The 144179-nt window shown below is 28.8% G+C and overlaps 8 protein-coding genes and 3 long non-coding RNA genes across 18 annotated transcripts; 7 read left to right on the top strand and 4 right to left on the bottom strand.

The window, feature by feature from the left end:
• Positions 1–10994: 10994 nt before the first annotated feature.
• LOC136078736 (uncharacterized) lies at positions 10995–11609 on the bottom strand. Its single transcript, XM_065794529.1, has one exon. It carries the CDS (start codon positions 11607–11609, stop codon positions 10995–10997), a length of 615 nt encoding a protein of 204 aa, XP_065650601.1.
• A 29200-nt stretch (positions 11610–40809) lies between these two features.
• LOC136078228 (uncharacterized) lies at positions 40810–43440 on the top strand. The gene is made up of 3 exons (XM_065793486.1): positions 40810–40967; positions 41324–42777; positions 42847–43440. The coding sequence occupies exons 2-3, from the start codon at positions 41478–41480 to the stop codon at positions 43374–43376; spliced, it is 1830 nt and encodes a 609-aa protein (XP_065649558.1). The 5' UTR covers positions 40810–40967; positions 41324–41477; the 3' UTR covers positions 43377–43440.
• A 3165-nt stretch (positions 43441–46605) lies between these two features.
• LOC136078226 (uncharacterized) lies at positions 46606–48460 on the top strand. Its single transcript, XR_010637620.1, has 3 exons — positions 46606–47083; positions 48038–48151; positions 48241–48460. It is a non-coding gene; the product is annotated as an uncharacterized LOC136078226 (long non-coding RNA).
• A 17159-nt stretch (positions 48461–65619) lies between these two features.
• LOC136078225 (uncharacterized) lies at positions 65620–69919 on the bottom strand. Of its 3 annotated transcripts, XM_065793485.1 has the most exons (6): positions 69747–69919; positions 69578–69656; positions 68427–68479; positions 67553–68166; positions 67275–67435; positions 65620–67059 (listed from the first exon to the last, which is right to left on the bottom strand). In XM_065793485.1, exon 6 carries the CDS (start codon positions 66972–66974, stop codon positions 66303–66305), a length of 672 nt encoding a protein of 223 aa, XP_065649557.1. In that variant the 5' UTR covers positions 66975–67059; positions 67275–67435; positions 67553–68166; positions 68427–68479; positions 69578–69656; positions 69747–69919; the 3' UTR covers positions 65620–66302. The 3 variants fall into 3 exon arrangements, 1 of the variants encoding a protein (XP_065649557.1); XR_010637618.1 differs by lacking the exons at positions 65620–67059; positions 67275–67435 and having other exon boundaries at positions 68043–68166; positions 69572–69656; positions 69747–69887; XR_010637619.1 differs by lacking the exons at positions 65620–67059; positions 67275–67435; positions 69578–69656 and having other exon boundaries at positions 68043–68166; positions 69747–69884.
• A 62-nt stretch (positions 69920–69981) lies between these two features.
• Positions 69982–80255, top strand: LOC136077759 (uncharacterized). The gene is made up of 2 exons (XR_010637256.1): positions 69982–70071; positions 80043–80255. It is a non-coding gene; the product is annotated as an uncharacterized LOC136077759 (long non-coding RNA).
• On the top strand, positions 70561–73787 carry LOC136078224 (uncharacterized). 2 transcript variants are annotated; one of them, XM_065793483.1, is made up of 2 exons: positions 70561–70678; positions 71001–73787. In XM_065793483.1, the coding sequence occupies exon 2, from the start codon at positions 71845–71847 to the stop codon at positions 72481–72483; it is 639 nt and encodes a 212-aa protein (XP_065649555.1). In that variant the 5' UTR covers positions 70561–70678; positions 71001–71844; the 3' UTR covers positions 72484–73787. Both variants share the same exon structure in this region, with proteins under 2 accessions (XP_065649555.1, XP_065649556.1).
• Positions 74155–78931, top strand: LOC136077758 (uncharacterized). 2 transcript variants are annotated; one of them, XM_065791943.1, is made up of 8 exons: positions 74155–74508; positions 74818–74954; positions 75183–75270; positions 75385–75574; positions 75884–76071; positions 76203–76366; positions 76515–76630; positions 78446–78931. In XM_065791943.1, exons 6-8 carry the CDS (start codon positions 76288–76290, stop codon positions 78758–78760), a joined length of 510 nt encoding a protein of 169 aa, XP_065648015.1. In that variant the 5' UTR covers positions 74155–74508; positions 74818–74954; positions 75183–75270; positions 75385–75574; positions 75884–76071; positions 76203–76287; the 3' UTR covers positions 78761–78931. The 2 variants fall into 2 exon arrangements, with proteins under 2 accessions (XP_065648015.1, XP_065648016.1); XM_065791944.1 differs by having other exon boundaries at positions 74172–74508.
• Positions 80256–81362: 1107 nt separating the features above from the next.
• LOC136078735 (uncharacterized) lies at positions 81363–83061 on the bottom strand. The gene is made up of 5 exons (XM_065794528.1): positions 82488–83061; positions 82206–82275; positions 82006–82052; positions 81650–81805; positions 81363–81479 (listed from the first exon to the last, which is right to left on the bottom strand). Exons 1-5 carry the CDS (start codon positions 82512–82514, stop codon positions 81363–81365), a joined length of 417 nt encoding a protein of 138 aa, XP_065650600.1. The 5' UTR covers positions 82515–83061.
• An 8861-nt stretch (positions 83062–91922) lies between these two features.
• On the top strand, positions 91923–137887 carry LOC136078223 (uncharacterized). The gene is made up of 4 exons (XM_065793482.1): positions 91923–91932; positions 123788–123808; positions 123886–124028; positions 126013–137887. Exons 3-4 carry the CDS (start codon positions 123890–123892, stop codon positions 137676–137678), a joined length of 11805 nt encoding a protein of 3934 aa, XP_065649554.1. The 5' UTR covers positions 91923–91932; positions 123788–123808; positions 123886–123889; the 3' UTR covers positions 137679–137887.
• Positions 95816–97199, bottom strand: LOC136078734 (ARL14 effector protein-like). The gene is made up of 2 exons (XM_065794527.1): positions 96974–97199; positions 95816–96051 (listed from the first exon to the last, which is right to left on the bottom strand). The coding sequence occupies exons 1-2, from the start codon at positions 97197–97199 to the stop codon at positions 95816–95818; spliced, it is 462 nt and encodes a 153-aa protein (XP_065650599.1).
• LOC136078222 (uncharacterized) lies at positions 99225–101403 on the top strand. Of its 4 annotated transcripts, XR_010637617.1 has the most exons (5): positions 99229–99514; positions 100170–100264; positions 100389–100554; positions 100675–100847; positions 100925–101403. It is a non-coding gene; the product is annotated as an uncharacterized LOC136078222 (long non-coding RNA). The 4 variants fall into 4 exon arrangements; XR_010637616.1 differs by having other exon boundaries at positions 99225–99514; positions 100170–100554; positions 100925–101344; XR_010637615.1 differs by having other exon boundaries at positions 99233–100264.
• Positions 137888–144179: the final 6292 nt, after the last annotated feature.

The raw sequence follows: 144179 nt of genomic DNA, 5'->3' as shown, positions 1-144179 counted from the left end.
TCCAGTTTGTCAAGGGAAATGGTGCAATGGTACCCAAATTGACTGGATAGCTTGTTGTGTATGTACTGTTTGGGTACACGAAGACTGCACATTAAGCAATGTTTGCTTTTTATGTGAATAGATTTTATTCAAATTTTTTGACTAACATGAAACTTTGCTTATGCATTTTTTTTATTGATAATTTTTTTAAAATCCTATCATGTTTTTTAATTTAAAAGGAAAAACTACATTATAAAATGATACCTTTGTGTTTTTATTTGCAATCTTATATTTAATCAGATCGAATTTAAGTCTGCTTTAATTTTATTGAAAATTATATTTTTTACTTAGTTTTTTCTTCAAATGAAATCTGTCTTACCTTGCCCCAGGCTTTGGGGAAAGTGAGACAGGGTAGTTGTTGTTATTTTAAATTTAATTATGTACCAATGCAACAACATATCACCATAAATATTTAAGAGATCATTAGACACATAATGTGCTAGTGGCCTGCAAAATTTGGGTTTTTTTTCGGGGTATTTTGACGCTTGAGCACAAAATAAATGTGTCAATATTTTTGAAAATTTTTTTTTGTAACCGTATTTTTTTATATTTGCCCCAAATTTGGCTTCTTGTATATTTGTGTTTAAAAAATTTTGTTTTTTTGAACATCATTTGAAACTAGTAAATTCATTGTTAATTCTACGTTCAAAAAAAAACTGTTGGAGACAAATCACCTTTACTTGGCTTTAAAAAAATTCAGAGAAAATTAGTACAAGTTTATTTGCAACAAATTTACATACATTCGGTGTGCAGCAATTTAGTCGGAAGAAAAACTCTGTATTCACGTCCTTGAAAAAGTTCCAAAAAAATAAATTTGTGTCCAGCCTGAGGCAGTGAAGCGTCGTAAAACAAACAACGGGGGAAAAAGGGCTTTACAAAAAAGAAATTGTTTATTTCTTATGCCCTTAAGGGGTACCTCCCTCTGATTTTAAATCTAAGCATTTTTATGAAAAATGATTATTGGTAACATGCTTATATTAAATTAAGAATAATGGACTAACTTTTTTTTACAAATCCATATTGTTGCCATGGTAACCACAAAATACCCCTAAAATGACTTTATGCCGGCCAAAATACAAAGAAATTGACTCATTTCCACCTTTCCATATTGAACCATAGTGTTGTTATAAGGCAGGTCTATGATATGAGTAGAACAGATTTTTTATAACTTTTTCTCACCACCACCATAGGTAAAAATAATAATCCAAATTTGTCATTTTTTTCAACCTCTTGGCACGTAAAAATTCCCGTCTTGACTTATTATCAGGGTTTATTCGATATTCAGCATTTCTTTTTCTTTCATTATTTAATACTTTGCATCCTACAATCATATGAAAGCCTGGTTCCATGTTCAGTTCTTTAAAAATATCAAATGATGCTTTTGCTCCAATATTAAAGTAAGCAACAGCATCATATACACCAATTTCTAATTGGGTAAGCGAAACAAATGTTTGTTTCGGTATATGGTCCCAAATCATTCTATTAAACAACTCATTAGCATTTTGTGTTTTGCCGTGCAAACATTTTTGTAACTCACTGTCTTTACTTAACTCTTCAAATATATATCTCACTTTCATAATAACGTCCATTGGTAAACCCGGTCCTGGCTTATATGTTGTTGTTTTATTTATTTTATCAGCATAGTATTTGCACCAGCTGTCTGCACCAGTAGGGCAGTGTGGAAAATGTAAACTATTATTTTTCGATAAAGCCACATGAAATAGCGATGTTAACACTCCTGCCTTCATTTCCTTTAGGTTACCTGCATTTAGTACGATTGCAACTACAACAAAATTTTGTAAGCGATTAGTTTTGTAGTCGCATCTGTAAGAAGCCCTTTATCAGCAAGCCCTTTTTCTCTTTTCTTTAAATTCCGCAGCCATGTTCCAACTCTCTTTTGATAATGTCCAACGCATTCCAGCTTTTCAACTTCTATATCAGGGTATGTATTTTTAACATTCATGTAACTTTTACTGTCTCTATCACCTAAATATTGAATATATCTTAACTAGCGATTATCAATAGAACGCTGAAAAACACGTTTTGCTCCTTCTGGCTCCATACCACGAGCAGAACCTTGGTAATTATACTTACAAACATGGGAGTTTCTCCATTGTGCATAAGTGTTTTGATTAGACTTTTGAAGGTCTTGATTAATATGACAACCTTTAGAATATCTAGACATGACTTTAACATCTAACACTTTGCCACTAACAGTAAAGATAACAGAAAAGACTCCATTGAGCGATGAATATCCTCGTTTGTGCCATGTACCATCGCAAGATACACAAATATCAGTTGGTGCCAAAGATATTTTTTGCAATTTATTTTCAGCATTTATCAGTGTTTGTACTGCTACAGTTTTAACAGCTGTTGCAATTATTTTCAGTAGTTTTTCAAAGTTGTTTTTGGTCATAGGCTTAGGTATATTCATAAAAGTGCAAAACTTTTTTATGCCTGCATATCCATGGCCCAATAGTCGCATACAATAAATTATTCGCTTATTAATATCAAATCCTTTTTTATTATTATCATTGATAGAGGTGTAGAACTGATGAAGATAGTTTCAATCTTTTTTTTGACACTTAAGATATAACAAGGAAGATAAACCATGTCGTTTATTATATCTCTCATCTAATGAGAGTGTGGGACTACCACATTCTGGACACAGAAAAGAACTAAAAACAGAAAACAAAACAGCAACATCAATGATACGATAACCAGATATACAAAGTTTCAAAAGTATCTTCTAAGTCTTTAACTTTTCGAGACGAAGCTGACAAATTAAGTGAGTTTTCATTATTTTGTTCCAAAACACAAGTGCTGTTAGCAGCATTTGAATTAATTGTTGGCAACTCAATACTAACATTATCAGAAACACTATCAATGTTCACAGATTTAATAAGATTTTCCATAAATCCTTTTCTTTTACGGTGAGTTTGTGTACGTTGCTTCACTCGACAATCTTTTCCCATTTTTACTATAAAAACTAAGCTGATAAAATAACATTATAACTGATTTAAATTGTCGTACTTGATGTAGCAACCTTTACAAAAATTCGAGAAAAATTTATAAAGAAGCTGTTCAAGCTTGTACGTGACAATTATAACACACATTAGGGTTGAATAAAGGTAAAATGTAGGATGTATACAGTTAAACAAGTGCGTTGCTATGGCGTTGCTAGGGATATCACGTTAAGATAGTTTATTTAAATAGACAAATTAAGATAGTTATAGGTTAATTTGCTACTTTTAAAACAATTTTTCTAATCATACACAGGTAAAAGTAGTTAAAAACAATTTCTTTTTTTTTTGTGAAAATATTGAAATTTAAAGGGGGATTAGCCCCTTAAAGACCCCATCAAAAAAAAAGAAACCATAAGTTCTCTAAGAACTTATATTAGGTCCAACTGCATATTGCGTTAGTTGGTGCAACTGCATTGCATTTGCAATAGAACCAACTTCATTTTGCGATAGTTGGCGCGACTGCATTGGATTTGCAGTTGTACCAATCACATTTTGCAATAGTTTCGCAATTGTATTGAAAATTTAAGTTAGGCAAATTTTATTTTGTGTTAGTTGGCCCAACTGCTTTAGATTTGCAGTTGGTCTAACAGCATTTTGCGTTAGTTGGCGCGACTATACGGATTTCTATTTCGCTTACAGCTTTTGGTATTATTTGACGGATTTCCATTTCGCTTACAATTGACGGATTTCCATTTCGCTTACAGCTTTTGGTATTATTTTGTTTAACTGTGTTGATTTGGCATATATATATATATATATATATATATATATATATATATATATATATATATATATATATATATATATATATATATATATATATATATATATATATATATATATATATATATATATATATATATATATAGGGAAATGTATGTCAACTAATTTTAAAAACGCTTTTCCAATATTTGTTGAAACATTTTTGCTCTACGGAGGGTTGAATATTTCTATTTCTATTTCGCTTTTTTGCAATTTTTGTTTCAAATTTTAGCTCGAAATTTTTAAATCCGCTTTTTTTAAGAGCATTTTCATACACGCGTTTGGAAGAGTTGAAAATATTTTCATTAGAAGAGTTTTGATTTAATCTATTGTTAATTAAAATAGGAATTTGTTTTAAGATTTTAGGGGGATGATTTAAATTTATAATAAAATACAATAATTCATCATTAGGTTTTTTATAAGGTCTTTAAGAATTTTCCGAGAGGTTAAATGTGACATCAAAAAAATTCACAATTTTTAAGCTAATGTTAATTTTAATTTGGAAGCCAATATTTTTGAAACTTTGAACAATATTTTTTCTGATTTTGTCAAGTTGAGGCCCTGATTTTTTTTTTGCATTATAACTAAACCATCATCTCGAAACAAGCCTAATTGATTAAAATGAACGCATTTTTAACAAAGTGTTCTAGCTTTAAAACACTTGGTTTGGCTAACGTTGCGCCTACAGCATAACAATAAAAAAGGGCCAAGGTATTGTCAAAAACGTTGAGTAAAACAATGCCAACATAATCTCAACGAACAACCGATCATATGCCAACACAACACCAACCTAAACATTTTGTTAGGCTAACTTTGGCCCTAAAAACTTACACCAACGCTGCACCAATGTAAGGTTAACGTAGTTAAATGCATTATGCGTATGTATTGCCAACTGTAGCAATTTGTTTGGGCCAACGTTGCGCCAACAATTCAAAACCAAGAGTAGGCCAACGTTTTGCCAACAACGTTGAGAATATACGATGCCAATATAGAACGATGGGCAGCCGATCATATGCCGACACGACGCCAACCTCCAGCCAACCAAAGTACTTCGAAGGGTCAACAATCACAAATACGTTGGGCTCACGTTGGGGCTACTAAGTTGTGGTACTCGGGAGATTACCTTTGTGATTAGATCCGTTAGGGATATAAGATGCAGCACTTGATATATTCAAACATTAAAATATGGAACAATTATGTTAGTGCAAATAAAATATAAAAATGAGTTTATAAATCCTGTAATTTATTTAAATCGAGTATGAAAGGGAAGAAAAACAACAAGCAAATATAATTCAAAAGTTTATTAAAAAGTTTTTTAAATTGTTAAAATAAAAAATTTCAAATTTGATTTACAAATTTTAAAACAAATTATTTTCTATACAAAATAAGAAAAAAAAGAAAAAGACTTTACATATCTGTTCAGACAATATAAAAACAGAAAAAAGACCTATACAGTATTTCATTGATCGCTTTTTGAATGTAACTTTAGAAGTTGGTGTATGTGTATAAAAAAACTTTTAAACATATTACTACATTTATATTTACATACACGCACAATATTCTATACAAGGACGAGTAAAAGATATAGAGGTAGAGTCTGTGACCAGGAGTAAGAAAGTAGTGAGCAAGATAAAGTGGGGTAGCTTTACCAGAGTCTTACTTTGCAATCAATTGTATTACACTGCAAAAAAACATGTATTGTGTAAAAAAAATATATAATTTTTATTACCTTACTATGGCTAACTTGTTAATTCGCACCATAGATGCCGGCCGATAGACACAGGGCCTGATTTATCATTAGGCAGAGAAGGCTACAGCCTAGGACCCCGCAATTTAAGGGGGCAATATTTTAAAATTGATGACTTTTTTTGTTTAGTCCGCAAAATAAGACAGACAAAATGGATAGACAAAAGGAAAAGGCTGATGGACAAAGAAAATCCTTATAGAAAAAGAGAAAAGCTAATAGACAAGGAAAAAAGGCCGATGGACAATTAAAAAAGCTAGTGGCCTAAGAGAAAGACTGATGAATAAAGAGTCAATTTGATCATAAATAACATCGAATATAGTGTAGTCTTCGCAAGAAGAGGAACGTGAAAAAACACAGAGAAGGATGATTGTGTAAAAAAGTGCTTGTAACAAAAATACATAAAAGTAAGAGTATTCCCACCTAATTTTAAATAAAGTAGATGAATTGATATGTAAGTATTTATAGAGTAATTATTGGCGTTTTTGCAAACCAAGAGATTTGCGACTACTCGAATCTACAAAGGAGAATCTGAATGTACTTTACAAAATAGCCTTTACTATGGAACTGGTTGCTGAAAATGCTCTTAATTTAGCGATGACAACTAGGACTGCTACTACCATACTACCGAGTTTTGCAGCTACAAAAAAACAAACAATTACCAAAACATCTTGCTTTTGGAGTTGTGGTAAGTTACACCTAAAAGCAAAATGCCTAGCACATAACTCTAATTTGTTCAGGTAGAGTTATGTGCTAGCATTATGTACTAGCGTCTGTCTGTTGAAAACAGGAATTAAAACTTACATTAAGACAGCCGTGGTCAAAGGAAAATGCACAGATGACAAGGACAAGAGTACATTAGCCTTTTCTGTTATTGCCTCAATTAATTCATCAGATATATTGATTTCACCATAAATAAACATAAAACTCAGGCGTTATTGGACACCGGCTCAGACAAAACATTTGCTACCTCTGAACTTCTTACACAATGGAACCTTCCCTACAACACCTAATACACCTCACAGATGTCACTGGCGGATCACTGCAAACTAAAAGTTAAAGGAATTTTCCGAGGTTCATTACTAATGGCTTGGGACGTATTGACAAACATTCTTTCATAACTATCAGCTTTAAAGGAAATAAAGAACCGCTTAAACTTTGCCTCGCTACTAATAGCATAAAATGCAACATTTAAGCCTTAATACTTTTAGTAGATTTCGATAAATTTAAGCCTATCGCAACAAAATCACAGCAGACCAAAAACATTTCATTTCTAAGAGAAAAAATTTACCACATGCTCAAACAAAATATAATTCAAGTAAGTCGTAGCCCTCGAAGTGCTCAATCTTTTGAGCACGCTAGTTGATTATTCAAACACAATCAACTTACATGTGCAACTAGTGTCACTGACCATATGTTATTTAAAACAGCAGCAAATAATATTTTTAGGTACCATTGACCTCAAACCCACCGACCATTAGGTTAAAATATGAGCTGAAGACTAAAAACTGCATTTGAAGACAATGATAGAAATTTTGAGTTTAAACAACTATCTTTTGGTTGTACTAACGCGGTTCCAATATTTCAACAAGCAATGTAATAATTCAGACCAATGCGCTGGAAAACATCTATGCCTATCTTGATGATTTGATCATCAGCGGAAAAGACAAAAAAGAGCATGATATAAATTTAAAACGGTTTCTAAATGCAGCTAAAGAAGCCAATATAGAGATAAAAATAGAAAAGAGTAAGAGCTATAGTGGAATGCTGCAGAAGATGGAGGCACCTAATAATTCGGTCCCAAACGTCAATATCACAACAGACAAAAGATCAATTTCTCTTATCTTTAATAAACAGAGCTATACAAAAATTAAAAACGAAAAACTTACTCACTGGCACTTGGAATTGGCAGATATTAACTATACAATCTTATATAGACCGTGAACAAAAATTTGCTGCTGACGCCTTCTCCCGATGTTGTTCCATACAAAGTACTTTGAAAACACTTTATAATATCCACGCCTAGTTATGTTATCTCGGAACAAAAAGAATGCTACATTACTGTAAAACTCAAAATCTGCCCAACTCGACAAATAAAACTATGCAATTAACTAAACAGCATGCTTACAACATGCTACACATTCAAACCAAACTCAAAACCGTTTCTACTAACACGTTTTTTTGTAACTTTCTTAACTATCCATGGATTTTGTGAGTCCTCTGCAATCCACTACAGCAAATAAATATCTTTTCGTGATAGTCGAAGATTACTCGAGAAGACTATTTTCCTTTCCTTGTTTCAATATCACTGCAGATCAGTGCCGTGCCAGACAGCTGGTAGCCCCTCCCCACTCCCACACTATGCATTGAAAAGTTGTGATAAAAGACAGAATATGTTGGTAGTACTCATTCCACATGCATAATCAGACGATATAAAAAGTTGATTTTTTTTAACTGACTGCTACAAAACTATATATAGATGAATCAAAAAGAAGCAGTTATTATATAAAGAAGCAGTAACTATGTAAAGATGAATCAAAAAGAAGCAGTTTGGTATTACACCAATGTAAATATGTTAAACTGTTATTCAATGAGATTCAACCAAATGTTTTCGACGAGCTTTTGTGTCTGCAAAGACTTCAATAAAGTGGTCAAAGTTTATCGTCCGGGCCGCATATTTTGAAACCCTATACAGGCTCAGAATAGGCAGAAATATGAGCAATCTGATTCGCTGATTTTGAAAGAGAGGCAAGTGCGCTTATGTTGAAAAATATAATTAAAATCAAAACAAGCAGGTTTTTGAAATAAATTTCAAAGTAATGATAAACTAAGTTTATCAATACAAGTTTTGTGTTACTATCAACACAGAAAATTAATTTTATTTTAGTTCTCTTCAGAGCATTTAAAAGGTATCAAAATACAAAAGAATTTTCACTCGTGAAAATCTCAAAATGTCAATAAAGTTTATCTTGATGATGGAGATTTTATCTGTTGTTAATATAAAAAAATGGAAAAAAAAATGTGTTAAAGCATACTCAAACACAAAGTTTATATGCAGTTGATATGCAGTTGCACGAGACTACTGGTGGAGAACTTTATTTATAAATTAAGGCACCTAAGTAACATAAATAACATAAATATAAAATATATAAACTCTGATGAGATTTTATTTTCATCTTTTGTTTCAACTTTAGTTTTGAAGAAACTGATATTTCTTTTTATTACATAACTCTAATAAAACTTCGTCCTGAAACCATTAAACACTTTTCTGGTTTGGTTTAGAAAAAGTTCGGCGGACTACATTTTTTTTTTTTTTTTTTTTTTTTTTGTTATTTCACCTCCCCAAGGCCCAAAGGCCACTACAGATGAGGAGGCTACTTATTTGTGGTTATAACCCTCTCTCAACTCTATAACTCCGAAACACGAACCTTGACGAACAAGGCCGCTGCGCGGAGAAACAAGTTGAGCGCGGTACTACCAGGGACGTGGTGGGGATCGAACTCGGAACCTCTCGCTTATGAAGCGAGCGCACTACCACTACACCACTACCGCATGTTACACATTAATTATATATAAAAGTATATATATATATATAAAATGTAATATAATTATATATATATTACACATTAACTTATATATAAAAGATGACGATTTGATATTACTACTCTATTTGAAATTATTAACAAAAAAAGAAAAACTTTTTTGAAAAAAAAAATGTTTTAAAAAAAAATGTTGTCTAGTGAACAGTAATTTTGTACTGTTACATATAGACACATTACAAGCAAGAAAAAGTATTGAAGTTAAATAATTTGACCTAGTAAAAGTGGATTGTGGCATCAAAAAAATGCAAATGGTTGTGGCATTTGTTTTTATTGTAACAATTGAAAAATAAAATAAAATAAAAAACAAACAAAATTAAATATTTTAATGGAAAATAGTAATCAAGAAAAGAAAAGAAAAGAAAATTTTTAGAAAAAAGAAGTCAGTTGTCATGCTATGTGTTTTTGTTATTACAAAATGTTTTTGTATAAACTCTTGAAATATTCAATGTGAATTTGCATGTTTTTATTTCTACCTCTTTACCCTTGGTTCTCCCTTAAGATGTTGTACAACGTTTTGTAATCTATTAATTACTAGATAATCCCGCGTTTAAAGCTGAATTGTAAATGTGAAAAGATTTCTAAATGTGTTTCTCATCAAATGGAACGTCCCTATTCTATGATATTACAAGCCAGCAATGAGTATAAATTTTTTTATATCATTATACAAGAGGTATTCACAGAAATTCAAAAAAAGCGCACTTGATTTTAATGGTTTTACCAAAAATAACATAAAAAAACTATTTATAATATTTGGAAGTACGGAATACATTTTATAAAAATTTTTTTTTTCATTTTTCATGTATTTAATGTAAAATAAATTGATAGCATAATAAACATGAAATTTATCAAAGTTTGTTGCTTTATTTAATATTATTTACCATCAGTTGCTATTAGAGGGTAACATTACCAATTTTTTTCAGTTTAACAGCTAAATATCAACAAATATGTTTTATATGTATTGCCTTTGAAATTGAAATTAATAACAACTTTTACACTTAGTTCTTCATAAAGGTGTGGTAAGTTAAGAGTTATTCCTTTTTAGTAATCAATTAACTATATTAAAACACAATTGTAGACATCAAGTTATAGACTTTTTCTTATGGTTTATTATGTTATAAAGTTTTGTAACCTTTTATTACTAACATACCTAAGGTAATCCAAATCAGCTCTTGCTTACAATTGCTTTTAATTTGAGAGTGTTCCAAATTACCTGGGTTAGCTATAACAACCAGTAAGCAATATTCTCAAACTTAAAATGTTTTAGTAAGGTATATAATTTATATATCTGAGTAATTAGTGTAATGTTCTGAAAAGGAATTAGGGAATTTTTAAAAATATTTTTCTAGCTAAATGATAGGATTAATTGAGAACTTAATGTGAAAGAAATCATACCAAGTTATCAATATTTTATTGATATAACTAGATAAATTAAAAAAACTGTTATAAAAATCTATCGTATGAAAATCACACCATAGTCAACTATCTGGTTAATAGTTTGCTACTATGGTTGTCTTTTTTAAGTCTTAGAGTTATAAAAACCAATAGGTAAACAAACTACTTCTTTTAAATCTTTATTTTTGAAAAAATTTTTTTTTTGAGTTTTGTAAAAGTATAAGTACTATATTGAACAGAAGTTGGTAGAAAAGTCATACTTTTTATGTTATTATTATTTGATTTTTTTATGCAATTATTCAATTTCACTTTTATTATCTAGTAAGCTTTTTGACATGTGTTTTGATTTTAATATACGCGCAAAAGCCTCTCTTTCAAAATCAGTCAATCAGATTGCGCATATCTATGCCTATTCTAAGCCTGTATATTTCAAAATATGCGTCCGGGCATTTCTACTGAGAGCATTTCTAGAGAAGACAGCCGGTCTTGAATCATTGTTGAGCGATGAAAAATTTTGATAGCAGTTGCTGCTGCCACAGGGCAAGTCAACAAAACACGGAGTGCGATAGCGACATTGAAATATACCTCCTGGAGACATTTGCTGTTGATATAATTCAGAAAATGTATTGAGTTTTGACTGTAAAGCTTGATGCACAAGACTGTAACGATTGATCCACAAGCACAAAAAAAAAAGTTGTTTTTGAACTGTGATTGGGGCGTTTGACTACTGCTTTCGTCGTCTCCTTTATAATCAAACATTTTTTTCTTCCTGCTGGTGCAAATTGTTGGAAAAATTCTTGGAATGTTTAGTTCTTCTGCAATTTTACGGGCTGTGGCCTCAGCACTTGAGAATCCATTTTCTCGATATTTCTCTGAAAATGCCTCAGTTGCTCTGATTTCATTTTCCATGAAATCTAAGGAGGTACCAAAGGATTGGATAATCTTGCTTGTTTTATTTACTTGGAATAAAATGTCATACCAGATGACAATAGACAAAATAAATGCCCAGTCTGAAATATATGTTATCAACGACCAAGCCTCCATCTTTTTTTTTCTATTGCATACTCCTCCCGTCTTTCCAGTGCAATCAAAACATTGCCAAAATAATACCGCAGAGGTTTAATACAGTTGATCCGACTTTCCCAGCGATTGCCCGATTGATTTTTAACAGCAGTCTCCACGTGTTCTTTCAAAATGCTCCAGCGCTCTGTGGATGATGAAAATGTGGTGTACAATCTGGACAGAACACCAAAGAATGATAAAGCCCTAGTTGACGACTTGGCACTGTCAACCACAACTAAAATGATTAGCACAAGACACATACAGAGCTTTCGGATTTGTTTGTAGAATTCGTGACTGGGCACCAGAATTCTTCCCTTTCATATAAGAACCATTCTGATACGACTGGCCCCGACAGCCTGACATATTCAGTTTCAACTCCTTTGCTCGCTCTAAAAATGCGTCAAAAAGTCCTTTTTCTGAACTGTCCCTAGCTTGAAGGTATATATAAAAAAAGCTTCGTTTATTTTGGGAATTTTTCCACAAGCTCTAAAATTAGCAAAAGTCATACCAATGTTAAAAGGTGGTGAGATTGAGAAAATAAGTAAGTATCATCCAATTTCACTACTTTCTGTATTATCTAAAGTTTTAGAAAGAATTTTGTTCAATAAAATTTATAATCATCTTACTATAAACAGTTTATCATACAGCAATCAATATGGATTCCAAAAAATAAATACCACTGAACATGCCATTCTACAATTTACAAGAAATGTATCTGACTCATTTGAAAATTCTCAATTTACTTTAGGTGTTTTCATTGACTTGGCAAAAGCTTTTGATACTATTGATCACAAAATTCTTTTTAAAAAGTTGGAGTGGTACAGAATTACTGGAAATATATTAATTTGGCTTAAAAGTTACCTAAATAATCGAAAACAATTTGTTTATGCGGATGATATTATCCATATTAGAACCCCTCCTATTTCTAATATATATTAATGATCTACCAGAACCTTCTAACCTAATGACAATTATGTTTGCCGATGATTGTAACTTATTTCTTTCTCATAACAACATTTTTACACTTTTTAGCAACATGAACATTGAACCAGTCAAAATTTCCGAATGGTTTAGATTAAATAAACTATCATTAAATAATTGATAAAACTAAATGGATTCTTTTTCACCCTTATTGTAAAAAGCACCAGCTGCTTAGCAACTTCTCTTGATGACATAGTTATTAAAAGAGTTCTAGTGACAAGATTTTTAGGCGTATATATCGATGAAAATCTTACATGGAAAAGCCACTTTGCTAACTTGTGTATTAAAATTTCAAAGAGTATAGGCATTTTATACAAAATAAGAAACGTTCTTGATTAACATATCTTAATTCAATTATATTATTCGCTAATTCATTGCCAAATTAACTATGCAAACATTGCTTGGGGTAGCACTTATAAAAGTAAACTTAAACATCTCTATCGGCAACAGAAGCATGTAGTACGCCATATAAATTTCAAGGACCGTTTTGCTCACGCCAAGCTTCTTTAATATGATATGAAAGCACTCAATAAATGTTAAATGTTTTTAATATTCTTTGCTTTATGTATAAATGCAAAACCCACCTATCAATCGTTTCTTTTCGTAACTTGTATTTACAAAGAGATAGAAATAAATATATTTTGAGGAACGATAATTTAATTCGACAACTATTTTCTCAAACTAATTTTGGAAAACTTTTTATTTCATTTCGCGGATCATTTTTATGGAGTTCTAAATACTTCTAAAGATTTTTCTCAAGAATTTAATTTTGATTCTTTTAAACAAAATCTTAAAAAACTCATTTTTTCAACTCAAAATATACTAATCTACTTTTAAATTTTTGAAAATCCTTTATGTATATTAGTGTATATTTTTAATAAATGAGTTTCGTATATGTATATATTTAATGTTTGTTCTTTTTTATTTATTTTTTTGTTTGTTTTTGTATCAACAAGCAATTATTTAACATGTTTTGTTTTAGTGAATTATTTAACATGTTTTAGTTTTTAAGTTTTAGAACTCATCTATTGTAATATTGTATGTTTATTTTTATTTTTATTTATAATATACTTTATATACTTTTATTATTAAATTTAATTTTGAAATAAAAAGAAATTAAACAAAAATAAATAAATAACAAGAATAAAAATATTGAAAAAAAATAATAATATTAAAAAAAAAAAAAAAAAAAAATATTAAAAATATATATAAGAAAAAAAGAAGAAAAAGAATGGATGGGTTGCGTATCTGACAATATATATATATATATATATATATATATATATATATATATATATATATATATATATATATATATATATATATATATATATATATATATATATATATATATATATATATATATATATATATATATATATATATATATATGTAGGCTACGTTTGGAGGTGAACCATCCTTTGGTGGTGGCTTGGCGTTTTTGTCTTCAAAAGCGTAAACGTAAATTTATATATTTGGCAGTGGCTTGGCGTTTTTTGTTGTCAGAAGCGTAAACGGAAATTTGGTATTTTGGTATATTTTATTTCACAGCGATAACTATCGTATGGCTATCTAGATCCTTTTGCACAACCTTTTTAACATTCTGGAAATCTATTATATTCAGTCTGGAAATGAGATTATGTTGATTATATTCAGTGATATATAGTGAATAATATATAGCGATAAATAAGATTCAGTGATTATTTTCGACAAACTAGATTCAGTGTGCGCAAGTGATTTATCTAGAATATTATGAAAGTATTGTTCGCATGAGTCAGTTGTTCGCAAGACACAGTAATTTGATTGATGCAAACCGTAAACTCCATAACAAAATGTAAACTCCATAACAAAATGTGTACACTTTACCATTGCCACCATTTACTTCTATCACTTGTAACCCAGATAGCTGGCCTGAACAAATTTCTGATGCTCAACTATGTGAACTAGTCAAACGTGGCCCTCAACAGTTTGACATTGACTTTCCACACAACATTACTGTAAGGCGTGTTCTATTAAAGTTGGTGAATTAAAATTATTACGTATACGTGTAAAAGTCACGTGGATAAACGTGATGAAAGTCACGCATTCATTTATGGTTTTTAATGACTATTGTTGTTTTATAATTGTCATGGGAGTTATAACTTTGTATTTATATACGATTTTATGTAATAAAACAGAAGGTTGAAAAACGCTCAGATAGTTGTTTTTAATATATAAATTTAAACGTATACAAGAATGCAACAAGATATTTCGGCTATTATGCCACCAGTATTTGATGGCAACCATCAACGGTTTATCCGTCAACTGCGAACATATATTACAGCAAAGGAAATTGACGAAGCGAAGAGAAAAACGATAACATTAACATGTTTTGCCACCACAGATTTATTCTGGATTAGAAGATCTATGCTTGCCGGCATACCCAGAAGACGATTCAGTGACTTACGAAGAGATCGAGGAAAATTTTTTGAAGCTTCTTAAACCAAAGTCATCGTTAATACTACGCTTTGAATTTGCAACAGTTAAAAAAGCAAGTAACGAGAGTGTGACGGAATTTTCACGACGGATTGCAAGAGCTGCTGAAGAATGCAAATTTACGGATAGAGATGACAGGATGCGCGACCAATTTATCATTGGCTTTAACGACGGAGCTACGATCAAACGGCTATTACTGGAATCTGAAGAACTTACATTTGCAAAGGCTGTTGAGGTTGCTTTTACTTTGGAACGAGTGACTCAAGAAACCCGATAGTTGGATGGTTCCGATAATGTGATGGTTGCAGCAACATTGCTACTTCCCAAAACAACTGGTTTTGCCGGAACAAATAAAATAATATGTTTTAATTGTGGGAAATTAGGACATTAAGCACGGGACTGCGAGGCAAAATGCAATAACTGTTCACACAATCATCGAGCCAAAGACTGCATCAAACGATTGCAAGGTTTAAAAGGAAAAGGGAGAATTTGGAAATAATGGCATCCAGTATTCTTCCTGAAACAGCGTTGCCATCATTAAAAGTTTCATTAAAAGTTAAAATAAACGGAATGTTCCGAACAGCATTAATTGATTCTGGATGCTCAATTACAGTGGTTCATGCTGAATCTACACGTGGACTTGTTTAAAAAAGTGAAAAATCCATCACAACTTTGGGAGGAACTGTACAAGTACTAGGTGAAATGGAAATCAAATTGGAAATTGATGGAATATATCGGACGGTTAATTCGTTAATTGTAAAGGACAAACCATTCAGGTTTGATTTGATTTGATTTTTGGAATGGATGCTATTGAAAAATTCGGAGGAGCCGTAATCTATGGTGATAAAAACCGTATCGTCCGAATGTTAGCATGTGTGCCGGCAAAATGTGGCGCAAATTATGGAAGTAAAGAGAACGAAATAAACGAAAAGAACGAAATAACGAAGAGAACGAAGTAAACGAAGAGAACGAAACAAACGAAGAGAAAGAAATAAACACGGCAAAATGTGGGGCAAGTTATATAAGAAGTAAAGAGAACGAAATTAACGAAAAGAACGAAATAAACAAAGAGAACGAAGAAAACGAAATAAACGAAGATAACGAAATAAACGAAGAGAAATAAATAAACAAAAAAAACAAAATAAAACATCAGGATTTTACGGCAAAGTTCGACGGAAAAAAGTGGACTAAATAAATAGTATAAATGCTATATAACTATAACATTGATTTGAAAATATTTTCTAAACCAAAATTTTTTTTTGCATTAAATAACTAATAAAAAAAAGTTCAACGCACCAGGGTTACAATAAAATAATCCGATGAATCAACTTTTTTAGGAAAACAAAGATATTTTTTGAAAATTAATGAAACAGATAAAAGGTACAATTCAGAACTCTTTTTAACCAGTCAATATCCATAAGGAAGGTTATTATGGATAACTTCTTTAAAAAGAAAGTTAAAAAAATGGTTAATTACTAAACTGTATTTAAAAAAAATTAGCTAGGGCTCAATAAAAAATTATGTTTTTCAAATGAAATTTTAAATGATGCCAGAATATTTAACTATATAAATATATAATCTAATGTTATTCAACTAATGAAAAAAATAATTAAAATAATTGACTATACAGTTAAAATATATAATTTAACAATTTTATAAGTAAACAAATTTAAAATTTAAAAGTCCTTTATAAATCATAGAACTTTATATATATATATATATATATATATATATATATATATATATATATATATATATATATATATATATATATATATATATATATATATATATATACATATATATATATATATACATATGTATGTATATATATATATATATATACTTTAAAAATAAATTGAAAATTTTCAACTAAAGTTAAGAATTTTTTTTTCCAGAAATCATTTTACATTTTATCTTATTAAGACAAATTATGAAAAAATAACTATAATTAAGTATTAAAAATAAAAAGTATAAATGCAACTATAATATTTTTTAAAAATGCAGTTAAAAAAAAAATATTAATTAATAAAAAAAAGTTTAATGCAACAGGGGTACAATAAAATAATCTGATAAATCAACTTTAGTAGGGAGACAGATATTTTTTGAAAACCATTGAAACAGATAAAAGTTGCAATTTAAATAAACTGTTTCTAGACACTTTACAAATTCCTAATTTTGTTGATATTGGAAACATGAAACTTTCATAAATAGTTAGGAATTTTTCACAAACAAATGTAATATTATTATTCATAAGTAGTATATTATGAATGAGACACGGTACACCATCATTTGTAATAAAACAGTTATCTCTATTTGATGTTGAAAAAACCATTCTTCTAACTGTTTTGCATGTTCAAAACCATTAGGTAAAGGGCCATTAAAATGTTCACCTTTAAGTGAATTAAGCTCATCCAAAATATTATCATTTTTTAAATTACTGCAGTTTCCTCTCTCCTAATCTAAATTGGAAATTGTGGTTTCCTAATCATTTTTTTTAACTGTTCTAACAGATTTTCAAAAGGAAAACTGCTAAAGTTGTCTGATGGACCAAGAATCTGTACATCTTTTGACAAATTAATAAAGAAGTAAACATTGTAAACAAGAAATCCTTTACCATAGAGACTTTTACCTTCATTTACAGATAAAACAAGTAATTTGTGAGCATATTCAGAGTAATCCTTAGAAAACACCGGATCTATCAATATAGTTATAGCTATATTTAGTAACATAAAGTGATTGTATAAAGGCAATGATAAAACATTTGAGAACACTAATGGGCCCAGATAAAGTAAAAAAAGGCAAAATTCAATAACTTTCCAGCGTAAAACTTTATGAGCAGAACCACACTTTCTTGCAAATTCAGAAGGATATTTTGTGATAAGGAGTTTAGACTATTAGACAACTGATCCATTGCACGTGTTCCAATTCGAACGTGCAAAGAATCTTTTGGGCCTTTTCAATAAAGAATCAATCGTTTCATGACTCCTAAACAAACTAGATGCATATAGCCTCGACCAAACTGACTTACAAAACCAACATTCAACAGTTTTAGAGGACACTCCTTGAGATGATGTTTTTTGTCAATCATATGAAAAAGAGATAAACCTGTTCGTAGTGTTTAGTTTCTTTAACAAACTCTTCAAGAAATTCTGCTGCACTTGGTGGTTTTTCTTTTCTGCAATATATTCCTTCAACAAATGGTTCTTTCATACTGAAGTTCTTTACAATACAAATTGTTGGCCATACTGAGACACAAGAGCTTTTGAAAAGAGGCAACCCATCTATATTAAATTGCAAGAAGATGTTTGTATTCTTGGGTATAAACAAATCATTAATGCAGTTTTTCAAACCATTCTCAAGTCCAATGTGAGAATAATCTCCTCCACTTTTTAGTTTTTAACTTCAAACATTGTAGGTGTCTTTAATAATGTCCTTGGATGTTGTGGTAAAGTTGGTGAATATGGTTTACAAATGCATAGAAGTGATGCAAGCGCCACATGGGTTATTTTACATTGCAGAGACCAATCACGAAGTATGTTGTTTATTTCACTATCAAAATTTTCATTTCGATCATCAGAGCTAGATGAAATATAGTAATTTTTCTCTGAATCAACATCGTTGACATTATCATTAGCAAAATTTAAATCTCTGATTAAATCAGAACTAAAATTACTCTTTAAATTAAAATCTGTTGTCTGGGCATTAGTTGTTGTAATGTTACTAAACAACACTTGTTCATCTTTTAATAAAGTTATATCTTCCAGCTGAACTAGCTGCATAACATCACAAAAAATTGTATGGTCCAGAAAATTGTTATATACTCTATTTAAATCAAATTCAGCTTGATTTTTAGCTTTTCGATGAATGGTGGAGTATGAATAATCTTTTGTATAGCTATCCATTTTCTAGATAATAATTAACTACAAAAAAAAATTAGCATATACTTTTCATTTACTTTACTTTTATTTATTTATTTTCTTTTTATAAAGAGAATATTTTTTTTAAATTTTTCAGTGCATGAAAAATAATTTTTTTTATACTGCACTTCGTGAAAAAATATTTACATAATTTTTTAATAAATGTTAATAAAATAAAATACAAGTCTAATGAATATTTATATTTAAAGATTAGAATCTCGTTAAAAACTTTGATACTACTATCTTGCGATAGAAACCTTAATACAAAATTGTGCGAGCAGTAACAGATTACACTTTGAAAATTTTTTCTTCACAATTTGACCATGGCTGTTTTGATGTTATGGCAATAAAAAAATTTCTTAAGTTATGTATAACTTTTAACCACTGATCTTTTCTTAAACTTTTATTTTATGCAAAGGCTTTGAATGAAATAAAAATAAAGTTTTTGTTTAAAATTAACAATAAATGTTTTTAAATTTTTTTATGTACACATGTATTTTTTATTATAAGTTTAATCATAACAATTTTTCCATGTCTTTCTAAAAACCTTTTAAAAGATTTTTTTTAACTTACTTTAAATTATGAATAAGTTAAACTAAATCTTCCCATTGCAATAGAATGATTTAATTGTTTTATTTATTATTATTATTTTTTTTTGGTTTTATTCTTACAAAGAATTCCTTAAAACCGTTTTTTTAACTTTACTTACGAATCAGAGCATGAAATGATTATAAATTATTATTTTAAAAAGTCTACTTTTTTTTTAGACAATTTTAGTTTTTATGTATGTATATATATATATATATATATATATATATATATATATATATATATATATATATATATATATATATATATATATATATATATATATATATATATATATATATATATATGTATATGTATATATATAACTGTTAACTATTATTAACGCTATGTGTACATATATACACATAGCGTTAATAATAGTTAACAGTTTTATCCTGATTAAGAATCGTATATAATATAAGAATCGTAAAAACATCGAGATAAGAATCGTATAAAAACATAGGTAATAGAATGCTAGTAAGTAATTATATTCTGTAAGCCTAATCTTTTATTTAAAAATCTAATGCTTCGATTATCACTTATCTTAATTCCGTTAATTTTTTAAACTTACTTCAAAAAGAAACAGTTTAACAGTAAGGTAGTTCTGTGTCAAAACAACAACAAAAACTCAAAAAAATAACCCACTATTTCTAAATGACTTAATTTTTGCAACAAAGATACTTAACTACACTAAAAAGAATTCGCCAAAGTTGTTTTAAACAAATCAGAATATTTTAGAAGTTATGCTAGTTTGAAATTCAAAACTTAGTAACATTTTTACTTATCAAGCTCCCCTAGCAACGTCCTTAGTAACAAGTAAATGTCAATACATACATTGGTACCTTAACTATATTATTTCATAATTTGAAATTTTCCACATATAATATTATTAGATGCTAAGCCATAAAATTATACTAAGAAATAATAATTTTTTATATTTATTAATAAATCAAGTAAAAAATAAAGAATAAATCTGCATTTTTAATAAAATTTAACAGTAAACATGCTTACTTTAAGAAGAATTACAGAAAAGGTTATGATCTATATATTTCCAAACTTCATATTCTTAAAGTATATATAAATATCTAAAAAATAACTAAAAAAAAAACTGAGCTGTTTTTTTGACTTACTAGTCTAAATAATTTAATTTTTATTTTTGATTGAAAATATATTGAGATTGAGACAGAAGATTGATTGGTATTTATGTTTAGGCACAACCAGAAAGTAAGAGTTCTCACTTATGTGAAAAACTACAATATGCATATTTAATGAACTCAATTAAAAATATTTAAATATTAAAAACAGGTATATTCACTCAAAGCTAGTCTAAAAAATAAAAGGTATTTTCACTTAGGTGTAAAACTGCAATATCCATGACATGCATGTACAAATAAATAAACTTAATTTTAAATATCAAAACGCATTAACTCTTTGAATTCCGTGTTTTTATGAATTGACAAATCTTTATACAAATTGGTGAACTATAAATATTTTTTTTTTTTCTTTGAACTGTAAAACAAAGCAAAATTAGGTAATTTTTTTTTAACAAACGAAATATATTGTCATATACATATCATAGACATACACAAACTGTCGATTCTGAGTAATAATTGATAAAAAGAAGCAAGCAAATGTTCAAGGGCCATGGGTTTCAAAAAAATTCAAGATTCAAGGGCCATGTTGGTACATAAATTTAAATTCCACATCAGCTTTGCACATCACCTTGCATCTCACAATTTTTAAACATGTAAGTCAAACTAGGCATAGTGTCACCACGGCAGTATCTCATCTTAACTTTATTTTGACATACAGGAATAAATTCATGAAAGTTTTTAAATCGTTCAGATTGTAAAAATCTTGTTTCAACCAAACTTTCACTTGAAATAAAAATAAAGTTTATAACTTTGATGTTGTTAGTGCAATATGTAAACATATTTCGTGAGTTCAATATTTGATTTGTAGAAATTCTCTGCATACTAGCTGCATATTAGCTACAAGCATATTAGCTACAAGCTGTTTAACTGTTTCTCCTATACCATCACAAAATTGCTTTCCATGGCTGGTTGCAAAGAAAACCCATTTTGCATCTATTCCAAAGTCTGATTTATGCTGACATAGGATATATTTATGCTGACATATTGATAATTAATTTTAGTACCTCGCAAACCATTGGTACATCATGATTGTTATCATCTGATATAATGCAATACGAAGTAGAATGCAACACTTGATTTTCTTTATAGTACACAACTTCTGGATTAAGTGTGCACTGAAGATTATTTTAATGGAAACCTTGTACTTCATCCTGCACAACAAAACTATAGTTTTCTGCAAAATCTCCTAGAATTATTGCACTATTTGATGGCAGTTCTTCTTTAAGATTTTTTAAATATTTAGATTGGCATTTAGAAATACATAAATGGGCTGTTAGCTTGACTAGTTTTTCCATCACCATATTTACATAATCTGGTATGCTTACAAGCTGTATAACTAAATCTGATCTATCAGTAGTAACCCATCGGTTAAATTCGATAGTACCTTCTTCCTCAAACTGTCCTATTAGTTCTAATAGCTTTTCTTCTAATTTAGATGTATTTTTTGGACATTGTGTACATCGATTTAACATGCATTCTTTGTTTTGCATATCACAATCAATAAATTTATCTGTTCATGTTAATCAATTTTAATGTGTAGAAGAATAAACTTCATGTTTTGATGGTAGATACAAACGCATACAGAATGGGTTCCTGATAAGTTTGGCAAAACACACCAACTAACACTTACAAAATCCTTTTGACTAGGCATCTGGCAAGAGTTTTCAACATCTTCATAAAAAATTTTCACTGAAGTATTTATTTGATCAGGCAGCATTTTACCTCTCTTAGTTTGTGGAACTGCAAGAACTCCTCCCTTCTTTGCTAAAGATCTAGATTTTGTTATTAGATACTTTGAAACACCAAAATACTCACTAGCTGCTTCAATTGACCATTCTTGTGGGCACAAAGTCAATACTTGAATTTTGTCCCTAAATGAACAGCATTTTTCAAGTTTATCTTTTATCAAAACTAACAATTTTTTGAACTGAACAACTTTTTTTTTCTAAATCAAGAATATATTCATTTTTTTTTTCATTATTTTTTTTCCCTAATACTCATACAATTCGCAAATGGCTTTCCGTGAAGCTTGACTGGTGACACGCCAATTATACTGAGACAATCAGAAAATTCTTGTCTGTTTTTATTTATATCAGCTTCTTGTTGAACGTGAAATATGTTTTCTTTATTTATACTTTCATTTGTGTAATCATCAGCAATATAAATGTTATCAGTATTAATTTCAGTGGAAGCTTTTAATTTGACTAAGCAATTTGTACAAATTTTTCGACCAGGTACAATATTGAACCTGTTGTTTAAAGCTATGGTTTTTAACGTGACTTCTCTGAGAGATGCTAAATTAAAAAATGTAACTTAATAAAATAAAATGTGCCTAGTATTAATAAACATAAAGAACATAAAATTATGACAAAGTAACATTTATAAAAAAATTTATGACAAGCTTTAATAACCTTTGAACGGTCTTTTGTGAACTAACAGCGGATCACAGCATTTATTCTGAAACACAGGGAACTTCTCAAGATAGAACTTTTGATGATGAAAACATAAGTCAATAATCAAAACAGGAGAAACACTAGACCTCAGCGCAACTAAATTTTGCTTATCTGGAGCAAAATTTAGTTGCGCTGAATAATATTATTATTAGTGCGCATAGTTACGCCTATTGTTCTATATTAGTTACGGTTCTGTAAATCTTGAAAAAAGTTTATTCCAATGTGGTTTGTAAACGTGAACTTGTGACAATTTGATTTCAAAATCAATCCAACTGAGCATTGTGATGTTCCAGCCATTATAAAGATATTTAATTTCAACATTTTATTTTTCTAACGCCAACATTAAATAAATAATAATTTGTCACATGAGTATTATAATCAAAACTCAAATGTTAGAACCAATTGCTCCATTTAATTAATCAAAGAGGAAACCAGAAAATCATTTTTATTTTAAACTAAATAAGTGTAATCATAGTTATGATTACACTTATTTAGTTTAATATAAAAATTAATTTCTGGTTTCTTGTTTAATTAATTAAATGGAGCAATTGGTATTAAATTTTGAGTATTAATAATAATACTTATGTGAGAAAATATTACTTTTTGTGAGAAATTTTTTTAGATATAATCTCAATATGGAGATTATAACCAAAACGGTAAATAAAAATGCAAAAATAAAATTGCAAAAATAAAACAATAATAAAATAGATATGTGCATAAAAAAACAGTGAAATAATCTTTGCCTCTTACAGGTATTTATATATAAACTATTATTGTAAAGATTTAAAATGAATAGATCAATACCTTTTCTGCAATTAATCTTAAACTAGACATGTTTACTGAAAAATTATTGTTAAAAACCCGGTTTGCATTTCAAAGATTTTCATTAAATATAAGATCTAATAACTTTAAGTAATGATTTTTGATTTCTTTTTTCAAGAGTTTCTATACCTATTAAATGTTGTAAACGTATGGTTAATGTACCTGTGTATACTTTAGCATTTTAGTGTTGCTATAGACGTTGCTAAGAGCGCAGAGAATAAAAAAATGTAAAAAATCTCAAACTTCAAAGACCCATAACTCTTAAAATAATGAAATTGGCTCTAAATTACTTTTGATTATTCCTAACGACACTATTAACTGCATCTGTGCCAAAAATCAAGTATTTCTGAGATGGTGGGTTATTTCGACTCGTTGTTTTGACATTACCCAGCGAGGGTAAGAAAAGAAGCGAATTTTTTCGTTATTCCTTTTATTTTTCAATACTGCCTGGTTTTTATCTTTGTTTTAAAAACGTTCCAATAAATTTATTTTTTATCGATATGGTTCAATAATCAAAAATTAATAACTTAATATTAATTTTATATTATTAATTCTGTTACGTACCCTAACCCCTAACGTACTAACCCTAACCCTAACCCCGTAACGTACGTAACGACCTAAACTTTAGTCATTTAGTTTTTTGCTTCACTTATTTGAATTAATTTTATTTTACCGATGGTAAAAATCCTTTTTTCTTAAATAATTGAAGTTCTTATTTTATTACTATTTTAATACAAAAATTTTGCATATTATTTTATTAATCATATAATAATATATGATAAATTATGTATTTAACTATGAACAGTTTTTCTTTTATCTGAACTTAGTCAACTTGTTTTATTTTTTCTCATAAATCTATATATTTATTTTCTCGTAAATTTTGCAAATAAATTGCAAATAAATGAATGAATGGTTTAAAGATAAATAAAAAATTTATTGAGCGCTTGCACGTTTTTTTATAACAAGACTATTATTATTATCTAAATATTAATAGCGCATTGAATATTATTAGTGCGCATAGTTACGCATATTGTTCGTATTATTAATTACGGTTCTGTATTCTGTAAAATACACTATTTCTTAGTTTGTAAGTAGTTTCTAGACTTTTTAATGCGCGGTTACATGTTCCAAGCAGTCTTTCAAGTAAGGTCAGCAAGAAAATTAGAGCCGATATATTTTTATTTTCAAGAAGAATTGATGTTGTTCATAGTTTAAAATAAAAACTTGAATAATCCTTTGTTTGTTGTTGGTTGTTTTTATTTCTCTAATTTTTATAGCGTGTTTTCATTTTTTAGAAGAAGTTAGAACTAAAATGACTGGTAAATAGTTTTTTAAGTACAATGTTTCTTTTTTAGTAAACTGTTTCAGTTTTGTTGTTAGTTTTTTTAAGAACATTTTAAGCAAGTATTATTTTATTTTCTAGAACAGTTAATAGGGAGCTGATGGCTTTTTTAGTAAGTTCAATTTTTTTTTTTTTTTTTTTTTTTTTTTTGTTCTTTTATCTTTACAATATTGTGATTCTATCTATATAACTGATACAAATTTACAATTTTTATAAAATATATGATGGTAGGAGAAAAAATAAAATCTCACAACTTTATAGAATACAAAGAATATAACTGCAGGGTATCATTATTATTAAATTCATTTTCTTATTTATAGATTAAGACTATTTTTTGTAGAAAGAATAATGAGAATAAAATTTTATTTATGTATTTAATATGAAAAGTTAAATAAAGTAAGACTGTTGTTTGTGGTCATGTAAATTTATATACATAAGTTTGCGTTTATTTCAATCTATTTTATATTTCTCTATATCTATATGTATATTTTATATTCTTAGGAAAAATAAAAAGGAATAGAAAAATTAAAAAAAATTATTCTGGAATTTGCCAAAAAAATGTTGTGTTATGCTTCATTTTAAGGTATCTGAATATGTATTTATTAGAAATTTTTAATTTTGTTCTTGAATGGTTTCATCTTTTTCATTACAATTATGTGAATTGTAGTCTGCATTCTTTGTTATATTAAAAATAATTGATGCTAATAAATGTTATTTAGTTGTTAAAGGTTTGCATATATGTTTATATTATGCTCAAAGTTAAAAAGTTTTTGATAAATACTTGTATGAGGTGATATATGTTATATAGTTGTTTTATAAATGTGTTTATATAAATGTGTTTTTATAATAGTATGAAATGTATTTTATCTAATGTGTACATGATTGTTAAATAAGATGTTTTTATATGTTATATAACATTAAAAATTTAATTGTGTTTTATGGTTAGTTTAACTATAAAACACAATATATTTGAGATATAGATCTAGAGCAAGATTCGTCAACCTTACCAGTCAAGAGATGTTACTGCTTTAGGTCAAAGTGTTGTCTAGTCTTCAAATATAACTATTCTGAAAATACATAACATTATCTTTGATAATTTTTTGCGTAATGTTGTTATCTTTGGCTTATCTTTATGTTAGTGTCTGTTAAAAATGATAAATAGGTAGTTTCGTTACTAGAACTCGCTGCTTTTGTTTCTTAATATAAATAGCACAGTGAATAATATTATTATTAGTGCGCATAGTTACGCCTATTGTTCTATATTAGTTACGGTTCTGTATTCTGTAAAATACACTATTTCTTAGTTTTTAAGTAGTTTCCAGACTTTTCTTAACCAAGTGTTTTCTTAAAGAAGTCACGACCTTTCATGGTACGAGTTCAAAATGTTTAAGTAGACATTAGGTAGATAATGTTTAGTAGCTTGAAATGATAGGTAATATAAAATCTTTTTAAAATTTTATTAAGTAAATAATTTATTGTAATCTTTTTTTAAATTGTACTTTTAAATTTAAAGCTTTATGTTATAGACGTTAATATTGAAAATATAGATAACTATAATTCTTAGATGGGGTCTAGCGTTAAAAGATATTTATGGGTAGTTTCATGCTTTCACATGCTTTTAATAATTGGGATAAAAGCCATGACAACATTTTGTTATAAATAAAATTTATCTATAGTATTGTTAAAACCTTTGCTCTTTGAAAAAAATAGATCTGGCTTTTCAATAAATGTATAGTGATTTCTCTTGCATGAATGAATTGTGGTTCAGGATATAATTGTGTTATTATATGTTTGTTTTTCTATATTTAATATAGCAATCATTTTCATACATTTTTATTTAAGTTTAATTGTTTATAATTTATTAAGACTTAGATTATTAAAAAATTCATGTTTACAGAGTTGTTATTAATCATAATTAAGTTGTTGTACCAAGGAAATTGTAGAGGTTTATTTATAAAGTATACTATATATTATAAAGATAATTTTGGTTTTCATATGTTTTCACTAATAAAGACTGTTATTTGTGGCCATGTAGGTGTATTTACATAAATTTGGATATATTTCGATATATTTTATATTTCTCTATATCTATATGCATACTTTCTCTTCGATAAAATAAGTAAGGTATAGAAAAAAGTAAAAAAACTCTGTTGGAAGGTGTCAAAAGAATGTTGTGTTATGCTTCTTTTTAAGGTATCTGAATATATACTTATATTTTTAAATTTGTTCTTAACCTCTTTCTGCATACTGTATCATATATGATACATTTTATAAATCGTATATCTCTGGTTGAACGCACAGCGATTTTAAATGGGAATTAAGTTTATTTAAAGCATGCAATATTTAAGTGAGTGTGGCCACCGTACTTGAAATGTTTTCGGGAATCTGGTATCCACAGGATACAGGCACCTGTCTTGATCAAGTTTGTTGATGACGACACAGATCTCTGCTCCTCAGGCGGAGATTCCAACGATGAAGAAGATACAACTGATCGCGAACTATTTTTGCCACTATTTTCTTCGTCCAGTGAGGAAGTTAATAGCAGTGATGAGAATGCTGAAAGCAATGACAATCAGTCACTTTCAATATTAGGAAGAGCAAAAAACACGGTGCAGCAGTGGTGCAAGCTACCAACAAACCAAATGCAAATGGAAAAAAGCCTGCAAAAAAATCTCAGCTATTGTGAAAAGTTAAAAATCTTCCCAATAAACAAGAAGACCACAAATTTAAATGTAACTACCAACAAAAAATGGACGAGTTATTGGATTGTCTTGGTTCAGAACTGTCGTACTTTTATCAGATTTTTCCTAAAGAGCTTTTTCAATAAATTGCCTATCAGACAACATTGTACTCCATGCAAACCAATCCTGAAAACCCATTTGCTGTAAAAGAGGAAGATATAGTTAGTTTTGTTGCATGTGTTTTGTATATGTCCATTGTCAAACTCCCAAGCACAAGAGATTATTGGTCGTCTTCCATTGGAATTGCTCGTGTAGCTAATATTATGCCCGTCAACCGCTTTGATAAATTAAAAAATACTATTCATTTTGCTGACAACAACTCTGCTGACAAAGGCGATAAGCTTTTCAAGATACGCCCTCTCATAAACAAAATAAATGAACAGCTGAACAGTATTCTATTTGAAAAAATTTGGCGGTTGATGAGCAGATTATTCCGTTCAAAGGGAGACATTTAATCAAACAATACAACCCTAAAAAACCGTACAAATAGGGGTTTAAAGTTTTTGTTCTGAGTGGTGTCTCTGGCTTCAGCTATAATTTTGAAGTTTACTGCGGAGGAAGTGACAACATTTGCCTTGAGAATGAACCAGACCTTGGGGCAAGTAGTAACGTTGACATGCGTCTAGCCCGAATCCTGCCTGATGACGTTAATCATAAATTGTATGTTGACAATTGGTTCAATAGCATTGGTTTAAATGTTTATATGTTCAAGAGGGGAATTCAAATGGTTGGAACTGCACGTAGGAACCGTGTTGGAAATTGCCCAGTCTTGTCAGATAAGGAAATGAAGCAAAGGGGTCGCGGAGCATTTACCGAACATGTTGCCTAGGTTGACGGAGTTGATGTATCGGTAGTTTCCTGGTTCGACAGCAAAGTAACTTTGCTGTCCAATTTTATTGTAAGTGAACCTTCAATTGAGGTTAGAAGATTTTCAAGAAAAGATACGTGCCATATCAACATTTTTTGTCCGGGAGTAGTCACTATCTACAACAAGCACATGGGGGAGTCGACTTGCTTTATTCTCTGCTTGGCTATTACTGGAACAAGATTCGGTAAAAAAAAGTGGTACCGGATCTTTTTCCACTTGATTGATATGTCCATAATCAATGCCTGGAATCGTAAAAAAGTAATCCGTCAAAAAATCGTAAAAAGCGTAAAAAGCGTAATCCGTCAACTCCATTTGTCAAATTCAAATTGGCGGTAGCAGATTTGTTGTCTAATTACCAGGTGTAGCATAAACGAAAAGCAGGTCGCCCATCTCTTGCTGACATCACACAACGTGTTGGTCCAAAAATTGCCATTCCCCATGAAGCAATTCGGTCTGATCAAGTTGGACATTGGCCTATTTTCAATGAAAAACGGGCTCGTTGCAAATATGACAATTGCTCCGCCTTAACATATTCATTTTGTGAAAAGTGTTACACTGCGCTGTTTCTTAATAAGGACCGCAACTGTTTTAAAGCTTTCCATCAATAGATTTTTTATTTATAATGATATCTTTATTGAGTGTATTTAACTTGGTAGTTAAATACCAAGTTCCAAGATAAACTCTCTGAATAACAAACAAACATTAGTTTATAATTTTTTCATAAAGTTCCACTACTGCATGATGTATCATATATGATACAATTAATTATTTTGCAATTAATTGACCTCAACATTTTTTTTTTTTTCGGATGCTAGGTCATAGAATGCTTCTTGAATCATTAGTTTAGTTCGATAAAAAAAAGTTATGCAAAAAGGGGGTTAAATGGTTTCATCTTTTTTATTACTTTAGATAAAGATATACTGAATGACATTGCCAAAAAAATTTGGATAAATCCTAAATTAAATTGTTATAAGTTTTTATTTTAAAAATTGTTATTTTAACTAATAATAATAAATTATTTTAATTTTTGTTTATCAATTTTTGACCTCAATGGTAAACCAGTGGTTAAACTAATGAGTTTAATTGTATACTTTTATATATCATATATTCTAAAGTAATTGCATTAGATTTTTTTTTTTTAGTATATTGCTTTACATAAGGCGTTTTGATTTTTTTCTTTTTTTTTTTTTTAAATTGTTAAATAAATTTATTTTATAGATTCTACATTATTATCTCTTGATAGGTATGTTTACTACTTTGTAGATATGTTTACAACTTTAGACTATTAATATTTTGATATTTTAATTTTTTTTTTTACTTTTTCTTTTTAAAATAATGGCGGTTTATCAAAGTTGTTTATTTTATTCTTATGTTCCCTTAAAATAGTAGTAAATAATTTTATAGAAAAGGTCATTACTCTTGAAATTCTTTTGTGCTTATTTGTTACTACAGTAGTAATACCACTGCTAATATGTTTGATGATAATAGCGAAATTGAAATGGATGATATTAGGCTAAAATAAGTTATTAGAAAAAATACTATCAACTTAAAAATAATTAATAGTTTTGTGAAATGATTAGGCAAGCTGAAATTATTTGCCATCAAAATGTAAGAAACGCTGTAAGGAGAAATAATTTATACCTAAATTAGAACATCATGGTTAGACGAGTTGAAAGTAATTACCACATAAATGAAAGAGATAGGCCTAGACAAGATAAATCATTCTCAAAGTGTACAAAATGCTGCTAGACAGTTGCAGTTGTATTCGTTGAAGAAGATGGTGTTCCACTTACATCCAGAGAAGTTATTTACCCAAAAGGTCATTTAGAAGTTATATTGAGTATGTCAGCTAACTTAGATCCTACAGGTTATTCCAGATCTTACAGCTTATTCACTTTTTCCCAAGAAATGGCATAGTTAGTTCGCAACCCTGAACATGCAACATTGGTTAGAAATCATGGCAATAAACTATTTCATCAATATGCTGCTGATGCATATGTTAAAATTGAAGAGCAGTGTCTTTCATAGAAATAACTAAAGCAAACTGAGAAGCATGCAATATGATGCCTTACATGAAGATGTAAGTAACCTTGGTAACAATCATAATGTTAGACCAGGGTGCGTTATAGTTTTCTTTTCACTTTAGGAAGTCTTATAAAATATAAATACTAGAATTTGTTAAGCTACATATCTTTTATTTTTTAAAGTTACCAAATATAATTTCTTGGACCCATCAGATAAGTGCTAATATTTATATTTTAATTGAAATTCAACCTTACGTATATCTACTTTTTATTATACTTTCAGATATTCTTCGATATCACGACTGATAGGTTAATGATTATTATAATAACTTAGTTGTTAGGACTGTAATTAATTAGATTATTATCAGATTTGTTATATACATTTTAGTTCTAATATACGTCACCGCATTTTTTTACAAATTAAATTTTATTAAACTTTCATATAACTGATTATAATTATCCTAAAATTAAATGTTTTTTTTTTTTTTTTGAAGTTCAAACATAATTGTATTCTTTTTTTTTTTTTTTTTAGTTGCCATTGCTTAATTAGTTTGCTTACTGTTGAATCATGATTATAATTTAGTAAAATTATATGATACTAGCAGTAAGCAACCCGTAATACGGGTTATTAGTAATTAAATCATTGCTTATAGTTAACGACAAAAAAATACTACATTAACATCGTTAAGTTCTTTTTAAAATCTGTTACACACAGCAGGTACCATAAAAAGAAAGCCAAGTAAAGCCTGCCAACACCTAAAAAAAGAAATAAAAAATAATTACAATTTGTTATTACAAAAGTTCATTTGCATTAACTTGTTAGTTAATGCAAATGAACTTTTGCATTAACTAACAAGTTAATGCAAATATAAAGAATTAAAAAAATAGCTATAACAGCCCAGCTCTATCAACACAAAACACAGAAACAATAGCGCATAGCATAAGATATTTGTAAGCACACATTACAGACATTACTATGTTTCTCCAAAATAATTAAAAAAGAAAAGATTATGAAAAGGCTAGACAACTTAACGTAAAAACACGGCTAAATAACACCACAAATTAATAAGATATTTTATCAACTAAAATACTTGAACTAATAAGATTTTATTTGTTTAAATATTAAACAATTATGGTTAAACAATTTGAATAATTATATCATAAAATAGCAAGCAACTCGTAAAATATTTTATATACATGGTCATTATCAATTATGGTATTAAGAATTACGTAAGAGCTCAGTAATTACATGTTTTATTGATGCTCCCTGTACTAATTCTCATTTAACTCTCATCTAAGAGAGAGAGGGAGAGAAAGAAAGTGTTTCCAAAGCAGCATATTAAAAAAAGTAAAAGACACGCAATAAATATTAACTGGTTTTATTAAGTTACCAGTAAACAAAACTATTTTTACCTTTATTATTTGAAGTTCCAGCTTCTCTCTTACTGTTGACTAATGACTAATAGAGTAATTTTCATATCATTAAATTTACAAAATTAAAACCATGTTTCAACAGTAAGCAAACTAATCAAGTGATGACAAAGGCAACTAAAAAAAAAGAACATAATTATGTTTGAATTTATAAAAAAATTTAAAATCATTTTAATTTAAAACTGTTATCAAATGTTATTATAACTAGTAAAATTCATTTTTAGTATTGTTCTAAAGTGTTTAATATCAAATAAACAAACATTAACACTGCTTGACACTGAATTCTGGCAAGTAAGTTTTCTGCTTGCCGAGTAGCATATTTTACATTTCAGCAATAACTAATTTCACCTTGCCTAGCTTTATCTCTTTCATTTGGACAACAATTATTTTTGTCTATTAGAATTTACACAAATAAATTCTTTGCCTATTAATAGCCATTTCAACTTCACTCTATTCTTTAAACATACTACCAGTAGTATTACTATTGTTACAATTGGATAATAAATAAATGTAAAAGAATCTTACAAATTGTGATCTTTTCTAATTAAGACTATATTTTAACTTAAGATTAATTGAAATCCATGTCTTTTTTTGAGTATATAAACAGAAAAGCAATAATATAAACAGAAAAGCAAAAAACCTGTAACAAACATTTTCTTAACTAAAACTACTATATTTAGAAAAATTAAATTAAATAAAGCTATAGGACTTGTTACATTGTTGATGGCAAAACTACAAAACAGCCTGGTCTAATATTATGATTATTTCCAAGGTCGTTTACATGTTTGTGTAAGGCATCATACTGCTTGCTTCTCTGCTTAAAATTTTGCAATCGAAACATTTAACCATTTAAGCAAAGATCATAACCAAATTGTCGCATTCTAAAATTTACTGCTGAAAGTGCTTCATAGATGTATAGTTGACAATATGTCGGCGGAACATCTTGATTTGGCCTAAGATTACATATACAATACAATATTCTTATGACTTTAAAAAAATATGTATATCAGCTAGGAGATGTTTGAAAAAAATTAACTTAGCTTTAGATTAATCAGATTATGTATTATGTACAACATAAATACATAACCTGATAAATCTAAAATAAATATCTTGTGAATAAGTAAATAAATAAGAAAAACATTACATACAAAAAATGAAAGTCAATGTACCTTATAGAGAAAAACTGTTGTGATTTACCAGAGTAGAAGTTGTTAAATATTATTATTTCATGTTAGCTTTTAGAAAATAATTTATGCTGGTACATCATGATTCCAAATTATTTATTGCAAAATCATATAATAAACAGTGCTAAAGACAAAAAATCAAATTGAGATAAAATAAATTGCATATATGACAAAATAATTTGTCTAGGCTTTTAGTGAATGATTTAAGGCTGTGATTTTTAATAATAAAATTACTTTTTTATCATTTTTAACAATAGACACCAAATGAAGGTAAGCCAAGTGTCTATCAACTCAAAAGATAACAAAAAAACAACATCACAGCAACAACACACAATAACACACATCATAAGTTAATATAATATGCATATAACATAACTTTCATATATAACAGAACATAAGAAACAACATTACGCAAAGTGTTATTAAAATACAGTATTATGCATTTTTAGAATAATTAATAATAAAGGCTTGAAAACACCCAGACCACAGGTTTAGTGTCACAGGTTGACACTAAACACTGCTGTGCAACTCTCTGTGATAAGTACATCACTTAGCTGGCAAAGTCAACTAATCTTGCTCTACACGTTTACCAAGTCGAAGCACTTTGAAAACATGGAAACAACATAATATAAACATATGTACCAACTATAAACACAATAAATGCGTTTAAATATGTTAAAGGTTAAATATATACATTGTATACATATTTAAACACATTTATGTATTTATACCACACCACATACATGTATTTATCAAAAACTTTTTAACTTAACTGAGCATAATATAAACATATACGCAAACCTTTAACAACTATAAAACAACATTTATTAGCATCAATTATTTTTAATGTAACAAAGAATGCACACTACAATTCACATCATTGTAATGAAAAAATTGAAACCATTTAAGAACAAAATTAAAAATTTCTAATAAATACATATTCAGATACCTTAAAATAAAGCGTAACACAACATTCTTTTGACAAATTCCAGAAGAATTTTTTTAACTTTTCTATTCCTTATTATTTTTCCTAAGAATATAAAATATTACATATAGATATAGAGAAAAATAAAATAGATTGAAATAAACGCAAACTTATGTATATAAACTTACATGACCACAAACAACAGTCTTACTTTATTTAACTTTTCATATTAAATACATAAATAAAAGTTTATTCTCATTATTCTTTCTACAAAAAATAATCTTAATATATAAATAAGAAAATGAATTAAACTTACTAAAAAAGCCATCAGCTCCTCTTAAATGCTCTAGAAAATAAAACGATACTTGCTTAAAATGTTCTAAAAAGACTAACGACAAAACTGAAACAGTTTACTAAAAAAGAAACATTGTACTTAAAAAACTATTTTACCAGTCATTTTAGTTCTAACTTCTTCTAAAAAATGAAAACAGGCTATAAAAATAAGAAAAATAAAAACAACCAACAGCAAAGAATTATTTAAATTTTTATTTTAAACAATGAACAACATCAATTCTTCTTGAAAATAAGAACATATTAGCTCTAATTTGCTTGTTGACCTTACTCGAAAGACCGCATAGAACATATATCCGCGCGTAAAAAAGTCAAGAAACTACTTAAAAACTAAGAATTAATGTATTTTACAGAATACAGAACCGTAATTAACAATACGAACAATAGGCGTAACTATGCGCACTAATAATATTTATTGCGCTATTAATATTTAGATGAAATTTACTGTGTTAATCATTATTCACAGTTATGAAAAAATCAGGATTTTCATTATTGAGGTAACATTGAAAAGTCTTTTTTTTAATGTTTAATTGTGCTATAGCTATTTTGTGCTAATTTTTTTTTTTTGCCATTGTCATTAAAAACAATAATTTAAGTTATGAATATAATAATTTATTGTAACTTTTTTTTAACTCAGTGTCTTTGAAACACAGTCTGTCTCATCTCAGTTTAACGAAAGTTTGTTTATTATTAAAGGAGAGTATTATTGGAACACTCTGTTATTACTAAGCTCTTATGTATTTTTTGGTACCATAATTTATTACGGCTATGTTTAAGAAATGTTTCAAGAGTCACTAATTCATGAATAAATATAATAATAATATGTAAATATAAATAACAACAATAAATATGTAAAATAATGCTTTTGTTGTTTAAGATGATCTTTTTTTTTTTAGGTATTGGTAAGTTGTATTTTGCTTTCCTTCTCTGGTCCTTGCTTTTATTAAAAAGTACATAATATCTTAGGTTACGTAGTCTTTACTAAATGCCAAGATCAATAAAAGCGAGCAAAACCAAAAAGATCATATTATATAGATAAGGCTACCATTATCCTTATTTTTACGGAGGAGAGCACAACGTTAAACTAATTAAAACTTTCATACCGTTCTTCAGCAAAAAAACCGGGACAAAGGCAGCCCTATATATAGATAAATTTGTATTTTATATTTTCCAGATAATATAAGTTAAGTTGCTATTTAATTATTACAAATCCGTATTACGGGTTGCTTACTGCTAGATATTATTGTTATTATTATTATTATTATTATTATTATATATATATATATATATTAAAAATCTTGTTTTATGTAAATTTAATAATTTTTATAGTGTGTCATTAAACAAATTGTTTAATTTTTAAAAATCGTTTCATTAAAAAAATTATTTAATACTAAGAAGATGAATGTTTAAAACAATTTAAAGTATTAAATATTCAGTTTAAATAGTATCTGTAAACAAGAGTTTAAAATGTTATTATTAACTAACTAACATTAGCGGTTTTTGAAATGATTTTAATAAGCAAGAGATATAAAGTGTTCGAAAGTTTTTCTTCTTTAACTTCAGAGATTTTTTTCATTATTATTTGAAAATATTATATGTAATTAAGAACATAATCTCAACTTTTTTTTCATTTAATTTTTTCTATTACTTTTGCGCAGCTTTTCCCACAATTTGCGAAGTCATTACAATAAAATGAATTATTTTCAAATAAATTTAAAATTATCCATTGCCTGTTTGCGCTTTTAAAAAAAGCATTGATTTTATTTAAAATTGTTATCATTAAAATAATTTTATTTTTTTACCCTTCAAGCATTACAGTAGCGGATCCAGGGGTGGGGTGGGGGGCGGGGTGCTGGCCACCCCTCCCCCTTTCCATAATTTTTACAAAGAAATAGGGGAGAGTGTATGAAAGAGCCGATACCATTATTTATAACTTACTGGCATCCGATCATGATTGTATTTTACTTTTTATGTGGAAAAACTGAATACCTGTCACCCACAATTAATTTACGGTTCTACTAAAAAAAATAGTGTCGTAAGAATGCACTAAAATTTTTGAAAATAAAAAGTAATTTTTTGTGAGTTTATTTAATATTTATTTAATTTTAAGATAAATTGTATTGTTTGATAAATGATATATGCTGCACAGCTATATATATATTTGGCTTTCTTTTTCAAATATAATCTTTGATTAAAGTATTGGTAAAAAATGTTAAACTCAAGGTTATGTATTTAAACATAAAATTTTTTGAAAGAGCTAACTGTTTATGCTCTGAATAAGACGGCTTTTTTTACTTAAACTTAATAATTGTTTTGTGCTTTAATGACTTCATTTTTTTTTCGTAACGCTTTATTGAGCATATTCTATCGAAATTGAAGTTGTAAAACGTTGAAAGAAATATTTGGACCTGGAGAAGGCTACAAATATGATTTATTAAATATATGTTACTATTTAATGGTTTTCAGCTATTTTTCTATGCAATTTTAAGCATTAAATTGTAGAATAATTTTCAATTAGTTTTCATTTTGTAGCATGTTTTTAAGCTGAGATTTTTTTAGATAATAAAATGTAAAAACGATTATCTGTGTATATTTGATTTTACTTTTTATTTAATATTTACATTTTTATAATGTAATTACATAATTTTATCGAAGGAATAATAGTTCTTAATTAAAAATCTTTTATTTTTTTAGTATGTCCAGTGGTCCACCAAGCAAACAGCAGTGTCTTTTTTGTATTTAAATGAAAAGTTAAGTTTTGCACGCATTTCTTCTTCAAATGATCCTGCCAACTTTGTGAGTGTCAGTATACCCCAATAATCAAATGGAATTGTTGAAGAAAGTTCATCATCTGCATTGGATAATGTTATAATTGTCCGTGTCTCTTCAATTAACCCACTTTGTGTGCAACAACCATTAAATTTAGTTAGTTGCACTGACATTGCTTTAATTCTTGATGAAAATATTCTTAGAAAAATGAGTGATTCAGAAAAAGTAAACTTATTGGACAATTGTTGAAAACCATCTGCTAATTTCGTATTTGAAAAGGAGAGTTTCACAATTGCTCAAGGTAAGGCAAAAAGTATTTCTTTTCAATCAAAATGGTTTGATAATTTCAAATGGCTGAAATACAGTAATCAAAATAGTTACAAAGGTGGATGGCGCATTGCCTATCTATTATTCTTGAGAATAATACACAGAATCTGAAAAAGATAAGTTGGTTGTTTTGTTAAAACGCCATTTTTAAACTACAACAAGTCTAAGGAGCTTCTAAATAACCACGAATCAAAGGCATATCGCCAAATAAGTATAAAACGGTTATCAACTACCAATCCAGCATTGCGTATCGTCTCAGCAGTTAATTCAATGACTGCTGAAAATATGAAAAATAATCAAAGGGTGCTTCCAATAATTATTGAAGCCACAATAGGTATTGTGCACGCCAACAAATTGCACTGCGAGGCCATCGGGATGATGCCATTCAATTTTCTGAAAATCCGACAACAAATGAAGGGAATTTTATTGCCCTGATCCGTCTTCTTGCAGAGCAAAATCCAGTTTTAAAGGAACACCTACTTAATGGACCGAAAAACGCACTATATACTAGCAAAACTATACATGAGATAATCAACATTGCCGCTAACTTGATTCGTGACTATTTTCGTAAGTGTTCAAAATGCTTGTCCACATTTTTCGATAAATGCCGATGAGACAAACTCACATGGTCGAGAAATTATTTCGGTCTGTATTCGTCTTCTTGACACATTTAAACAAAAGCCTAAAAAGAAGGAAGTTGTAATTCAATTGGTGGAGACTGAGAGAATCACAGGAGAGTCTATTGCACTTTCTATCAAAAATGCACTAGAAGAAGAAAGTATTAACATCAAAGATTGCAAAGGACAAGCATATGATACAACGGCGTCTATGAGTTCAGACAGAAAAGGGGTACAGACTTTTGTTAAAAAATGGCACCATATGCAGACTATCAAGGATGTGTCCTTTATTCCCTATATCTATCAATTTGCCATAGATGTGAGATTTCATCTATTAGAAATATGATGGATTCCTGCTAACAACTGTTTCCATTTTTTGATAACTCACCAAAGTGACACATCAAGCGCCTGAATTAAAAAAGACAAAGTTGAAGAACCTTTGAAAAACACGATGGCTTGAGCGTCAGCACATTCAATACTATTGATGAACTTTACATTTACATTATTAACACTCTTGATGAAATTGTAACACCATCAGATGGCATTGATCTCTATGATGACTTAGAACTAAAAAGTTGGAATCGGGATTCTGAGACTCGGTCAAAAGCCAATGGATTACACACATTTACTAATTACGACCACATTATTAATTTTGTTGTGGCAAAGGAAGGTTTACAGCCAATGCAACCAATTGTATCATGTCATCAGGGTGAGTTAATGGAGGTTTATCTGGCCTTCCAAAAAGTTTTGCAATTTTCTTCTTTCTATTCTACACTCCGCACCAATGCTGATGACTGGTTTTCTACCATTTATCTCAAAGCCAAGAAAATTGCGCAGTCTGTAAATTGTACTGAAGAAACTCCAAGGCTTTGTAGTCGTCAAATCCATCGCTCAAATATACCTGCTACCTCACCTTTTGAGTACTACGAGCGTAATGTAACCATTCCATTCCTCGACAAGGTTTCATCTGAGTTGGCAGCACGCTTTACAGAAAATAAGAGAGCACATTATGAATTATGTTCTTTGATTCCAGAAGTTATTATCACCAAAGACAATGAAGAGTTGGAAACATTGTCAAAGCAACAAGCGGATAATTGGTATGGAATTCTTCCAAACCCATATGGTCAATTTTTGTGGAATGACAATCACGCAACTACTTCAGCAACATGTTGACTCCACATTCTGTCCCAATATTCGTGAATTAATCCTCATTCCGGCAACTTTGCCAATTGGCAGTTGTAAGGCGGAGCGTTCATTCTCTTGTGTACGCCGCATTCATTCATATTTACGAACAACGATGACAACTGATAGATTGTCAGATTTGTGTGTGATTGGGATGCATTTTAACAATTTTCACGACTGTGTTTCAACAGAAAAAATTGTAAATAACTTCATTGCACTACATCCGCGTAGGATGCAAGCACAATCTCTTTTTTATGACTGTGTTTAGTAGTTTATGTTTGTATATTATGTTTCAATGAATAGATAATGTGCTTTGGATTACAAATAATTATTTCTAAAACATGGAAAAAATCATAAAATTTTGTAAGTTAAAACGAGTACTTTTTTATAATGTAGCCACCCCCTCCTTCAAATTCTTGGATCCGCCTGTATTTATAAAGTTTAATCAAGCAGAACCATTACTAAGATTTAAAAAAAGAAAAAAATAAACTTTTAACCGTCCAAAAAAAAACATTTGACCGTCAATTCCTTGAGTTGGCTGGTCGAATTGACCGCTCGCATTCAATTTCTTATTTTCCACGCTGATTTAATTTTTATATTAAACTTACTGCAACTTGTTATGCACGTCAAAGTGTAAAAATCAAATAGAAAACTTACGATGCTTGGATAGGCTTTATTGAAACTAGCAGAAAGCAACCCGTAATACGGGTTATGGTCGGTCTGTTACGTAATTAATTTATAGTGGCTGTTTTCCACAATTCAAAGTTCCGAAACATTAACTGATACCCTTTTAGAAAAACGTCTTCGAATTGAAAAAATTAAACCATCTCACAGTGGGCCAGGTGGTAGACAAAACCTCAAAAAAAAAAATTCGAAATACTTCCAACTACTTAGTACATTATATTTATAAGAGCATAATGTATGGTTTAAAACATTATTTGTAGTTTAATTGTACATCATAAATGTACAATTATTATTTACAATTGAATATAATGATGAATTAATTTTTTTTTTTTTTTAATTACCATAACAACATAACTATAACAACAAATAACTTTTAAATTATTTAACATATGCGAAATTAATTGACATATTATTAAAATTTAATTTGATAGCTTTTCAAAAAATACCATAACAAATTCCAAGGTCTTGTATTAAAGTCACAGTTTTATTTTGAAATATAAAGGTAAGATTCTTGTTTATAGTATAAAAATATTATGTTAAAAGTGGCTCATATAGTTTAGAACCTGCTGGAACAGCATATTAATGTTAGAATAAGTTAATACAATATATGTACAGCCTGTTGGTGCTGTTTTATTCTGCTCATAGCTGCCCCTTTAGGTTTGGTAAACATTTAAAAAATATATATTGTTGTAAAATGCTATTCGCGACAAACCTATTTTTTGGTTTGTTGTCATTATTAGGTGTTGTGCTTATTGTACTGGCCTAATTAAATATATCTGAAATAAAAATAATGGCCATATTCATGTTATATTAGTTTATAGTGGTTGCACTAATAATTTTAAATTAATTTTTTTGTAGTTGATATGAAGATAAGTGATGTCCATAACCGTATACGGCATGACCAACTAAATCCGAGTGATAAATCATTTTCTTTGTCTGTAGAAGCTATTTTAGTCTCTATGAATTTGGGTTCTACTGGGTGTGCTGCATTTTTAAAAGTTTATCAAAAGAAATGAAGGATGCAAACCGAGGAAACATAAAGTTTGAGAGTAAAAATAAAAATTGGTTGACTCAGGACTTTAAATCTACATACAGTAATAATATATCTAAGCCTGATAATTCTAGTCAATTACATAAGATTGGTGGAAGGCCAAGTTGTTCCTTTAAAGTTGCTTCTGACAAAACCAAAAGGAGAAGACTTAATGATATTATAAATAATTTTTCTAGTGATGAGTTGCTCCACTCAGCAAGGCTTAAATTAAGAAATGAGTATAACTATGAGGCTGCCAAGCAAGTTGCTGAGATATCAGAACCTTCTAGTCAATTTAAAAAGTATACACCTGATGAAGGTCTGGCATTAATTATAGATGGTGGCATGTCAAAATCAACCTACCAACTTATGAGAAATGGAGCTGAAGAACGTGACTGCCATATATATCCTTCATACAACAACATAAGATTGTCCAAAGCTAAGTGCTATCCAGAGAACATCTTTGTTGATGATTATTCAGCACATGTACCACTACAAGAATTATTAAAACATACAGTAAAAAGACTTTGTGAGGTGCAAGCTCCTGTGATCAGCACAATGCTAGATGGTTTGACCCGGTTGACTTTGCGTTGCAAGGCTGGGTTTGATGGGGCTACTGGGCAAAGCATGTACAAGCAAATTACTAGTGAGGAAGCTGGAGATCGTAACTTAAAAAAAGAAGAATCTCTGTTCATTACCTGCTTAGCACCACTAGAACTCAGTGGGTTCTGTAATAACAAAAAAGTACTATTATGGCGAAATGAAAAGCCATCATCTACTGCATATTGTCGTCCAATAAGATTTTCTTTTCAAAATGAAAGCAAAGCAGTTGTTATAGAAGAAGCAAAATATTTAGAATCTAAAATCAAAAAATGTGGTGTTTTTAATTTTACTTTTAATGGAAAGGAACTGGTTGTCAAAAGTATTATTGAACTGACCATGATTGATGGCAAAATTCAAACTATTCTGTCTCATGTGACTAACTCAACTCAATGTTGCTCTGTGTGTGGTGTGTCTCCAAAAAACATGAATAACTTAGAAATGGTGCTGAAATTGGACAATTCTAATAATTTAGAATTGAAATATGGTCTTTCTAGCCTGCATGCCTGGATTAGGTTTTTTGAGATGGTATTGCATATTGGATATAAACTAGAAACTCAAAAGTGGCAGTCTAGAGCTATAGAAGATAAAGAAAATGTTATGCAAGTGAAGAAACGTATACAGACAGAATTTATGAACCAAATGGGACTAGTTGTGGATTTCCCAAAAAGTGGAGGATCTGGTAAGTGAAATTACATAAATACTTTTATATAAATCATCAGGTTAATTATCACATATATACAATTTGTAGGTACCAGTAATGATGGTAACACTGCCCGACGAGCCTTTGCAAACTATCAATCAACTGCCAAAATTTTGAAAGTAGATGAAACTCTTTTATTTTATTTTTACATCATACTAGTCACTTTATCATCTGGATTTGAAATTGACACTGTCAAATTTAAAGAGTTCTGTATTACTGCTCTTAAACTTTACATATCTAAGTATTCTTGGTATTACATGGCACAATCAGTACACAAAATTTTAGTTCATGGCCATGCCATCATTGCTAGACAGTACTTGCCAATTGGACTGATGTCAGAGGAGGCCCAAGAGGCCTGTAACAAGGATTTTAAAAAGTTTAGGGAAGATTTCAGTAGAAAGACTTCCAGAATTGACACAAATCGTGACCTAGTTAACAGGCTACTTGTATCTAGTGATCCTGTCATAACATCATTAAGAAAGTGTCATAAAAAAAATGGTAAGAGTTTAAAAAAATACCCCAGTGAAGTTTTGGCTTTGCTGAGGGAATCAGCTCCACCTTCTTCTTTTTCTTTGTAGCTAAACACAATTTGTTGTTTGATTTTTAAAAAAGGTTGATATTGAAAAAAATATTTTTTTACTACCTAAGCCAATTATATGTCTTTTATTTTATTAAAAATTAAAATATTCTTGTTAAAAATAAATATTATTTCATATATAATGATTATTTATATATCTAAATAGGTTTGTGGACCAATTGGGTAATAATTAGGTAATAATAATAAGTGTCCACCACTTCCATATACCTGGCCCACTGTGCATCTGTCAAATTAACATAAAAAGTATGAGGAGGTAAAATATTTACCAATTGTTTAACATTATTTGAGTAATTTACAACTGACATAGGTCATATCAGTGTGTAAGGCAAAGCCATTTTCCTCGACATTACTAAGTTCAACAATACGTTTTTAGTTACTGACACAAAATAATAACACTTCTTATTGCTTTAAAGTGACGAAAAACTAAAGCTTAATTCTTGTTATATTTTTTATAATTTGAACTTTAGTTAATTAATAAGATTGAATAATAATTAAATAATAAGAAGTGAACGTAAATTATACAGGAGTTATTAATTTTTTAGTATCCCCGTAATACATTTTTCTTTAAAAAAGAAAATTGTCTTTAAAACATTAAATGCATACAACTAAATAAATTTATTAAAAATAACTAAACAATTGAGTACAAATATGTTTAAAACAAAAAAAAAATTAGATTTACAATCAAACATGTGTTCAACAAATTGAAAAAAATTTGTAAACTTTGATCTTTTATATTGCATTAATGCGTCATATGATAAACCTAAAATAAAATTTGTAACAGATAAGTAGACATAAAAGAAAAAAAAAACTGGAAAACAATTTACCTGCTTTTCGGTAGACTAAATATTAGTAAACATTGTACTTGCATTTTTTTGATGCATTATTATAAATTTAGTTTTTTGACGTTAAATTAACAACTTTTTTATAAGTATAAATTGTTTATTAAAATGAATAAAAACATTTTTAATCAAACTTTTATATATATAATATATAAGAAATAATAAGTAATGAGAAAAACACACCAATAAAAAACCAAATTATTTTTTTACTTAACATGAAAAAAAAATTTTACATAAGCTTGATTTCTTTTAGTTTGGTTTCTTTATTACTTTTGGGAGTGTGAAGTAATGCAAAGTTCATTAAAAAAATGTTTGCTAATGTTTGGCATTGTTTCTTTGCAATAGAAAAACTGTACAACTCTGCAATAAATGCAAACTGTCGTATAAGAAATGTTCGGCATACTTTTTTATCTAATAAAGAAAAAAATATGTAGCAAAATAAGGACCACTGAGATAGAGTCTCTGATGAAATAGTTAATCCTCCTCTATTTAAAGTATTCAAATAAGTTCCATATTTTTCATAATATGTAGTTGTATCTTCATCATTTTCTTCTGTAGAACACTTTTGAACATAACCAGCAATATAGGCAATAGCATATAAAATGTCTATATTTATAGTATCTTCTAGATCTGCTAAATTGTAAACTATATCAATTCCCTTATCATTTAAATCTTCAAGACATAAAAGACAGTCATGGCCATCATTTATTTCTACATCAATAGGTGTATCATCAGCTTAGCATGTTGAATATGTACTTTTTCGATAACTGATTTAGCTGTTATAAAGTAAGTACCACCAGAGCCTTGCCTTAGTTTTCCAAAGCATTTTTTAATTGGATCACTAGAAAACCAACCTAAAATAACATATTCATTTCCACTTGATAAAAGATGAGAAGACAAATCAACTAGGCCACGACAAGTATGTGAAAGAGCATTGCTGTTATCTCTCGTAAGCTGGCAAACACGTTTACCAGATGTTGGTTTCATATTTTCAGCCATTGTTGCAATAGCGAGGAACTTTTTTAAATTAATGTCATCTGAAGATCTGATTACATTACGCGATTCATCCTAAAATCTAGCATTGGCACCTGGACATTTAACATTCACTATTTTTCGAAATTCTATAATTAACTCTAAAAAAATAACAGTACCCTTGACACTCTCTTGTTCTATTTTAGGATGAGTTTTTAGAGCTGCAACTGTCTCTTCACTAAATATTTGTAAACAAGTGCTTACTTTTTGTCGTTCTTTTGGTTTAGGATTTATTGATGTTTCAGGCAATCTGGATAACTTTATAAACTGGTTTTTTTCAAGTGTATATAAGTTAATTAAATCCATCCAATTTGCAATGTGAGGTATTTCATTATGAATAAACTGCAACTGACCTAGTTTTTCTGTTAGCCAATTGTTTCTTATGCACTTCAAAAGATGAACATAGTCATATAAAATATAAGAACCATTTTGACATAACCAAGGTTTTCCCTCTACTGTTTTGAATTTAGAAAAGAAGCTTTGGTTAAATTTATTTCAATCTGTCATAATTGCAATTACTTTACCATTACACGTAGAAGTTTCTATGGTGTCTACAATTAATTTGGATTGTTCTAGTTGGAAATCTGAAGTCAGATTACTAACTGGTAAAACTCTTGCTAAAAATTCAGGTCCACCATAGAGACTTTTGACCATAAATGAAAGTACAGTAGTAGCTAATTTCTCTGGATAATTAACAGCATTTCCAAAAATATTTCCACTTTGATATAATAATGCTGCTTTTACATAAACTTCATCTATCAATAAAACACAATTTCTTTTTTTTTCATCTAAGTTCGATAACACAGAACTTAAAAAAGTTAAATCATCCTAAGAGTTTTTTTTTGAAGTTATGCGCGTCAAAGTTCGAATACTTGGCAACTGATAATCATAACATAATTGATGGTTGGTGGAACGGCTTGTTGCAAAATATTTAAAAGCTCTCGTTATTATATCAGCAGAATAGACAGCACAACCAACAAAATGATCTCCCATTACATTTAGATGCTCAAGAATTATTTGAATTTTATGATCCTTATCCTTAATTTTCAGATATCTAAGGGCTTTGTTTAAAGATGACTTTTTACAAAGAGAAGTGATTTTGTTATTTGACAGAGGTTTAATAGTACATTTTGAAAATTTACCAAAATGAAATGCTTTGAACAACAAACTTTGATTAATTATCATTATTTAATAGTACATTTTGAAAATTTACCAAAATGAAATGCTTCGAACAACAAACTTTGATTAATTATCAGCAAAAATAGTGGAACTCCACAATTGAATACTTTAGATTAGATGAATATTAAATTGTTTTGCTTGCATTATCATTAGATAAGTATTTTTCGATTTCTCCAAAGTTTAAATTATCAATTATTTTATATTCTTCTAATTCATCTTTTTTGATACCTCTTTTTGAAGAAGAAGATAAAGTCTTTCTCATTTTTGGTGGTGGAGAGGAGAGACAACTTTTAGAGATATTTGGAAACACTGATGGAGCATGAATCATTCTCAATTTACCACGACATAATGTAAACTCCGCTTCATCTGGCCAATGCAATTTACAAACAGCAGTAAATTTTGTAACGGTCCAATTTAAACGAGGGATACTGTAATAAAATATCACATTCGCCTAAAATATCACATCCCCCATAGAAAAACCGAAATCGAGAATGCGTTTTCAAGTTATTGCACTTAGAAGTGTATCTAGTACGTCCGAAATATTCAAGTACAAAAACAATAAAATTAAAAACGCAACGACCAAGATTCATAAAGCGGTTTGTAAATAATATACTATAAATGAAGTTAGCATTAAATGGTAATATATTTTAAATTCATACTTATGAAACTTTGATCTTAATATATTGCGTGACAATAATTATACAGATTACACATGGGGGATGTGATATTTTAGATACCAAATACTAATACATTGCAGTATTTTAATAGTTACATAGGGGGATGTAATATTTTAGAAGCCTGAATAAGGGGGATGTGATATTTTACGTAGGAATTTCAGCTTCTTATTGTGATATATTTACAGATTACACATGAGGGATGTGATATTTTAGATACCAAATACTAATACTTTGCAGTATTTTATATGTTACATAGGGGGATGTAATATTTTAGAAGCCTGAATAAGGGGGATGTGATATTTTACGTAGGAATTTCAGCTTCTTATTGTGATATATATACAGATTACACATGGGGGATGTGTTATTTTAGATACCAAATACTAATACTTTGCAGTATTTTAAATGTTACATAGGGGGATCTCTTTCGCACACTATTTTATAAGCAAATTCTTTTTTTTAACTGATATCTAACTTTTTGAACTCTAATGTAATTTGTTATACAATTTTATTGAATGGAAATTTGTTTTTTAATTACTACAATGTCTAAAGTCAATTACTATATTTTACTTATTTTGACTTTTGGTAATTTGTGAAATTAAACTTAAACCAAAGTTTGTTTATACGTTTAATAATATATTTCAAAATTTTCATGTGCTACAAATTTTTGCATGTTAATTTATATATTTTTATATATTTTATTATATATATATATATAGAGAGAGAGATTTCTTCTTTTCTTTTTAAACTTCTAGCAGTGTTTCGTGGAAAACCTAAATAAATTGTATAAATTTATTTTTTATGTTTTAAAATGTATTTATTAAAGTTATAAATATCAACCATTGTATTGGTTAATTTTTTATAAGATTTATTATGTAATAAATGTTATATTATTTATTATTAATTTTACTTTTTAGTAATAAATTTGTTCACAACAAAATGAAGTTTTATTTTTAAAAACAATGCATCCTATATGGTACTATCGATTCGGGATGCAAAAGTCACATTTTATCTAGAAATAAATATTTAAGGTTAAATCATTTTTCTATTTGAAAATAATGTTTAAAAGTAATTGAAATATTTCTTAATACCCATTTATCTTTTTTTTGATTTTTTCTAGTTTTTGGACCAGTTTCACTTCCGCAAATACGACACAATCCATCCAACTATCCTGCCAACATTTTTGACCTATTGGTTTAGCTTTATCATTTTTTTTTCGTTTCTTTTTAAATGTAATTTTATATAAAAGTAATATAAATATTTTTAACACTATAAACAACCTTACTAACCTCCTTCATCTAATAGTAGTTGCACCACTTTCTTCCTATATGCATTCACTTCATCAATTGGATAGTTGTTAACTAATTCTTCTCCATTTATATAATTTTCAGGACACTAACAATATGTCTGCATATATATATATATATATATATATATATATATATATATATATATATATATATATATATATATATATATATATATATATCACAAGTGAGAAAATTCACACACATTTTGAAACTCAACTGATGATGTTGTAAATGCCAAGGTTTCTTGTACATATAATGATAATAATAATATAAGAATAAAAACAATATTATATAAAATTTTTTTGTTTAGTTAAATAATGTTACCTTAAGGCAAAATACTCCACATGATATACTGTCAGCTTGTTTAGCATGTGGCGATGTTAATATTCTAAACTTTTCAATAATACCATATCTCTGTTGTAAGTAACGACTGAAGTATAATAGTAGAAAAATTATAAAAGATGTAAAAACAAAATTTTGAGATACCAATCACTAGATTAAAAAGTCATCATACTTCCATTTGGATTCTTCTTTTTTTATTGAATTAATCGGCTCTCCCATAGGATTTATATAATGAATGGTTTTATCATCTGGTTTAATTATCTAAAACAGAAGTAAGTTTTAATGTTAAGTTTTAACTTTGGTTCCCTGTAAAAAAGCTCACTGAAAATTAGGTTTCTTGAACTCAAAGAAGTTAACTATTTCAAAAAACTATTTTACATACAGCCAGCGTCCAATGGAATTTTGCCACCATGCAGCATATTAACATTTCTAATTTAAAGAGCTCTTTCTGTAAATAAATTTGTATTAATTAAATTATATATATAAATATATATATATATATATATATATATATATATATATATATATATATATATATATATATATATTCATCAAATAAAATAATCTATATATATATATATATATATATGTATATATATATATATATGTATATATATATATATATATATATATATATATATATATATATATATATATATATATATATATATATATATATATATATAGATTCATCAAATAAAATAACGACAGTATTACATTTACAGAAGATAGCATAATGTTATAAATTTTTAGACCTTCTATTTTTTCACCGGGTAGGGATAATGTTTAAAATTGATTTTATTTAGGTAAGTTTACATAGAAATCTTCAGTTTACTAGTGCGCCACTGAATAATATATACCTTTCACTATCTTCAACTATGCAGCTTTTTTTTGTATAAAACATCTCTAGAAAATTGCACATAAATTAAAATAAAAATCCAACATGAAGGTATTTGAAGAAAATTTTTTAATACATACCTTCACTATCTTCAACTACAGAGCTTTTTATTGTCTCCTCTGCCTTATTTGTCTCGTCTATAAAATTGAACATAAATATAAAATTACAGGATAACAAATATAAATGAAACTGCAATTATTTAATACATACCTTCACTGTCTGTAACTACGAAGCTTTTTATTGAATCTGCCTCCTCTACAAAATCTACATACCTCTACAAATCTACCATACATTAAATAAAATGTCAACACTTATAAATAAAAAGGTATTTTTTTTATTACATACCTTCACTATCTTCAACTAAAAAGCTTTTTATTGTCTCCTCTGCCTTATTTGCCTCTAAAAAATTGGATAGAAATTAAAATAAAAAGATAACAAATATAAATGTAAAGGTAATTTTTTAAGACATACCTTCACTATCTTTAACTACAAAGCTTTTAATTATCTGCTCTGCCTTATTTGCTTCTAGAAAATTGAACAAAAAATAAAATATGGAAAAAAAATGCTTAAGCAGACCAAAAGTTGAAACATAAAAAGAAAATCTGTTGTTACTATTTACCCTTTATGCTTTCCACCAATGAATGTTTTTTTTCGATTTCTATTTCATTTTTTGTTGTAATTGTTTCTAAAGTAGAGGGTACAAAAGTCTTTCAAATTAGAAAAAAATTGGTTGTTTAGCAATAATGTTCATGAAACTCTTTAGCTTTCTTTTTAAAAGTTAAAAAAAGTAGTTATTGGAAAACTTGTATATAAGTTGTGCGCATACCTTTATCACAAATGCCTTCGAGAAATTTCTTAACATGGGCTCTTTGTGGGTTCCTTTTATAATAACTTTATTACTACTCAGTTTGTAATTTCCACATTTTGTAATATCGCTTACTTCATAAGGTCCTTTAAACCGTGGCTTGAAAGCTGCGCCTTTGCTTCTTCTCCCTCTAATATCAAGTAACAAAACTTTGTCCCCAATTTCAATGCATTCTTCATTAGATTTGATATTTTTTGAAACTCTTTTATCGTAATATTTTTTTTGTTTCTTTTGAGCTTCTGTAATGTTCTAAAATTTATAACTATTGTAATTAGAAAAAAAAAAAAAAAAAAGATGGTATCTTAAAAATTAAATTAAAGTTAAGTGGTAAAAGTGATTACTTTAGTGACCAAATTGGTTAAGTTTTCAATATAAATTTTATTTTTTTCGATTTCAGCTTTAACTTCATCTTCATTTGCGGGGAAAAGACCGACCTCCTAAATAACAATGCATACTGGTGTTGGTATACTAAATTATGAGTGGAAAGTAAATATAATTGCTTAAAATGATATCCAAATATACTTACTTCTTTGAACTCACTTCTGCAAACAGGTGAACGACCACCAAACATCAACTCAAAAGGTGACACTTTTGTAGACGTTTGTCTTTCAATTCGTAATGGATATAAAACTATATCTAGAAACTCATCCCAGTTTGACTGGTTTTCGTCGACAAGTTTTCTGATTTTCCTAATTAACGCAATTTCAAAATAATGATGTTATTATCATTATTTTATTTTGAACTTAAACAATGATAAAATAATGCACACCTTTTTATATTTTTATTTGTATTTTCATCTTGTCCATTTGTTTGAGGGTGATAAACAGCAGTTCTTCGTCGTTCGATACCCAAGATCTTGTATACCTCATCGTTTAACTAATTAAATAACGGAAAAAAATGAATTATTTTTATTACTTGCTATCGTAAATGCTGTATTATACAAAATCAAAAGGTTTTATTCTAATTCATCCTTAAAGGATTCGACCTAATGTTGTTCCTACGGGTCTGCATTATATAAAAAAAATTAAAAAATACCTCATTGCAAAACTCAGTTCCATTGTCAGTAAGTATGACGGATGGAAAACCAAAGGTTGTAACTAAATTTATAATCGCTCTTGCTACCGTTATTGCTTCCTTATTTGGTAATGCGTAAGCAATAGGCCATTTAGAAAATAAATTGGTGCAACTCATGAAGTATCTGTTACCCATTGATGTTTTAGTAAATGGTCCGGCGAAGTCTAAACCAATAATTTCCCATACTCTGGTCTAAACACAAGATTTCAACATAATGCAACATAACAAAGTAAACATAATACATTATACATTCGTATAATATACTAAATTAAGGATTCTGAATTCTAGAAAGATATTAAAAAACACTTTATTAAGTTACTATTATGGAATGTAAAGGTTCGGATGCGGAAAGCAGTTGACCCGATGTTTGACATCGAATGCATTGTTTTATCTATTAAAAGAGTTATTTTTTTGTTCCTTTTTTAACTTTTTATCTTATTTTCCCAAGGCCGATGGTAGTGGTTTTACAACTTACTATGATAATAAAATAAAAATAATGCAATTAAATAAATTTAAAAGCAAAATACTTTACCCATTTTTTAATATCTCCGGTAATATTAGGCCAATAATGTTTTTCCATTATTTTCATTATTGTTTTGTTGGTGCCACCATGACCCCCTAAAGGACTGTCATGTTCCGCAGCAAAAAATTTTTTTTGCTCTTTCGTATCCACAACAATATCCGCATAATATAAATTTCCACATATCTTTACTCTACGCTTCAACTTGTTATCTAAGGGTAGTAAATATTGAACAAGTATAATTTCGATTTTATTTATTTCAATGAAATCATTGAATTTGAGTTTTGTTTTTTATTACCAGTACCTAGCACACAATAACTTTTTGACACATTTCTCAAACTTCGTTTTTCATCTTTTCGAAAACCAGCTGGATAAGTGCTCTCTGTTAAATATGCTAAAATGTTTTTAAAGTAATGTTCGTTTTATTTCACCTTTTCCATTTTTAACTTTTAAGTTTTTCAAAATTGTAATGAGTATATCAAACCTGTTTACATATTTTGAGTTAGGGACTATTTATATACATACATAATCGTTAGAAAATCAATAAGTATGTCTTAATGGCTCATACGGAAAGCAGTTAGGCTACACTTGCTGACGGCTTCGCCGAAAGATTGTGACTTATGTTGTGGTCTGGAGAGGCATTTTGTTGACTAACCTGTACGACTAGCCTTGGTAGGTAAAGTGTGACTCGGTAAGGCAAGTAGTAGAAGGGGGATAAATTTCAATGCCTACTTAGTATTAAGATTACACGTAGAAAATTAAACTACTTAGATTAAATTAAGTTGAAGAAAAGTAAAAATATTTAATAATTAGAATAGAAACTTTTGAATAAAAAAGTAACAAGAATATTATTTAAATATTTTCAATGTTTTTTAAAGATGTTTGAGACCAGTATTATGCGTAATAAAATTTGAATAGCTCTGGGTTTCTGACACGTCAGACGTAGGTGTATTTAAAACAAAAATTTGTGCGCTCAACTTTTAACCTCAAATAATAAATATTTACTAATATAATTTCACTTCACTTTGCTTAAACTCAGTCCTTTTCTAAACTGCTCAAGTCGAACTGTTTGACAAATTTATAATTACCGGCAATTTATGTTCGGAATTTTGTTACCACGGCTACGCGTTTGTACTCGACTCGTTGAATTAAAATTAAAAAGTCTTTCATATGCCAATCGAATCGATAGTCAATTTTATTATCTAACTTAATCATTTTATTTAAACCAACATGCTTTCATCCTTATTTTAAACTTGTCAAATTCCTCGCTATCTAACTGTCATTATAAACACCACTTTTAATTGTTGTTGAAATCCTCGTCGTACAATGTGGGACACGGTTTAAAGCATTTGTATCATTAAGTAAATAAAATAAACCAAATATTATAAGTGTGTACAAATAGAAATTTATTATTATTGCTCAATTGTTTCGTTGTCGAAATGATTAAAATATTCGCGAAAGCATTTCGATGTCGCAGTGGGCTTAAAACAACAATAATCAACATGCTGTTTTGATTTCAAATTAGTTAACAGTAAATAATCGCAATTCCCAAATTTTTTATGTTCGTCTTTTCCATAATATTATACAGTACTATAAATATACTACAATGCACATACAGTATTAGTACAGTATTCTTTATCATTACACATTGGTATGTGATGTTTCTTAATAAAAAAATTGACAACGATTTTACATTTATCATTATAAATATATATATATATATAAATCGATTTCTAAACTGGACTTGAGAAGATTCAAAAATGATTCAAGAATCAGAGGCACCTTCTCTCATACCACCCAAAAAAAAATGTTAATTTAATCATACTCTAAAATTGTTACTTTATTGGAATAATAAAGAAGCTTCTTTTATTTAATAAAAGATTCCAAATATTTTCTAGCCCTCTCTCCTTAAATTTAAAAATATACAAAAAAAGAAACAACAATGACAAACAGTAATTATTTCTTTTCCTTAAATGTTTATGCACTAACACATAAAAATACAAGCATAAAAATGTGTTAGTTGTGTTCTTTTTGAATCTTTAGAACTCATTAACTTGATCAAAGCCTTAGGCATTTTAAAAAGCCTTTTCTAAGTCTTGGTTGAACAATTTTGCATTTTTTAATTGTTAGCTCAATCGCATCTAAATTTAATAGAAGATTAAATTAAAAATTAATAAGCTAAAGTAAAATAATGAAAATAAAGAATACAAAAAATTGTAAATTTATTATAAGCTTTGTAAATAAACATAAATTGTATACATATATATCTCATATATCTTTTTACATATTCCAACAAAGCTGAAAGAAATAAAAAAGTTCTACCACTATTTCAGTAAATGTGGTGACTAATTATCAAAACATGAAGCTAATATTCCTACGTAAAACATCACATCCCCCTTATCTAGGCTTCTAAAATATTACATCCCCCTACGTAACATTTAAATACTGCAAAGTATTAGTATTTGGTATCTAAAATATCACATCTTCCATGTGTAATCTGTATATATATCACAATAAGAAGCTGAAATTCCTACGTAAAATATCACATCCCCCTTATTCAGGCTTCTAAAATATTACATCCCCCTATGTAACTATTTAAATACTGCAATGTATTAGTATTTGGTATCTAAAATATCACATCGCCCATGTGTAATCTGTATATATATCACAATAAGAAGCTGAAATTCCTACGTAAAATATCTTATCCCCCTTATTCAGGCTTCTAAAATATTACATCCCCCTATGTAACATTCAAAATACTGCAAAGTATTAGTATTTGGTATCTAAAATATCACATCCCCCATGTGTAATCTGTATATATATCACAATAAGAAGCTGAAATTTCTACGTAAAATATCTCATCCCCCTTATTCAGGCTTCTTAAATATTACATCCCCCTATGTAACTATTAAAATACTGCAATGTATTAGTATTTGGTATCTAAAATATCACATCCTCCATGTGTAATCTGTATATATATCACAATAAGAAGCTGAAATTTCTACTTAAAATATCTCATCCCCCTTATTCAGGCTTCTAAAATATTACATCCCCCTATGTAACATTTAAAATACTGCAAAGTATTAGTATTTTGTATCTAAAATATCACATCCCCCATGTGTAATCTATATAATTATTGTCACGCAAAATATTAAGATCAAAGTTTTATAAGTATGAATTTAAAATATATTACCATTTAATGCTAACTTCATTTATAGTATATTATTTACAAACCGCTTTATGAATCTTGATCGTTGCGTTTTTAATTTTATTGTTTTTGTAATTAAATATTTCGGACGTGCTAGATACACTTCTAAGTGCAGTAACTTGAAAACGCATTCTCGATTTCGGTTTTTCTATGGGGGATGTGATATTTTAGGCGGATGTGATATTTTATTACATAGCACACATGCGCCCGCGCACGATTTTTCGTACTTTTTTATAAAGAAACATATTTTTAAATTTTTGAAGAAGTACTTACTGTACCTATATATTGTTTTCTTTCTGACTATATTACTAAAACAAAAAAAAAATTCGAAACTCATAATTAGAATATTTATTTTTCATTGAAAGCAATAAATCTTAATGAAATTGAAATTGAAATAAAAATAATGAAATTTGGCTTTAAATATATCGCAAGATAGAGCAAACGCCAAAAGTCATGGAGAAGGGCATTAATTACATTCAACTTTTCTTTTAAAATAAACCCTCACGATCTTTGTATAGTTGTGTACTTTAATTAAAAAAATGTTATTCTAATATACTTACGTGTTCTTTGATTACTATACATTTATAAAGCGACACTTCAAATGTAAACACAAAGGTAAATAAAGTATAGTATATAGTACGTAATTTAAAAATATGTTTCTTTATAAAAAAGTACGAAAAATCGTGCGCGGGCGCATGTGTGCTATCGCCTTGTGGAGTATGTAAATATGCAAACGGTAACCACTAAGGATCTGCTTCTCGGAATCGTTTTCTCGAAATGAACCGGGAAAAGCGTAATGAGACGAGAAATTTCCCGGAAAAAATAACGAGACAAAGGAAACGATTACCCCGGAATAAAGTTATAAATCGGGACATAAATTTTTTCTCGGAATTTAAAAACTGTGTCCCGGATAATTACGAAACGTTACGAGACAAATCAATTATATATATACCGTGAATGGGGGTGACTATGAACGCTTTTTGAACATTTTTGCATCATGGAAGAAAACTGTTTGCCAAATCACTACCATTTTTTTTGCAACAGAACATTATACTTTTCAGCTTTCTGTAAAAGTTGTAAGCCTGGTCAACACTATGAAGTAAATGCCTTAGTTTTCTGGTTTTACACGAGTATATACGTATTTCCGAAACGGGGTGAAAATGAACAGCCGATTTGGAGTGACTTTGAACACTACACATCGTTTTCATATCCTAAATTAAGGCTATATTACAATAATACAAAGGGGGAAAGTACTGTTAAAGATCAAACAGTTAACAGAAAATTTATTGTAAATAGAACAATTTTTTTTTTAAATTCAGTTCATGTTAAAAAATTAACATACTACTTTTAAAACCTAGTTTTTTTAATATATTTACATGTATCACAATATTTACAAAGCTATCCTACATAAAATAGCACATCAACTGTCACTATCCTTCAATTTCTCAAATGATTCACACATGCTGCATACAAAGTTGATATTTTCAATATTGAGCTCATAAAAATAATCTTTATCATAAATGAGGCCACAACACTGGAGGTGATATAGTTTACTACAATTATCGCATTGAATCCATACATCATTGCTTAACTCTACCCACTTTTTGTTACATAAAGCACAGTACCAATTACTATCTGTGTTGTTGTTAAACTCTGTTGAACTTGATGACATTGACTTTTCTAAACAATGAATTCTTTTACCTAGTTCCACCTTTAGACCACGTGGTTTACGTTTTGCAGGTGGATTAGCGCCTAATCCTAAATTATTTTTTAAAATATCTAAAACAGATTCGTTAAAAATCATTACGGTGTCTTTACCACCAGGATCTTTATATTTTCCTGGAAGGCGTTTTATAACCTCTGTTTTGTCCATAGGGTAGATCCCCGTTGCTCGAAATCCGCTAATCAAAGCTTCTGGCCGCAAAGTGTTATTCAATTTATTTAAAAGCGTAGGTAGGTGTTCCTTTGGGATTGCTCCTTTGATACGACTTTCTACTCTCCACTTCAAAAGAATACTCCTCCACGACTGCTTTAATCCTCTAAATACAGCAACATCTAGTGGTTGACAGAGATGAGTTACATTTGGGGGCATTGTTATAAATTTGATGTTATGTTGAATCGTGGCTTTAATAACTTCAGGAAAAAAATGTGAACCAGGATTATACCCAATTAACAATGTTATTCCGGCTTTTGAAATAGTAACAGGTAAGTATATTTCCATAAACCATCTAGTAAATGTTCTACTATCAAACCACTTATTAGGAGTGATGTCATAAACAGTTTCAGGTGGTCCACCTTGAGTCCAACCCTCGTAAAGATTCTTTGCTTTATAAACAACCATGGGCGGCAAAAACTCTCCGACAGCATTGCCAGAAAACATTAAACTGGTCGACTGCTTTGAATAATCTCGTTTTTTTTTAACACGGTTTCCATGGCCACGACGAACAATAACGGATTTGGACCCTGGATTATCTGTTATATTGGTCTCATCATAGTTGTAAATATTTTCTGGAGGTATATCCTTTAACTCTAGGTACAAATTATCAAAATATTTGTTAAGGGTTTCTTCGTTACCACTAATGGAATATTGTACATTTTTGAAACCTTCCTTATGGTAAATCCATGGTTTTTTACTTTAATTATAGCAGTTTCTATGTCTTTTTTTGTGTAGTTTGTTTTATAACCACGACTGTTTTCCTTTCTTTGGTAATTTCGAGGCATAGTTCCTAAAATTTACAAAGAAAAGCCTAATTTCGTATTAAAAAAAATATCATTTTAAAATGAGCTTTTAACCGGATACAGGCAAGCTATACCTTAAATTATTATTTTATTAAAACATTATGTACCTCAACGTGATGCGAGCCAACTTTAATGACGTTTAGATGTGGGGTTCTTAAGATATTCCTTAATAAGTGAGTTAATTGCCCTAACCACGTAACTTGCAATGTTTATATGCGATGGAGAAAAGGCGGGAAAAGATAATTTTGAGGGCAGCCGAAAATTATCTTCAACAGATTATTTTTAAGGCAAGTGAGTAAAAAAATTTCAATTTTTGGCTATATTTTATGTGCTACTTCATCATTTAGTAAAACTAATACTGGTGTTCATTTTCACCCCGCTGTTCATAGTCACCCCCGATCACGGTATTTTTTTATATATATTTTGTTATTTAGGTGCCCCAAGAAGACCTAACGGTCTTGTCACAGAGCAGCGCGGAAGTGCATTTAACAGGAAGTTCACGCCTCCTTCCTTACCTTGACGCGAATATATGTCCCGAGTTTGTTTCGAACCTCGATCTTCTGTTTCTAAAGCAAGCACTCTAACCAATGCGCCACGGCCGCACAAATTTATATTAACTAGATATCTAACTAGGGCTTTCGCAGTGAAGAAAATATTTTGCTAACCAAGTTTGTTTTGCCAGCCAGAAATGACCTTATCATAAAAACAAACCTAAACAAAGACTTATTAATTGTCCAGTTTAAATAAAGCGGGTTTAATAACTTTAAAAACTTGCTTCACTTTTTCTTACGGAATTTTTTTGAAGTTAGACATCTAGTTAATATATATCATTGAGACATAGATATTTATTTCTATCTGTCTCAATGATATATATTAATGCCATAACCATGCCATAACGATTCGAGACGTGGCATAACGATACGAGACATTCTATTAAGATACGTGACAAAACAAGACATGCCACAACGATTCGAGACAAACGAGACATTCCGAACGCGTGGATTAAAGATTAACAAGTTAATTCCTTGATTATTAATGGGCAGTTGGGCAGATTTGGTTACATTTGGCTGCCAAGACAACTTGGCAGTAACATTAAGGGCCAGACTTTGCGATGTATGGCTGGCAGAATAAATTCGCTGTTTAAAAAAATGCAAATCATTCACAACAAAAACAATAGCAATTACAAAAGTTTTTCAATAACCAAAAAGTTTAAACTTATTATTACAACTCTTCTTATATATTAGTAAAATTTACTGCTAAAACCATTAAAGTGTCTTTCTTGGACCATCTGTGCACTAAAGAAGATAAAATTTTTTTGATATTTTTGAATAATACAAGAAAAACAGAGACATCAAATAGTATGACATACCAATTTTGAATGTTATGCATATTTTAATTTAAAAAAAAAATAATTTTGTTAAATTAGTGGATTACTAAATTAGTATAGTAAAGTTGAACTGTCGTTGGTTAAATTGTCCTAACTTTTTAAGACCCGCGTAACATAGTTTCATTTTTCGAAAAATGACAAGGCTATACCAGTACTCTCTGGAGAGTAGGCACGTCAACATATAGCTCCTGGATTTTAATTTATTTTTTAAATTTTTAGTGAGACTTTTACATCCGGTGCTGTCTAAGTATAGTCAAAATTAAATTGTCAATCAGTCTGCAAAATGCCACAAAGCAAAGGTCATATCTGGAAATTTTATGAGGAGCAAAAAACAGACGAAATCCATGATGAACGTGGTATAAGCCAGGCCAATGATCAGTGCAAACTTTGTGGGAATGTTTACAAGGTCAATGATGGTAACACATCTGGCATGCGTAAGCACTTACTTTGTGCCCATCTCGTGAGTTAAAAGAGCTGGAGAAACATAAAGCCGTCAGCAAGAGAGACTCTGATTTGGACTTGGACGAACTTGAAACTATCTATAATGAAGATGAGACTAATGAGCCACAAAGAGGTGAGTTAAAAGTGTAAAATGAAATTGCTTGTAGCAACTTTATTTTAAAAAGATATTGTAATAATTTTTTTAAACTCTTTATTGAAATAAAGGTTTTTGGGTAGTGTCTTTTTAATCCCTAAAGAAAAAACCTCTTTTTATGACTTATTTTATTAAGGTAATATTTAATTTATATCCCAAGTTATTAAATTAGCAATTAGTACCGCACCAATTTTTTTTTACCTCAGCATAACGAGACTTAGCAATACTAAACTACTTTAGTATTTCTCCTCAAGTTCTCAACCGCTTCATTATGGAAAGAAGGCTTTCCATGCCAGAATATCTTATTGAGCGCAAGTCAAGCCAGGCAAGACAGTGTCAGAAGTACAAATCCAGAGATCCAAAGCTACTTTGAGGTGACTTGGAAATTATGAAACTTCTGGCAAGGATGAATTTTCTATTCAGCTTTGTTGAGGCAAGACCTTTCAAGGAGTTTATGCACTACTTAGATCCAAAGCTGAAAATCAAGGCTGCCACAACTTATTCTAGGTACAAGCTTCCTTTGTTGTATGACAATGTAAAGACGGCTGTGGATAAAGTTTTGGAAACTGATATACTGGAAAGTCCGCTAATGGCTCTGAGCACGGACATTTGGACTTCAAGGAACTTTGATCCATACCAATCATTGTCTGTTCATTACATTGACAAGGTGTGGACCCTGAACAAGTTTGTCGTTTTTGTCAGTCCGTTCAGTGAGAGACACACAGCAGACAACATTGCCAAAAAGATCGACAAGTAAGTTAAATTTTAAAATGTACTTTTTTACATGAGTTAAGTTAATTGTGTTCAACAATTAAAGTGATATGTCTGATCTCGCCGTTATGCACGTTTATAACCAGTGCAAAGGAAAGGTAGTTATTTTAGTGTTTGTATTAGACATAAATTACTATACTGTGACAATACTAGACATTTAAGTGTGCTGTAATTTTTTGTTTATTTTTTAGGGTTGTTGCCGATCTACCTGCATCAGGAACTTTTTCAGTTGTCGTAACTCATGACAATGCTGCCAATTTCAAAGCTGCAATTCCAAAGTGCACCTTTGGTGATGAGTCTTTGCTTTGTGTAGACTATACCTTGAATTTGGCCATCAAGGACATTGTCGATGCCACCACAAGAGTAGACCATGCAATCACTCGTGCTCAAAGGCTAGCAGAAAAGACGCACAAGAGTCATTTGGCGAATGAAAGAATCAAGGCCAAAATTGCAGCTATGAACAGGGATATTCGTTTGGCCGTGGAAACCGATTCAAAGGAAAATGTTACAGAGTTGGTCTGTAAAAAGTTCATCACTGCCAAAAATACTCGCTGGAATTCTACATACATGTGTGTGCAGAGTGTCTTTGACATGAAAGAACCTCTTTTGGCAATTAAAGCAAGGCCAGGCATTGACCCATGTTGCATCTCTTGTGCCCTCTGAATTAGAGTTTAAAATCTTTGAGGAACTGTTGCCTACTCTCAAACTGTTGGCAAAGACATCTGAGAGACTTAGTGCAGATAAAAAGCCGACTCTACATATCGTTGTTGGTGGCCTCCACAATTTGCAGGACCACATCAATAGGGTTGAATTGGTCAAAAATGATTTGTCAGACACAAGCAAATCTTTTTTAAGAACTTTTTCAGCCAAGCTTGATAAAAGGTTTCCCAATGCTGGCGCTCATGCTATGTTTCTTGGTGTTGGTCATCTCCTTAATCCTTACTACAAGGGTGTGGAATCCAAAAAATTTGAAACCTATAATAAAACCTACAAGTGCTTGGTTGAAAACCACACCAATCATTATGAATGGCTCAACAAAATCATGGATCAACCAACGGCCACTGCAAACTTAAAGGAGGAAACAGATTCGTTGGCTCAAGACATAATTGAATTTCATTATCAACACACAGCAATTTCGGACAAGTCCGACATTGCCAAGAAATGGGATGTCTACAAGAATATGCATCCCTGGCCAAGAAAAAAGGTCAAGGAAAATGTTCTTAGGTTTTGAAAAAAACATGAAATGACTTTAACTCTTTTGGCTGAAGCAGCACGGCGTTACCTGGCAATTCCAGCATCTTCGGCCACTTCCGAGAGGGCCTTTTCTGCAGGAGGAAACATAGTCACACACAAAAGAACCAAGCTTTAGCCGGAAAATGTTGAAAAGTTGCTCTATATCCAACAGAACTATGACTTTGTTCAAATCAAGTCCTGGAAACTGACCTCAGAAGATGATAAAGATTCTGGTAGGGCATTCACAAAAATTCTAAAGAGAGATCTTAACTTTATCTTTGCCTTTCGTAAAATCTTAAATTTTGCCACTTCCATTTATTGTTTCTATGATTTTTGTTTTAACTTTAAATTTTTAAATTTTTTTCAAACTGAAATTTTGCTCAGTTTAAAAAATTTTTGTAAATTTCCTTCCAGATTTGTTGTCTCAATAGAATGATCAAGCCAATGTTGTTAAATCTGATGATGTGGTTGAGATTCAGGTTAATCCAAGACTGCCAAGTCAGCCGATATCACGAGCAAGTACGGCCTCTTCTAGAATCTCTACTGCTACAACATCTCATGTACCAGGTATTACACCACTGATCACCAGTTCAAGGGTTCTGCTTAAGCTCCTTTTGCTGGACCATCCAAAGCTCCAACTGATGTACCTTTAACTATTGACACAAGTAAATGAACTGTTTGACAAAGTTTGTAACTAAAAACTTTTATTTATTGCCAATAAAAGTTAGTTAATGTGCATTACAGTACAGCATTACAAATAAAATAAATGAAACACATGCAAATTTTCATTTCAATTTTTATTTGTCTTGTTAAGTCTCGGTAAATAGTTTAATTACGATAAAGTAGCCAAAACAATTGTAATGGCCGAGTTCCCCAGCAGAATACTAAATTTCACATAAAGGATTAACTAGTATGTCTCGTTATGTCTCGCTATGTCCCGTTAAAAAGATGTAAATTCCGGGATATTGTGAAGCTCCTACTTTGTTCGGGACATCTCGTCTCGTCTTGGTATAGTCCCGGATTTCGACTGAAAATTGAAAATTGTCTCGATTTTTATTGCTAATTGGGACAAAGCTTTTAGGGTTGTCTTGTCTTGTGTCGATTAAAAAAAAATAACGAGACGCAGACCCTTACTAACCACTTTCAAAAAAATTACTAACACATTAAAGATATAAAAAAAATAAAAGAATTACCATTTTAAATTAAGTAATGAAGCTGTCTAAAACCAATAAAAAATAGAAATTGAAATTATAATTTTTTTAAATGTTATTAAAACATGTTAAAAATTGGATAACATTCTTGCATGATCAAGAAGAAAATCCATTACTACAAACTAGCCAAAACAAAAAGATTACAAAAACATATAGGAAGACTTATTATTGAACGAGCTAAAGGATCGGGAAGAAATATTTTTTAACAACATATCAATATAAATAAGATTCGTTGTTGCTTGTTTAATAGAGAAAGAGCTAAAAAGTAAAAAATTTCTGATTTTTTGGTAATGAAAGTGAAAAAATATTACAACTACAAGTCTTTCCGAGCAAATAAGTATACAATCTTTATTGATCTATCGAAACCATTCGATACAGTAGATTATAAAGCTCCACCTAAAAACTAAAATTCTACGGAATTAGTGGTGCATTGATAAAACGGATAAAAGTTACTTGTCAAGTAGGTCGCAGCTTGTCTCCGATGAAGATTGCTTCTATAATTAAAATAAGCTGAAATAAAATAGGGTGCCTCACGCGTGAATCTATTACAGGAAAGCTTTTTTCTTGGTTTATATAAATTATTTAAAAAATTTTTCAATTTTATGAGTATCGTGTTTGTAGACAATACTAATTTTGTTTATGCTTAACAGAGACATTTATAACTTTTTTTTCAAATATGAACTTAAACACTTAAGCAATAAGTTAGAATTAGAGCAGCGTGGCGCAGTGGTAGCGCACTTGCCTCAGAAACAAAGGATCTGTGGTTCATACCCCACCTCTGAGCAAGTTTTGCGAAATCGGTTAGGAAGGAGGCGTGAACTTCCAATTAAATGCTTATCCGCGGTGCTCTGTGATAAGACCGTAAGGACTTCTTGACGCACCTAAATAAAAATTAGAAAAAAAAATCAACCAAATAAAATGGATCTTGTTCTGCTCCATAGCAAAGAAGCGCTTTTTATCGAAAAATTAAACGAAACTTCTTATAGATAAAACATAAATAAAAAAGAGTCGGACAAAAGTACTTAGACGTTTACTGTGATGAAAATATTACTAAATATTTAATATTCAGCTCATTCAGTTCATATTGAAAAGATTAAAAAAACTTAAATTAATTACGACATATTTATAATGATAATAGTTATGATTTATTTGATAATTACATTTACATTATTAGGTATATATTTATTATACATAATATTATATAATACATTGTAATATAATTTTATAATCCATTATTATATAATTATTGTATACAATATTATATAATACATTATTATACAATTACAAAATTGACAATTGCATTATAGTTACATAATTAACTGCATTCAAATGTTTTAATCAAAATTTATATTGGAATAAATGTCTTTTTTTTTCTTTATTCCTATCATTAAAAGTCAAAAATGGAGAGTATTTTATTGAATGAACAAGTGATCAATATGAAACTAATAGACTAAAAACCAGGTCAAACTGATCACTAAACGATAAAAACCGATCACCAAACGATAAAAATTAAATTACTTTATTATTTTTTGAAATTATTTAATCACTTGTTTTTAATATGATGGAAAAATGCAAAATTTCACATCATTAAAAAAAAAAAATTTTCAATTGCATTTGAAAATATAAAATCGAAAATAAAAAAAACGGTCGCTTTTGGCAGAAATACTGTTAAAACCGATCAATATAAAATACATTTAATAATTTTAAAATTGATATCAAAGAGTATTTTTACACAGCATATAGAAATAATAAGTTTTACATTTTTTACTTCAAATTAGTTCTGATACCGTTACAAATTTCTATGGCAAACATTTTTGTTGCATAGCCAAGTGTTGCAACATGGGCTCCTCACATGACATCATGCCTGAATTTTATCTAATGATTTATTTTTCAATGTATCCGATAAATGTAATAAAATCCAATGTATCCGATAAATCCAATGTATCCAAAAAATGTTTTCAATGAAAAGAGGATCGAGAAACCCCTGTACTTGTCACAGTGAGCCATAAAGACCGCCAGGTTCAACTTTTCCCCACCTCTAATTTTTTTTTCATATTAAGACAAGTGCTGGTTAGACATGTTATTTTTTGGTATTGGCCAAATCTAAAGTTGATCAGAAGTAACATAAAAACTTATTTTTTTACCCTATTTACCCCCTTTTAAAGTGATAGAGTTATCTCCTTTATGATGATATTATCTCCTTTCAAAAAAAAAAAAATTTTTCATTAATCTTTCATTATCCTCCTTAAAACAATCCTTACTTTTTTTTACTAATCTTAAATTGAAGTGATTTAAACTCCTTTTACACTATTATAGCAATAGTTAAAAGAAAAAAAATACAATAAATGCAACAAAAATAACACAACTACTTTTATATTACAATATTTACATTTTATCTAAGCAAAAAGTTGCAACAGCAGATTTCAATCTTTTAGCATAATCTTTATGTTCAATCCTTCGCTTGTATTGAGACCAACTTGGTTTGAAGGCACTATGAAAAGCTTCTCCAGTCTGTTCAGCATATGATCCCAAAGAACAACAATTAAACTTCACAAATGGAAGAATATGACAGACAACTATATGGACTTTCCAGGTAACCTTCAGCTCTGTATTTAAATGCATCTTTGCATACTGCTGTAGGTCACAAAATGATACTTTAAACTCTTCAATAACTGAAGAAGCATTGGTGCCTAATTCGTATCCAAAGTTGCACTCTTTAACCTTTTCAAACTTTCTGAGGCAATGAATTATATGCAATAAATTAGTTTGAGATGCTAACACATCTCTCTCTATAAATTTTCCAAAAGTTTATAGAAATTGTTCCCATCAAAGCCTATCCCATGATAACCTCGAAGTAAGATATAATGTTCTTTGAGCCAGTTTTTAAAAAGAGGCTAATTATCTAAAAGTAGTCTACCAAGTAATGTCACAATCCCCATAAGAAGATGTAACTCTGGTGGAGGGACTAGGTGATTAATTTCATCTTCAGCATTTTTGTCTAAATAAACGAGTCAAGGACTAATAACATTTTAAAAATCTTTTATCTCTAACCGCTTTGCCCCATTTTCAACAAATAAGTTGTGCCAATGATCAAAAGAACTTAACGTTCTTAGAGTACCACTTTCTAGGGAACATTCGCCTTCACACCACAAGCAGGCATATTTACCTGAATGAGAAGACAAACCAAAAATGCTGTTAGCACATTTTAAGTCAAACGCAAGGTGATATGTAACATTATCCAGATTTAATCTACTCAAGATTTTCTGCAAATTTCCATTGTCTTCACAAACATCTTCAACAATAGCAAGAATAAAACACCTTTTAACTCCACTGTCAATGTAAATCTCAGTTTTATTAGTTTTATCAAAGACATTTACGATTACTTTAAGAAATTGTTGACCTCCATCAATTGATATACGTACCAAACTGGAGAGAGGATCCATTCCTCTTTCGATTAAAATACTAAGAATAAATTCAGAAGTGTCATAGATAAATACTATATGTCTCGTTACAATTTCATCATTCCAAATAAAGCTCTCTTGTTCTATTTTATATTTAGATTCAATTTCTTCTTGTAATGATGTCATCGTACTAATTATATTATTCTCCACAACAGTAGATGATCCCAGATTCTTACGAAGACTTGATATCAGTTTTTTTGTTTTATTTTTTGTCAATTCCAAAACAGAAGTTAATTCCATCACTGTTTGAAATGATATCTGATTAAAAAACTTTCTAGAAGATTATTGTCTTTAATTGCAACAGTTAAAGTTAACGGATTTCCACCTTAAAGATAAAGTATAATTAATTATATGTATCTTTAACCTACCCCTACTTAAAATTTACAATGCAAACATTTTGAAAAAGTTGTTAGCAACCTATACAACTGCTTAGTTACAAAAGCCTTATATCTACTGAGTGTTTTATATGTGCATTTAAGTTTTATCTGAACATATAAACCCTTTTTAATTATTTAAAAATGAAAATAAAAACTTACACACCTGTAGATATTTTAAAGGACTGGCCTCTCTCAATGCCTTTTCGCTCCATTTTTTTTTTATTATGCCTGAAGCAACTTGCTCACATAATGTGGGATCCAGAGTTTCTGCCAAATTAATTAAACTCAAAACAGCCTGACTAAAACAACAGTTGTTATGACATCCTGAAGAATAAAATTTACTCTTAAATTAATATACGCCTAAAGGCTTTTTATTGAAGTTTATAAATGAATATTTGATAACTTTTAATTTATTTATCAAGTAACGTATTAATTTTTAACCTTATGCAAGGAGAGTAAAGCAGCAGCTGCACATATTTTTTTTCAGAGATTCAACATCTTTTGTATTAACATGAGATGATTGTATAATATCACTAAGTCTACGTACTACGTCTAACTCTTGGTCTGTCAACCTAATTCAAAATAAAACTTAATAAAAAATTTATATTATAAATATAGGCGTTAAAATGCCTCCTCATCAAGCAAACGATGCAATTGTGCATTTGAACTAGTTTGTAAAAAAATTATTGTGTCGGCATGTCTTAGCAAAAACGCTATAAAGGTCAATGTTAAAACAACGTTGGCGTAAGACATCCGACGGTTTTTAACGTTGGCGTAATATAGTGTGTAGGCTATGATGATTTAATACTGATCAAACCAACGTTGTTATCATTATAGGTTTTACGCTACGTTTAAAGTTAATAAAGTTCGAATAAAATTTTGGGTTTCTATTAAAATGTTATTTATTATTGGAATTATAATATATAGACATTTTACAACGCTACTTCTCTTCTCTCCTTCCATGACGATCTTTTGCAAAGCAAACCCATTCTTTAATTGCACTCGAACATTAGCATCTGTACCACGGCAGGTTGACAGATTACGTCGAACGGCATCTAAATTAAATCAAATATTGGTAAAGTGAAAATAAACTAATATTTGATCAAAGCTTGATCTCTTCTGATAATATCAATTGAAGACGATCATTCACTAAATTTAAAGAAAAATAAAACATGTATAATTTTTAACAAAATACATAAAATAATACTTTAATAAAAATAATAGTCTATAGAATTAAAAGATTTCAATTATATCTTAAGTCGTATTAAGTTACAACAAACATCATTCTTTTAATGCATAAATAAATTAAACGCACCTCCAACACGGTGATTAACCAAATAAGGAGATAATTGGTCCACTTTCAATGCTCTATAACATAATTTGATTCAGTAAATATTTATAATCACACATTTACACAAACACACACATTATAAAACTTTTAGATGATTATTTAAACTACAGATGATAATGAAAGAAAGCAGATAGTAAATTTAATAGATTTAGACCCATTTTTAATTTCTATGCATAAATTATAGAATTTTAAAATCTAGTAAATATTTATATATATAATGCATTATAAATATATTTGTAATATTAAATGTCATTCAAAACGAAATATAATTTAATTACACAGGTGGAAAAAAAAAATTGTTTGCTCTGGTGCCGTGCGAACAATTTCTTTTTGTATAGCATTTCTCTTTTTAATTTCAAATATGCAACTCATTTTTTATCATCACATCAGGTTGTAAAGATATTTGTGTTCAAATCTTTAGCATTTGGGGTAAAATCCCTAATATTGTCAACAACAAAAAAAATGATTCAAAAGAATGTCAACTTGGGTCTCAAAAGAAGTGTATTTTCATAGAGGTTTTAAATTTCGTTTGTAATAAGTACTTTTTGTATTATTGCTGAGAAAAATTGTGTTAATACTTTTTAAGAGTTTTTATTATTTGTGTAAATAAATTTTAGAGAAAAATATTTATGTTTTCTGAAATCTCTATAAAAATACGCTTCTTTCGAGACCCAAGTTGACATACTTTCGAATCATTTTTTTTTGTTGACAATATTAGGGATTGTACCCCAAAGGCTAAAGATTTGAACCCAAATATCTTTACAACTTGACGTGATGGTGAAAAATGAGTTGCATATTTGAAATCAAAATGAGATGAAAATTGTTGCATATTTGAAATCAAAATGAGATGAAAATTGTTGCATATTTGAAATCAATGAAATGCTATACAAAAAACAAATTGTTTGCTTGGCACCATAAAAAAATGTTTTTTTGTTGACCTGTGTTATTAATAAAAAAATTTCAAAAGTTCAAAAATCTAACCGGACTGCAACTGAAAATGAGTAGGAGTAGGAAACTGCAGGTTTGAGTTTAAAATGGAAAAAGACAACTCTTTTTTTTTACTTTCAGGTTTGGCATAAAATTAACTAAAATTGGAATAAAAAATTTACCCTTACACTTTCTTATTTTTGTAGATTCAACTTCAACTTCAGATTGAAAAAGAGTGTCCAACTTGGAACTTGCAATATCATACGTCTTTGAGATATTGATAAAAAGTAAAAATATTTACTTTTTTTTTAACAAATAAGGAAAGTTTAAAACTATTAAATGTAAAAAAAAGCTTACTGTAAGAATGCAGTACTCTAACAAAAAACCGCTTCCAAATAGGTGTTCAGCAGATTTTACATTTATTTTAAGGTCACTGTTATACAATGGCCTACAACAGATTTCTTTTCAGACTTCTCTGTGTAATAAAATATCACACCCCCTTAAAATATCACATCTCCCATAGAAAAAGTGAAAACGAGAATGCGCTTTCGAATTATTGCACTTAGAAGTGTATCAAGTACGTCCGAAACATTCAACTATATAAACAATATATTAAAAACGCAATAAGGTTTATAAAAACGTTTTATTAACAATATACTAAAAATAAAGTTTGCATGAAATGGTAATATATTTTAAATTCATACTTATAAAATTGATCTTAACATATTGCGTCACAATAGTAAAAAAAAGATTACACATGAGGAATGTGATATTTTAGGTACTAAATACACTCTAAGGTGAATTCAGGGAAATTATTACATGAATTATTCAGTTAATTTTTCCACCCTTAAAATCAGGCGAAATTCCTGATTTTCAGTTGAACAATTCAGGTTATTTCGTGTTCTGATTTATTCAGGCACGCAAATTAAGAAAAACGCGTTTACTCCATATTGAAATATTCAGTAGCGAAATTTCTAGCATGGTATGTACACTCAACTTTTGTTCTAAGTGTTGTAAAATGAAAGGTTTTAAAATATTATACTTATTACAGATTGAAATTACTATAATATTATTATTGTCTTAAAATACTTCATATATTGTATATGACTTCATAAATTTATAAGTTATTATTTATGATAAATAAAATTTAATTAACTGATTTCTTAAAATGAATTAGTTTTTAATTACTTAACAATTGAGAATGGCTCAAATACCCACTGAATTATTTCATGCGTTTGTCAATGAATTGTCTCTAAAGAAGTTAGAGAATAGTATGCAGGTTCTAGAAGGTATGTTAATTTTCTGTACATTAGACTTGATTAGTACTAGTTATTTTTCTCAATAATAATTCAAAGTTTTTTTTTCAATAATAATTTAGAAAAATGTTAAATTTCCTTGTAGTACTGTTATACTTTTAGTATTAAATGCAAATTTAACAGTACTAATTAAATTAAATTTACATTACTCTGAATTATATTCACCTTTATAAAAGAATTGAGTTTTGTTTCTATATATTTAAAATATAAACTTTGAATTAAATGCTATAATATCTACCTTGTCTATAAAATAAAATAAAAAAAGTTATTTTGTTTTAAATTGATATTTTTTCAGAAAATGGTATTGATGCTGATGCGATGATGCTGGTTACCATCGAGGATTTAAAGTTGATGTTTCCGAAGCTTGGAGATTTTTTAAAGATTAAAAGTGTATTTTCAACTATATATTCTAAGGTATTTTTTAACTAAAGCAATTTTTGCTGTTTACAGGTTGACTAATATAAAAAAGTAAATCAATAAAAATGCAGTTAACATGCTTTAAATGTGCACGCAATTTCCCAACAATAAAGTTTTTACTGTGCCATATGAAAGGTATACATGCGCTTGAGGAACCAAGTGAACTTATATGTAGCCAAAAAGGATGCAAAAGATTATTTACATCTTTTCATAGTTTTCAAAAACATGTGCGTTCTCATGTTAAAAAAGAAGTTTGGAAAGTGCCTTTTGTGGCTAATCAAATACTTGATTTATCACAAGGCAATTTTGATACCCAAGATAGCTTTGCGCCAGAAGATTTTGATGATGTTAATGATGCTCCTGATGCACAAGCAACTCTACATGTAGCTGAATGTTTTGACCATAGAGGAATATTTTTACCAGCTGCCAAGTTTCTTCTTAATCTAATATCTGCTGCTATACCATTAAGCAATATCAATGACATCTGTAATGGCTTGGATGAGATGTTTTCTGTTTTTGCTTGTGCTGTGCAACCTAAAGTCAGTGAAGTATTTACTATGAATTGTTTAGAGAATAAAAACACAGCAGAAACTTTTCTTGCTGCTCTTGAACACCTATTCCAGAATATTGATACTATGAAAAAGCTGAGTACATATCTAGAAAGGGTTGGTGCATTAATTATCCCTACTTAAATTGTATTGGGACATCGGTGGGAAACAAAGATGGGCAAGCAAGTTCAAGTAGAAGACACTTTTATGTTTGTGCCAATCAGCAAAACCCTTAAGTATATTTTTAGACACTCTGATTGCTGGTCAGCCTGCACTTTTAGTGAAAATATAGCTGAAGGTGGAATCTTATGTGACTACCAAGATGGAAGTAATTACCAAGCGCATCGAAATCGCCATCTCTTGCCTCCAGTTAATTTTATCACCCACAAACTTATTGTTCAACTCTATTATGATGATGTAGAAACAGTAAATCCTATAGGATCAAAAGCGTCCATACATAAGCTTGGAACATTTTACTTTATTCTGAAAAATTTTCCAGCTGTTTTTAATTCCAATTTAGCAAATGTACATTTAGTTGCCAATGACATAAAAAAATATGGCATTAATGCAGTTTTAAGAGCCATTGTTGATGATTTAAAGTGTATGGAGGTTGGATTTCAAATCAAAGTTGATGGTGAAGCTACTTCAAGACATGTGCGATGCATTCTTGGTCAAATTACAGGGGACAATCTTGGACTTCATACTTGTTTAGGCTATGTAGAGTCTTTTAATAGTGACTTTTGTTGTGATCTTTGCACAGCTGACAAAAAAACAATGCAAAGCATTTTTACAGAAGTTCCAACGCTTCAATGAACTGTAGCACAATATGAGGAAATTGTTAACAAATTAGCTATGCAGCAAGTTTATAAAGCTGAGTTTGGAATAAAAGTTATAAGTATTTTGAAAGAACTTAAGTTTTATCATCCGGCTAAAAATGATACTGGGGACATCATGCATGATATTTTAGAAGGTATAGCTCCTTTAGAAATCAAATTGGTTCTTTATAATTTTATTTACGTGCAACATCTTTTTGATTTAAATTTGTTAAACAATCGTCTTAGACATTTTCCTTATGGATTAACATTACAAGACAAAAAACCCAGTCTGATAACTGAAAAACGATTAAAAGATAATAGTTCTCTTCTTGAACAGAGATCTAGTCAAACAATGGCTTTACTAATTGTCCTGCCTTTGTTGATTGGTGATAAAGTACCAAGTAACTCTGAACACTGGAAACTTTTGCTGCTACTGTTAAAAATTTCAAATATTGTATTTTCACCTGCAGTCCACAAATTTGACATGACATATTTAGCGGCTTTGATTTCTGACCATAACACCCTATTCAAAAATCTTTTTCAAAATAAGAATTTAATGTACAAACACCACAGGCTTACACATTATCCGAGTCTAATCCTAAAAAATGGGCCATTAGCCAGGATGTGGTGCATGCGTTTTGAAGCCAAACACAATTTTTTTAAGAGATTAGCCCACATTGTGTGCAATTTTCGTAACATTGCCTACACTCTTGCATTTCGTCATTAACTTGCATAATGTAGTCAGTGGTGGAAAAAAACAGATTTTAAACAAAGCCTTGTTGTGGGCACATTTACAGAAACACTTTTATATCTTGTGCCGAATGGAGAAACAATATCATCACATTTTGCAGATAAACATGCTATTGTATGTTTAGCAAATTTTATTGAAGCCTATGGTACTGTTTACAAACCTGGAATGTCACTAATAGCAGACATTAATGAACATGGAGAGCCAAACTTTATTTGTATAGACAAGATTGTGATCATGGACAAAAAAGCTCATTTGTTATGCCATAGTTTTAGGCTGATTCAGTTTGATGAGCACCTACACAGCTACACTGTAACTTGTGATGATACCAAAACTGTCAGCTGTTACACACTTGATAGTTTGCTTGACTATCATCCTGTTTTTTCGGGTACTTGCTATAATCCGATCTGTCACTTTATGCACATTTCATTGCGTCACACACTATGTGCAGATAACATATAAATGTGATATAACTTGGTCAAATATTTTGATTTGTAAAACATACATTATGAGTTAAAACATAAATGAGTTGTTTTATTTAGATACCATGTGTATTTGTGTGCTTTTCTTTGACTTTGGATTTTTCAAAATTAAAAAATAGTAAAATTTGAATATTAGTTATTCAATTTTGTTAATGTATATATATGTATAGTTTTTATCATATATATATATATATATATATATATATATATATATATATATATATATATATATATATATATATATATATATATAATAATTTTTGTATTTATATTCATATATATATATATATATATATATATATATATATATATATATATATATATATATATATATATTAGAATAACTAATCAGTAATATTATAAAGTTTTAAAATAAAATGAGTGATGTAATATTGTACTCTTGCAATATTTCTTTGTATGATAGATTTATAGCTTTAACTTTAAGATTGTCCATGATACTTGTCTTAAAACTCTCTCTCTATTATCTCAATAACTTTGTGTAAATTATCAATAACTATGTATAAATCTCTAACTCTCATCTCAATATTGGATGAAAACTTGAACTAAGGTATAAACTTACTTTATTCTTAGCATATTTATTTAAAAATAGAATGTGCAGCCTCTTTGCCATATCAACTCCGACGAAGCATATATACAACTACAAAGCTCTGCATCTATATATACTGATATAAGACAGCATATTGTACCTACAAAAACAATCATAATGGATCAAATAAGTTCCGGTGTTGTTAGCAGTTCTGTTAGAACATCATATCAATGTCAATATAAGTTTGTGAGTGAAATTTGTTTAATAAATAATATTAAATGAAACTTTTAAGCTTTTTTAATAAAATTGTTATATTTATTAATAAGCATAGTAAATGATTATTAGCTTGCATTTGCTACAAAAGATTATTTTTTTCTATAACTTTTGTTAAATGTTGTATTGTGAGTTATGATTGTTTTTAAATTTATATCAATAATGCATATATATTTATTATTTATAATTTTGTTAGAAGCTTAAACTTTTTTTGAAATTATTTATATAATTGTATATATTTCACTATTTGTAATATTGTAAAAGCGAATTTTAATTTTTAAGGACATTGATGGTATGTTGAAAGATCACCCTAAAGGTGCATCAATCTTGTCTGAGTATGAACGAACCGGGCAGTTAGTTTTGATGAAAGATCTTTTTGTGCGTATCATTGTTGGAAATCTTGTAAAAGATAATAATTGGTTAGGAAGTCTTTAATATGATATTTTATTCAGATACTTATATTTGTTTGGTATTTGAATGTTTGAATATTGTGTTTGAATATTTAAATCAGTAAATAAAACAAATCTAAAATAAAAGAAATTTTATTTTAGATATAAGTTATTATTTATAAAAAATTTACTGCAAAAAATAAATAGAGCTATAGGAAGGTTATTAAACACAACAGAATTGATTTTCTTTTTTTGCAGCTATCCCAATACAGAGAAAAAAAAGTCTTTAGCAATGGAGGTGATAAACCGCTTTCCAACCTTAAGAAGTGGTAATAGAGATTGTTATGTAAGTGTTGTTATAAGTCTAATTGAAATTTTTGTTTGCATGTTTATGGAAATAGGAATATAGTTTAAATTTTATTTAGTTTAGCTTTACGAAACTTTTTTTTTTTACTTAAAGGATGCTTACTTCAGACAGTATGTTGAAGTAATATGAAACGGAAAATTAAGAATGTATTCCCCGTCAGGCTATATTGAAGAACGCTTAAAGACGCTGAGAAAACAACTTCCGGTTATTGAAAAGGCACACAAGCTGCATCAGAAGCGCTTAAGAACAGATGCAGTTGATCTAGTCAATGGACCCATGACAGGTTTTTATTTTAATTGTTTGTTTATAGATTGAACATTTGCATTAAGTATATATTTAAAATATATTTATTTGATTCTATAGTTGAAAAATTTGTATTCAATAATAGTATAACAATTATTGATTTACTTGTAAGTTTTATTTGTTTTTATATATATTATTTCTTGATTTTCATTCTGATTTATTCATAGTTTTATCCTATTTATATGTAATGGTGTATTTAAGTGCTGTATTAAAATATATTTAAAGATATAGTAAAAGATTATAGTTTCTTTAATTGCCTTTTTTTAATAATTTCAATTTTTTTCATCAGAGTATTTAACAGAAGATGAAAAGGCACTTACCCATGAACTTATAAACAAGACACCTAACGAGGATCGCATAAATATTATTATGGGATCAACCTATTCAAGTTGCAGTCTCTGGGTTAGGGAAGGAAGACCTCCAATAAAAACAATTTTTTTATCATTTCCTCCATTAAGAGATATTTACTCATCTGCGGTAAGCTTTTAATCTGCTTTCAGTAATCATTGTGTAGTTAGTTGATGAAATTATGAGCCACTAGTTATGAGCCACTGTTTGTTAGTTGTTTACATTAATGATTTATCTTATAAACTAATTAAATTATTTAGTTTGAGGAAGAATTCTGTAGAAGTGCACCCAACAGCAAACATCTAGTGGAGGGACTGGGAGACTGTTTTTCCAGGATCCTTTTGTATGCCAAAGGAAAATGCAAAGGGTTGTCAACCGACCTTATTACTTGATGAAATAGCAGCTGACAACAACCTACTCGAAAGTATATGTTTGTTTAATTTTATTCAAATTTAAATAGAGATCCTATCTACAAATAAGTTAAAATTAACTTATTATAAAAATTATATTATATTCTTTTAGTTACTTTTATTATGTGTATGTAATGTATGTACTTGGCAACATTTTTACAGAAACCAAACAAGAATACGCTCTATTACTACTTCCGCTTATGCTGAGTGTGCCTATGCGAAATCGGCAACGTGCCTCAGTTGTTGAAGTGTGCAAGCAATTTGTTCAGCTTCATCCAGTAAGCAATAGCTACATTTATCTTATTTTATCAATGTTTTATGTTGAATTTGTTCAAAATGTAAAAATGCATAAACTATATATTTATTAGGGTGGTCCAAAAAAGTCAAGTTTCATATATTGCAGAGGCATGTTGTTTGTTATGTTCATTTTGTTTAAAAAAGCTACTGTGCAAAATATTACATAGCTCAGACTGTATTTAGAGGTTGCTCAATGCTATAAAAGTTTCATAGTTGATGCCACAGTGTAAATACTGTGTAATTTTCATTTATTTTTATTTTCTGGCTCAGCAGTGAAAAATTACAATATAACTATAGATTAAATGAATCATATTATCAAAATAATGCAAATTGCAGGAACAAATAAATGAATTTAAGACAAATTTAAATTTAAAAATCACTGAAAAGTTATTGAAAATCAAAATATGCAAAAAACGTGACAAAACTAGAACACAATCATTCACATTGTTCGTTAATGTCAGAAAAGTCATTTGAGGGGGTGGAGACGATATGGTGCTCCACAATTAGTAGTAGTGCTTGTTTTGTCTTTTCGTCCCTTGTCAAAGAATCATTGAAAGTGGAAATCATTGCAGCTCCCCTCTCTGTCCCCATCATTTACAATTTTCAGTTTCTCAAGCTTTCTGCACCTTTCCTGAAACGATCCACCTTTAAGCCATCTCCATTTCCTGTACAGTCTTAGAGCAACTTGCCATCCCAGTGTAATACTAAAAAGGTATCCTTCTGTTAAACTTCATTGATGAATGAATCCCTCACGGTGGCTGCTGTGATAGCCCTGCTATATATACTAGCACGTCCAACTGAGCTACTGGAGATTGATCTGTTGCTGTTGTGACATTCAAAATGTGAACAGTGCGCCAGTCTGAAATGTTAATACGGTCCAATGCAGAAACCAACTCTGGAGTCATTTTCAATTTCTTGGAAGGAGTTGATTGCTTTGATCTTGATTACATCTTTAAGGAGAGCCATGTTCTGATGACTCTGAGTCTGAAAAGGATAGTGTCGAGTCAACAAGTTGCACCTTTAAGCTTCCATTTTTTTCTTCTCTTTCTCTATTCTCTTTTTTTTTTTGGCAGTTTGCAATGATTGCATGGGTCTCCATAACTGGAATATGTGCCTTTGTCCACAAGAACAGCACTTCGTCGACGACCTTTTTGTGATTCTCTTGACTGTTGGTTCCAAAGAAGAAACTACGCTTTAGAACATCTTTTTCTGTTGGAAGGAATCACTCACCAAAGTTCTCCAATGTTTGCCCAATCAAATATATTTCTGTTGCTTTTCTTGTTGGTATATTTATTGCAGCTTTAGCCATTGTTTATTTTAAATTATTTAACCTACAATAAATTATGCAAGCAAGTTCTATTAAAATGAATGAAATGTTAATTCAAAAACTTAATTCAGTAATTAATAATTATAGTATTACCAAAAAAGGGTGTTTAAAATTGTATGTAATAATTATTCTAGAAGTATATTAAGTATAATGCTGACATCTACTTAATGAATAAGAAATTTCTACAATATTTCTACATTGATAATGAAACACAATGACTAAACACAATAAAAAATACACAGTCTGCACAAAAACTCTAGTTTTTAAACTTTTTTTGCAAAACCACAAAATATTCTAGACTTTGATATGCTTTAGCAACCCCTAAATATATTTTTTTTCAACCTGAAACTTTGCACAGTTGATTTTTTAGACCAAAAAGAAGAAATAAGGCAACATGCCTCATTAATTTAAACAAAAAAAAAATTTAACATGTTAAAATGGACCTAATATTTATATTACCTTTTTTTAGAATGGAACTTCAACGGATGAAATTCTTGAGAAAATTAAAAGTGAAGGAATTAAGCAACTAATAATTATTGCACTGGGTATAACCGGTAACATTAGCCAATCGTTTGTCGTTATAGAAAACGAAATTATTGAGTCGCGCTGTATGGTCTCTGCTGTTGACAAATGCTTCCAGCTACACTACATCGGTCAGATTGAGTATGACCAAAGTGTAAGCCATGTTTGGCAGTTTTTGCAGGTGCATTTGTATGGGATCTTGGACAATGATCCTATCTCAGAATGTGTACGGGATCTTGTTACTTTTTTAAAAACGCGTTAAATATATTTAACGCTCTTTAAATAAGCAACATCTATTCACATTCTGAGATAGGAACATTGTCAAAAATGTTACACAAATGCATACATCAACGAAATCTTTTTATTTTATTTGAGATGTAATTGTGTTTGAAATATAGTTTTTAATTTTTTCGACTTGTATTTATCCACACAAGTGTACAATATAAATAGTGCTAAATGCATTGTAATGTTGGTAATTATATTAATAAATTTCTTTTAACTTTAATTATTGTAATTATCTCTACCTACAAGTAAGAACTAAATAACATGATAAATGAAATCATAATGAATTCTATCATAAATTCAAGTAATTAATAGTCGAACAATTAAAAATGTGAAGTGCACGAACAACATAGTATAATATAGTTTTTGAATCCCGGTTAAATTAGGCGTGTGCAAATACTTTACTCAATACAGTAACGGCGAAATTCTTTCAAAATTAATTTTATTCACAATAAAAATGCCGACAATATAATAAATATTATAAAAACGGTATAAAAACCCGAGTTGGTGAAAATTTTTTCCTGAATACACAGTAATACATTTCCTGAATTTCAGTGCAACAAAAATCCCTGATTTTCAGAAGGCTTGGTTTCCCTGATTTTCAGAAAAATATAATTCCCTGAATTTCAGGCGATAACGCCTGAAAATCAATTGTGCCTAAACGCAATGATTAATTCAGTAAGTTATCCCTGAATTTCAGTTGCGATTTCCTGATTTTGTTTAAGCGTGTACTAATCGTTTGCAATATTTTAAAAGCCTAGGGGGTGTGATATTTTAAGCAAGAATTTCAGCTTCTTCTTGTGATAAATAAAACGATTACACAGGTGGAATGTGATACCAAATACCAATCGTTTGGAAAATTGTATAAATTACGTAGGGGATGTAATATTTTAGAAGTCTACATAGGGGAGGATGTGATATTTTAAGTAAGAGTTTCAGCTTTTTTTTGTGATATATACATAGATTACACAGGGGGTGTGGTATTCTAGATACCAAATACCAAATGTTTGCAATACTTTAAAATTAACTAGAGGGATGTATTATTTTAAAAGTCTGCATTAAAAGATGTGATTATTTAAGTCAGGTATGTATCTTAAATAGTTTTAGCTATTTTTTGTTTCTTGCAGCCTTGTTTGATAGGGTGATTTTTAAAACAAAATTATATATTTAATTAAAAAGCTTTTAATAAAATTAAGAAATTTTAAACTTTATAATATTTTTTAGATATTTAATGCTTTAATTTAGTATTTAATTTTATTTAGATATGGTTGAGCTAACAATTAAAACATGAAAAATTGTTCAAAGAAGCCATATATAAAACTGAAGGAGTTGTATGCTTTCATAAGATTCAAAATGAACGCAATGAAGTTTAGTAAAATAAGTTTTTATGCTTATGTTTTCATATCTTAGTGCATAAACATTTTACTGGTTTTAATGTACAGGAAATTTTGAAGGAAAGAAATAATTACGGTTTGTCCGTGTTTCATTTTTTTGTATATTTTTATATTTTTCTCCTTTACGCTCACCTATGGGGGCTCAGGCGTGGGGACCGGGGAAGGTTATAACTCTTTTAAATCTTTTTTTTTTTTTATTAAAAGAAGATTCATCTTTTATTAATAAAGGAACAATTTTCAAGAATTATTGGGTAATACTAACGATTTTGGGGTGGTTTGGTATGAAAGTTTAACCCGCTAAAAAATGAGACGTTGATTTGATGTTGATTCAATGTTTCTCGTCAACATTGATTCCATATTGATTTTTTGTCCAAAATGTTAGCTACTTATCAACAATGATTTGGTGTTTACAAAAAACGTTGATCGAATGTTGCTTTTCAACGTTTAATCAACAAACATTTATTCTGGTGATTCAACACTGATTTTTATAATAGCCGATGGCATTTTGATATCGCTTTTTGATGCATATATCAAAAAAATATATCAACAATTTACGAAATATATATATATATATATATATATATATATATATATATATATATATATATATATATATATATATATATATATATATATATATATATATATAAACAACTTTAAAAATGTATTCTACAAAATAGAGGGCTCAATGTTCTTAAAAGAACAGGGCAATTATAAATTAGTAGGAAATCACTTAACAAAAATTTTTTTCATTTAACACTGTGTTTCATCAATAAAAAGACTCATCAGAAATGCTCTTATTAATAAAAAAACTCATTATTTCTGATGAATCTTTTTATGGATGAAACACAATGTTAAATGAAAAAAAATTTTGTTAAGTGATTTTCTACTAATTTATAATTTATATATATATATATATATATATATATATATATATATATATATATATATATATATATATTATGTATGTATATATGTATATATATAAAATATTTGTATATAAAATTTATACATATTGCTCAAATCTTTATTTGTTTTGTAAAAAACAGGCTGTAAATAAAGGATTTAGCAAAAAATTTATTGATAGAGCAATTCAAAGCTAACTCAAAAGAATAATGAAAGAAAGTAGGCACTGCGTTAAGTAAGTTTTTTATTGAATTTAACCCAAAATTTACATTTTCAAACAATTTATTTAGCGTTTGCAGCATTGTTCATTTTCAAAACTTTTTGATTGAGTCGTGTTCCTGATTGCCTTAAAAATTCCAAAATGCCTGAATGACATTCGCAAATTTTTGCATCATGTTGCTGTCGTGTAATCGCATATAAATCAAAAATTCAAATCAAATTTGGAAAAAATCAAACTGCAGAAATTATAGCAAATAGTTACATAAATGACTGACTGGGATAAACAAAATAAATTTTCTGTAAAAAAAAAAAAAAAATCTAAAAAAATACATAAAACCATTCTTACCCACTATCATATGATACAGGGTGTATGTTTTTAAATTTTTCTTCAAAGAACCACTAGAGACATTAAAACAGGCCTCAGCGTCCTCGCTCATCAACAACTTTCCAAAAGCAAAAGCCGATTTATATGAAGTATTACCTCCACAACGACTAAGAGAACTCATCTGTTATTAAAAAAATAAAAATTACTTAAGGGTCAGAATACATATTATGTTCATTCTGTATGAATGAAATTAACTTGATTTTAATACATGAATTTTTTAAATTGATTCTTGAATCACTTTTCTGATTTGATTAAAAATTTTGAAAATTTGTGGGGGCTATATGTAATCCTTGATATTAAAATAAAAAGCAACAGTAGTACCTTTTTATCTATTTTTGCCATCCAACTCAATGCAACTTTTTGAAAATCTTTAAAAAAAAATGTATTAAAATAAATAATATTATTATTATTTATGTAAAATACTTTGTAAAAAATTAACCATGAAAAATTACCTAAATGGAAAAAATAAATAAAACTTTGATTAACACATTGAAATGTGCATTCTTAAAAATTTAATTTACCCTGGCAAGACAAATATCTTTCTCTGCTATCCTCTTTATCCAAAACACAATTTTTAGAGCTTTTTTCTACCTAGGTATAGATAAATTATACAAAAATTAAACAAAATTTTCAAACATTCTATAGTGATTTTTATTTAAATTTGTCAACAAACATATATTTATAAAATATTTGTCAACAAAATTATATTCTATAACATATAGTTCTGATTTGTGTTAATTTTTTTACTGCACACGCACACAGATTTTAATTAGAACAAAAGCAACATTAGGACTTTTTTTTACCAATATATTTGAAGACAACATCATCATTTTCCCTTGAGATAGATTAGTTTCTTTCGAGAAGTCAATGTTATTTTCAGCAACTGAAAAGCTTGCTATTTCACTGTGTAAATAGGGAGTTGATATCGATTTAAAAACATCTATAATTCAGTAAAAAAAAAGCATATTTATTTTAACAAACCATAACTTTACTTTTACAAAAATACTTAACCTGCTATATTTAAAATCACGTTAGAGGTTCTTTGGTTATTTGAACTATCAAAATAATGTCTTCCGCATAGCTCTTCATCACCAACCACATTACCTTCATCACTTTCACAGAATGTCATTGCCGTCTTTCTCCTTTAATATAAACTTTACTTTTTAAACAAAAAAAGTGCATGATTTGTGTAATTCTTTATTGCAAAATTTTTTATTTATTAAAAACTAATTTTAGTAAAATTTACTTTCGCTTTGTCCCTTTTTTCTCTGCGGCGACTGAGCTTCTTCATAAAAATCTAAACACAAATCAATGTACGTAAAATCATTTATCAATATCTAATAAAAATGTAATTGAAATGTTTGCGGCAAAAGCAGGCCCTATGAGAACGGGGTGCAGTTGGTGCACTGCATAAATAATGAATTTTAATGAAAAACCCATGAAAATTAATGAGTTTTTTAGTTTTTAAAAAACACTAAAAGTTTAAAAAAAAACTAAAAACATTAAAAAAACATTTTTTTATAAAGACTCCAAAATAGAAATGTTTTTGTCAACGATTAAAAAAACTTTTTTAATTGTTGGAAACCTTCTTTAAACATTCTAAAGACATTCAGAACATATAATTTAAACAAATGCCCACTGGAATATTGGATTTAAAATAAGCGATATTAAATGAGAGAATAGTCATATTGTAAAGGGGGGCCCAAAATAAATTTGCACCAGCACATTTTTATCCTCTCCAGTGCCCTGGTCAAAACATACAGTTCAGTATCTAATTCAATTATTTTACATTTTTTTATAGTAATATGCAACCCTGTAGTGTATAAAATTCTAGCTGGGTATATCTTCCAATCAGAGGTTGGTACCTGCAAGGTTGTGGCAGCTTTATAAATTGCAGCGGAAATTTTAAATGGCGGCCAGAAGTATTTCCCATCATTTTTCATCCAACTTTTAGCAATCTCTTCCACTTCTTTAATTTTTCCATTTAAAAATTGATATTTCAATATTCTGGTGCAATTTAATTCTAAACAATCTTATATAAGTTACAAAATAAAATTAAAAATACGTTAGAGATTAAAAACAATGAACTTTGTGAAATGCTTTTTAGATTTATTAATGTAAAACACCAGCGTAAATATTTTATTATTTCTATAAACATACCAGGTATTTGTTTCACAGAAAAAATTTATAAATTAAAATGCATTCAACTCACTTTAAAATTATTCAATAAACTATACATTTGACAAATTTATAACAAATTTTACAAAATGACACATGCACAGACATTCTTCAAAAATTGATAGTCTGCAAGTATAATCAAAATTTGTGTTTTTAATTCAAGAAATCAGTGATCATAAGCAATATCACAATGTCTAAGCAGAAAAAAAGCATAACCATCTTTTTGAACAGGTATCATCAAGCCTTTTTTCAAAAGTTCTTTTTTTTTTTAGAAAAATTGTTTTTAGGTTGGCTAATGAATTTACATAACAAACGTCTAAATAAGATGTTTCAGAACAATCAGAAAAAAACTTTTAAACTGAATGAAGATTTAGAGCCTTGCATTTTAAAAGATCTATCAAAACCTCTTCTACTAAAATAAACCCCTTGTCTTGAATGAAATAAACTCTTGTAGATTTGATGTGATCTTTTTATTTACTACTTGGACAGAAATTTTTTTACCATTCCTTTCTCTAAGAAAAATATCTAACTTTTTTCTCTCATATAGTTGATTCACTATTTGGGCAACTGTCTGATGTGATTTTCGCACCATTTTTTTAATTTGACCCAAAAAGTTTTCAAAAGGAAAAGCTGATAGATGATCAAGACTCTCCCCAAAGTTAACACAATCATCAGCTAAATAAATCATGCTATGAATATTGTATCTTACAAAGATCTCCCCATACAAAATTTGCGCTTCTCTAACAAACCATATTAGCAACTGTTTAGCATATGCCACTAACAATTCGTTTTTCACCATTTTATCAGAAAGCAGTATGTGCATAGCAATTGAAAGAGAAATAAATACGTTATAGCTAGTTTTATTTATTTTTCCTTTTTTAAAAAAAAAACAGGTCCAGTATAAAGCAAAAAGAATTGAAACTTTGTTGTTTTTCCACTTCTCAAGTTCATTTAAAGAGTGTGATCTACGTTGAAAATTGGATGGTGTATAACTTCGTAAAGTTATGAGTTCATTTGAAATACTGTCTTTAACAGATTGTCTTATTCGAATACATTGGGGACCTTTACACCAGTTTATCAGAAGTTTTTTAACTATCCCAAGACATATAAGGTGCATATAGTCCAATGGGAATTCAGTTACCATTGGGAAATTTAACTGAACAAGCGGAGAAACACTTTCAAGTTGGTGACCTTCTTCTTTATACAAATTATTTTTAAAAGCCATGTCAGTACGAAGTAAAGCAGTTGTTTCCAATAATCTTACACCATCTTTTTGTGTGCCAACTGCCATACATCTTTCACAGCTATGGTAGCCACTATGCCCTATAATGCATTTAACAAATGCTCTTGCAGGCGCATCACAAACAAAAGCTTTAATAGTCACCTGCAGATGTTTATACCCATTAGTTTGCAATTTTTTTATTTCAAGAATAAAATCTTCAAAGTACTCATTCAAATTGTTTGGTTTTCCCTGACCATACCAAATTGCAACAGCATATGGTCCTTTTCTGTTAATTGTAGTTAGTATAGGCCAAATGGAAGTCTTTTTACTATTGTACATAGGTGCACCATCAATACTTACAATTAGATCAAGCTTTTCCTTATTTACTGTTGATATATGATAATCAATTGCACTTTCAACTCTAAGATATATATAATCGCCTGCACTGACATATAAACATTAACTTTTTGATGAGATTTTTGTAATGTCTGCCTGCGTTTCGGTATAGATGGAGTAAATTTATTTAAGTGAAATAAAAGTGCATTTAAAGCATTATCTTTTATACAGTATTTTACTGACCACTCATATAAAAAATCTTTTGTTGAAGTTAGAGTATTAATACTACTCTATAAACTATTTTCAACAGCAATGTCATCAACATCACCATAATTAGATTCAACTTTACTTAAACAAAATTTATTTTCAGGCGAAGTGATTGAAAACATCAATATATCGATGTGCACATCTTTAGAAACTTTAAAAATCTTTTAAATGTCTAAATCTAGATGAACATAATTCCCTCTACCAACAATATTGCACTCTTCGAGAAGATATTTTATTCTTTTTTCAGTATCTCGTTTTACTTTCATAAATTCTCTGATGTATAGGCTTCTGTCACATTTAGGCATTATTATCTTTATTTTATTACATCACAAAAGAAAAAAAAGAAAATAATAATTATTCTTATACAGAAAAAAACAATTTAAATTGAATTTTGTACTATATGATTTAAGTTTGCAGTCAGAATTTATCAGGAAAATACTTGCAGTCATAAACATTACTATGACTTGCAGTCATAACATGCTTGACTTGCATGTCATAAACATGACTTACAGTCATAAACATTACTAATTTGCTATGATAATAGTAATGGGCGCTACTGCAGTTTCTCCCCCCCCCCCCTTCTTTTTTTATTGCTGAATATGATAGAGAATTTTATGCTGATTAAGAATCGTATAAAAAGATAGGTCTGAAAACCAACAAAAAGTGCTCTAAATCGCTGTTGAAGCTTAAAAAATTACACTAAAAAACACTAATACTCGCCACTTTTTCACACTCGGTTATAAATAAAATTCTTTTCAAAGATGAATTTAAAAAAGCCTGGTTTCTATCAAAAATGTAAAGAAAAACTGTTAAAAAATGTGGAGCGCATCATTTTCTGATTTATCTCTGGCCCAAACCCTAACCCTGTCTCAAATCATGTACTTTTAATCGCGCCTATCCCTATATTTTCAATCGATGCATGTACATTTAATTGCGCCAATCCCTATTTGTCAGTCGATTTATGTACATTTAAAAAGCGAAATCTTAAATTAATTTTTAAAAAATTAATTAAAAATATATAAAATATATTAATAAAAACATTTAATTTAAATATAATTTAATTTTGATGACGATAAAAACCAGGTTGCGTAATTAAAAATGATTTTCTAAGCGATTGAATTCAAAATGTAAACTTTGATGCTAAACGTGTTAAAAAAATGGCGATTATTAGCGTTTTTTTTAATTTAGTGTAATTTTTTAAACTTCAACAGCGAATTAGAGCACTTTTTGTTGATTTTCAGACCTATGTTTTTATACGATTCTTAATCAGCATAAAATTCTCTATCATAATCAGCAATAAAATTAAATAAAAAGAGGGGGGGGGGGGAGAAACTGCAGTAGGGCCATCCTGTTGCCACCTGCTTTCCTTCTTAAATTTAAATCACATTTATCTTTTCCCATAATAAAAATAAGCGCGAGGCAAATAAAGTAACACATGGCTGATTTTTCTATAAGTAATATAGGGTACTTACGCCAATTACTGGCCACATTTTTACAAGGAACACCCGTTACAGAAAAATAATTAAATATATGTTACATACCATATATAAATTTTAGAGAATTGAAAGCTCTAACATTTTAAGTAAAAATTATTGTGATTATAAGTAACATAAAATTATATATAGCCCAGATATTAAAAGTAAACAATTTTACCAAATACTGGCAATTTTAACCACTTATTGGCCATTGGCTGTATTTGATTGAATAGGGCGTTGTAATTGATTTATAATCATAAAATTAAAAAAAAATAAAAATAAAAAGCACACCATAAAATCAAGGTAACTTCTTCAATTAAATTATTTATACACTCATTAAGATGAATTAACATGAACAAAAATACCTAAAAAAATATTTCTTATAAAATATCATTTTTTTTCAACCACCAGTCAATTTCTTCAAGTTTGATATATGATCTAGCTTCTTTTTTGCAGAGTTTTCTTTTTTTTTCTTTCAAAATCTTTTGTTTTTCAACTTTTCTATTTTCACTAGCTACCTTTGAAGCCCTATCTTCAAGCTTTGCATTATAAGCCTCCTCTGAGGTCAGAACAAAAAACTTTAAATTAGAGTTTTTTGAGTGTTTGTTTGTTTAATTTGTGGAGAAGGATATGTGAGAACATCTGAATCTTTGTCTGAGAGACAAGATGAATTAGCAAATGGAAATGGAAGACCTGTTAATGTTTTGCAAAAAACTTTTTTTTATCATTTGAATCTAATGTTGATTAAATTACTTCTACTTCTTCAAGACGTATATCAGTATCAATATTCAAACCCAGAGTATCGTCTTGAACAGAAAAATCAATAAACTCATTGTCTTGTACCGGTTTGATTCTTGCATAGCTGTGTTCTGTAACAATATTTGAATATTGCACATTGTCTTGAATTAAAAACTAATTTTCTTCTTCTGATTTGGTAGAAGACAGCAAAGCTGTTTTCTGATAGATCAGACAATAATGGAAGGTTGTTTATTTTTGAAATGTTGCATACATTTGGACCTGGGACAGCATCTGAAATTTTACTATATAAAATGTTTGGGATGTATGCCTCTTTAGGAATAGCATCTGGATTAAAGGGATAAATTCCACAAGCTCTAAATCCTGAGCGTATATTTGTGTCAGTCATAGCATATTTCCACGCTTCTGAAAATAAACCGCAAAAGTTAGAATGCGAAGCTACTACACCTGGATAGTCATTCATCATTGTTTGGCATTCCTCAGAATAGGCAGTTTTCAGTGACTTAAAAACTGTTCTGTCACAAGGCTGCAACCAGTTGCTGGTGTGAGCTGGAAGCTCAACAATTTCAATTTGGTTTACGATAGCAAGCTCAATCATTTCAACAAAATTGTGTGAGTCATGTCCATCTAGGATTAAAATCTGTGGTCTTGCTGAGCCAATATTTGGAAGGAATGTTTTCTCAAACCATAACTCCGCAATACCTCATTTTGTCCAGCTCTTTTCAGACACACTCCATGCTGCTCCTCTTGGAGCATTTTCGGTATCAAAACCATAAAGAGTTCGTACAGTTTTTCCTTTCCCTATTATATGAGGTGGTATAACTTGACCAGCTGCATTTATGCAACATATAACAGTAGTTGTTTCCTTGTTGCCACTTGTTCGACTCTGAATATATTTTGAGCCTTTCCTGGCAACAACATGTCTAGGTTTATGCTCTAGTTGCATCCCTGTTTCATCCATGTTCCACATACATTCTGGTTTGTCCTGTAAATTTTTACTTTGTATCAGAACTTCTAAAGAAGTAAAATATTTGGAAACCTTTATCCTATCCATACACATGTGTCGTATAGAAACTGTAGCTTCGACTAGTAGCGAAGACTAACACAACCGTGTCTCTTTTTAAGTAGTTGCCACCACTTTTCACTAGGTCGACCATTTTTAAAACTTATGTTATGTTTTTTAGCAAGCTTAGCAGCATAAATGATAAATGTTTTTTTTCCAAAACCGATTCCCATTTGGGCACGATTGCCAGCATAATCAATTAGTTTTTCTTCAAGGTCACCTAGCATTGGCTTTTCCCCTGGTTTCGCTCCTATTTTGGACTTTCCAGAGATTATGGTTTGCAGAGTCGATCGCAGGACTTGATATGATACACTTGCTTTCCGTTGAGACATACCTGATGCAACTGCATGTACTGCTAGTTTCATATTATTCAGTCCACAGCATGCGTTTTTTTAATATCCTTGTTGAAATAACTGGTTTCATGGTTTCATATAATATTATTATCTATTTAAAATAAAAAAATAAAAACATACATTCATAAAATACTTTTAGGAAAATCATATATTTACTTTAATAGTGTATTTTTATTAAATCAACGTTATCAGAACATAATTAACTATAGCTATAATTAACTAAAATTTTCTGAGTTCATTCTACTTTTAAAGTAACTTTAAAATTAGTAACTTTAAAATGATTTTAAAAGAAACTTTAAAATGATTGAGCATTCTACTTTTAAAGTAATTTTAAAAGTAGAATTGACTTAGAAAGTAACTTTAAAAGTAGAATGAACTCAGAAAATCAGAATTTATTTTAAAATGCGGATGTTGTTAATATCTTAACTTAACTTTTCTCACACATGAATAATAACTACGTGTGAGGAAATCCTATATAAAAATGTGAAACTAAATTTTATACCTGATACCATTTATTGGCCATGGCCAGTAAATGGATTAATTAACCGGCCAGTAAATGGTTTATTAGAAAAGGATTAATCTAATTCAGTTAAAACATTATATATGAAACATCAACTAAATACTTTTGTTTCAAAGTGTACATAAGATATTTATCTTTTTTTTCCTTCCTGAATGGACTGGCACAAATACTTGCAACGCACAAAAAAAAGACTATAAAGTATGAATTTAAGAAAACAAAGCGTAAAATTGTTACATTTTTCATAATGTTTTTGACATTTGTTTTTAGCGACTAAAACCTTCTAGAACTTTCCTGAAATTGCGATATTTACAAAATTTTAATGAAGTCATTGAGTTTGAATAATAATATAGGACAACTTGTGCTATAGATTTTTATGAGAAAAGCTTTTAAAAGTGGCCAGTAAATGGTTAATGACCGTTAATTGGCGTATTAACCCTATGTAAACATAGTGATTGTACTTAAAAATCATGGCTTGTTTAGGAAAATAAACATGAAACAGTTACTGGCACCAGTGTCAAAAATTAAAAGTAAATGGCGCAACACTCTAAAACACCTATTTTCTAATATAAACAACCAGTTGCTAAGGCCGTTGCTAAGAAAATTATTTAACTTCACTGTGAAACTTGCTATTTTTGAGCATTTTAAATTTACTCCCTATAATGATCTTTATATGTTTGGAATGTAGAATGTTTGGGCTTCAAGAATATGCAATTTTTGAAAAATCGATTTTTTGGATTTTTTTTAATATAGGACCACCTTAAATCTACAATCTTGTTATGAGAAAAGTACTATTTACGAGTCACTAGTTTAAAAAAAATGGGACAGCATAATAATTTTAAAAAGACTGCTGAAATGGTAAAAATTAACTTGAATGAAAAAATCATATACATTTTTTCAAATAAAGTAAATTTTGATTGTAGAATAAATTTTGATTTGGTTTTTGATTTTCTATGTTAGATACTTAATTATGTTTACACCATTTTAACAGTTAAAAAAAATGAAATTAAAAGGTGATGAGTCCTCAAATTAACAACTGGTCAATAAAGGGTTTTTTAATTGTGTTCTATGTTTCACATTATAGTTTCCCATCTTTATAAAGTATTACATGCAGATTTATATTGTTTTTTTCTAATGTAATGTAAAATGATTTTTAACTTTTTATACTTTCATATTTCAAAAAATTTTATGTTTCTTTTTAAATTTAACTTTTTTAGCAATTTTTTATGATAAGAAAATAAACTGGTAAAAATGATAAAGTTAGATGCTTTTAAATCTGCTACTACCAAAAATCGGCCATTAAGTATGAGACATTCATACTTATATTATTTAAGCATTTAGTTTTAACTCTATTATTTGCTTATCAGTTTTTACCAATTTAGGAAAAAAAATGTTTTGGACTGATAAAGGTAGCACATTGGTAAATACAAAATGTTGGAAAACCTACCTTAAATATTATTCTTTGAAATTTAAAATTTATCGGTGAATATTAGTTTAGTTGAAAATAGAAAAAATATGTTTCATCTGCTTGTTGCACTCACATTTGGGTGAGGGGGGGGGGTAATTTAGGGACCTTTTTGTTCCCAGGCTCTAATCATCACAATTTTTCGCAAAGCATCTTTATTTGAAATAAGTATAAACATTTAAATGTTTGGAGTTTGCTCCGTTTCTGGAAGTTTGCATATTTTTATGTTATCTCAAATAACAAAACATGCTAAAGCTAGCAAAAGAATTAAGATTTAAAAAACAAAATAGAAATTTTTATAAATTGCTTAGGTTTGTTTAAATGTTTCAAATCCTGGTGAAAAAATTAAAAACAAAAGGAGAAAATATGGATATATTAAGTCATTAAATTTCAAGAAAGGCCCTGTGAAAGCATTATTTATTATAGCACTGGGTACCAGATGTACCAGACACTAGCCATAATGTTAAAATGCTGCTTAACAAGCTCCGTTTGGAATCAATAAGTTTCACAAGTGTGGCAGATGTTAAACTCTGTCGAGTCATGTGTGGTGTATCTCCTAATCTCATTTGTGGTGTATCTCCATGGCAACTAATCCTTGTTATATTTGTACATGGGATAAAAAAAAGGGTTTTAAAAATGATTACACTGAACTACGAAAAGTTGGGTCACTAAGATTAAGCAATAAAATGTATAATTCAGTTGGATCAAAAGAAAATTAAAGCAATGTATCATTTTAACTGTATTGATGAAGTTCTTTTAAATAGAAGTAATATTGAACTTGTTGCTAACCATCTTTCTCCTCCAAAACTTCATTTGATTAAAGGGCAAACAAACGATTTTTTTAAAAGAGTAAACAAAATAGTTGATCTAAAATTAATATAAAAAAGTATTTTCAAAATTAATAAGAAATGGGTCATATAATTTCCGAAAAATATTTAAAAATTGGGTGAAGTACTATAACTTGTTTCGAGTAGGGCGCCAGATTTCGGAACCTATTTTGAATGTATAAATCTAAATTTAATTATGATTTTTATTCAGTATCAGATTTTATGCAGTATTATGCTTTTTCACGCTAACTTATCCTGAATGGTATGGTTCCAACAATTCTAAAAAGGTATGGCACAACCTTATGTTATTTTATCAAACTAAAATCTGTTTTAGGATGGTTGTGAGCTTAATAAAAATTATTACTTGATATAAAAATAAAAGATAAACGAGAAATTGTTTTTTTAATTTTACATCTTATATAGGGGAAAGTGTGTATGAAAGAGCCAGTTTTAAAATGGCGTAAAAAAAACTCAATTGTAATAACTTTTTTTTTTTTTTTTAAATTCAATAATTACATTATTGGGTAATATTTTAAAACTAAAATAAATCGGATAACAATGCTAATAATCTATCATACACCTGTTTTAAAAAAAGAAAGAAAACAGCTCTTTCATAACATTTTGTCAATGAAAGTTACCTCTGTGCGATGAATAAGCCGTAACTTTTTTTTGAACACTAGTAAGTCTTTTAAAAATATTAAACTGTTAAATAGACTTCTAAAAATCAGATTGTACTTAAAGTTTTATAACTCTATGATAATCAATGATAAAACAAATGATAAAACAGCTTTAATAATAGTTTTACAAATTATTCAAAATCAAAAAATTAAATGAAATGAGAATAATGAAATAACATAATAATAAAAATACATAATAATATAATAAATATATAATAGAATATAATAAAATGAATGCAACAATACGAAAAAAGTTTTAAAATTTTTTTTAAACTTTAAAAAAAAAAGAAGACTTTTTCAGATCTTTGACTTTTAAAAATTTTATTAAATGGGCAATTCCACATCAAATCACCCAGTCCATTGAACCATGTGTTTTCCTTTTGTGTTATATTTTGACACATTATTCCTAATTATAAAAAAATATTGCATGCAAAATTTCAGCTAAAAAAATTTAGCGGTTGACAAGATATTGCAATTTTTATACTGACCTGGTTTCCCAAAATGACCCGGTTTTCATAACACTCTGAAAAAATATTTTCCTTAAAATAATAAGAAATAAAAATGGCAAAAACATGAAAATGAACATATATAATGTTTTTTTGATGCTGAATTCAATAAATGTACTTAAAATGCTCAAATATAAAAAGAACATGCATAAAAATTAATAAAACAACTAGTTTCTATAAACCAGCTTTGGGGCCCAATATCTCAAAACACCCCCCATCAAAAAAAATTTTATTTTGCTGTTAAAATTTTCAGCTGTTTATAATCTTACTAGACACAAAAAATCTAACTGGAAAAACAACTAAAACATACGGAACTTTAATTTCAAAGATGTATTACTTTTTCAAGAAATTCCCAAAAAATATTTGTAAATAAAATAAAGTTAATCGTAATTTAAAAAGTTACTTAAATATACAAGATTTGTAAAGGTATCAAAGATGAAAGTTATTTTGACTATGTTTGTAACAGTTTACAATATTGCTCCCATTTTACTTGTACTTCCTCTATTTCAGCATTTTCAAACACATAGTTTCTACCAGAACTAGAGCAAGCTTGTGGAACAGATAGTTTTTTCAATATGTTGGTGTTTGGAATAAAACAGTAGTTGACTCTTTCAGGCCAGTTAAAACAGATTGATGGACCATTTGGATGAAGAAACTTAACTTTAGCAGCAACTTCTTCTAAGTTGGTTTTAGTTACAATGCCGATCCACCACTTATCATCACAGACTACAGCGACATAACAACCTAAAGTGACAGTATCAAGTTGAGATATGTCTTGTTTCTTTTTAAGATTGTGGATTATTGTATAACTAGTGTCTGTACTACACCTCTTTGCCCCAACCTTGTTATCTCCAAGATGTATAAATTGATGAAAGCTACGAGCACCAGGTAGAGTTGTTACACCAGTGTACCTTTCTTTTTGCTCTTCACGTTGCAATTGTAAGTCCAATCCCTTTATGTAAATGAAATTAACAACTTTGATTTTATCAATACAAAATTCATACATAGCTTCTGATGGGAGAATTTGGTTTCTGTACGGTCGTTTTAAACTTTCTTGTGCTGTTAATATTTTTACAGTACCACCAATCCCATCACATGGTGACTTTCCGTGGGACGTGGCAAAAAAGTTCCATTCAATTTTAAGGCAAAATTCGCTCTCTAGTTGACATAGATTGTAAAAGCTTTTACAATTTTTGTACTGTTCTGCGCAACCATCAGTGAATAAATGTAATTTGGGCTGATTGGAAAATTTTATTTTTAATATTGGTATGATTAGTTGGAATATTTTGTACACATGAGTTACATCATGTATAATGTCATCTGATATAAAACAGTAAGAAATATGTTTCAGTTCACCTTTATCATCTTTATAGTATATGACTAATGGATGTAAAGAATATTGTTGGGTGTTCCAATGATAGCTCTGTATTTCATCTTGGACAACAAAAGCATAATTTTCAGCAAAGTCGCCAATAATGATAATGTTTGATTGATCCATATATTGTTTCAGTTGGTTAAGGTACTGTGATTGAGAGTGAGCAATAAAAGAATGAGCTTGTAGCTTTTCAAAACAAGATGCTAATAGTTCAACAAACGTTGGAACATCAGCTGTTAAACTTAATAGTGTTGCACGGTCAGTAGTTTGCCATTGCTTGTAGTGTATCTCAAAATCATCTTTGTATTCTCCAAAAATCGCATACAAATATTTGGTGAGGGGTTCTTTACCAGGACAATCATCACACTGTGCAAGCATGCATTCTTTGTTTTCTACTGAGCAAACGGTTTTTGAAAGTAAGTCCTTATACTTTAGTCCAATATTTAAAGCATCTACTAGCAATATGGCATTTTGGTGATAAGAACAAACACAAACAGAATGTGTACCACTTGGACCTGGCAAAATGCACCACTTTGGTCTAAGTGAAGCAAATTTTGAGTAACTTATTTGTATTTCTGGATTGTTTTCTTTGTATAATAAATATAGTTCCTTTAAATTACACAAAAGCAGTTTTTTTTTGTTTATGGATGTTCTTTTGAATGCTAACATAATCTTTTTTTCCAGGCATAGTTCTACATAAATCCCTTGAATCATAAAAAAGTTTCTATTTCTTTTTGTAAGACTTTCCCTTTATACAAAGGTGAGATAGCCAACAATACTTTTTTATTAAAAAGTTGTCTAGCCTTTTTTGCTTGGTATTCTGTAACTGCAAAGTTATTTTGTACTTCTAATATTGACCAACTTGGGGGTGCCAGTGTTAGAAGTTGAACAATAGTTCTTTTGTCAGAACATAGAATTTTTTCTTTTACCAAGCTCATAATTTCATCAAAGTTTTCAGCCTTCTTTTTAATGTCATTTGGTTCATAACATAGTTTTGAGGGAACATTGAATTGACTTTCAGTTTTTCTAGTAAGGTTACTTACCATTTCGTTGATGCGCGCAACTTTTTGCTTTTCTTCTGAGAGTATATGTTTTGATGACTTTGAATGAGATTTTAGAGGAGATATATTAAAATTTTCAAGTTCTGCATTGATCTCCTGTCTTTTGATTTGAATGATGATATTAGAAAATCTTCATCTTGTTCACCATGACTTTGCTTCTCTTCTTTAAGATCTGCTTTTTTGGCAATCTTTTGCTTACAGGGTTTGCAAAGTTTCTTCCCAGGAGCAATATTTAAGCTACTTCTCATCATGTCTTGTGACTCATTTATCGTAACTACTCTAAGATTTTCTAAAAGTAATTGAATTGTATATATAATTCCATGTAGCTTTATGTATTAGGTATATACAGTCGTTCCCCGGTTAACGAACCCCCCTGTTAGCGAACTTTCGGTTAACGAACCGAAAGTTTGCCCAAAATCCTCCCCCGGTTAACGAACCGGAACTCGGTTAACGAACTGGGACCGCCAAATGGCGTGCACACGCGCGTGAAGGTCTGGCGCGCCGTCCAGCATTTCCCCCTCAGTTTTGTGAGTGTCATGGAAGCCTGGGAGGTGAATGGTTGTGCTGGGTGTGCTTTTGTTGTTTCATTTTTTTCTTTTCTTGTTTCACTAATATTTTTCATGCATTTTTGTGCTTTTTTCTAGGTTTTTTTCCCACTTGCGATTTTTTCGATTTTGCGATTTTTCAAAGTGTCGAACCCTGCGAAAAAAAGCAGAAAAGTTTTCACTTTTGAAGAGAAAAAGACAATCATTCAAAGAGTGCAAAAAGGTGAAAAGCAAAGTGACCTGGCTAAGGAGTTTGGTGTGAATAAATCAACCATTTTTTGATAAGCAATGTTCATGTTCAATTTTTAGTTTTTTCTAAAACTTTGACAAGCAATTTTCATGCACAATTTCAATTTGTTTCAATTTTTTTATTTATCAAGTTGGACAATTTTTTGAATTTTTTCCCCCATTATTTCGGCAAAATCCACCAATTAAAAATTTTTTAATGGCGGCCTATGGGAAAACGCGTTTCGGTTAACGAACTTTTCGGATAACGAACTAGTTCGTACTCCGAATTAAGTTCGTTAACCGGGGGACGACTGTAGTATAATTGTATGTATAAATGTATATAGCTTATCTGCACAATTGTTTAAAACATTGTTTATGTTTTGGAAAACACAAATTAAAAAAATATATATTAAAACACTTAAATCCACTTTTACTTACTTGTAATTTTCTTTGTATGTTTTTTGAATGGATCACAGCATGCTTTCTGCCATTTAGGATACATTTTTAAATAATTTGTAGCATGTTTTTCACATAATGTTGTTAAGTTTGATAGTTCAATGTTACAGCGTAATGATATAGCTAGTTTTTCTTCGTTGCTTAAAGTTCCAATAACATCTTGTTGGCCTTTGCATGCATCTGGTGTCAATAACCCTATAGAATACATCTTATAATAAACTACTTTGTATAAATGTATTTCCTAAAAAAAAGAGAATTCTCCTACTTAATTAAAAGAATTCTCCTACTTAAATAAAAGAATTTTCCTACTTAATTTTTAGTAAAAAAAAAATTTAATATAGAAATAATTCAAACCTTTTCAGAATCCCACTTTTGTATAATTTTTTACACTGATAGATATTGTTAATTTTCTTTATAGATATATTTATATATATATATACAATTTATATATATATCAAATTGTTAATTTGTTAAAATTTAAATAAAATTTACGAATGCTGTTTTTTAACTGAACTTTTTATAAACTAGTTATTATAAACTTTTACAAAAGTTGTCAAAATTTTAAAAACAAATGCACATCCATATCACACTAATTCAGTTTTTATATAAAACAAAACAGGTGTTTTTTTCAGTTGTTAAGTTAAAATAACTAAGTTATCATATAATTAAGACTTCCTTAAATATAACAAAATTGTTTTGTTTTTTTAAGGAGTCTTTTAACTAAATATAATATTTTACAGAATTCTATTTGAAAGTTTTTTAAAATAGCTTATTGAAAATTTGATACATCTTTGAAATTAAAGTTCCGTATGTTTCAGTCGTTTTTCCAGTTAGATTTTTTGTGCCTAGTAAGATTATAAACAGCTGAAAATATTAACAGCAAAAAAAATTTTTTTTGATGGGGGTGTTTTGAGATATTGGGCCTTAAAGTTGTTTTATAGAAACTAGTTGTTTTATTAATTTTTAAGCATTTTCCTTTTATATTTTAGCATTTTAAGTACATTTATTGAATTCAGCATCAAAAAAACATTATATATGTTTATTTTCATGTTTTTGCTATTTTTATTTCTTATTATTTTAAGAAAAATGTTTTTTCAGAGTATTATGAAAACCGGGTCATTTTGGGAAACCAGGTCAGTATTAACCCAGACGGCACAACTCGTTTAAAAGTTACGCGTGGTTTCTGTTGCGTGTTTAAAACTCCCGAAAACACTAAGAATAACACGTGTCAAGAATAGGGTTTTGATTCCGTGAAATTAACTACTATATTTTACCAAAAAACCAGTTTGGATATTAAGTTTTTAGTGATGGTTTTTCAGTTACAAAAATGGAGTATTAAATTATCTAAAGTTTTCGCAACGAATGTAAAACCATTACTAAAAGCACGCGATTTTTCAAATTTATTGCATTTTTATTATTCTGAAGGTTTTAGAGTGTGTAACAAGAACTTTCAGGAAGACATTTGTCGAGAATATTTATATGTTAAATAAATTCAGTTTTTGTTAAGTATTAGCATGTATATACACACACACACACACACACACACACACACATATATATATATATATATATATATATATATATATATATATATATATATATATATATATATATATATATATATACACACACAAACACACACACATATATAAATATACACGTGTGTATATATATGTGTATATATATATATACACATATATATACACACGTGTATCTATATACATACACACTTGTGTATCTATATAATTTATACAATGTATATTTTATATATGTATGTATAATACATATATAAAATATGTATGTGTTTATTTATGTATTCATATGTATATATGTGTGTATGTATAAGTCTATATATTATGTATGTATGTATAAATATATATATATATATATATATATATATATATATATATATATATATATATATATACATATATACATACATACATACATACACTTATAAATAAATGTATATGTTATGTATACGTAATATGTACTCATATACACACATATGTGTGTGTATTTCGGCGTATGTATATTTGTGTGTATTTGTATCTGTATGTGTGTGTATTTCTGCGATAAAAATATATATATATATATATATATATATATATATATATATATATATATATATATATATATATATATAAATATATATATATATATATATATAAAATACATTTTTTGTGTTAATAGTATTATTGTTATTACTATTAGTATTGTTATTATTTATATATATTTGAAAAATACTAGTGTTGTTCCTATATAAATGTGTGTGTACTAAATGCTATAGGATATCCTATTAATGATAATTATTTAACAAAAATGAAAAGAACAAGTTCAGCATAGTAGAAAGAATATATGAAAAAATATCCATCAGTTTTAGCTGGAAATTTATTTCCTGAATGTTTAAATTTGTCTTCGAGCTGCGAGGCTGCACCAAAATACTACCTATGCTTCATCAAATAAACTTTCTACCAATATTGATAGCAAAATCTAGTAATACTTTGTTGCAAAATACTGTCCGTAAGTAACTTTACTTATCTGTAAATCAATTGTTTATATTTGAAAATTATTATGTAAATGTTAAATTAATTTTTAATTGTTTGAGAAGATACAAAAAAGAGTCAGCAGTATAAAAAATATGGCATGAGCCGAAGCCAGCAAGAAAATTTCTTGCATAGTCTATCTGATTGCAGAAATAATATTTTTTTTGCTGAAAAAGGTAAGGGTCTATTATCAAGCAGACTATGGCTAGTGATATGCATTAGCACATATTGAACTTTTTTTGTTTTGTTTGTGTGTATATATATATATATATATATATATATATATATATATATATATATATATATATATATATATATATATATATATAACATTTTTAAACCAGAATATGTGGGTTTTAATAAGCAACAAAACATAAATTGAAAAGATTCTACTATAAGTCTTCTACTTACTTATAATCTACTAAAATAATCTTACTAATTCTACTAAAAGTCAACTACTAAGTTTTTCACATGTTCAACGAAAAAGATAATGAGAAAAAATATTAATGGTGGTACAACTGTTAATGAAAATACTTGTATTAAAACTCTAGTTATTTATCTTTAACTTCAAAAAATTTAAAATGACACTAATATTTCTGGTAAATTTTGTTTTTGCAAACTTTATCTTTTAGGAGTTTTACCGTTATCACATAATCTAGATGAAGACAATATATTTAAAGAAGACTTCAGAAACTTAATGAAGATAATAATATTAATGTTGATTAAGGTAGGTGACTATTAATGAACAGGGGGCATGTGTGCATTTGGTTTTTTTAAATATTATGTATAACTTATATTTATATTTATTACCTATATTTGAGTGTATATTAGTCTAATTTATCTTAAAACAGGATATTTGCACTTTAACAAGCAACAAAACCTAAATGAGATGGTTTCGAATCAACCTTTAAAGATTTCTATATTTATAAGCAAAAATCAATTAAGAGAGGATTTACATCCTGGTACAAATGCTAATGAAAATACTTGTGAATACTCGGGCTTCTGGGTCTTTCCAAAGTAATAACTTATTTGCATTTAATTTAAAAGTTTATAATATTTAAAAAGTACAATAGTATATTTGATGATTTATGTTTCTTAATGGGTTTCATAAATTCTTAAAGGGCGTCTCTTATTTAGGTTGAAGTTGGTGGCTCTAAAAAACAATTTAAAAAGAAGAATGAAGGGTCGATGCCATTTAAATGTACAGACACAAACAAGCGTGATTAATAAGGAAAAAATCAATTTTACTCTTCCATCGAATCATTACTCTGGTTTTTTCAAACAGTATTTTTTATAGTGCATTTATTTAGGTAAAATACAAAACAATAGACTAAGATAATCATTTATTTTGTTATTTATTATAAAACTTGTTTTTTTTTTAAAATAGATTAAGGCGAATCATCAAAAACCATTACCAATACAGATCGACCAAAAAATCAGACAAACGAAACTTCTCCCATGGATGATGCCATGTTTTAGCGTAAAATGATTGTCACACCATTACATAAAAAGAAATTTGGGCTACTGCAATAGTTTTTAGATAAAGATTTGAATGAAATTAAATTTGAACAGGTTACCTCAATTGAAGAATTAGTAAAGTTTGAGACCCGACTTTTAAGAAAAATTAAAAAGAACATTTGATGCTACTGGAATTGTTTGTAAAAATGCGAAAGCGTATTGTTATACGATTTTAGATTTTATAATGACGGAAGAGGCGATCAATCAAAATTAAATATGTATGGTAACCATGTGCCAAACGTCTTTTATTAGCTTATTATTAATGATTTGGTTTTTTATTTCTTTGTTTATTTTTTCTTTGTAGTATTATTGTAAAATAATTTACCTTAAAAAACAAAAATAAAACAACAAAATTGTCGTAAATATAATGTAGTATATATAAAAAAAGGTTTAAACGGTTTAAAGCTATACGTGTCTAACAAAACCTACGTATTTTTGGTTTATCATTAAACCGTGCTGAACAGCTGTTAGTTCAGGCATAAATTTGGAAAACTTATGCCTGAACTAACTTATGACATTAAATAAAATTTCCGTTTGGAAACTTTATTAAATGCCATAAGTCCGTTTTAAACTATAGAAAACACGAATTTAAAACCTCATAAAACACGAGTTTAAAACCTCAAAAACACGTATTTAAAACATAAAAATACTCGTGTTTGAAACGTTAGAAAACACGTGTAAAACTCCAGTTAAACTTCCCGTGAAATCCACGTGTTTTTGGTTTACGCCTGGATCGTAACAAACACGTGTTTATATGGGTTTTAAATCCGAGATTAAAACCAGATGTGCCGTCTGGGAAAATTGCAGTATCTTGTCAACCTCTCAACATTTTTAGCTAAAATTTTATATGTAAACTTTTCTTTTTAAGATGCAACAGCCAAAGAGGTTTTTAAAAAATTTGAAGACCCATGGTTCAAAATTTTCTAAATTTTGTTTGATTTGATGCGGAATTACCCATATATTATTTTAAATTCAAACGGAGCTATGTTTTACAACTTCAGGAAATGTCATTAAAACAACTAATTTTGATAGAATAAGCTCAGTGAAGCATTACGAAAAATATATGAAGTTGTTAAAGCGCAAAACGATTATTTAGTATAAAAAAAGGTAAATAAAAAGTCGGCTTATTCATAGCATAAACAGTCGGCTCTTTCAAAAAATTGTTTGGTTAAATACATAACCTTAAATTAAACAATTTTGACAAAAGCTTTAATCTAATATTTTTTGTGTAAATGAAGGGCAAATATATATATAAGAATGCAGCATGATTCTTTTATCAAATAAAACATTACATTTAATCTTAAAAATAAATAAGTAAACCACCAAAAAATTACTTTCATTTTCAAAATCTTTAGTGCTCCCTTACGACGCTATTTATTTTAGTAGAATTCTACATTTTTTGTGGGTTACAGGTATCCAGTGTTGTCACACAATGAGTTAAATACAATAAGGATCGGATGCCAGTAAGTTAGAAACAATGGTATTGGCTCCTTCAAAATCTGGCTCTTTCATACACACTCTCCCCTACGCTTTTTTTTAAAAAAAAAAAAAGAAACACGCTGTTTTTTTTTGTTTTTTTTAAAGGAAGGCTTTAAATAATTAAGATAAAAGTTCATGGTTTATAATATAAACCGTTGGAATAGTTATCTACGGAAATAATTTTCTAAAAATTAAATAAATCGCTTGTCAGAGCAAATAAACTTCTTTGCTGTTGTTAAATAAACTTTATAAATACATGAGGTAGCAATAATTAAAAATTTATTTCAATATTACAAGTATTTTAATATCAAAAAATTTTTTGTCCGAAATTAATTTATCTTAATATTAATACTGTAATAGAGTCAACGTTCAACGTTGTTTCACTTTTGTTTTTAAAGTAGTTTTAATTAATTACAAGGCTTTTCTGAATTTGAAAGAGCGCGTTCTCAAAATGCGCGCGGTCATTAGAGAAAGATCTATAAAGCGAGTTAAAAATTTTTACCCTTTGGAATTTAATTATTTATTAGTTTAGAAATATTACATAAAGAATCATACCAAGATAAATAATCATCATTAAAATCACATTATAATTGTAGTGTTTCTTATTTCATATTATAATTGTAATTATTTTTGTAATTGTAGTAATTATCTTAATGATAGGGTTCCCATATCTCTGGATTTGCCCGGAGATCTCCGGATTTTAAGGCAAAAAATAAGCCTCCGGGGGATTTCAGAAAAAAACATAAAATCTCCTCTTTTGGAGATTTTTACTTAGTTTTTATAAAAATTTCATTTTTAATACTTAAATTTTGAGTATATTTAGAACTGAAAATGTAAAAACTATTAAATGTAAATTTTTTTTTGTCATTCTACCAATTTATTGAAAATGCTCAAACAACACGTGTTCTCTTCTCTTCATTACACAATATGGAAAAATGCGCGCGCATCCAAACTTGCGAAAACGAAAGTTGCGACCGTTAAATTGCATTAAGGTCATAAAGTATATTGGTTTCTACTACACAAGAAATTATTCCTTGAATTTAAATTTGACGTTTAAAAAGTAAAAGAATTGCGACACTATCAATAATGTAGTCCAAAAAAAATGTTTTCTAGTTTAAGAAAGGGAGAAATGATTGTGAAGCCAAATTAAAAATTTGGCCAGCTGGATCATATATATTTGTTTCTCACAAATATAAACAAATTTCCTTATGTTAATCTTATTTATCTGATGCTTTAAACGCTTTCATTTGGATAAAGCTTGACAGTATCCCTATTCGGGATCAAGTTTAAGGCTCTATTTTATTTATAAAAGAAAAAGCCTTTTTTTATGTTAATAAATCATTGTGCCGTGACCAATTTTCCAATTTATGAGTTCAATAAGTATTTGTTATCAAACAAAGACTTATTGAAAAAGATGGTTTCAACAAAAATATATATTGAGTATAATTCATCTTCCCCTGTTTATAGTTCTTGCTCTGTTCTAACAAATGATTGGTCTATGGCAGTAAAGTTGATAACTGATGCAAGTGATTAGTTAGATACAAGTAAATAATGGCATTATTTACTTGTATCTAACTAATCACTTGCATCAGTTATCAACTTTACTGCCATAGACCAATCATTTGTTAGAACAGAGCAAGAACTATAAACAGGGGAAGATGAATTATACTCAATATATATTTTTGTTGAAACCATCTTTTTCAATAAGTAACCTGTAACCAATAAATAAAACCTGTAATCAATAAGTTCCTGTAACCATTATTAATGGTTACAGGATGACAACAGAAACAAGTTATATAATGAAGAATTAATTATTATTATTTGCTTGGTTAATTTTTTTTCAAACATCTCCTAGCTGATATATATATATATATATATATATATATATATATATATATATATATATATATATATATATGATATATATATATATATATATATATATATATATATATATATATATATATATATATATATATATATATATTAAAGTCATAAGATTATTGTATAATTTATTTTAAATGACAGTTTGTTATATCTAAAAGTTATTTGTATGTGCTATTTAGAGTAGAAAAAAAAATTATTTAGAAAAGATCACAATCTTCAAGATTCGTTTAAGATTTTTTACTACTTTCAATTTAAAGTGAAGTTTAAATGGATGATATTAGGCTAGAAGCAGATATTAGTTTAGAAAATGGAAATGCTAATAGGCAAGTTAATCATTACAGAAATGAAAGTGCTTTTATTGTTTAGACACAGAATTGAAGAGTGAAATAAGTCAGTGTTTTTGTTATTAGATATTTTTAATAGGATAATATTTGTTTATTTTTACTGTATCTGGAATTTTAAAACTTCAAGTACTTAAGCTTTATTTTATTTTTTCTTCAAGGTTGGAAAAAAAACTAAGTATAAATTGTATGATTAGTATTGTTAAATAAATGAAGCATTTATATCTGTACCTCAAAAGTCAAAGGTTGGTTGTCACATTTTAGCAATTGCTTATTCTTGATGGTTAAATCTATGCTATTTTTTTCCTATTTTATTTAATTTGTCTTGAGGCACATGAAATATAATTTTGACAAAAATAAAAAATAAAAAGTTGAATAATAAAAGTAAAAAGTCATTTCTGGACAACAGACGTTTTTCCTTTGAACATTGTGGGGACACCAGACTATTTATATTGACCTAACTTTGTTTCACATTGTTGTAGGACAACAGTCTTTATACCTCTGTTGATACTGAAAAAACTATAAAGGTCTCATTTTCACAAAAAACTGGACAACCAACCTTTGTCTTCTGAGGTACAGATATTAGGATTAAAAGTTTATTTTAGTTTAAAGTTATTTTTAGTTTATTTTTAGTTAGTTTCAGCTTCAGTTATCTTTTTTCTTACTTTAGACAACTTTATGGAGGAAATGAGGGGAATAGGTAAAAAATTATAACTATATATATTATATGTAAATATTATTTTATCGATTATTTTTTTGTCTTTAGTGTCTGGTAGAAGCATAACTGGTAGGGCTGTGTTTTATATGTTATATTTTGTAAGGAGAAATATGTGCAATAGGTGAAATAATTATTTAATAAATATGACATTTTTTAACTGTTCGCGTTTTACTCATACTTTTATTAAAATAAAATTTTCACATGTTTAACCATTTTTATTTTACTCTAATTTTTTTTTTTTTTAATATTTTTGGCATCGTCTTCTGTTACCTGTGAAAATGGTAATGTTATGCTTTATATTTTGATTAAATAAAATTGCTAATACTTATAATTTTTATTTTATACTTCTATTTGTAATTTTAGAAAAAAAACAACCAAAAGGTTGTAAATGTCTTCTATCAGTGATATTCATAACTTTTTTGTTGCTGCTTTTTCTTCAGTGATTTTTTTTTATTTTTAGTTTTTTTAATTTTGTAAATTTTTTTATTTGTAATTTTTTTTTTAATAATATATGTTATAATAATAGTATATGTTGTATATTTGATTTGTTTTGATCTTTTTTAATTGAAATTTTATTTGTTTTTTTTACAATTAAACTTAAATATAGTTAAATTGATTCATCCAATTATCATAACATAATGATGCTACATTCTATTGTTAAAAATAATTGGTAGTTTAATTTATTGAACTCACTGCTTTTAAAATTTACTATAAGCCAAGACGATATATTTAGCTATAAAAATGCAATATATTTATATCTTAATTTGATTTTTCATCTTTAATTTTTATAGTTTGGCTCCTTGAAGCATTTGTTATTTTGCTTTTTAATTAAAATATTTTAAATCTATTGTGACGTCTTTTAAATTAAACTAAAGTTTACTAAAAGCCAACATGAAATAACGTCATTAAACAACACCGACAAACTGCATCATGACAGCAACTGAAGTATGACAACAGGTTACCGAAAAGCAGGTAAATTCTTTTCCAGTTTGTTTTTTCTTTTATGTCTATTTATCTGTTACAATTTTTATTTTAGGTTTGTCGTATGACGCATTAATGCAATATAAAAGATCAAAGTTTACATATTTTTTTAAATTTGTAATACACATGTTTGATTGTAAATTAAATTTTTTTTGTTTGAAACGTATTTGTACTCAATTGCTTAGTTATTTATAATAAACTTAGTTATTTTTAATAAATTTATTTAGTTGTGTACATTTAACGTTTTTAAGATAACAATTTTTTTTTAAAGAAAAATTAATCAAGGGGATACCAAAAAATTAATAACTCCTGTACAATATAAGTTAACTTCATATTAATCTTAATAAATAATTAAAGTCCATGTTATAAAAAATATTACAAGAATTTAGTTGATATTTTCGTCAATTTAAAGCATGAAGAAGTGTTATTATTTTGTGTCAGTAACTAAAACGTATCGTGTTGAACTTAGGAATGTCGAGGAAAATAGTTCTGCCTTACACTGATATGACCTATGTCAGTTTTAAATTACTCAAATAATGTTAAATAATTGGTAAATTATTTTACCTCATACTTTTTATGCTAATTTTACAGATGGATTAATTTTTTCAATTTGAAGATATCTTTCTAAAAGGGTATTAGTTAAGGTTTCGCAACTTTAAATTGTGGAAAACAACCACTATAAATTAATTATGTAACAGACAGACCATAACCCGTATTACGGGTTACGTTCTGCTAGTAAAATATGAATCAGGAGAAAAAAAGACGTCCAATTTCGTTAAATAAAAATCTATTTTAAAGGAAAATGGTAAGAAAACAAAGAAAATTTGTAAATATAAAGTTTAACGAAGTTGCTAAATTTACAACAAGTAGAGTAAAAGAAAATTTAGAAGAAAATTCAATGTGAATCAGAGATTAAGTGATTGAAGACAATAAAATTCAATGTGAATCAGAGATTAAGTGATTGAAGACAATAAAATTCAATGTGAATCAGAGATTAAGTGATTGAAGACAATGAAATTCAATGTGAATCAGAGATTAAATGATTGAAGACAATAAAATTCAATGTGAATCAGAGATTAAGGGATTGAAGACAATAAAATTGAATTTAAAATAAAATTACTGAAGACAGTAATAATTAAATGCAGACCTTCCAACTCTCACGGCTTTACCGTGAGACTTGCGGTTTTATAACGAACCTCACGGTTGATCCAACATTCTCACGGTAAATTTTAAAAATTTTCCAAAGAACTTTTTTTTTCAATTTACTTCTAATATTTTAGCTTAAAATAATAACAATATATATTTTGAAAAAGATTGTGATTACATCAAAAACTAATGAGTATTAAGTGAACAAAACAGATCATAAAACCGGCTCCGACTTGTAAATAACTTTAAACATGAGTTTTTTTATATAATAAATAAAATCTGAATTTTTAAAAATGGTGTCGAAGCAAACATATAAATGCAAATGTGGTAATCCTGCAGTTAAGCGGCCTAAAATAATTTTATTTTTTCGCTTGATGCACTCTCGTCAGAGGATGCTTTTTAAACATTAGAAATATTAAGTGAAATAATAATAAAAAAAAAAGATGCTGCCCCATGCCAAACCCTTAGTCGATGTAGCAGCACTTCCTTGTAGCAACAGGCTATAAGATAGTCGATGTAGCAGCACTCCCTTGTAGCAACAGGCTATAAGATAGTCGATGTAGCAGCACTCTCTTGTAGCAGCAGGCTATAAGATAGTCGATTTATGCACTGAAGCCAATAAATATTCCTTTTGTTTATATTAAAAAGTCACTACTTTGAGCAAGTCTTCACACGAAAGCGCAGCAAGCGAAAAAATAAATTTATTTTAGGCCGCTTAACTGCAGGATTACCGCAAATTTAACTCAACATGGTGCCAAGATTACCCTGTTAGGGCTGTTAAAGGTAATATTTACCAATTTTACTGTGATCCGTGTGTTAAAAAACTAACTTTTCATCATCAAGGAGTTAAATCATCTATCTATCAATGCTTTTTCTAACTTCAGCATTACCTTTGTTTTTACATTTCAATCTACTATTGCAATGAGAAGAGCTAACAATTCATTGTCTAAAATCAGCAATGGAAAGTCTAGGCAAAAAGCTGGCTAAGCGCATTATTCTACCAAACAAACTGAAAAACATTTCATTGGTTTTAGAAATAGACTTAAAAGATTCAAAAAATTATATTGATACTCAAGATATTTATCTTGGAGTTCTAACAAAACAAAAACTCAGCCTTTGAAACAGGAATTTCACAAAAACAATATAAAGAATTTCATGATGCTTACTATTTTTTTAAGTCGTCTCTTAAATATATTAAGCACAAATTTCCTCTTAATGACGATTTAATTGTTAATGCTGGTTGGGTGGATGTTTTAGACCGTGAAAACTCGAAGTGGGAGCAAGTTCAGTATTTTTTGACCGGTTCCCACACTTGATGAATGGTATTAAACCTGATGAATTGTATGAGGAGTTTAGCGATTATCAGATTTTAAAGAACAATGATTTTGATGATAATATTTTTGAGGAAGCTAAGATACCTGAAAAGGTTCTTGATGATATTGGAGGTGAGCCTTTGTTTCACTACAGAATTGACGTTTTATGGTACTATATTTCAAAAATGGTTATTCGCAACACTTTAGTTAAACGTTTTAAACTGCTACCAAAATTAGCTGAAATTGTTCTCATTATTCCCCACAGTAACGCTGAGTTAGAACGATTGTTTAGTATTGTAAAAAAAAACAAATGACTTGAGAGATCAGCATTAAAGTTGGATGGGACATGATCAAGTATTTTAGCTATGAAAACAATGTTTCCCGAGGCTACTATACCGTGTTTTCAATGGAAACCATCTTAACAGCTGTTAAAAACATCAAAAAAAGCAACAGAAATGTACAATGCTAAACATAATGAATAAATATTATTTATTTACTTATAAAATGTATCTTTTCATTCTATTTTAATTTTTCTTGTTTGAAAAAAAGCCCTTTTTTTTTTAATTTTACGCTTCCCAAGGTTTTTGTGTAAATCTCAAGGTTTTTTTTAATGAATGTCAAGGTTTTAAAAAAAATAGATTGGAAGGTCTGTAAATGATTTAGTTCCAAATAAAATGATAATATTAAAAGCACTCGAAGTAAATAGATTAAATAATGGACCTGAAACATTTGTAGCAAGAGATGGATGGTTAACAAAATTTAAAAAACGCCACGGTCTACGGATTTTCTCTGTTTGTGGAGAGAGTATGTCATCCACTGAGGAGCTAGCAAATTCATTTAAAAATTATATTGCTGAAAGTGGCATTTTGCCTGAACAAATATATACAGTTGCGAAAAATAAAATAGCACCACTAAGCGTATTTTCCTTTTTGTTAAGAAAACACCATGCAAAATAAAATTTTTTTAAAGCTTTGCTGTTTAAAATATTAGCTAACATGTTTATTTTCTAAAACAAATCATTTTGGGAAAAAAACTGCTTGATGTTGCTCGATTTTAATCATAAATGCCAAATCTGACCGAAAAATAAAATAGCACCACACACTCTTTTGTTGTAAAATACTCTGAAAATGGTAAAAATAATTGTGAAAATTGCAAGCGTCTGGTTTTTTTGTTGCTGTTTTATTCGTTCTATGTTAGTGCGTATGAGTAGGAGATATTTACATATAAAAATGAGACGCTGAAAGCATTGCAGTGCAGAAAAACGAGAAATGATCCGAAAGTTGATATCAGCAGGGAAATCTTATAGAGAAGTTGGTCGTTTAGTTGAGTGTTCCAATAAAATGATAAGAAATGCCATAAATTTCAAGAAAAGCCTAAAACACGTGGTCGAAAACGCTTTATTTCAACATTGCTAGCCAATCGCTTAGTCCGACAGGCTAAAAAGGAACCTTTTAAAACAGCTACCGAGTTGAAAAAGGACTTTAACATTGATGCAACAGTACAAACAGTTCGAAGTTGTCTGCAAGTTAATGGATTAAAAGCGTGTAGCCCCAGAAAAGTTCCACTTCTAATTGCCAGACATGTTGTAAAGCGTATTGCGTTAGCTAAAAAACACTTAAATTGGCCACTCGAAAAATGGAGGAATGTTTTATGGACAGACGAAAGTAAGATTGTGCTTTACGGTGGAAAAGGCTCTCGGGCGTACGTCAGAATACCATCGAATGCAGAATACAATCCAAAATATACCATCAAAACTATTAAACATGGAGGTTGTATCATAATGATATGGGCATGCTTTTCTTATTACGGAGTAGGGCCCATTCATCACATTGCTACTATTATGGACCAACACGTTTATGTCGATATATCGGATAAAGTGATGTTGCCGTATGCAGACTATGAAATGCCGTTGTCCTGGGTGTTCCAACAAGACAATGACCCAAAGCACACTATCAAGAAGGCGAAGAATTGGTTTGAGGAGCATAAAATGAACGTTATGGAGTGGCCAGCACAGTCGCCAGATCTTAACCCAATTGAGAATTTGTGGACTGACGTAAAGGAGGTGGTTGCTGCTGCCAAACCCACCGCAAAGGAGTCACTTTGGAACGTAGTTAAGGAGACATGGAGTGAAATTCCGCTAAAGCAATGTCAGAACTTTGTTAACTAGATGCCAAGACGTTGTGTAGCCAATAAAGGTCACGCTACAAAATACTAATATGTTAAGAAATAACTAATATTTATTGTAAAATGTTTAAAACAATTGATCCATAATGTTTCCTTATTTTAATGGCCGTGGCGCAGTGGTTAGAGCACTTGCTCTAACCACTGCGCCACGGCCACTTAATCAGGAGATCCGAGATCGAAACGGACTTTAGACATATTTTCGCGTCACGGTAAGGAAGAAGGCGTGAACTTCCTGGTTAAATGCACTTCCGCGGTGCCCTGTGGCTAGACCGTAGGATATAAAATAAAGTACACATTAAAGCTGTGGTGTTATCGTTTTTTTTGCGTTTTATTTGATTTTTTTGAATTTTTGTTTAATAAATGAATATTATGTATTAAAACTTGTATATTTTGTTTTTTATAAAAATTATAAGCCATTTTGCTTTTAAATATGTATTTAAAAGATTTTCAAACTATCAAAAATATTTAAAACTTTTAATTTCAACCAATTTTTGGTCGTGGTGCTATTTTATTTTTCGCAGCTGTAATTATGACGAAACAGAAAAGCTATCATGAGCAAATATATGTGATTGTTTTCGTTTGTTTTGGCAAATAATGCCGTACTTAACCAAGATTTATTAAAACTATTTTTGTATTTCTTTTTAAATATAATTAATAACTACGCTTATATGATAATAATAATTTTCTTTTGCAAAATAAAACTGAATTTATTTATTCTACACAGTTTAGTTAGTAAAAGAAACATGTGAAAATATTTTCCAGACGCTAAGTATTTTTATACTCCTTTTTTCCCTATAAGCAACTTTTCCCAATCAGAAACTTTTTTATTGAAATTGGTTCAAGTGAGTTGCTTATGTAGAGGGTTCACTGTATTTAATGACCGAAGTTTTATGTGGCCGAAATTTCGTAACTAAAGTTAAACGAATACCATATATTTGTTAAAATTTGTAAGCAAAGTTTACGATTTTACGATTTTACGTTTACGAAGTTTACGAGTTTACGATTCCGTATTCGGCTTCATTTAAATAAGATTAGAAAAGTTAAATAAAATTTGCCGGTTACTTATCATGATTTACAAATGCCGCAATAGATAAAGTCCTAGATAAATTTTAATTTATCTATGACTAATTCTATTGCGGTATTTATACATCATGTTAAATAACCGGCGAATTTTGTTAAATAACTATTTAATAAAAAATCTATAATATTAATAGATGAAAAAGATGTTAGAAGCAATTTATAATTGTTAAAATGTTAACGGTTACGTAAAATAATTAGATATTCCAATTGTAAATAAAAAAATACTGGAAGTTAACGTTATTACATAAAAGAATTTCCTCATTATAATTAGTTTCCGTAAACCGTTTATTAACATTGTTTGATAGAACTGTCTGAAGTAGCAAATAAAACAGTATAAATAAAAGTATATAAAATTCTTATAAAATAAACTTCCTTTAACTAATCATTGATATTGTTTAAAAGTATTGTCTAAAAGTAGCAAAATCTATCCATAAAACATAATTATTAAACAAAATCATTAAACAAAACAATTTGGCTAAACATAACTTTAGTTTTTTCACACACACATGCATACATACATACATACATACATACATACATACATACATACATACATACATACATACATACATACATACACACATACATACATACATACATACATACATACATACATACACACATACATACATACATACATACATACATACATACATACATACATACATACATACATACATACATACATACATACATACGTACATACATACATACATACATACATACATACATACGTACATACATACATACATACATACATACATACATACATACATACATACATACATATATATATATATATATATATACATATATATATATATATATATATATATATGTATATATATATATATATATATATATATATATATATATATATATATATATATATATATATATATATATATATATATATATATATATATATATATATACACACACACACACACACACACACAAATGAAAGAGTCGACTTTAAATCCGGGGATTAGCGTACTTATTTGATAATAAATTAAACCTTTTAAATAATTGCTTATTGATTAATTTGTTAATGTAATTTTATTACCAACATTATATTAAACTCATTTGATGTATTCAAAGGTATACTCCTCAATACCAATAAAATTTTTTTTTTTCCACAAGCTCTAAAATTCGAGAAAGCTATACCAATATTAAAAGGTGGTGATAATGAGAACATTAGTAACTATCGTCCAATTTCATTACTTTCTGTATTTTCTTAAGTTTTAAAATTTTGTAAAACTAAATTTAAAATCATTTTGTCAGCTGAGAACCAAGAAGCTGTATGTCAATATTATGCGTTTTTTATGTTTTCTATCAATAAACAACCATCAACCAGTGGGGCGTGTGTCTAGTCACAAAAATAGTAGAACTTAAGGAAATTTTTAAATAACCAGTAGGACTTTCTGGCAGAAAGCTTTTACATACAAAAATCTGAAACCTAATTTTTTAAGAAATACAATAAATAGACGTACGGCCTCCCGGGTCACGACTGGCAATCTTATAATCAACAATTTATTATACAGCAATCAACATGGATTCCAAAAACCAAATCTAATGAATATGCAATTCTTTAATTTACTGGAACATTTTAAACTCATTTAAAAATTCTAAATTTACTTTGGGTGTTTTCATAGAATTTACATTGATTTTACTTTAGATGTTTTCATGGATTTAGCAGAAGCTTTTAAAATAATTGATCGTAAAATTTTTATAAAAAAATTTAGAGTGGTACGGAACTACTGAAAATACATTAGTTTAGCTAAAAAGTTATCTATATAATCGAAAGCAATTTGTTTATGCGGATGAGAGCGCATCATTTAATTTGTTAAGTATTACATTTGGAGATCCTCAAGGATCAATATGAGTACCTCTTCTATTTTAATATATATTAATGATTTATCTAGAGCTTTCAACCTAATGACAGTTAAGTTTGCTAACAACTCATAATTTTCGTTTCTATCATTATGACATTTCAGCAACACGACCATTGAACGAGTCAAAATTTCTGAAAGATACTTGCTACCTAGTAACTTGCCTTATCTTTTTATCAATGATATAATAAGAGTTTTAGTAACAATTTTTTTAGGTGTCTATATTGATGAAAAACCTTCACGGCGTTAATTTTTATCCAAAAATCTCCCGATCGCAATTTTGCGCGTTTTCAAACTCGCAGTTGTAGTTAGTGGAAACCATGTTAAAATAAATATGAAATTTTAATAGACCAATCATATCAAAAGTATTCTGTGAGTGGTTTCTATTGGTACAGACATTTTGCGCTAAACTTAAATTTGATTTATAAGCAAACAAGCGAATGGATCACTATATATCTCATCCTACCATTTTTTTAAATTATATCTTGAGATTATACTCTCACATTGATAAAATAATATCAAATTGATGTTTACAGAAAAACTATAACAAAAAATGGACACTCTAATATATAACTATTCTCCTGAATAAAAATTATTTATTAAAAAACTAAAAATCTATAAGTAAAATAATTTTTTAAACTTGGTTTTTAAAATTTTTTAAAATTTGGTAAAAAACCAGCATTAAATAATCTCCGTAATCAGTTTAAAGAGATAATGAAATATAGGTAATCTAATTAGAAAATAAAATAAAGTTCTTCTTAGAACACGCTGCTATGAAAAATATTTTAAATTGACTTGTAGTTCTTTTAACCTCGTTGCAGAAAGGTAAGCCGTCAAGTACTGCCAGTCAATACCTAAAAAACAAGAATATAAAATTACTACTGTCCTATAAATTTATCATACATGTTTTATTTTCATTTAATTTGTTCTCATTTATAAAGCTACACACATTGAAATTTAAATAGGTTGTTGAATGACTTTAGATATGTCGTGGATTAAATAGCTAACCTTGGGCTTAACTTAATCTTAAACCAAATGAATAACTTAATTTTAAACCAATAGAATAACTTAACCTTCAACCATTAGAACTACTATATACATCTACACCTTAATTTATTCACAATAAATAGATAACATAACATCAGAAAAGGTGTCTTCTTGTTGATATTTTTATAACACACAATATTTATTAAAACTAATAGAAATACATTACTTTTGTATTTTGAATATGCTATCTTTTTCATGAAGGTTATATAAAATTATCTAAAAATTATATAAATAAAAGCCAAGTCTAAAAAAAAATTAATAACTATTATGAATAAATCAAATGAAAATCAAAATGAAAAATAATTTTCAGATATGAAACTATCATTATCACTAAATAATAAATGCTTGTATATTCTTTATGATATTTGCCAGCAAATTTTTTAATAAAAACCCATACAATTAAGCAGCTTTGCAACCTACAGTGCTTGCAGTTCCAATTTTGCAAGTCATTACATTTGTGGCACTTATTTAGAAATTTAAAATACTTGCTTGGGTGTTTTATATATCATGATTTTACTTAGATAACCTTAATCCAAACATCAAGGTTAATAATAATCTGATACCTTGTATCAGATTATCATAATTTGATACAAGGTATATCTGATACCTTGTATCAGATGTTTATCAACTTTGAAAAACAAACTACAAAATGCTCCTGTTTTTGAACAAAAAACATGTAAATGGATATTAATGAATATAAATGATAGAAACACAGTTTTTTTAAGATACACACCAATATATATATGAAAAATTATTAACAGAAAACATTTAAATTTGTAAAAATAGAAAATTCTGTTAACACTTTAGTTCATTACTAATTTAATGTAACATTATATTCAAACATCCTGTTTAAAAATACTAATTAATTGTAATTCCTAAAACACTTTTTTGTAGCTGTTAATACTTTTTATTCACATTAGTACTAGTATTTACATTCCTTGAAGTCTTTTAATAATAAAACTTGTAATCAATAATAAAAAACATTTATCAATTTAATAATAACTTAATAATAAGCAAATAATATGTAACCAAGTAAAAAATTTATCCTTCATAAAAATATTTTATGAACTTATGATCCAAGTATACAAAAAAAAATGCAGAATAAAATCCAGATCTTTTGCATACAATTTTAAAATCTAATGAAAACATAACTTTGAAACGCATATTTACAAAATAAAACATAACAAAAAAATACAAAACAAAAATATTAATTAATATAAACAATTATGAAAATCTAATAAAAGCGGTTGTTTTTTTTTTATTTTGTTTATTTGGCTGAGGTAAGCCTGCTTACCTCAGCCAAATAAAATAAAAAGTAATATTTAGTGTGTTTAAATATCATAAATAACACGATAAAGTAGAACAAACATTAACTTACTTCATAGAATGATCTGGTTGGATTTCTCGGTTAAACATGAACAACACTGATGTGTAGCCACTAATGTTACAGTCAGATCAGATTATCCTGCTACTGGTAACATGTAACCCAGTACAATCTGCTTCATGTCCTGCTGCCTTGTAGGATACGCCTTTAAGGCAAAGGCTAGGAGATGCCAACTCCGATTTAAAACACCCCCTGCCTTGGCGCACTTGGTTGAGTAAAGGCTAGAGATGGTGTCTCGATAAAAATACTCATCTTGGGCCGATGTTAAATGCACCCGGCTACTGTCTTATAGAAGGCCTCCTAGGCAAAGACTTAAGGGGTAAGCAGATTCTATCTGTTGACCAGCCTCGCACCCCTTCTTCATCTATTAGGCTGGCGCAGATGTATTTTTAATACATTGTTTCCAGTTTAGGATGTTGAATGCTGGATCTTCTTGACTCTATGCATGGGTTTTGCTTGGGTCTCTGTTTTTATGACTAGGCAATTCATTCTATTATCTCCTAATAAGGGTACAGCTCAAAAACTCAGATTTATGGTTCTGAGGCCGGCTGGTAGTCAGGTTTCCCAAACTCTGTGGTAGCTCTCAGAGAGGCTGATTCCATCAACAACTGAAAAATATCAAAGTATTAACAGTGCCATGTTGCGCATGGATGGTGTCCCTGTTTGTACTTTTGGTGTGCATTGCGGAGGCCACATTTGGAGCCCTTTGTTACGGCTTAGGGTTTATTAGAAATAATGAAGCAATTGCTTGGGCTATTAAACAGTGTTCTGAGTACTATATATGCTATAAGTCAAGTTCTTCAATCTAATTTAAAAATGAATAAAGTACCAAAAACTATAAAACACAAAAAACCATCATCATCACCAAGTTCTCTAAACCAATCATTCACTAATATTCGTGGTCTTCGAAGTAACTTTTCTTCTGTTGAATCTTATCTCTTGCGAAGTTCACCAGACCTACTTGCTCTTTGTGAGACTAATTTGAGTTCGGCTGTCTCATCTTGTGATCTTAGTGTTGATGGTTATCTTCCTCTAATTCGTAAAGACTCTAATAGTCACATGCTTAGCCTGGGCATTTACATTCGTAAGAATTCACCCATTTGTCGTGAAACTAGGTTTAAATCCACAGACTATTCTTTCATGAGCTTTTGTTTAGCACCACTTCACTCTATTGCCTTTCTCTTTGTTCTATATTGTTTTCCTTCAACTCTAGGCTGCACACTTTTTGACGTTATTTCTGATCATATTGACCAAGCCCTCTCTCTTTATCCATTAGCTAATATAATTGTTGTTGGTGACTTTAATGCTCACCACTCTGAGTGGCTATTCTCAGGTCATGAAATCTCGTATCTCATCTCAAAAATTAGACTCTCGTGACTTCTGGAGAATCTTTAATAATATCAATAATAAGGACAAATCTATAATTCCACCTCTCTTGTATGGTTCAGACTTTGTCACCTCACCTAAAAACAAAGCTGAATTGTTTGCTAAAAACTTTTCATCAATATCATCTCTTGATTCCATTAGTTGCGTTCTACCTGATATTGCCAACAAACAGGTTGATCCATTGCTTGACATTTATATCACTCCAGCATCAGTATCTAAAGTGATTTCCTGTCTAGACTCTTCTACAGCTTGTGGCCCGGACAACATACCTGTTATTGTCTCGCAGAAGTGTTCTCCGGAGCTGTCGTCTTTACTCTCAAAACTATTCAACAAGTGCTTATCAGAGTCTTGCTTTTCAGCCTGCTGGAAAGCGGCATCTGTTATCCCTATCTTCAAAAATTCTGGAGAGCGATCTGATTCGTTTAGCTACCGTCCCATTAGTCTTCTTCCTATCATAAGCAAGGTTTTTGAATCTTTAATTAACAAACACTTAATTTCTCATCTTGAATCTAATAACTTATTTTCTGACCATCAAAATGGAGTTCGATCTTCTCGTTCTACAGCTGATTTGCTAACAGTAATAACTGACAGGTTTTATCGTGCATTAGATGAAGGTGGAGAGGTTAAGGCCATCGCTCTTGACATTTCAAAAGCTTTTGACAAAGTTTGGCATGCTGGTCTTCTCCATAAGCTTTCTTGTTACGGTGTATCCGGCAACATCTTTAAGATCATTGAATTCTTCCTTTCCAATCGTAGCATAAAAGTTGTCCTCGGTGAACAACACTCTTCTTCTTATTCTGTAACTTCAGGGGTTCCTCAAGGTTCTATCCTTGGCGCTAAACTCTTTTTAATTTACATTAATGATATTCCAGATATTCTAACATCTAAGGTGGCATTGTTTGCTGATGATACTACCATTTATTCTTGTCGTGATAAGAAACCAACACCCTCTGATTGCTTGGAGGGGGCATTTGAGCTTGAAAACGATCTCACTTTTGCTACAGCATGGGGCTCACAGTGGCTGGTGAACTTTAATTCAGATAAAACTCAATTTTTTTCAGCCAATCGTTATCGCAATAATTTAGATCTTCCTATATTTATGAACCTACTCTTCATCTTCTAGGATTAATTCTTACTTCCAATCTTTCTCGGAAACCATATATCAAATCAGTTGCAAAATTAGCATCTGCTAAGGTTGCATCTCTTTATCGAGCTCGTCACTTTCTTACTTCGGATTCTATTCTCTATCTCTATAAATCTCAAATCCGGCCTTGTATGGAATATTGTTGTCATATTTGGGGCGGTTCTTCTAGAGATGCCTTTTCTCTTTTAGACAAGCTGCAAAAACGCATTGTAAACATAGTTGGACCTGCTCTTGCAGCCAACCTCCAACCATTATCACATTGTCGTAATGTTGCTTCTCTTTCTCTTTTCTACAAATACTATAATGGGCACTGCTCTAAAAAGCTAGCGTCTCTTGTGCCATCTACTATAATTCATTCTCGTGTTACTCGTCATTCAATTAAGTTTTATCCTTTTTCTGTGACTGTTCCTTAGTGCTCCAAAAACGCTTATTCGTCTAGTTTTTTTCCTCGAACATCAGCTCTTTGGAATTCGCTTCCTTTATCTTGCTTTCTTGATTCATATAATTTGCAATCTTTTAAGTCGTCCGTCAATCGTTATCTTGCTCTACAATCTTCATCTTTTCTCTTTCAGTAACTTCCAACTTTAATTAGTGGCTGCTTGCAGCCTTGTTGGAAGCAAAGATGTTTAAAAAAAAAAAAAAAAAAAAGAAGTTACACATTGCAAGTTAAGATATTTGTAAACATTTATCATACAAATTTATATATATTATTTATACCTACTAATAAATATTATTTTTACAAAATATATATTATCAAAAAAATTTTAAATCGAGTGACAAAGATTATTTTAGGTTTTAAGACTTTTTGAAAATCAAAAATGTCAATTTTTACAAGAAAAAATACAATATCTACATGATACTGTATTTTTTGTATATATATATATATATGTATATATATATATATATATATATATATATATATATATATATATATATATATATATATATATATATATATATATATATATTTATATGTATATATATATATATATATATACATATATATATATATATATATATATATATATATATATATATATATATATATATATATATATATATATACATATATATATATATATATATATATATATATATATATATATATATATATATATATATATATATATATATATGTATATATATATATATAGGGCTACTATAGTCCTGATTTAAATAATACGAAGAATATGTACAAATACATATATTCTTCCATGAACAAAAAATATAACTTATATTTCAACATATTAAAACATTCACTTTTTGACCAATTAAGCCATGAATCTTGGTTATTTAACTACATATTTTAGTGTAGACTGAACCAAATGTAAAAATATTCCAGTCTGCATGACATTTAGTTTTGATAGTTGCGCGAATAATTCGCGTTGGGAGATTTTTGACAAAATTAACGCCGCGCTTTTAAGGAAAAACCACTGGTTTGTGCGGTAAAATTTTAGAGTGTAGGTATTTTATACAAAACAAGAAACTTTATTAGCAAGAGCACCTTAATTCGATCATATTACTCTTTAGTTCATTGCAATAATAAATATACAAACATTGCTTGGGGTAGCATTAATAAAACTAAACTTAAACCTCTCTATCGGCAACATAAACATGTGGCGCGCCTGATAAATTTCACAAACCTTTTTGCTCAAGCCAAATCTCTTTTACATAAAATGAAACCTGTCAATATTTTTATCTGAGCCAAAAGTTTTTAATATTATTTTTTAATGTATAAATCTTAAATCCACTTATTGTATTATATATATGATCATTTCGTAACTTGCACTTACAAAGAGATAAAAATAAATATATTTTATGAAATTATAACTTTATTCGACAACCACTTTCTCAAACTAATTTGAGTTTTTTGTTTCATTTCGCGTATCACTTTAATAAAATTTAATTTTGATTGTTATAAACGGAATCTTCAAAAACTAATTTTTAAACTAAAATTATACTAATATAATTTAAGTTTTTCGAAAATCTCATTTTCTTTCTTTTTTTTTTTTTTTTACATTATTATTTTTTTATTTTTTTATCAATGAGCAGGTATTCACCTGGTTATGTTTTTGTTATGTTATGTTATAAAATGTTTTGTTTGTGATTATCTATTTAATTAATTTTTATTTTTTAAAATTTAAACCTTGCATTATTTTGTCTAAGACAGTTATTTAAAGCGTTTTAAAGTTAGCGGTTCCCGGAGACAAGATCTAATAGCCTTTTTTGAGTTTCCTTTATTTATTTGTTATTACTATTATTATTATCATTATTATTATTATAAATATTATAATTATTAATATTATTGTTTTTTGGGAGAATTTATCATAATTATTTATCATAATTTCTTATTATATATATATTTATATATATATATATATATATATATATATATATATATATATATATATATATATATATATATATATATATATATATATATATATATATATATATATATATATATATATATATATATATATATATATATATATATATATATATATATTGTAGGAAATTAATTATGTGAAAATGCAATCTTATGACTGACGATTATTTATGTGTCGATTCTTGCACAAATCTCTACCATACGTCTATAAACCGCATCGTATTTGATACGTATCTAACACATTTAATATTCAACAATAAATTTAGTTATGCAATTAATACAATAAACCGTTTAAGTAATCATTTAAATTGCTACACACCAATATTTTCCAACATAATCGAGATCCTTTACTCTGTAAACTAATAATTACGTTACGTATTCTTTTTTTTATAAAAAAGACGTGTTAATTAACACGTCTTTTTTATAAAAAAAAAGTTTGCTTAGAACATAGAGGTCTGACTACAAAAACACTGCTTTGAGATAAACAATAAAATAAATTTAATTTTTCCATGCATATAAACCTTATAAAAAAAGCATACTCTATAAAAGTTTTAATTTTTATTTAAGAAACATATACTCAGTTTTTTTCAAGAAAAATGTCAAGACAGTAAAAATAATTAATACATATGATAATAGCATTATCAAAAGTGGGTTCAAAACATATATTTTTACAATTAAGCCACTGTGGCCCTTGAAAAGTGAACATTAAATGGTAACTTTATACTACGTTTTTGTTTTTTATTCAACTTAACAAATCTTTATACATTTAAATTTGGTGCCAAAACTTAGGATATTATTTTTTTAACAGCAAGAAATAATAAATTATTTCTTTCCTCATAAAGTAGGTCCTTAATGTCAAGATATTTATTTTTTACTTGACTAATGATTTTATATTGTCAATTAATTTTGATTCAGACTTTTTTTTATACATGGTTTGGGTTGTCTTAAGCTATTACCAAAATTAAAAAAGATTTAATCCTACAAATATTTAAGTACATATTAGAACAGTTATTATAAGATATTCTTAAAAATTACAGCTTTCGTAGCTTATGCCAGTTTTTTACACTAGAACTAGGTTCTCATACTAAAAATAATGGCTTCAGTTAATTTGTAAAGATATAAGTTTCAATTAGAAATTAGGAGTTCATAGTTTAACTTGCACTTGGAGTGACTACCCAAGCAGCTTCTAAAAAGTATGATTAGTCATAGTTCACTTGACTAGTTAGTTTGACCTTCTGAATAATAAAGTTGTGCTTTTCTTGGGTAGGGCTCTCTTTCTTATATTACAATATGCTATATATATGCAGATAATGTCCACCTGGGAAGCATTTAAGAATACTTAACTATAAAACCGTAGTTTCTGCGCAAGCAATGAAGACTCTAGTAAAAGTCTTAGCTACCCAAATAAAACTCACTTTAGAGTATCAATCGCAGTTTGATCACAAGACAGTATTGAATTACTAAATGCAGTTTAATAATTTAATATGGTGTGCAAAGATGTTTTATCAAGAAAGTTTAGAGCTGAGCAGATTTTTGTGTTTTAAAAGACTCAGAATAATTTATTTAAAACTATTTTTAATTCAATATTTATCAAGTTACTTTTTGATCAATAATTGCAGTTATAGTTTTTTTTACCTTATTCACGTACCAAGGCCGAGGTAGACTACAGTCTTAAAGGCTGTTCAGTTTTTATTTTATTTAATGTTGTTACAACCCTTTCTCAAACTTTTAACCCCAAAATATGAACCTTGACAAACAAGGTTGTTGCGCAGTGAAACAAAGTGAGCGTGGTACTACTCAGCCTTTATCAAGAGCTTTAAAACGTAGTTTTGAAAAATACAGTTCTAAATAACTGCATCTAATACGCTAGTTTTCGTTTTGTCATTTGTATATGTTTCTTAATTTTTTCATTAACTATTTCATTAATTAATTTTTAATTACTTTATACAATTTTTAGAACTGTGAATTTTTAGAAAATTTATTTCTTGTTTTAATAAATTTAAATCTAATATTATCTTATTTCACATTCTGCCTTTATGTCACGAGACAAATTTGGTTTATGCTTGCAAAGATTTAACATTACAAACGCAAAACGTTTGTTTTTTTTGAGGGGTGCAAATAACCCTTAATATGCTACAGTACATGTTGACTATAATAAACAAGTTCAATGGCAAAATATTGGCCACTTTTTTTCATGTAAAATTATGAATAATTTACAATTATTTAATTTTTATTATCAAGCAAGAGACTTCCGTAACTACAAAATAATTATGATTACGTATATTTGAGCAGGAAATTATTTATCCTGAAATATTGCCCATCAATTTTAATATATAAAGTGCTTTATTATTTTTCAAATCACATCTACTGAAGAACTAAAAGGTAGTAACACAAGCATACTGTTTTTAACATTTTTTTAATACAAATTATACTAAAATAATTGAAAATTTTAATTTTAGCTTCATGATGTATTCAGCTCAACTACTGCTTTACTTGTTATCCTATATATCCATTGCAAAAGGATATATACGCGTTGATAAGAAATTTTTTGACGACGATAATAGTTATTGGTCACAATCAGGCTTAAATAAATGGAGCGAAGGTAAGAAATTTTTATACACTTTAATTTTGTTTTGAAAGCTGTTCTACCACTACCAGTTTTATCGGTACTTTATCACTGTTGTTTTTGGATGTTACACAAACGAAGCAAAGATAGCTTTTTTTATTGAGCTTTTTCCTTATTTACTTGAAAATGTTTTTAAATAACTTTTTCAAATTAGTATGTAGCAAGTTAAAGACAGAAGCAAAATCGATTTTTCAAATAACATTTTTAGTTTTGCCTTTTTTGTATTCCACATAGAAACAGAAAAAAGTTAAAGAAAATCCAAAAGTTAAAACAAAATTCTCTTGTTATAAACAAAAATAACAAAACAAAAGTTGCTTTTTTATTTTACCAAACACTCAAAGAATACTAGAAAAAACACAACATATAAGTTTTTAACTTCAAAACGCATAAATACAACAAACAGTGTATAAGACATTTAGTAAGTAGCAATAGTGTAAAGTCATTTGCTTAGCAACGCTTTAGCAACTGAAACAGTGTCTTGGTTTTATACATAAATATAACCAGAAGGTCCGAGATTCGATGATTGCTCTGCCAGCGACATTGGTAAGAAAAGAGACGCGAACTTCCTAATTATATTCTCTTCAGTGGTGATCTTATACCAAAACTACTAAAACTTATATATACATATATATATATATATATATATATATATATATATATATATATATATATATATATATATATATATATATATATATATATATATATATATATATATATATATATATATATATATATATATATATATATTTATATATATATATATATATATATTTATATACATATATATATATAAAAAAAATTATAATTAAATGTTTTATTTTATAACAGAGAGATGAGAATACGGCCCCAGGGGCCGTATTCTCATCTCTCCGTTAAGCTTAACGGAGCTTTTGTCTGAAATTTCATAACAATATTTCTAAGTAAAGAAATGACGAAAATTTATATAAATTCGTTAAAATAAAACTTATACCAAAATAATACATTTATGTTTAAAAAATTATAATTTTAAATAAATTATTTATTAATGTAATTTAAAAGAAATTTTTGACTAACGCTTCGTTAAGCTTAACGGAGAGATTTGAATACGGCCCCTGGAAATTAAAGCTAAAGTTAAGGTTCATATTATACCGCAATTATTGTATTAACTTATACCATCATATAAAACTTATACCATTTACATAACATATGTATAACATAAAATCTTGATATGCATATTACATTTCAAATAAACTTTAAAAGATTGCTTGCTGTCCTAAGAAAGATTTTTGGTGTTTTCCCTTTAAATAGTATAATCGTTTATCTTAAAGACCAGATATTTTACGGTTTGTTTTAATAATAACTAACCGACGGTTAGTTAACTTCTAAGAGTTATTTCACAAGATTTGTGTAAGTTTACAATAATAAAATATCTTTTCTGAAAGACATTTTCTATCATTTTTTCCATAAGTGTCACACAATTTATTCTCACTAAAAAATAGTTTATTTGAAATAAAAAGCGAATTGAGTTCAAATATATATATTTCAATTTGATTTCATAAAAATTACCCTATTTAAAAATAATGTATTTTTTGTTGTTGTATTCTATGTTATAAAAACTGAATTTACAAAGCTTTTTTTCTCGGAAATGATTTCAAAAGTTGTTTTGTTAATATGAAATTTTAGGTTTACGTTTTAGTCATTGATAGCTTTGTTATTAAAGCTTTAATATTAACGCTCTAATAACAAAGATTAACTACCAGTGATTAAAATGTAAACTTAAAGTTTCATGTTAACAAAAGAACTTATGAAATCATTTGTGAGAAAAAAAAAAGCTTAAGATGTTATTATAATACCACCTTAACTTAGCTTAAACATTTAAAATATTAATTTATAAGATAAATTCAAAATAGTATAATCAAATATTTTTTATAGTACTAAAACTAGTTATAGTTATGTATATTATAATTGATTTTCTTAGAAAATGAAAAAAGGACATATGAAGTTGTTAATCAGCCTATGTGTGGTAATCTACCATTTGATGACAGCATTTATTTTTGCAATAATGGAAACAAATACAATAAAGAACTTTATCAGTTGTGTGGAAGTGGCGTAATATTGAAAAGCTCCTATCTTTGCAGTGGAGGTAAATCATACCCAAAATCTGATTACAGCCTTTGCGGAAATGAAATATTCGAAATTAAAAAATGTTTTTGTTATAACACTAAAATATATGAAAAGACAACTAATGAATTATGTGGAAATGAATTAATATTTAAATCAAAAAGTTTTTGTTTCCAAAAAAAGTCATATCTTCATTCAAAATTCATTATATGTAGTGGCTCAGTGTATGACAAAAACATTTACTTCTGCTACAAAGACTTAATCTACCAAACTATTCTGTATGAAATCTGTGGTGATAAAGTTCATCTTAAAAGCCAATGTTTCTGTTACGAAGGTAAATCATATCAACATATTCAATACAAAATGTGTAAACGAATTATTTATAATATATCTGAAAGCTTATGCTTCGATGGTAATCTGTATAAAATTCATCAGTTTGAAATATGTGGACAAAATGTTCATGAAAAAAAAAAGTATTTTTGTTACAATAACTTATCTTATGAGAGAGAAAAGTTTAATTTGTGCAAAAACACAATTTACCAAATAAGTAGTTCATTCTGCTTTAAAGACATAGTGTATAGATTTATTGATAATGAAATATGTGGAGACCATGTTCATTTGATAGCTGACTGGTTTTGTAACAACGATAAATCATACGAAAAAAGCAAATACAAAGTATGTGGATCAAATGTTTACCTAATAGCTACGCAATTCTGCAAAAATAATTTAGTGTATTTAATCAACTCGTACGAAGAGTGTGGTAATGGGGTACGAGAAAAAGCAACCGAGTTTTGTTTTGAAAATCAAGTATTTAACATTTGGTCTCATGCAGTCTGTAAAGATAAGGTATACAAACTTATTGATTCTTTCTGCTTTAAAGACACAGTATTTACCAAAATTGATAATGAAAAATGTGGAGACCATGTTCATTTGACAGCTGACTGGTTTTGTAACAACGATAAATCATACGAAAAAAGCAAATACAAAGTATGTGGATCGAATGTTTACCTAATAGCTACGCAATTCTGCAAAAATAATTTAGTTTATTTAATCAACTTGTACGAAGAGTGTGGTAATGGGGTACGAGAAAAAGCAACCGAGTTTTGTTTTGAAAATCAAGTATTTAACATCTGGTCTCATGCAGTCTGTAAAGATAAGGTATACAAACTTATTGATTCTTTCTGCTTTAAAGACACAGTATTTACCAAAATTGATAATGAAATATGTGGAGACCATGTTCATTTGATAGCTGACTGGTTTTGTAACAACGATAAATCATACGAAAAAAGCAAATACAAAGTATGTGGATCAAATGTTTACCAAATTGCTACACAATTCTGTAAAAACAATTTAGTGTATTTAATCAACCTTTATGAAGAGTGTGGTGATGGAGTACGAGAAAAAGCAACCGAGTTTTGTTTTGAAAATCAAGTATTTAGCATCTTGTCTCATGCAGTCTGTAAAGATAAGGTATACAAACTTATTGATTCTTTCTGCTTTAAAGACACAGTATTTACCAAAATTGATAATGAAATATGTGGAGACCATGTTCATTTGATAGCTGACTGGTTTTGTAACAATGATAAATCATACGAAAAGAGCAAATACAAAGTATGTGGAGCAAGTGTTTATGAAGTAGCAACACAATTTTGTAAAAACAATTTAGTGTATTTAATCAACTTGTATGAAGAGTGTGGTGATGGAGTACGAGAAAAAGCAACCGAGTTTTGTTTTGAAAATCAAGTATTTAGCATCTTGTCTCATGCAGTCTGTAAAGATAAGGTATACAAACTTATTGATTCTTTCTGCTTTAAAGACACAGTATTTACCAAAATTGATAATGAAATATGTGGAGACCATGTTCATTTGATAGCTGACTGGTTTTGTAACAATGATAAATCATACGAAAAGAGCAAATACAAAGTATGTGGAGCAAGTGTTTATGAAGTAGCTACACAATTTTGTAAAAACAATTTAGTGTATTTAATCAACTTGTACGAAGAGTGTGGTGATGGAGTACGAGAAAAAGCAACCGAGTTTTGTTTTGAAAATCAAGTATTTAGCATGTTGTCTCATGCAGTCTGTAAAGATAAGGTGTACAAACTTATTGATTCTTTCTGCTTTAAAGACACAGTATTTACCAAAATTGATAATGAAATATGTGGAGACCATGTTCATTTGATAGCTGACTGGTTTTGTAACAATGATAAATCATACGAAAAGAGCAAATACAAAGTATGTGGATCAAATATTTACCAAATAGCTACGCAATTCTGCAAAAACAATTTAGTGTATTTAATCAACTTGTACGAAGAGTGTGGTGATGGAGTACGAGAAAAAGTAAACGAGTTTTGTTTTGAAAATCAAGTGTTTAATATCTTGTCTCATGCAGTCTGTAAAGATAAGGTATACAAACTTATTGATTCTTTCTGCTTTAAAGACACAGTATTTACCAAAATTGATAATGAAATATGTGGAGACCATGTTCATTTGATAGCTGACTGGTTTTGTAACAATGATAAGTCATACGAAAAGAGCAAATATAAAGTATGTGGAGCAAATGTTTATGAAGTTGCTACACAATTTTGTAAAAACAATTTAGTGTATTTAATCAGCTTGTTTGAAGAATGCGGTAATGGAGTAAGCAATAAATCAACAGAGTTTTGTTTTGAAAACCAAGTATTTAATTCATTTTCACATGCAGTCTGTAAAGATCAGGTGTACAACCGTTTGGAATTTTTTTGCTTTAAAGATACAATATTTACCAAAATTGATAATGAAATATGTGGAGGCATTGTTGAAAAGAAAGCTGACTGGTTTTGTTATGAAAACATACCATACGAAAAGAGTAAGTTTAAGCTTTGTGGCTCAAATGTTTATGAAATTGCTACAAAGTTCTGCAAAAACAATTTAGTGTATTTAATCAACTTTTATGAAGAGTGTGGTAATGGAGTAAGTGAAAAATCAACTGAATTTTGTTTTGAAAATCAAGTGTTCAGCATCTTGTCACATGCAGTTTGTAAAGATAAAGTATACAAACTTATTGATTCTTTTTGCTTTAAAGACACACTGTTTCAAATAATTGATAATGAAATATGTGGAGACCATGTTCATTTGAAAGCTGACTGGTTTTGTGACAAAGACATATCATACGAGAAGAGTAAATTTAAGCTCTGTGGATCAAATGTTTATGAATTAACTACACAGTTCTGCAAAAACAATTTAGTGTATTTAATGAGCTTATATGAAGAGTGTGGTGATAGAGTACGAGAAAAATCAACTGAGTTTTGTTTTGAAAATCAAGTGTATAACAAATTGTCACATGCAGTCTGTAAAGATAAGGTATACAAACTTATTGATTCTTTCTGCTTTAAAGACACAGTATTCACTAAAGTTGATAATGAAATATGTGGAGACTATGTTCATTTGATAGCTGACTGGTTTTGTAACAACGATAAATCATACGAAAAGAGCAAATACAAAGTATGTGGATCAAATGTTTATGAAATAGCTACACAATTCTGCAAAAACAATTTAGTGTATTTAATCAACTTATATGAAGAGTGTGGTAATGGAGTACGAGAAAAAGCAACAGAGTTTTGTTTTGAAAATCAGGTATTTAGCATTTTATCACATGGAGTCTGTAAAGATAAGGTGTACAAACTTATTGATTCTTTCTGCTTTAAAGACACAGTATTTACCAAAATTGATAATGAAATATGTGGAGACCATGTTCATTTATTAGCTGACTGGTTTTGCATTGGGGGCATATCATATGAAAAAAGCAAATACAAAGTATGTGGTTCAAATGTTTATCAGATAGCTACGCAATTCTGCAAAAACAATTTAGTGTATTTAATCAACTTGTACGAAGAGTGTGGTGATGGAGTACGAGTAAAAGCCACCGAGTTTTGTTTTGAAAACCAAGTATTTAACATCTTGTCTCATGCAGTTTGTAAAAATAAGGTTTTCAAACTCATTGATTCCTTTTGCTTTAAAGACATGTTATTTACCAAAATTGATAATGAAATATGTGGAGACCATGTCCATTTGATTGCTGACTGGTTTTGTAATAACGATAAATCATACGAAAAGAGCAAATACAAAGTTTGTGGATCAAATGTTTACGAAATAGCTACACAATTCTGCAAAAACAATTTAGTGTATTTAATCAACTTGTACGAAGAGTGTGGTGATAAAGTACAAGAAATAGCAACTGAGTTTTGTTTTGAAAATCAAGTATTTAACATCTTGTCTCATGCAGTCTGTAAAGATAAGGTGTACAAACTTATTGATTCTTTCTGCTTCAAAGACACAGTATTTACCAAAATTGATAATGAAATATGTGGAGACCATGTTCATTTGATAGCTGACTGGTTTTGCAATAGGGGCATATCATATGAAAAGAGCAAATACAAAGTATGCGGAACAAATGTTTACGAAATTGCTACGCAATTCTGTAAAAACAATTTAGTGTATTTAATCAACCTTTATGAAGAGTGTGGTGATGTAGTACGAGAAAAAGAAACTGAGTTTTGTTTTGAAAATCAAGTATTTAGCATCTTGTCGCATGGTGTTTGTAAAGATAAGGTGTTCAAACTTATTGATTCTTTCTGCTTTAAAGACACAGTATTTACCAAAATTGATAATGAAATATGTGGAGACCATGTTCATTTGATAGCTGACTGGTTTTGTAACAACGATAAATCATACGAAAGGAGCAATTACAAAGTATGTGGAGCAAATGTTTACAAAACAGCTACGCAATTCTGCAAAAACAATTTAGTGTATTTAATCAACTTGTACGAAGAGTGTGGTGATGGAGTAAGTGAAAAAGCAGCACAGTTTTGTTTTGAAAATCAAGTATTTAGCATCTTATCAAATGCAGTCTGTAAAAATAAGGTGTACAAACTTATTGATTCTTTCTGCTTTAAAGACATGGTGTTTACCAAAATTGATAATGAAATATGTGGAGACCATGTTCATTTAATATCTGAATGGTTTTGTAGCAACGATAAGTCATACGAAAAGAGCAAATACAAAGTATGTGGAGCAAATGTTTATGAAGTAGCTACACAATTTTGTAAAAACAATTTAGTGTATTTAATCAACTTGTATGAAGAGTGTGGTGATGGAGTACGAGAAAAAGCAACAGAGTTTTGTTTTGAAAATCAAGTTTTTACCATTCTGTCACATGCAGTTTGTAAAGATAAGGTATACAAACTTATTGATTCTTTCTGCTTTAAAGACACAGTATTTACCAAAATTGATAATGAAATATGTGGAGACCATGTTCATTTGATAGCTGACTGGTTTTGTAACAACGATAAGTCATACGAAAAGAGAAAATACAAAGTATGTGGAACAAATGTTTACCAAATAGCTACGCAATTCTGCAAGAACAATTTAGTGTATTTAATCAACTTGTATGAAGAGTGTGGTGATGGAGTACAAGAGAAAGCAACCGAGTTTTGTTTTGAAAGTCAAATATTTAGCATCCTGTCACATGCAGTGTGTAACAAAAAGGTATACAACCTTGTTGATTCTTTCTGCTTTAAAGACACAGTATTTACTAAAGTTGATAATGAAATATGTGGAGACCATGTTCATTTGATAGCTGACTGGTTTTGTAACAGCGATAAATCATATGAAAAGAGGAAATACAGGGTATGTGGATTAAAGGTTTATGAAATTGCTACACAATTTTGCAAAAACAATTTAGTGTATTTAATCAACTTGTACGAAGAGTGTGGTGATGGAGTACGAGAGAAGGCAACGGAATTTTGTTTTGAAAATCAAGTGTTTAACATCTTGTCACATGGAGTCTGTAAAGATAAGGTATACAAAATTATAGATTCTTTTTGCTTTAAAGACATTGTGTTTACCATTATTGATAATGAAATATGTGGAGACCATGTTCATTTGAAAGCTGACTGGTTTTGTGACAAGGACATATCATACGAAAAGAGTAAATTTAAGCTTTGTGGATCAAATGTTTATGCAGTAGCTACACAGTTCTGCAAGAACAATTTAGTGTATTCAATTAGCTTATATGAAGAGTGTGGTAATGGAGTATTTAAAAAGTCAAACGAATTTTGTTTTGAAAATCAAGTGTTCGACATCTTAACACATGCAATCTGTAAAGATAAGGTGTACAAACTTATTGATTCATTCTGCTTTAAAGACACAGTATTCACCACAATTGATAATGAAATATGTGGAGACCATGTTCATTTGAAAGCAGACTGGTTTTGTGACAAGGACATATCATATGAAAAGAGTAAATTTAAGCTCTGTGGTTTAAATGTTTATGAAGTAGCTACAAAGTTTTGCAAAAAGAATTTAGTGTATTTAATCAGCTTGTTTGAGGAATGTGGTGATGGAGTAAGTGATAAATTAACAGAGTTTTGTTTTGAAAATCAAGTATTCAATTCATTTTCACATGGAGTCTGTAAAGATCAGGTGTACAACCGAATGGACTTTTTTTGCTTTAAAGATACATTATTTACCAAAATTGATAATGAAATATGTGGAGGCATTGTTGAAAAGAAAGCTGACTGGTTTTGTTATGAAAACATACCATACGAAAAGAGTAAGTTTAAGCTTTGTGGCTCAAATGTTTATGAAATTGCTACAAAGTTCTGCAAAAACAATTTAGTGTATTTAATCAACTTTTATGAAGAGTGTGGTAATGGAGTAAGTGAAAAATCAACTGAATTTTGTTTTGAAAATCAAGTGTTCAGCATCTTGTCACATGCAGTTTGTAAAGATAAAGTATACAAACTTATTGATTCTTTTTGCTTTAAAGACACACTGTTTCAAATAATTGATAATGAAATATGTGGAGACCATGTTCATTTGAAAGCTGACTGGTTTTGTGACAAAGACATATCATACGAGAAGAGTAAATTTAAGCTCTGTGGATCAAATGTTTATGAATTAACTACACAGTTCTGCAAAAACAATTTAGTGTATTTAATGAGCTTATATGAAGAGTGTGGTGATAGAGTACGAGAAAAATCAACTGAGTTTTGTTTTGAAAATCAAGTGTATAACAAATTGTCACATGCAGTCTGTAAAGATAAGGTATACAAACTTATTGATTCTTTCTGCTTTAAAGACACAGTATTCACTAAAGTTGATAATGAAATATGTGGAGACTATGTTCATTTGATAGCTGACTGGTTTTGTAACAACGATAAATCATACGAAAAGAGCAAATACAAAGTATGTGGATCAAATGTTTATGAAATAGCTACACAATTCTGCAAAAACAATTTAGTGTATTTAATCAACTTATATGAAGAGTGTGGTAATGGAGTACGAGAAAAAGCAACAGAGTTTTGTTTTGAAAATCAGGTATTTAGCATTTTATCACATGGAGTCTGTAAAGATAAGGTGTACAAACTTATTGATTCTTTCTGCTTTAAAGACACAGTATTTACCAAAATTGATAATGAAATATGTGGAGACCATGTTCATTTATTAGCTGACTGGTTTTGCATTGGGGGCATATCATATGAAAAAAGCAAATACAAAGTATGTGGTTCAAATGTTTATCAGATAGCTACGCAATTCTGCAAAAACAATTTAGTGTATTTAATCAACTTGTACGAAGAGTGTGGTGATGGAGTACGAGTAAAAGCCACCGAGTTTTGTTTTGAAAACCAAGTATTTAACATCTTGTCTCATGCAGTTTGTAAAAATAAGGTTTACAAACTCATGGATTCTTTTTGCTTCAAAGACATGGTATTTACCAAAATTGATAATGAAATATGTGGAGACCATGTCCATTTGATCGCTGACTGGTTTTGTAATAACGATAAATCATACGAAAAGAGCAAATACAAAGTTTGTGGATCAAATGTTTACGAAATAGCTACACAATTCTGCAAAAACAATATAGTGTATTTAATCAACTTGTACGAAGAGTGTGGTGATGGAGTACGAAAAAAAGTAACTGAGTTTTGTTTTGAAAATCAAGTATTTAGTATCTTGTCACATGGAGTTTGTAAAGATAAGGTGTTCAAACTTATTGATTCTTTCTGCTTTAAAGACACAGTATTTACCAAAATTAATAGTGAAATATGTGGAGACCATGTTCATTTGATATCTGACTGGTTTTGTAGCAATGATAAATCATACGAAAAGAGCATATATAAACTATGTGGAACAAATGTTTACCAAATTGCTACACAATTCTGTAAAAACAATTTAGTGTATTTAATCAACCTTTATGAAGAGTGTGGTGATGTAGTACGAGAAAAAGATACTGAGTTTTGTTTTGAAAATCAAGTATTTAGCATCTTGTCGCATGGAGTTTGTAAAGATAAGGTGTTCAAACTTATTGATTCTTTTTGCTTTAAAGACACAGTATTTACCAAAATTGATAATGAAATATGTGGAGACCATGTCCATTTGATCGCTGACTGGTTTTGTAACAACGATAAATCATACGAAAAGAGCAATTACAAAGTATGTGGAACAAATGTTTATCAAATAGCTACGCAATTCTGCAAAAATAATTTAGTTTATTTAATCAACTTGTTTGAAGAGTGTGGTGATGGAGTACGAGAAAAAGCAACTGAGTTTTGTTTTGAGAATCAAGTATTTAGCATCTTGTCACATGCAGTTTGTAAAAATAAGGTGTACAAAATTATTGATTCTTTCTGCTTTAAAGACACAGTATTTACCAAAATTGATAATGAAATATGTGGAGACCATGTTCATTTGATAGCTGACTGGTTTTGTAGCAATGATAAGTCATACGAAAAGGGCAAATTCAAAGTATGTGGTTCAAATGTTTATGAAATAGCTACGCAGTTCTGCAAAAACAGTCTAGTGTATTTAATTAACTTGTACGAAGAGTGTGGTGATGGAGTGCGAGATAAATCAACTGAGTTTTGTTTTGAAAATCAAGTATTTAGCATGTTGTCATATGCAGTCTGTAAAGATAAGCTGTACAAACTTTTTGATTCTTTCTGCTTTAAAGACACAGTATTTACCAAAATTGATAATGAAATATGTGGAGACCATGTTCATTTGATAGCTGACTGGTTTTGTTACAACGATAAATCCTACGAGAAGAGTAAATACAAAGTATGTGGAACAAATGTTTACCAAATAGCTACGCAATTCTGCAAAAACAATTTGGTGTATTTAATCAACCTGTATGAAGAATGTGGTGATGTAGTACGAGAAAAAGCAACTGAGTTTTGTTTTGAAAATCAAGTATTTAGCCTCTTGTCACATGCAGTTTGTAAAGATAAGGTGTACAAACTTATTGATTCTTTCTGCTTTAAAGACATAGTATTTTCCAAAATTGATAATGAAATATGTGGAGACCATGTTCATTTGATAGCTGACTGGTTTTGTAACAATGATAAATCATACGAAAAGAGCAAATACAAAGTATGTGGTTCAAATGTTTATCAGATAGCTACGCAATTCTGCAAAAACAATTTAGTGTATTTAATCAACTTGTACGAAGAGTGTGGTGATGGTGTACGAGAAAAAGCAACTGAGTTTTGTTTTGAAAACCAAGTATTTAACATCTTATCTCATGCAGTCTGTAAAAATAAGGTTTACAAACTCATTGATTCATTCTGCTTCAAAGACATAGTATTTACAAAAGTTGATAATGAAGTATGTGGAGACCATGTTCATTTGATAACTGACTGGTTTTGTAACAACGATAAATCTTATGAAAAGAGCAAATACAAAGTATGTGGATCAAATGTTTTTCAAATAGCTACACAATTCTGCAAAAACAATTTAGTGTATTTAATCAACTTGTATGAAGAGTGTGGTGATCGAGTTCGAGAAAAAGCAACAGAGTTTTGCTTTGAAAATCAAGTATTTAGCATTGTGTCACATGGAGTCTGTAAAGATAAGGTGTTTAATTTTATTGATTCTTTCTGCTTTAATGACATAGTATTTACTAAAATTGATAATGAAATATGTGGAGATCATGTTCATTTGAAAGCTGGCTGGTTTTGTGACAAGGACATATCATACGAAAAGAATAAATTTAAGCTTTGTGGATCAAATGTTTATGAAGTTTCAACAAAGTTCTGCAAAAACAATTTAGTATATTCACTCAGTTTATACGAAGAGTGCGGTAATGGAGTATGTGAAAAATCAAAGGAGTTTTGTTTTGAAAATCAAGTATTTAACATCTTAACACATGCAATCTGTAAAGATAAGGTGTACAGACTTACTGATTCGTTTTGCTTTAAGGACACAGTATTTACCAAAATTGATAATGAATTATGCGGAGACCATGTTCATTTGAAAGCTGACTGGTTTTGTGACAAGGAGATTTCATACGAAAAGAGTAAATTTAAGCTATGTGGATCAAATGTGTATGAAGTTGCAACAAAGTTCTGCAAAAATAATTTAGTGTTTTTAATCAGTTTATACGAAGAATGCGGTAATGGAGTATGTGAAAAATCTAAGGAGTTTTGTTTTGAAAATCAAGTATTTAACATCTTAACACATGCAATCTGTAAAGATAAGGTGTATAAAGTTATTGATTCATTTTGCTTTAAAGACTTGATATTTACCAAATTTGATAATGAGTTATGTGGAGATCATGTTCATTTGAAAGCTGACTGGTTTTGTGACAAGGAGATATCATATGAAAAGAGTAAATATAAGCTCTGTGGATCAAATGTTTATGAAGTTGCTACAAAGTTCTGCAAAAACAATTTAGTTTATTTAATCAGCTTATATGAAGAGTGCGGTAATGGAGTATGTGATAAGTCAAAAGAGTTTTGTTTTCAAAATCAAGTATTTAAGTTATTTGAGTTCGGTCTCTGTAAAGGTAGCCTTTACAAACGTATGGATTCCTTATGTTTTGATAACGTTATCTACTCTGCATATGATAATGAAGTATGTGGAGATATTGTGCATTCAAAAACTTTATGTTTCTGTTTTAAAAATACATCGTATAAGAGAAATCAATTTGGTATTTGCGGTAATGACATTTTTAATATAAGTAACTCAATTTGTAATGGGGGAATAATTTATAGTTTAAGCGTTTATGAAATTTGTGGTCAAGTCATTCATTTAAAAGCTGATCGATTTTGTTTCAATGAAGTTTCTTATAGAAAAAGTGATTTTAGTATTTGCGCAGGCAACCTTTTTCCAATCAGTTCTTCCTTTTGTTATGAAAACAAAATTTTTGAAAAGTTTTCCTTCGAATTATGTGGGAAATCAGTCATTTCAAGAATAACAAATTTTTGTAATAATGGAATTTCATATTCTCGTACTCAGTATAGAATTTGTGGCAATAAAGTTTATGATGTCAACCTCTTTGTTTGCAGTGGAACAACTTTGTTTGACCTCAAGCTCTATGAAGTTTGTGGAAATGTTATCTATTTGAAATCACAACGTTTTTGCTATCAAGGAACATCATATAACAAGCTTCAGTATGGTCTTTGTGGTTCTGCTTTATACAATAAATTAGCGTTTACATGTAATGCAAACAATCAATTGCAGGCTATTGTTTTGCCATATTAATTGTTTTATATTATAGTTGATATAATTGGATAAAAGTATTATGATTGTTTATGTTATTATGCTTGATATTGGGATTTCGGTAATGACTTTATTTTATGTAGATTGCAATTACATTCAATTTTCGGTAAAATGATAGGTTGTTTATTGAGTCATAATAAAACTGATACAAAACTGTAAAAGTATTATAATAATAAAATTCTTTCACGTAACTTTTTGTTTTTTATTTAAACAGTTTTTCTTTTTTGTAAAGCTTTACGGTGGTATCCTGGGATTATTATAATTTTATTAGATTTATTATTATTTTATTTCATTTTTAATTTTTATGATTATTTTTATTTATGATTTATAATTTTATAAATTTGTGACAGGAAATTTTAATTTTTGTTATGTTTCTTTAAATTAATAAAAAAGTTACAGTACATGCCAAAAAATAAAAATATAAAAGTTCCATTAGCATAAGGATCATAGGATTACATTAACATTAAAAGTTGAAATTTTACACAAAGTATACTTGTGCTACTTATGACTTAGACTATCGAAGTTTATATATATATATATATATATATATATATATATATATATATATATATATATATATATATATATATATATATATATATATATATATATATATATATATATATTTATATATATATATATATATATATATATATATATATATATATATATATATATATATATATATATATATATATTTATATATATATTAGTAGAAAATCGCTTAACAATTTTTTTACATTTTACATCAATTGTGTTTCATCAATAAAGACTCATCAGAAATGCATTTCTGATGAGTCTTTATTGATGAAACAATAAAGACTCATAAAATAAAAAAATTTAAGTGATTTTCTACTAATATATAATTGCTCTGCTCTTTTAAGAACATGGAGCACTCTATTTTGTAGAATACATTTTAAAGTTGTTTAAATATATATATATATTTATATGTGTGTGTGTGTGTGTGTGTGTGTGTGTGTGTGTGTGTGTGTGTGTGTGTGTGTGTGTGTGTGTGTGTGTGTATGTCTGTGTGTCTATATATATATATATGTATATATATATATATATGTATATATATGTATATATATATATATATATATATATATATATATATATATATATATATATATAAGCTATCAATAAGGAATGTATTTTTAATATATTTCTCAATAGAGAAATATATTTTTAATTTTTTTTATTATTATCAAATACACCAAGAGCATCATGTTTTTCGCATGATCATAATAGAAATACAAAGTAAGATAAACTACTACTTATATAACTGCTTTTCTAAATGGCAACATTGTTTTTTTTTTGTTTTTTTATGTGTCAATTCTACTCAAGGGAGATTACTCCCCAAATTTTAATATATAGACAATAGAAGAAAACTTTTTAAGTAATCCAACATACAGTATAATGAAAACAAAAAATTTACATTTTTTTTTTTTTGGTCAATGATTGTTGCATATACCCCAAAAAACCCCAAATTAAGCAGAAAATATGATTTGCGCCGGCCGAGAATCAGCAAAAACTATTAAAAAAGGCAAAGTAAACTTTGGTATTACATTTAGAATAGGTGCATGAGTGTTTTAAATGGAACAGATTTGGAAAAAAATCTGGGTCTCAGGACATGTCCGCCAAAAATGGTATTAAAAAAAAGGTCAATTTTTGAAAAGTTAAAACAGCCATACTACTCTTTTTCTTGAGATATCAAAATTCTGTTCCATTTAAAACACAGGTCTTATTAAAAGGAAGATATGCTGAAAATTTGAGACAAAAGTTTAAGCGGTTCTATTGCAACATTGAGCGGCATATTGAAAAACCTCAAACTGAGAAAACTTATTAAATAAAAAAATCTCTAAACATACTATATATTATATATAAGACTCTAATTTAAATTAAAAACCTCCTTTTTATATAATTTGCCTTCATTTTCTAAGGTTTTGTCACTTTTCAATGTTTTAGCCCTTAATTTTTGACGACGCAATTTATTATTTGGCTTTCTTCGATAGATTGACCGTTTAACGTGGATTTTGTTTATAGCGTTTGAACCGTTTATTGTATAATAGCCAGAAATCATGTTAAGTTTTTCATAAATTAGGATTGATGATTTCATCCCAATATTAAAATTAGCTACAGCGTCATAGACACCAAACTTTAGCATTGTAATGGTAACAAATTTTGTTTTCGGTATACGATTCCAAATTTTTCCATTAAAGGACTCATTCGCATTTTGTGTTTTGCCGTGAAGACATTTTTTAAGCTTATCATCTTTAGTAAGGTCCTCAAAAACAGGTCTGATTTTGTATGCAACCTCTATAAGAAGGCCAGGGCCTGGCTTGTAGGTATTGGTTTTATTTACTTTGTCTTTGTTAAATTTACACCAACTACTTGCACCCGTTGGACAATGTGGGTGGCGCCAGTTGTTATCTTTTGATGATGCCACGTGAAAAAGAGTTGCAAGTGCTGATGATTTCATGGCAACTAAATCACCAGTATTTTGTCTAATTGCCATACCAAAAATTTTTGCAATAGATCAATTGTTGCATCTGTCAATCTTCCCCAACCACCTCGTCCTCTCACTTTTTTTTTCAATTTTCGAAGTCGGGTTCTAGCACGCTTCTGATAAGGCCCAACACATCCCAATTTAGTTACTTGAGTGTCAGGATATACATCCTTGACAATATTGTAGCTTTTACTATCTCCATCACCCAACAAGTTAACATATTTTAAAACATATTTTAGTTTATGTTTTTGAATACATCGCTGGAAAATGCGACTGGCTCCTTCGCATATCATTCTACTTGCAGCATTAATGAAGTTCATTTGACAAACATGTAAATTTTTCCACTTGGCATAAGCAGTAGGATTTCTTTTAGCAAGGTTTTGATTTAAAGAGCACCCTCTGCAAAATCGACTCATTATCTCAACATCTAAAACATTTCCACTGTCCAATGAGAGTGCAGCAACCACATTATTTAATGAGGAAAATCCCCTACGCTGCCATGTCCCATAACACGATACACCAATATCAAAAATCTCATCTTCATTTTGACAATTTTGTCTTAAATCAGCTACAGAATCAGCTATTGTTTCCTGTGGAACTTCCTCTGTAATATTAGCTATTTTAAAACAAGTTTAGCTATTTTTAAAACAAGTAATCCTCATGTTGATGAGGGTTGTAAATTTTTGAATTCCAGAATATCCTATTCCAAGAGTTCTCATTGTGTATATTTTACGTGTGTTCATACCAAATGTTCCTTTTTGATTTAATAATTTTGAAGTATAAAAGTTATTTTGATATTTACGTTTTGAACAAAAAATTGAAAGTTCACATGCGAGTCCTCGCTTTTCGCTAATGTTTTCAGTTATTGCTAAAGTTGTTTGAAAGCAAGTGGGGCAACTTAAAACTGATACAGCATCTGAAAAAATAGAACATTTATTTATTCTATAACCTATTACATCTTTGTTTTGGACATAAGCATTCTTTTGTGGTGTTAAGTTCAAAATAGGTTGAAGTTTGCCAAAAGAAGAAGTCGACGTTTTGAAGAAGTCTGTTTGTTTATCAACAAAAGATTCAATATTATCATTTAAAAGGTGATTTAAATTATTTAAAATTTCACTGCCACGTAACACCTTTCCATTAGAAATCCTTTTTCTTTTTACTGCTCGTTTTGTCCTTGCTTTAACTCTATCTACTTTTACCATGTTTAAAAACTTTAAAAAAATTTATTTCTATTGCGATAAAAATTGAGCTGAAACTAACTTAAAAACTATTTTTTATGACTAATAGTTTTATAAATCTAACAAGAAGCTCTTTAAATCTAACAAGAAACCAAATAAGATTTTTAGTTGCAAATTTTATCTAAATTTTCATTGCATAAGAAGCCATTTATTGAGGTGTATTACAAGATGTAAATTTATATTTTTTGAAAAACGACATTGTTACTACTTGAAAAATGCAAAATTTTTATACTTAGAGGAACTTTCAGACATAGCCACTACGATTTTTGAAATCCCTATATATTAATGTATCTAAAACAGTAAAAAGAATTTTTTGAGTTCTTGAAATTTTTTTGGGGTGCATCTTCCTTAACGCAACCTTTAGCTTTACTTTTGTAAGTAAAACCTGCAAAAACACGTTTTGGTCACAATCCTGTTAAATAAGCCACATTATTTGATTAAAAATTGTTTAGAGAAGCAAAATTTGGTTAACAATACTGATCTAAATAAAGTGCAAATGATAGATCTTGGAGTATTTGTAGTCAATAGCTTTTCTATTGCAAACAAAAATTACCTTATTCACTTTACCTTGTGATAAGAAGAACATGCCAAAATGTTCATGTAATGATTGGTTCAAATCTTATCTATGCAAACACTTTTTTATAATTTTCAGAAAGTACCTACTAACATGGGGATGGGAGTCTATATTATTTATATATAGAAGTTCTCCATTTTTAAATATTGACACATTCACCAATGACTTTGCGTTAAGTAAATCAAATATACTCACACATAACCATGTAAATCATACTAGTTTCAACTTAATTAATGGCGCTTTTTGCCGTACAACATCAACAAATCCATTTTAAGATAGTACAAGAAAAAGAAACTCTACGGCCTCTGTAGTCCGCGAAATGTTAACAAGCATAAAAAATTTAACATTTGATTTTAGAAGAACTATGTGATCTAGATGAAACACTTTGAAATATACTCAAAAAGCTTTATCAAGCAAGAAAGGTCTACCATTAAGTTCAAATTATGGTATGCATGATTACGTACATTTACCTGTTGTTAAAAAAACTTTTTATTTAAATCGTACGGGAGAAAAAAAGGATCAGTTGATGGTAGCCTCAATAATAAATGTTGAAAGCAACTCTCAGGAAGCACCAGTACAGGAATCAATTTTTGCTGAAGATCAAATAACTGGTGAAGAAACTTTTCAAACAAATTCTCTTAAAATGAAACATTTTTTGAAAAATGATTATTCAGGAAAATTGATTTTATTTAAAAGAAGTTATTGTTTGCTTTCACAAGAAGATTTTGAAGACATTTCAAAAAATCGAATGTTATCTGATTTAGTAATCAAATGTTTCCAAGATATGTTAAAGAAAGCTAACCCATATGCAAATGGACTTCAAGATCTCATATTGGGACCATTATTAAAGTTTGATATTCTTGGTTCTTTACCATTTGTATAAATTATATATAATGGGGATTACAATTGGCTTGCCATCAGTACATATGATTGTACATAAGGTAAAACAAATGTGCTTGATAGTAACTTTCATAGGTGTTTAAGCGTTGAAACACAAAAACAAATATTCTTGAAACACGAAAACAAATATGTGTCTTTTTAAAGTACAAAAAAGATGAGAGAACAGTAAAAGTGCTCTCAGTACAGCAACAAGATGGTGGTATTGATTGTGGTTTGTTTTCAATAGTGTTTATTGAAAACAAACCACAACCACAGTTATTTATCTTATCACAAAACAGATATCCGATAGAAGATATTTAGTTTGATCAAAAAAAGCCCTTTCCTGCATAATAAATCATTTAATAATTTCTTTTCCACTTACAAATATGCGATAAATATATGGGTAGTGGTAGAGTGCTCGCTTCATAAGTGAGAGGTTCCGAGTTCGATCCCCACCATGTCCCTGGTAGTAAAAAAAAAAATGCAAGCCGTAGATGCTCTCCAAAGAAATTTAGATTAAAACTGTTCTTGCAGGATGATTTGGATTCCATCAGATAGAACAATATTTGGAAGGTTTTGTATTACATGTTTAACTTTTAGCACTTACAGACATTGTGCAAACTTTAAACTTTTGTATGTTTATGCTTATCTCGAATAAGAATATTTAGCAAAGAATTGTGGTGATTGGAACCCCTAATTTTTGGCCCTCAATTGAAAATATTTTACTAACACATTGCTGGGAGCAATGAGTTGGTAAAATATTTTTACCAACTCATTGTTCCCAGTTTTTACAATTCTTATCTAAATTTAAATTCATCAACTCATTTCAAATTTCATGCAATAACCTCCTAGTGTTCACTTTTTATGACCCTGAAAAGTTTACAGCCCCCTCAAATTGAGAGAGTATATTAAAGTGAGACTTTATATAGTAATAATTTTCGAAAAATAAGAGATTATTGCATGAAATTTGAAATTTATTGATGAATATAAATTTAGATAAAAATAGTTGAGGAAATATTCTATCAACTCATTGCTCTCACATTAAGGGCTGGGCAGGCTTAAAAATTAGGATTTTTTTGTTTCCAATCTCCATTTACTGCAATTCTTTGCAAAACATTCTCATTTGACATAAGCATGAATAAACAAAAGTTTGGAATTGCACAATGCCTGTAAGTGTCAAAATTTATGCATCTAAAAATCCAGTGTACACCTCTGTAACTATATATATATATATATATATATATATATATATATATATATATATATATATATATATATATATATAT

The sequence above is a fragment of the Hydra vulgaris genome, chromosome 03, assembly GCF_038396675.1.
Source record: "Hydra vulgaris chromosome 03, alternate assembly HydraT2T_AEP".
In the NCBI taxonomy this organism is placed as follows: Eukaryota; Metazoa; Cnidaria; class Hydrozoa; order Anthoathecata; family Hydridae; genus Hydra; species Hydra vulgaris.
The sequence above is the reverse complement of the archived record's forward strand: the minus strand, read 5'-3'. Positions and strand labels throughout refer to the sequence as shown.

What these genes read in the sequence shown, in the direction of transcription:
- LOC136078736 (XM_065794529.1), bottom strand. Translation starts at nt 11,609, where the DNA reads ATGGAGGCTTGGTCGTTGATAACATATATTTCAGACTGGGCATTTATT.
- LOC136078228 (XM_065793486.1), top strand. Translation starts at nt 41,478, where the DNA reads ATGAAGGATGCAAACCGAGGAAACATAAAGTTTGAGAGTAAAAATAAA. An exon ending in CCCAAAAAGTGGAGGATCTG is followed by an intron (nt 42,778 to 42,846) that starts GTAAGTGAAATT and finishes TACAATTTGTAG; the next exon opens with GTACCAGTAATGATGGTAAC.
- LOC136078225 (XM_065793485.1), bottom strand. Translation starts at nt 66,974, where the DNA reads ATGGAATTAACTTCTGTTTTGGAATTGACAAAAAATAAAACAAAAAAA.
- LOC136078224 (XM_065793483.1), top strand. Translation starts at nt 71,845, where the DNA reads ATGGGCAAGCAAGTTCAAGTAGAAGACACTTTTATGTTTGTGCCAATC.
- LOC136077758 (XM_065791943.1), top strand. Translation starts at nt 76,288, where the DNA reads ATGCCAAAGGAAAATGCAAAGGGTTGTCAACCGACCTTATTACTTGAT. An exon ending in TGACAACAACCTACTCGAAA is followed by an intron (nt 76,367 to 76,514) that starts GTATATGTTTGT and finishes ACATTTTTACAG; the next exon opens with AAACCAAACAAGAATACGCT. An exon ending in AATTTGTTCAGCTTCATCCA is followed by an intron (nt 76,631 to 78,445) that starts GTAAGCAATAGC and finishes ACCTTTTTTTAG; the next exon opens with AATGGAACTTCAACGGATGA.
- LOC136078735 (XM_065794528.1), bottom strand. Translation starts at nt 82,514, where the DNA reads ATGATGATGTTGTCTTCAAATATATTG. An exon ending in AAGATATTTGTCTTGCCAGG is followed by an intron (nt 82,053 to 82,205) that starts GTAAATTAAATT and finishes TTTTTTTTAAAG; the next exon opens with ATTTTCAAAAAGTTGCATTG. An exon ending in ACACCCTGTATCATATGATA is followed by an intron (nt 81,480 to 81,649) that starts GTGGGTAAGAAT and finishes ATTACACGACAG; the next exon opens with CAACATGATGCAAAAATTTG.
- LOC136078734 (XM_065794527.1), bottom strand. Translation starts at nt 97,199, where the DNA reads ATGTATTCTATAGGGTTATTGACACCAGATGCATGCAAAGGCCAACAA. An exon ending in ACATACAAAGAAAATTACAA is followed by an intron (nt 96,052 to 96,973) that starts GTAAGTAAAAGT and finishes AATTACTTTTAG; the next exon opens with AAAATCTTAGAGTAGTTACG.
- LOC136078223 (XM_065793482.1), top strand. Translation starts at nt 123,890, where the DNA reads ATGATGTATTCAGCTCAACTACTGCTTTACTTGTTATCCTATATATCC. An exon ending in CTTAAATAAATGGAGCGAAG is followed by an intron (nt 124,029 to 126,012) that starts GTAAGAAATTTT and finishes TGATTTTCTTAG; the next exon opens with AAAATGAAAAAAGGACATAT.